General features: G+C 37.9%; 14 protein-coding genes across 21 annotated transcripts; 7 read left to right on the top strand and 7 right to left on the bottom strand.

Annotated features, from left to right (window-relative positions):
* The first annotated feature begins 6,755 nt into the window (after positions 1-6,755).
* LOC119548071 lies at positions 6,756-7,833 on the top strand. The gene is made up of 3 exons (XM_037855158.1): positions 6,756-6,927; positions 7,347-7,645; positions 7,698-7,833. The coding sequence occupies exons 1-2, from the start codon at positions 6,817-6,819 to the stop codon at positions 7,629-7,631; spliced, it is 396 nt and encodes a 131-aa protein (XP_037711086.1). The 5' UTR covers positions 6,756-6,816; the 3' UTR covers positions 7,632-7,645; positions 7,698-7,833.
* A 7,296-nt stretch (positions 7,834-15,129) lies between these two features.
* Positions 15,130-15,668, bottom strand: LOC119548030. The gene has a single exon (XM_037855104.1). It carries the CDS (start codon positions 15,607-15,609, stop codon positions 15,223-15,225), a length of 387 nt encoding a protein of 128 aa, XP_037711032.1. The 5' UTR covers positions 15,610-15,668; the 3' UTR covers positions 15,130-15,222.
* Positions 15,669-16,064: 396 nt separating this feature from the next.
* On the top strand, positions 16,065-17,512 carry LOC119548889 (glucose-fructose oxidoreductase domain-containing protein 1). The gene has a single exon (XM_037856544.1). The coding sequence runs from the start codon at positions 16,155-16,157 to the stop codon at positions 17,307-17,309; it is 1,155 nt and encodes a 384-aa protein (XP_037712472.1). The 5' UTR covers positions 16,065-16,154; the 3' UTR covers positions 17,310-17,512.
* A 203-nt stretch (positions 17,513-17,715) lies between these two features.
* On the bottom strand, positions 17,716-37,604 carry LOC119548888 (ATP-binding cassette sub-family G member 1). Of its 4 annotated transcripts, none has more exons than XM_037856541.1 (12): positions 37,572-37,604; positions 27,089-27,496; positions 26,904-27,021; positions 25,561-25,756; positions 25,218-25,363; positions 23,882-24,120; positions 23,666-23,806; positions 22,954-23,261; positions 20,705-20,873; positions 19,517-19,617; positions 18,691-18,849; positions 18,286-18,630 (listed from the first exon to the last, which is right to left on the bottom strand). In XM_037856541.1, the coding sequence occupies exons 2-12, from the start codon at positions 27,453-27,455 to the stop codon at positions 18,286-18,288; spliced, it is 2,289 nt and encodes a 762-aa protein (XP_037712469.1). In that variant the 5' UTR covers positions 27,456-27,496; positions 37,572-37,604. The 4 variants fall into 4 exon arrangements, with proteins under 4 accessions (XP_037712470.1, XP_037712469.1, XP_037712468.1 ...); XM_037856540.1 differs by having other exon boundaries at positions 37,467-37,587; XM_037856539.1 differs by lacking the exon at positions 37,572-37,604 and adding an exon at positions 31,486-32,015.
* Positions 37,605-37,852: 248 nt separating this feature from the next.
* On the top strand, positions 37,853-39,035 carry LOC119548176 (rRNA-processing protein UTP23 homolog). The gene is made up of 3 exons (XM_037855290.1): positions 37,853-38,021; positions 38,079-38,279; positions 38,585-39,035. Exons 1-3 carry the CDS (start codon positions 37,902-37,904, stop codon positions 38,996-38,998), a joined length of 735 nt encoding a protein of 244 aa, XP_037711218.1. The 5' UTR covers positions 37,853-37,901; the 3' UTR covers positions 38,999-39,035.
* Positions 39,036-40,287: 1,252 nt separating this feature from the next.
* Positions 40,288-41,432, bottom strand: LOC119548175 (dehydrogenase/reductase SDR family member 7). The gene has a single exon (XM_037855288.1). It carries the CDS (start codon positions 41,348-41,350, stop codon positions 40,385-40,387), a length of 966 nt encoding a protein of 321 aa, XP_037711216.1. The 5' UTR covers positions 41,351-41,432; the 3' UTR covers positions 40,288-40,384.
* Positions 41,433-41,956: 524 nt separating this feature from the next.
* LOC119547872 (exosome complex component RRP40) lies at positions 41,957-42,797 on the bottom strand. Its single transcript, XM_037854908.1, has one exon. The coding sequence runs from the start codon at positions 42,706-42,708 to the stop codon at positions 42,010-42,012; it is 699 nt and encodes a 232-aa protein (XP_037710836.1). The 5' UTR covers positions 42,709-42,797; the 3' UTR covers positions 41,957-42,009.
* Positions 42,798-44,271: 1,474 nt separating this feature from the next.
* On the top strand, positions 44,272-47,263 carry LOC119547871 (enolase). The gene is made up of 2 exons (XM_037854907.1): positions 44,272-44,428; positions 45,616-47,263. The coding sequence occupies exons 1-2, from the start codon at positions 44,283-44,285 to the stop codon at positions 46,928-46,930; spliced, it is 1,461 nt and encodes a 486-aa protein (XP_037710835.1). The 5' UTR covers positions 44,272-44,282; the 3' UTR covers positions 46,931-47,263.
* Positions 47,264-48,440: 1,177 nt separating this feature from the next.
* On the top strand, positions 48,441-58,061 carry LOC119547420 (mitochondrial carrier protein Rim2). Of its 3 annotated transcripts, none has more exons than XM_037854270.1 (7): positions 48,441-48,974; positions 54,978-55,203; positions 55,397-55,467; positions 55,526-55,657; positions 55,951-56,224; positions 56,290-56,507; positions 57,045-58,061. In XM_037854270.1, the coding sequence occupies exons 1-7, from the start codon at positions 48,928-48,930 to the stop codon at positions 57,169-57,171; spliced, it is 1,095 nt and encodes a 364-aa protein (XP_037710198.1). In that variant the 5' UTR covers positions 48,441-48,927; the 3' UTR covers positions 57,172-58,061. The 3 variants fall into 3 exon arrangements, with proteins under 3 accessions (XP_037710198.1, XP_037710201.1, XP_037710199.1); XM_037854273.1 differs by having other exon boundaries at positions 48,442-48,974; positions 54,978-55,138; XM_037854271.1 differs by having other exon boundaries at positions 48,442-48,974; positions 54,978-55,182.
* A 1,377-nt stretch (positions 58,062-59,438) lies between these two features.
* LOC119546391 (WD repeat-containing and planar cell polarity effector protein fritz) lies at positions 59,439-63,910 on the top strand. Of its 3 annotated transcripts, none has more exons than XM_037852631.1 (7): positions 59,439-60,139; positions 61,006-61,306; positions 61,358-62,308; positions 62,367-62,869; positions 62,933-63,330; positions 63,389-63,548; positions 63,608-63,910. In XM_037852631.1, the coding sequence occupies exons 1-7, from the start codon at positions 59,725-59,727 to the stop codon at positions 63,721-63,723; spliced, it is 2,844 nt and encodes a 947-aa protein (XP_037708559.1). In that variant the 5' UTR covers positions 59,439-59,724; the 3' UTR covers positions 63,724-63,910. The 3 variants fall into 3 exon arrangements, with proteins under 3 accessions (XP_037708559.1, XP_037708561.1, XP_037708560.1); XM_037852633.1 differs by having other exon boundaries at positions 60,027-60,139; positions 61,074-61,306; XM_037852632.1 differs by having other exon boundaries at positions 60,052-60,139; positions 61,053-61,306.
* Positions 63,818-65,024, bottom strand: LOC119546393 (39S ribosomal protein L48, mitochondrial). Its single transcript, XM_037852636.1, has 3 exons — positions 64,967-65,024; positions 64,807-64,905; positions 63,818-64,353 (listed from the first exon to the last, which is right to left on the bottom strand). Exons 1-3 carry the CDS (start codon positions 65,003-65,005, stop codon positions 63,919-63,921), a joined length of 573 nt encoding a protein of 190 aa, XP_037708564.1. The 5' UTR covers positions 65,006-65,024; the 3' UTR covers positions 63,818-63,918.
* A 50-nt stretch (positions 65,025-65,074) lies between these two features.
* On the top strand, positions 65,075-68,587 carry LOC119546392 (transmembrane protein 87A). Its single transcript, XM_037852634.1, has 10 exons — positions 65,075-65,282; positions 65,383-65,443; positions 65,534-65,613; positions 65,675-65,869; positions 66,278-66,436; positions 66,501-66,784; positions 66,981-67,196; positions 67,257-67,377; positions 67,438-67,591; positions 67,650-68,587. Exons 1-10 carry the CDS (start codon positions 65,175-65,177, stop codon positions 67,874-67,876), a joined length of 1,605 nt encoding a protein of 534 aa, XP_037708562.1. The 5' UTR covers positions 65,075-65,174; the 3' UTR covers positions 67,877-68,587.
* A 473-nt stretch (positions 68,588-69,060) lies between these two features.
* Positions 69,061-70,910, bottom strand: LOC119548260 (F-actin-capping protein subunit beta). Its single transcript, XM_037855405.1, has 2 exons — positions 70,713-70,910; positions 69,061-70,426 (listed from the first exon to the last, which is right to left on the bottom strand). The coding sequence occupies exons 1-2, from the start codon at positions 70,713-70,715 to the stop codon at positions 69,599-69,601; spliced, it is 831 nt and encodes a 276-aa protein (XP_037711333.1). The 5' UTR covers positions 70,716-70,910; the 3' UTR covers positions 69,061-69,598.
* Positions 70,911-71,456: 546 nt separating this feature from the next.
* Positions 71,457-124,298, bottom strand: LOC119546447 (zinc finger protein chinmo). The gene is given in 7 exon segments (XM_037852721.1): positions 71,457-80,451; positions 81,028-81,175; positions 81,249-82,111; positions 82,242-82,459; positions 86,305-86,970; positions 121,622-122,683; positions 123,860-124,298. Coding segments are annotated over 5 exon segments (2,589 nt in total). The 5' UTR covers positions 86,423-86,970; positions 121,622-122,683; positions 123,860-124,298; the 3' UTR covers positions 71,457-79,209.
* Positions 124,299-125,279: the final 981 nt, after the last annotated feature.

The raw sequence follows: 125,279 nt of genomic DNA, 5'->3' as shown, positions 1-125,279 counted from the left end.
AGGTTGGCCAATTGAACCGGAAGTGCAATTCCGGGGGGAAAGGAGAAAGCCATTGAAGAGGGGAAAATTGCGGTTGAGCAGCGATTAAAGCGCCTGAAATGCAATCGGGTGTTAATCCCATGCTCATAATGGGAGATAATTAATTAGAGGAGTGGGTCAATTAAGGAGATGTATCCGCAGTTCGATGTACGCCCCTCAATCCACAGTTAATATTTGCCTTGGCCTACAATGAATATATAAAGCAAACTTTATTCGCTCCTCGAATAGTTTCCATCCCATTTCCCTTTACCATTCGCTCTCGAGGATCTCAAACCTCCAAGCAGGTCAAGTGAAATGCGCTCCATAAACTTTTCTCCTTTCCCAGAACCCCCCACTTTCGCACTTCTTTTTCTCTTAACACACAACACATCAAACAGGGAACACACAAAGGAGCTCCAAGTCAAGAGAAAGTGGAACTTGCGACCCGATTTCTGGGCTTCTTCTACTTGGACACGTTCCGATGCAGATGTATGTGTTTACGGATTTATGCCACACCCCTAGGCCTTCTAAAAATTTATGCAGAATATGCCAGCATTATTGCTATGAAATTTTTTGATAAATGCTGCCAATTAAGGGAAAGCTTGACAGGAAACGGATTTCCCAGGAAACACAGAAAATGGAAAGATATGGAGAGGAGGGTTCACATATCGATTCCGATTCGGATTCAGATTCGGACTGCGGATGATGTTGGTCTGCCATGGGGATTTGGCCTTAAATGCTCCTCATTTATTTTAACACCCAACGAGAGTCGAAAGCCCAAAGCTCAAATGTAATATGAGTACAGTGAGAAAAATACCACAGTGTATGAGTATACTTAATGTGGGTTTATACCTTTTATCGTTTTAAAGAATAAAATTCACAAAAAATATATATAGTAAGCTTATTTTACATAGAACAACGTATATTACATTTTTTAAAGTAGATGAATTTTCTTTCGGTGTATAGTAGGTGTTCTGCTGGATATTTTTTCTTCTTTGAGCCACCGCCTGCGGCGTAAATATCTGATTAGGCTTCAGCCCACAAAAACTCCTCCCCATTTTCCCTAGCAATTTTTCCTATTCTAGGGAACCAAACAAAGGCCACAAGGAAAATGGTGAAAATAATCTTGGGCAACATCTGGAGGAAAAGCGAGGGAAAACAGGAGACGACTGCTCCCTTTACGATTGAGGACAAGGTTAAGCATTCGGCAGTAAAATGGCAACTTATTGTTTGGAATGGCCGGGAAACCAAGGGTAAGGTGATGTTCCTTTGGGAAATTCAGTTGGGAATGGGATCAAACTGCTGTTTTCTGGAAATGTTGAAACATTTGACCAATCACATAGAGATATTCTGGCTATAACCTGGACAATTAGTTGGCTCATTGATAATTGTGGCTTGCTGTTGGGTCAGCAGTGTCTTCTCCAATTTCTCCTTTTAGTTGTGGTCCTTTCAAAGGAACCACTTGACCTGGTCCTGTTTTCAGCATCCTCATGAACTGCTGTGGTTGCTGTGGTTATCCTGGCATACGACTTCCGTTCTGGACACTCCACCTCAGTTCTGCTTCCTGTAATTGTCCTTGTCTGCGTCAGTTATTCTTTGACCTGGTTTGTTGCCTCTTTGTGTGGTTTTCTAATAACTGATGGAAATAATTTGCTCATTTTATGAAAGCATTTTCCACATGTGGTTGACACATCAAAGGGAGACATTTAATTTAGTTAAACGAAGCACAAAATTAAGAAGTTCAATTTTAGAGCGGTTGCAGTCAACTTTTTGGAAAAAGAACTCGTATATATCATCGTTTTTTCATAAAGTTTTAAATTAAAGAGGTGGACTTTAAAATTTTTGATGTCAAAAAGAAGGATTTTCTTATTTCCATCCACGGAAAGTTAATTTTCTTGGAGTGGCATTTATTACTTTTTAATGAGCCATTTTCCTCCCAGAAAATGCCCCACGTGGCTGTCATTAGTTTGCCCCCCAAAAACCTGGCCCACGAGTCAGTAAAACTTGCAACACTTGCACAAACTTTTCAACAACTTCGAAATGAACTCGATAAAATGGCCAAATCATGGTGGAATTCGAGGACATCCTTGGCAAGATTACCGCAGCAGTCATAAAGGCAAATGATGGCTAAATAAAAATGGTAAACTACAGTTGCCAACTCATGCAAACGTCTTGTCCTGTCTGTGTTTAAATTACTTCTCCACTTGGATGGGTGTTGGGAGGCCAGAATGAGCAAGTGCCACATGACCACAGAGTGGGCTTAAAGTCGAGCTGTGGTCCACCCCCTTTCAGGAACTTGAGCTCCAGACCCAGGACAAACTCAAACTTCAGGAAAACTTTGGTTTTTGCTAACATGTTGCGGCTGAGAAAATGTCACCAGCAGGAAAACTTGGAGAAAATGTTAAGCTGCACTAGGCTTAAGTGCTGGACAAAATGGGGAATGTAACGAAGATTTAAATACTATCGTTAAAATTGTTTATAAGTTTGTGCAAAACCCACATTTCTTTTACCATGTTATAACTAGATGTCTGATTTGGTTGAAAAAAAAATGTTTTCATAAAATCATGAATACATGTTATATTACCCAAATCTAACCAAGGATAACTGAAAATCGGATAAAAAAGGGTTTCACATAAAAACATATGTCTAGTGAAAATAATAATGGAGTAAAACATATCATTCATTTTTATTTTATCCCTATATTTATTTAAGTAAGGGGAGTTTTTTTATTCGCTTATTCTTACCAAAACCTTCAAAAAATTGATTTCAATATATAAAATACATCTCAGCAAAAAGAATATAGCAACTCCAATATACCAAATTAAAAATCAATTTTAAAACAACGGCATCATCGAACAGGAAATCCACACAAAACAAACATTTTTTCGTAGATTTCAATAACATTAATCCGTTTTGAATAACCATTTCGGCATTCATAAAATCTCAATTCATTTCGGATATGCAAGTGGAAACACAAAACAAACAAATACGAGCTGCTGATACGTAAATCCTTAGCTATATAAATATAAATTTCCTTTTTTCGTTATTATTTCTCTAGTCGGAAGCTCTGCCAATAATCCTTTGTGCATACTCAAAGCAAACAAAACTAATTTCTTTTTTGTTTTTTAAGCTTTTACTTGCAAGCTGAGATTTTTCCGCTTAGCTGAGAGTGGCGCATAAGCTAAGTCGCTAAATAAATCAGTTTATGCATCTGCAAATGGAGTTTGGAATGCAAATCCTTGTGCCAAGTGAAAAGGATTTTCAAGCAGCAGCTTTGGGCGTGTTTACCCACCCACCCAATTTTCCACCCGTTTCAGACAATTTGAAGCGCTAAAGAGACCGCGGGGAAAGATTAAGACAATTGTCGATCCGCTTCGACGCTTCGAGCCGGAAAACTCTTTTCCCATTTTCCCCATCCGAGACTTTGACATCTCCACTTGCATGCGAAATGAAAATCCTGCTTTTTGCTAATTGGCGGATGGACAAACTTAAGTTTCACCAATGAGATTAGCCGGACTCGGAGTTTTAAGTTGTTTTTAAGTTTCAGAAACTTTCTTTGTCAAGAAGTTTACATTTTTTATACAGCATAAAGTGTTTATAAATAAGTTTTAGGGGGTACAAAATGCTTTGGAAAAAGTGTTTAAAAATATATTGTTGCTTTCTTAATACAAGGAACTGAGAAGAAACATTCTTTAAAATTTAAATCCTGTTGTGAAAGCGCATTTCATCACCACGACTCCCCAATCTAGCCAGGCCATTTGTCTCCGATTTTCCCTCCTCAAAGGATGTCACAATCTTTGCTTTCTTTTCTTGCCTTTGAAAATTTCCAAGGATATGCCAATATTTCCCCAGACTTAGAAGTGCACAACGAATGGCATCGCGTGACAGGATCTTCTTCTTTTGGCCCCCCGGCTGTCGACGCAACTAATCCAATAAGTTCCACTGGCACTATCCTAATGAGCCATTCTATTTGCTTAGCCCCCAGTTGAGTCGAATCCTCTTGATAGTTCCTCCAGCCGAAAGGAGGAGCATCAGAGCATCCACATCCTGTTGCTGGAGGATAAACTTTTCCACGCCGCCTTCCGACGGAGGCAAAAGTTACATTTAATGAACCATCAGGACACACCACTCGAGGCATCCTGCCGATGAAAGGGGAAAAAGAGGGAAAGGGGGAAGACAATCCCCAGAAGTTAACTTGCAATTTTGCATGTCGCGCAATTAGGCAAAAGTTAAATTGCTTGTCATAAATGTAAAATTTGCAACACAAAAATTGACTTAAGTGAGTGTAGGAGCTTCAGCTCGAAATAAATTTAAGCGGCTTTTGAATTTAAATTGCACTCATAAGCGTCGTAACTCCTTGAGCTGTAAAAAGCGCTGAGCCACGCCCCCCCGTCGGCAGCCCACGACCCCCGCCCATAAAGATTATGAAAAGTCGTAAAAGGCCAAAAATATGAATGCGATAGTCGTAGTCTGGAGCTGGTCCCGAAAATGGCTCAAATAAAATAAAACAGCAGACTCATGCAGAAAAGTCAGCGCCGCCAACATTTTGTGACATTTTCCGCTGTCAGCAAGCGGAAAATTTTGGAGTGGCAAAAGGAGGTTTTGATGGGTGGTACACTTAAAAAAATAACTAAAATAAAATTTAAGAAAATTATATAAGCTTAGAAACTAAGCTTTTACCATTATTTCTGAAAAAAACCATTTAAAGATCTTACATGTGAATTGATGTCACAGTCATTCAAATTCGATTTTACATGTAATGTTTTGTTTCATGGAAAATAATAATTGGGCAAAATGATTTTTTTTTAAATATTTTTTTTTAATCTAACTTTTAATTTATTAATATTTTTATACAATGTTTTTAAAGTCCCTTAGAGTTTTTTGATTCTTTTAGTATAACATATCTAAATATACACATACATAAAAACATTTTAAATAAACATACCTTATTTTAACTCGCCAACAAAATTATAACAACATTAAATATGTTGTTTCCCATTATGTTCCATTATTAATTTTAGTTTAAACTTTTTTTAGTGTCCCTCTAGTACTTGCTAAGCTCTGGAGAAAGGCTTAAAATATGCGCCGCTGGCTCAACATTTTGTCATATTTTCCTGCTTAGCCGCTCCAAGAAGCTGGCTTCATTATAGAACAGCTTGAATCCCCCTGCATAAAGTATGAAATTAAAATGCTGGCCAAAAAGGAAAAAGAACGAGTGACAGCAAAAGTTGCAAAGCGTCGACAAAAGTGGAAAATAGAAACCAGCAGAGAGCAACCATTTTTGTTGACTTGTTGGTGGCTCTGGTTTGTTGTATGTTTTAGGGGCTTGTTTTCAGGGGGGTGAGGGGTAATGGGTGTAGGGGGTGTAGGGGCACACACCTGGGTCACACCTGTGTCAGTGCGTTGGTGTTGTGTTAAAGTTGAAACTTAATGTGTACAGCTTGTCCGGGGCATTTTGCAGCCCCAAAGTCATGGTTAGTTGAACTTTTCATTGTTGTCCTGAACAGTGGCTTCGGTGTGGGAATAGTGGGTAGGAACGCCTCAAACTTTAGCAAAAAGAATATTTAATAAGCCATGAATAATAGTAGTTAAGGATGGATAGGCATTACCCACTAGACCATCAACTCTATTCTGTACCAGAAAGGATCCAGGGAAGGTCTTCATTTAAAATAAAATCTTTGGCCTCCACATCTTTAGATTAGAGCAAGAAAATCACAAGGTAGCTAACAGGTTTTAACGCATTTACCATCTAAAAATATAAAAGTTGTATTGAAAAATTCCTTATTCCCATGACCTCTTTTACTGACTGCAATTTAAGTTGACATCCCCGAACTGCACAAGATGCAAATATTATTTCTTTGAGAAAAATAAACTTACGCACCAAATATGCAAGAGACACAAACCAGAGGCGGCAATAAAATACCAAGAGCCAAGCAAAATAAGGAGATACATCAACAAACTCGGACAGTCCTGTTTTTCCAGAATATCAGATGGTTTACAGCTCTTGTTTATTTATGATGGAACCGGAGAACGAAAACCCACCTACCATTTCGGGCACCACTCAAATTAAAGGACCCACAAAAAATGAGATTTTCGAAACAACATTCCCCCGGGCCGGCAGGAAAAGCTTTCACCTGCAATTTAACCAGTTGCACTTGCCATAAAACGAAAATTTCATTAGGCCTACCCAACAAAAAAATAAGAGCTGGCAAAATAATAGAGCACGAGGGTTTCACGACGATTAGGGTTGCCGCCCATTTCACATTCTTCTTTTTTTGTATAGTACTTGCTGGACGAGTATTTTGCAGTAAATTCCGAACCATTTCCATTTTGCACAAAACGTGACTGAGTTTTTCGAACCCCGCCCACCTTTCCGAAAATTCCCGCCCATTGGCTTCCGTTTTTCCGGAGCCTCCGGCAGGTGGAAACTGTAAATAAATTTTATTTTTCAGTTCGCCAGCAAAGTGCATGGAAAGGTCCGGAATCCAGAATACGGAGTACCGGATAGAAAAGTGCGGGCCCGAAGCCTTAAAAATGGAAACTTTATCTGCATTTAGTACATAAATAATCGAGGGCTTCGCTCCGACGATTTTTGTAGCTGAAAAGGCTTTTAGCTGCACTAGGGATGGTAGTGCTAATTTGTTTAGGATTGATGGACATGCATTTTGCATGAATGGGGCTGGCAACCCTGATTAATCGAAATCTCTAAGCAGGCTATAGATTTGCAGTCCGGTGTTTTCACTAGCCGAGAATCGCATTGAAAAGAAGAGTCATTCCGTAAAATCAAGTGGAGCTAAAATGCAGAACTGTGTTAGTTTTACTGAACAGCTTTTGATGCTGGAGGAGCAGTTCAATGGGCAGAACCATCCTTTAAAGACCCCTATTTCTAGCACCCCAAACAAAAATCAGGTAAGTACTATGTATATGTATTGGTTTCTGTTTTTCTATGATGACTTTGCAATTTTCATTTTGCATGAATACTCAAGAATAATTGGTAATGTTCTAAAATCACTCTATGAACTAAGGCATTTATGTTTAAATACCTACTCTACAGTTGTCATTAAATAGTTTTTCTCAAAAAACTTCGTACAATTAAACAAATATTTATGTTTTATTGAATATTTTGTTGTCCGTATTTTTTATTTATAATGACCTGCAAACAATCATTTAATAAAAGTGTTGCCAATTTGTTCTTAAATCAGTGAGTGGTTTTCATTAGGTGAATTTTTTATTGTTGATTAAGTTGGTTTGTGAATACTTCATTAAAGTGATATAATTTGTTTTATTTGTTGATTGCCACAATGAGAAACTCTTTGTTTTTTATACAGGCAGCGGGAAACCAGATGGATGCGTTGAAAAACGCAGAAAAAGCTCCACTATTAAACTCGTCAAATTTTAACAACTTGATTGGATCACCATATAGTAGTGATGACATAACCGATTTTGATGACTTTCTCGACCTAAATCAGCCGCTGCCGAATGTTTCCATACGTGAGCAACTACGTTTGGTTTCGGTGAATCGTGGAAGAAATCTCGGCTGGATGCGCAATAATCATAAGCGTCTAGAAGAAATTTGGCTATCCCAAGAATCTAATGAAATTTTTGGAGAGTGAAACCTTGGCGAAAGGTTTGTATAGTTGAGATTATGTTATGTTATGTTACTGAAAAAAATATTTTAGGAAATTTTCTATAAGGCGTTGATTGATCATGATGCTGATGATTTTCTTGATTTCAACTTACGATTGATATTCTCTTTTGATGTACTTAAACTAAATAAGAAAAATACAATTAACACACGGTGTTTTGATTCTGCGAAAATCATAAAAATCGGACTTTAAATACTAAAGCTTGGTTCTTCAAAAAGATGGCATATATGTACTTAATTTGTACGTATTGTTATCAAACAAAACCCAACTTCGTGTTATCCGGTCGACTAATTGTTAACAGGTGAGTGCAAAGCGTAATTGCAATTTGCGCAGCGTCATTCGGATAATTAAGTGAGTTTTAACTTGTGCACACACAATATGCCCATGTCACATTGGCCATGGCAATTTGAAATGAAAGGCAATGAAGCACTTTAAATGCAAAACTCACAATTTGCCAGACCAGCCAGCCTGCAGAAATCATTTAACAAGCTTGCCAAATTGCCTCACGGAAAATGTTGGAAAAGCTGTGGGGAAATGTATTTCCGCAGCCAAATGTCAGGATGACCAGCTTGTGTCAGGATGCATTGATTTATAGCCAGCCCAGAACTCCAAAGAGGGGGAAATAACATGAATCTTCATTTGTGAATTGCATTTTATATGACTGCTCTGTCTGACATTCAGTCAAGTATTTGTGCGTACCAACATAAACACGGATTTACAGACAGGGTCAAAATAATAGTGACTAAAATTCGTTTTAAAGTTTTATAACAAATAAAATGGGTTCGACATTTTTACAACACTTACAAGTTCTACTTACTAATTCTAAAAGAATTATTAAGAACCAGTCAAAAATTTGAACAATAATTAATTTATTTATTACTATTATTTTATAAGAATACAAATCGTAAAACCAATAAAAACATATTTCTTCTCAGGAAATTGTGTTTCCTCGTATATTTTCCCAAAAATATTAAAAATATTTGTTACATTAATATATAAGAAACAGTTTAAAATTTGAACAATAATTATTATATATAATACTATTAGTTTATAAGAACGCAAATTGTGCAACCACCAAAATAATATCTTAGGAAATTTCTTTTCTTCATATATTTTTCCCAAAAAAAAATTAAAAATATGTACAATATTTTATTTATTACATATTATTTATCAGTTCTATAATCAACCAAATTAAATTCAAATGCAATCCCAAAGTAAATATGTGCTATAATTTTTTATAACTTATTATTTATCAGGACTATAATCAACCAAAGTAAATCTAATATTAACTCAATTTTATTTAACTATATCAGCTTCCTATCCTGTTGACCATGGCTGTGAGTGTGCAACCCCTCATATACATATGTTTCAATTTGTACTGGCATCCTGACTCTTCACTCTGCTCCACAAAAGGGATCCCAATGCCACCTTCAAGCTTAATTAAGGCAAGTGACCAGCTTTATGTTGAGCTTTATTTATATAAATCCACATATGGAAATGCAAATGCGTGTTTTTGTGTGCAGCTGGTATAGCAACTTCATATGCAGGACGAGAGATCCCTGCTAATGGAATTCCCTCAGACAATCCGGAATTCATTCGACTGCGAAATTTCTTGTTTTGATTTGTATGTGTGCCTGCGTAAATGGAATTTTACAGTTGCCAGCAGAAGACACTCTGTTTGGCATAAATACGGGTTTCTGTACCCTCCCAACTTCACTCTCACTTAATTATTTAATAGAGTTGTCGTCAGGAAAATTGTTACATAAAATTCAATCAAATTTGCCTAGTTGGAAGGAAAATATTATTCTACAATCTGCAAAGGTTTACGTGAGTTTTAGCTCTTGATAGTTTATTACTGTGTATTTTTTAAATCAATAACTTTTTATACTGTGCTGGTAAAAAAAAGTTAAATAAATTGTTTTACATTTCTTACAATGGCTTTTCATTTACTATAGTTTTTAGAAATGTTGTTTTACCTAAAATTAAATCCTAAAAAAAGGTTTATCTTAAAAAATCTTGTGAAAAAAAGATGGAAATGACAACGATTATTAGGTAACAATAATAAGTCCTGAAGAAATTTCCATGCAGTTAACTATAAGGGTAACGTCTTCATAACTCCATGTTATTTGCTTAATGAAATTCCCTCGTCAGCAAAAGCACAGGCTGTCTACTTCACCTCTCGCCTTATCCAAGGCTCTGCGTTTTAGCTTATTGAAACACTAGGAAATGGGGAATTCAACCACCCACTCCTTAAAGTCTTTTCAGCCCCAATCCAACCCCAGGCCCACTTAAGTCATCCCCCTTTCAGCTACAACAATGCAAATATTATTCCTTGACACCAGCTGTAGGAGAGGCGACTTTGCCAGCTGCTGTCACAGGATCCCCTTGGTTATATATACATATATACGAATATCTGGGAAGCTGAGGACTTCGTTCGCCCCAACCACTTGGCATTTCCATTTCGTTGCTAATAACTTGTTGCATAACCAGAAATCCCCAATGCCTGCCATTAAGCACTTAATCAAGTTAATAAAAATTGATGGCTGGCACGCAAACAATTCGTTTTTGAAATACGAAAGAATGAGGCTGGAAATACAGGTGGGACTTTAGATACTTGGGACTTATGAAATGTGTCAATTTAAAATATGTGAGAAATTCATTTAATTTATGGGAGTATTCCGTTGATAACGTCATTCTGACTTTGAATTGTTCATGATTGTGAAATTCTATTAAGGATGGGTAATATGAAAAAAACAAGAATGAATATTAATCGATAGCACTGAGCAACATACGAAAGATTTTGGAGCATAGCCTTATTTTTGATTTAGAAATCAAGTTTTACACCAAATCTTTAAGTCTCCTTATATCACAACGCCAACTAACTCAGAGGTCCCCAAATCGGGGCTGACTTGTTTTGACAAGAACTTTAAGATTTTGAAAACTTAGCTGCGGGTTCTTTTTCCTTGTTGCACGGTGTAATTCAACAACGTTTTAATTACACTAATAGCTGTTTAAAGATATGTCAATCTTAACAGTCAGCACCCATTTATGTTTGCGTCATATATATGTTTCCTCATTTTTTCGTGTTCTATTTCCGCTGACATTAGTTGAACATCACAATTTAGTCGAAAATGTTTCGACCTCGTCGCAGTTTTTGTCCTCTTTTGACGTGGTTCGTGCTAAAGACAACTCTATATGGATCCTGGCTACTTGGTCTGTTTCCGTTCACATTTGATTCAAGAAGAAAACAACTGAGGCGTTCCCGATGGCTACAATTCTATGGCTTAATTGGCAATTTTTTCCTCTTGGGACTATTTTATATCAACCAATTTGTATCTCTGGAGCACAGAAAACCGGATTCTTTTGAACGTAATCCGTTGCTGGGTCAAATTCACAAACACTTTAACGTCATCACAACTTTCGCCGCGATCGTTACACACTTTAGGAACTTTTGGGGAAGCATCAAAGCTCAGGAGATTGCCAATGAACTTTTAAACTTGACGAATCAGCACTTTGACAATCTGAATTTAAAGAACTGTCCGAACTTTAACTGTTGTGTGATTCAAAAGTTTTTGGCTGCTTTTTTTCATATGCTTGTACTATTTGGGTTTGCTCTAACGCAAAAAAATGCTTTGTCGAATTTAATTGCGCTCCTTGGCATCCTGCCACTAGTGACACTCCAATTAATTGTAATGCACTTTCACATTGAAATTCTTTTAATATATCGCTATGTGTTGTTGATTAACGCAGAGCTCTTGGACCTGGCAGCCAATATACAACTAAATACCGCCACAAAATCCTCTAGAATTCGCGAACTTAACGCCTTGTACAATCGTCTCTTGATGCTAAATAAAAAAGTTTTAGAAGCATACGACTTGCAGTTAACCCTTATACTAACTATGTATCTAGCTTACAATATTTTTTTAATATTTTTCCTTATTGTAACTGGTATTAGCATGAACGAAAAAATTGTCTTCTTAGTGGCTTTCCCACAAATAGTCTTTAATATTTGGGACTTTTGGCTAAATATTCACGTGTGCGATATCACCGAAAAGGCTGGTAAAAAAACCTTAATTATCCTGAAACGTTTTACTGATCTTCAACATAACGATGTCGAACTAGAGAGAAGTGTGAGTATATATAAATAAATTTTCATTTAATTTAAAAGAACTAAAACCTTTTTCAACAGTTAAACGAATTTGCATGGCTCTGCAGTCATTGCAAATTTCGGTTTCAGCTGTGTGGACTCTTTTCAATTAACTATAATATGGGGTTTCATATGATCATAACCAGTTTTCTTTACTTGGTTTATTTGGTGCAGTTTGATTATATGAACTTGTAAAATATTTCCAACTTTGATTAATAAATAATATATTAAAGCATGTATTTTATTATTTAATTAATAATTAATGTTATTAATATAAAGGATTGAGCTTCACAGTATTTGTGGATAACGGCTTGAAAATACATTTTTTTCCCGCCTTAACAACTCGACAAAGATTTCGCATATAGCCAACGACTTGTTCTCCATTAATTTAAGAGCAGTCCGTGGGGCATTATTATTTTCCTGCCAGGATCGTGACATTCCCGTGAAGGCCGCGACATATACTTTCCCCAATTCGTGAATGATACGTGATTGGAAATAATTTAAGCTGCTGCGATAAAGCAATTTGCACAAATTTAAGATGAAAGAGGCGACAGACGGGCAGCAGCCACAGCAAGACACACACATAAAATGGAAGCATTTTCACAACTGTCATTGAAATGTCAACATAAATCTACTGACATCCAGTGCCAGGTTTTCTCCCCTTCTCGTCCTGCTCCTTTCTCCGTTTCTCCATTTCTCTGCCGCTTTCCCCAGCGACTTTTGCGCGCTGCGTGACGTAAATGCTGATGAATATTTCTCATCTGTTGGCTGTGGTTCGGTTCTCTGGCTGAAGTAAGTGGAGAAGCTGGAGAAGAGTGGTGCTGGTGGTGCGATGGTTTGCCTGCAGTTTTGTTATATGCCCGGGATAGCTGGCTTTCAGCTCATCTATACACTGAAAAAAAAAATTGCATTAGGTAAAAAGGTCTTTGATATTTAAGTATCTAATAAAATATAAATTTACTTATGACTCAACTTTAAGCTTAGTTTATTATTTCTTTGGTAGTTATTGTACAACAAATGTTCTACCAATCAAAGTTCTAAGAATTTAATGTAAAACTTCTTGAAACTAAAATGAAATTATAAAAAATAAATATATATGTCTTCTTAGAAGCCTTTTTCTATTTCCAACACAGAGAACATTAAACGGAACAATATCAGTTTGACATTGTCTCCTCAATTTCCACAAACCAATTTTTTAATTTCAAAATCATATCAAAATAAACAAAACCATCTTTAATCACTGTGGACGGCACTCCACGTAGTGACGAAACGCACCAGGAGGGTGGGCGAAAGCGACTACTTTATATAGACAAAGAAATGAAAATACAAATTACGTGAGAAATAAAAAATTTTGATCGCTTTGTTGCAAGATATATGGCGCTTTAAAAACTTAAAATCCTTTATCTTGAAAAACTATTCTGTAAGATATGTCTCTCTCCTAATAAATGATGTTTTTTATTTTAACTAATTGTAGGGTCCTGGCAAATATTTAACAAGTTCATTCTTCAGAATCCCATTGCTTGGGATAATTTTTAAACAATTTTTAGATTTATATTTGCAAGTGTAGGCGCATAGCTAGAGAGCAAAAGCGGGCTGCGACTCCCAACAGCGAAATGGGCTTGTCAGTTTTGATGAACTATCTTTGGCTGCTCAGCTCGTCCTGTTTCGCTGCTAATGCTAATGCCTCTGACAGAGATCTATGTGCGGTCTGATTCATTCGAGTCCCAGTCTCAGTCGCAGACTCGGTTTTCTTGGGGCCTCTCCGACTGGAGACCCCAAGATGAGGTCACGTCCGCTTGTTTGGCTTATTAAATGTTCCGTTGTCCTGCCCTCCAATTGCAGACATTTTTGGTCTCGTTCTTGTGACGCCCCTGCATTTAGTATTAATCTGGCTTAAATGTGATTAATGTCTGGTTTTTGCAGCAAAGGTTACGGCCGCTTCCCTCAAGAGTCATGCGGTTGGACAAAGTCTGGGATAAACTAAGCCTGGATCAGCCAGTGTAATCAATATTCCCATTTACATTCAGAATTCAATTAGGAGTCTTGTGTCTGTGGGGCTTTTGGGCATTTTGCAGATGTCTCTGATAAATCGTAATTGGGTTAGAGAAAGCTACTTTAGTTTGCGGCTGCTACTTAAAGTCATTAAGTCGTTATGCAGCTGCTGGTAACCACATTAAAGGATAATGAAAATCAATTTAATAAATCCGTAATTATCCTGTTATCAGGTTTAATAGAGTTTGAATTGCATTTAAGACAGATTAAAATTCTTAAATATTTACTAGAGATTGCAGACGATATATGCCACTTCCTCACTTTAAAGCATTGGCTCAACTGTTCCATTTAATATTATAACTAGCTCTATAGCCGTCTCAATACTTGGCCCATCGCCTTGGTTGACTTCTCCTCCCTTTTAAGGGAATTGCACCTTTGATGGCCCCATAACTTAGTGGCAATATCTTATACCTTGAGGTCACAAACAGCAACATTCATTAGCTGTTTGCTCGAGCCGCTGGGTTTGTTTTAAAGTTGATTGCTTGCCAGCTGCTGCTGTGCACTTTGCGGTTTAATTAAAGCCCAGGAGTAGGGGATACATACAGCTAGAGTGTGGGGAAGTAGCAGACAGGCGGCAGCTGCCTTAAACCAAATTACACTAATTGGGTTACCATATGACAGGGCAATGCGTCGACTGTGACATTTGTTTGCCATGGCTTGCCAATGCTTGCATTATGTCCGCCCACATCCTTCGCCCGCACAAACACAAACACACAACAGCCCACACAAATGAGTGGTGTTGGTGTACACTAGGAGTTCAAATCGATCTGAAATATTATGCCAAGTTCATACTAACATAATATTTGAGTGAAATTATAATCCCCTTGATCAGAATTTTGAAATCTGCTATTCAAAACTCCTTGAAACTCAAAAAAAATCAAAACGCGAATTCTTCAGGATAATAAGAAATGAGTAGAACTGGTTATATTTTTTTTAGTGTGCCATAAGCCCAGTCGTCAGTAAGTCCTTCACTCCACTGAGCGTTTGCACTCGCAGTTGCCAGCTTGTAATAAGCTGCAGAATCATTTTCCGCATGCCGGCTGCTTTGACAGCTGCAATACCACACATGGCTCAAAGGGTCGAAAAGGGGGAATAGGGCAAAGGACATGGGGAGCCTGGTTAACTGATATAGACCGCACTCCAAATGGAACCCAACGGAATCTGGCTTAGTTAATTGAGTGGACAGCAGTCAGGTCTTTAAATGTCGGCTTACATAAGAATTATTGATCTCTTACTAGATTATGGGTAAGTACATTTTCAACTTAATTAAAACGTGGTTTTTCGTATTATATTATCTGATTTCTTGAAAATCAATGAAAGAAACAAAAACACTTAAATTTAAAGAGGTATATGGAAATCCTAAACTTCAACGGCTGGCTCCATGGACAAGGTCTTGTGGTTTTCATTTCCTGCGGGGGTCATAATGTCCTCCAGCATTTGATTCAGGGACTCAGAGCCCAAAGCGTACCCATCCTTTTTGGCACTGCGATTGTGCTTGGCATCTAAGTAAACGTGACTTGAGTTCTGCTCACTGCTCAATATGTGCTGCAGGACACTGCTGATCTGTTCCGACCCCAAGATTTTCGGTTCATCCGTGGCCAATCCTTCGATTGCTGCAGTTTCCAGCTGGCTAGAGATCCTGGCAGGTAACTCCTCTTCATTGGCAGTCTTTAAAAAACGAATTACCTGCGCAGAGGCCAAAACTCCGGCTGAAAAGGAGGTTAGCCAGTGGGCAATCGAAATCATTGGATATGGCGTTTGAGTTTATTTCGAAACAGAATTTAGATAGGTCTGGCTTGATTTGAAAGTTGGTTGCGATTGCTATGATAAGACAGAATTATTTCAAGCTGCAACGGGTAAAATAATGCAAATAAGAATAAATATTAATCCAAATCAAAGTATTTCCGAAAAAAATGATATTATTTATATATTTTCGAGCTAAAGGCCATATTTGTTAGTGGGCAAATCCTTTAGCTAGCTTATAGATTTTTATCTTAACTTAGCTTTATATAAATAAGTATAAATAAATAATTATAATTATTTATTTCTTACATTTTATGTCTAAATAACATGGGAATGTTGACTTGTTTTAAATTATAAATATTTTTAAAGAAAGCTTAAAAATAAACATGGGAACATATATCGCATATCGATATGTCGCTACGATACTACCACCTCTAGTCAGCTGTTAACGCCCACAGTTTGATCGATGTGGCAGCCCTGGTCCGCCAGATAAAATAAACAACATTGATTTTCGCTTAAATTCTTGGAGTTTTGTCCAATTTTAAGCGATGCTGCCGGGCGTTGGAGTGTTCGGTACTGGAGAGATTGCCAATGTCCTGGTTCCCCTGCTGCGGGAAAAGGGATTCGAGGTGCGGGCCATCTGGGGCAGGACCCTGAAAGAGGCCAAGGAAACGGCGGCCACGCAAAATGTTCAGTTCCATACGAACGTAATCGACGACGTCCTGCTGCGAAAGGATGTGGACCTGGTCTTCATCGTTTGCCAGCCCTTTCTCCATGCCGAGATCTCGGTGAAGGCCCTGGGAATCGGAAAGCATGTGGTGTGCGACAAACCAGCGGGTCTGCACCAGCAGGATGCCCTCAAAATGGTGCGGGCGTCACAGTATTATCCCACTTTGATCTCCCTGGTCAATCATCCCCTGAGGTTCCTGCCCGCCTTCACCCACATGCGTCGCTGCCTGCAGGAGGAGCTGATTGGCTCCATCGGTGACGTGGTCCTCATGGATGTGCGCGTTCAGATGGGAACTCTCTTCCCCGAGAAATACAACTGGATGTGCGATGCCCAAATGGGCGGTGGTGCCTTGAATCTCGTAGGGTCCGTAGTGGACTTGGTCACCTTCCTGCTGCAACAGCAAGCCATCCGGGTCCATGGAGTCCTGCGTTCCTATACCAAGACTACGCCGGCCATCAATGGCATACGACAGATCACGGCACCGGATTTCTGTAACTTTCAAATGGAACTGGCCAGCGGAACTCTGGTGACGGTGGCTCTCCATAGTCACACAGTGCCTGCAAAAGCCTTCTCCCAGGAGGTGCTCATCTATGGCAGTAAAGGTCATCTGGTGGTGCGTGGCGGCGATCTGTTTGTCCTCAAGGAGGGCCAACCCAAAGAAGAAGCTGTGTACGTGGACGTCCAGGACTTGCACTTTGCCACCAATAACTCATTGTTACCGCGACCCTATATCAAGGGACTCTGCAAGATGGTGGGCGCTCTGAAAGAAGCCTTCGGCAGCAAAGAGTCCTCCTGGGTTAAAGCTCCCGTTTCCACAGCCGCCACCTTTGAAGACGGCCTCTATGTCCAGGCTGTGGTGGAGGCCATCCGGAAATCCAACGAAACCAGGCAATGGCAAAGGGTGCAGTTGTCCACCGACAGTCCTTTGAATCACGATCAGATCATACGGTATGCACGTATGTCGACTATGTAGAGAATCGGTCTTAAGTGCAATATCTAATGGATTCCAATATATATTTTTTATATAATATACGTGTTTAGCTTTAAGCATATAAATGATCGATGCTTCTAACTTAGAAGTTCTAAGCCATCGTCCCCATCATCAATGTATTTAACTTATTTTGTATGGCATCCGCATTTTGAAACTAATAAAATTGATTTGTTAGCCAGTAAGAAGTAGAGACTTTAATTATATTTTAAGTAATAACACGAATGCCAGAATTTTAAATATTTTAATACTTTATCTATAAACTTGCTGGTACATTTTGATTCATCTCAGGAACTAGTACTTTTCTTAGGAACTTCTGCGATCATTTAAAAGAAGTCAATCCGAAATTTCTTAATTCAATTTGTAAGCCACCAAATCAAAAAATTAAACATAAATGATCAAATTTACCAAACATTTTATTACGAAATCAAAAAATCTAAAACATTTGCTATAAAAACTAAACGTAATTCGCCACATACAAATACATCGAACTTAGGAATAAAATTAAAACTAAGCACTAAAGAGACAAAACAAAATGTTGATCACAAATGTATCTTTGTTGCTGACCTTATGGACGTAAATGAATATTTAGGATTTGGCATAGATGGAATTTCTCGTGGAAAATCCAGCTCAGTTGATGAAGTTTACAGGGCAAGATGAAAACTGGGAAATAGAAGTTGTGTGTCGGTTGATTTTCCATATTTTTTTTTGGTATATCAGCACTTAACCTGAAGTAAGCTACCCTAAAGCCTTCTTGCATATTATGTTTCAGAAAATATTTAAATAAATACCTAAGCTAGTTGTTAACATCTTCGAATGGGTCGATCAATTATAAAAACACAAGAGGGAAAATTTGTAAATTCAGTTTCGAACTTAAAACAAGGAGAGATGGAAAGACACCCGACTATGTACATAGGATTAAAACTGGGGCTAAGCCTTAAGAGCAGGATATCGCGGTATCCTATCGTCTGTTGAGCTTGTGCCACAGTGTTATGATGGTCAGCACGTGCATGACTCCTATCACGGTTCCCATGAGGATTAGACAATCGGACATGTGCACGTCCGATATCATCATGTACTTGAGGAAAACCTTCGGGCTGCGGAAATGACAGTACATCGCAGTGTCCGGACACTCCAGGAAAGGTCGATCCATCCCATAGATGGCATTCAACGCCCCGTGGAATCCAGCGCGGAAATAGCTCAAGTGCCACATCCATCGGAAAAGGGGAGTGATGTCAATATAGCGTGTGCAGAATCCAAAAACGGAGAACATCACCGCCAGAATGGGTCCCAGAAAAACGGCAAGCTAATGTAGAAAGATCAATCATTATTGATTTGATTTGTGGTTAAGTCGTGTAAAACCCACCTTAGTTGGCAGCGTGGCTCCCACGAAAAAGCCCCAGGCCTGAGCACTCAATGAGGCCATTATGCCTAGCAGCATAAAGTAATAGATCCGGAATGAATCCACGACATCATTGCCGGTGAGATGGACGCTTATGATGATGTACATGGCGGTACAGAGACTCTGTAATAAAAATATATAAATATATTAGAAAGTTAGTGAGATAGTTCAGATTCACAAAGCTAAACTAATCATTTATATTAGGTTTGATGTTGATATCATTTACTATTTATGATAATTAATATGATTATTAATTGTATTGATATGGCTGTTAATTAATGACACTTGATAGATAGGTTAGAAAAAACCGGTTATGTGGTTGTGACTTTCTTATCTAGAATTTGTTGAACCAACGTAAGATGATCTTATTGCTCATTTGTTCAAATCTTTTAAAGCAACCTTAATTACCATTGTGTGAGTAATTTCGGTCGAAGCAATTTACAAAGAAATATTTGCCTTTCATATCACCATTTCAATGGTAAAAAAAAACATTAAGGCAAACAAAAGAAATTCTTTGTGTTAAAATTTAAAAAATTTCTCTCTATATGGCTTATGCCAGAATACTGGAACAATCGCTTCAAAATTACAGGTAGTTCGTAGCCGTCAAGCTTACGCGATTCTCGCACGCAAATGAAACGCAAGCTCGAGCATCAGCGATTTCACGTCGTTAATTTGCCTTAATGACCCAATGGCAATCCATTAAACCACTGCCACCTATGAAAGCTTAGCTTTAAATGATGATTAATGATCGGACACGGCTTAGTTAGTTTTGAATAATTGTAAGGCTTACCTGGAAGGGTATTTCGAAGGAGATCAGCGAGAGGAAGTAGGGGCCCAGTTTGTACCAGCGATTGAAGTGCTCCCGTGTCAGCATGTCAATTTCCAGCGGAACTGCGAATAAAATTAATTGATAAACGCGATTGCGATTAAATTCGATACGATGAAGTGTGCGCACGAAGGTGAGGGCATTATACATATGTAGGTCAGGTCAGTAAACCGAAACCGGTAAAGATCAACTCCCCCAGCTCCTCGAATGTCTCCTGTCTGCAGTAATTTATTGTAAAAAGACTCGAGAATCGCTCGCCAACCGGTTTTATTATACAATAATCGCAGACATGTGGGTCTTGTTCGAATCTCTTGTATTTTATAATTATTTAGGGGGTTTAAGGATCCCAGTTTTTGGTAATTTACATGAAAATTATAAATGACAAAGTGGTTCGACTAAGATCTTTTATCGTCGATCAAATCTGGCCTTGCCTCGGAGGTTAATGTTCTTAATTATTTTGTTTGATTAAGTAAATCTTTATGGAAAGGTAGCGTATGTAACTTAATGTTTTTGAGATAAATTAACTTTACTAGAGGCAAAGTGCTTTCTGACTCACCTTAAAAAAAGGTTCAAGTAGCTCCATTCGGAAACGTTTTTGACTCGAATGGATATATATTTTAAGAGAACAATTTTTTGTGTACATAATATACGACAAAGATAAGATCTCAACCCCTTTCCAAAGTTTATTAACCCTAAAATCTTGTTAAAAGTTGGGCAAATCGCAAAGTTTAATTCCTAAGACTAATCCCAGCTAATGATTTACTACCTAAACTTATAATCTTGTTTCCTTTTTTGCCAACTAATAGCCACAAAACTTTTGTGCAAATGCCAACAAAATTATTGGCTAACCCGCATTCCGAGAAAAATAAATAAATAGATAAAGTAAAACAGTTGGCAGGTTAGAATGCGGCAAGCTAAAGACAAAGCTTAGTTGCCAAAATAAATAGGTATTGCACAAAAGCAGCTGCAGCCTTTTGACCAAATTTGGCGACAAATTTTTGCATAATTTTTCTATACACGAATTGAGTTTTATGTATAAAAGACAGAGATAGAGGTACTCGAAAATACTTGAGAACCACTTGCAAAATTGCATCGGGAGGGAAGGGGAAGTACGAGTATCTTGGGGATTCGAGTACCCAGGCAGCTACTTACATGTCAAGACCACAGCCATTTTGCCGGTGTAGACCAAGAGCAGCGTGGAACCATAGAGATACACGTAATTTCCCAGCACACTCTGGGCATTGTTGCCCACGTTCATGTACAGATAGCCAAAGACGACTCCAATGAAAATGTGCGAAAAGATGCGGGCCAGCAGAAGAAACTGAAAGAGATACGAGGCATTAAGATATATGACACACAGGTGCAGCACATTTGATAAATTTTGGAATCAAGTAATATGACTTCCCCCTATTAATCTTAGTTAAAAATTTATGTTGACTTGGGCCATAGGTTAGGTGTCAAAAATATCACACAATACCATAAAACTGAAAGATATTTTAACCGTTAAAAACATATTTTTTTAATATTTGCAAATATTGTGCCTAAGATTGGCAAAGACTTTTTATAGTTAGCAAATATTAAAAGTTTCACTTTAAATAATACTTTTAGGCCAGGTTTCCCAAGGAATAGGGAATGTTTGTCTTGTAGGTAAACTGACAAATCCCATTTAAAATAGTAAGGTAACTAGGTGTTGAGCAAGAGCGTCCTAAGTTAGATCTTCGAATTCACTGACCTATTACATCACATTAAAATATATCATACTTTGCTTAATAAAAACAAGTTTAAATTGATAGATAATCATTTTTTATGTAATTTAAAAAAATATTGTGTAATAAATATGTTATGATGATAGAAAATTGCGCTATAAAATCAATATGCTATTCCAAGGCTCCAATACTTTATGGCTAGTAACTTGACCGCGGTTGTGCCATTGGCCAAGCAATAGACAAACACATGATCGTGCAGTGGATGTTGGTCATTAGAACACTCTAAAACCAAAATCTATGTGAAGGCTGTGTGGTGGCATTACTTTTTGAGTTACGATCCGCTCGAGTGGGTCTGAGATTCTCGGTCTCGCCGGTTGGCCAGTTTCTGTGACACTGCCAAGTCAATATCGACACAATGAGGTGCTAATAAGTTCATACCCAAACTCTAATATTCGAATACCCGACTGACCGAGTGCAGTGTACATATATGCAGATCCATATTAATTGCAGTCCCATAATGATGACTTAACTTGCTAATTGGTCATCACACAAACTGTTCAATTTCACATTTTAAACATATGCCAAGTGCTAATTGTGCACATTCAAATGATAAACGTCAGCCATCAATCTCAGTGGCATTTCTGATTCTGAATTTATTTATTTATTCTTTATGGTAAATATGTAAGGCTTTGCCCTGAGTCATTTATTTTCTGGTAGTGCGAAGAGGCAAATAAATATTTGGAACGAGCTGAAAAACGTGTTAAATACAAAATAACACATCAAATGAAATATTACCTTATTCACCTAGTAATTGACTCGGGAAAATTGTATTCAGTTGTGAAAAATGTATTACACTGTTCGGAGAAACTAGAAGAAGCATTTAAATACTTATAACACTATTCACAATTAAAAATATTACATAATGCCCTACACAAAACTGGGTTTATAATGATTATATGCTTAAGCACAAGCATTCGGAAACCTTCATCCATTCCCATTTGAAAATTCAGCAAGTGCCCTATTATCTACCTCATGCATGATCTTATATCATTATGCCATTAAAAGCATGCATAAGTCCCATTTTCTTTTGATATTTTTTTTAGCAAAATCCGAAAGCGTGGCAAAAGTGGCCAACCTTCCCCGAAAAAGTTATAGTACTTAATGTACAGCCACAAAATGGTAATGTGCAACTGAAACGTAATTACTCACATGCAAAAAATTAAACAAAAAATAAAAAGCGGTTATTTAAGAGATTAGCCATTAAGAATTACGCAGAAAACGAGATCGGCAGTAACTGGATTCACTTTTTTCGAGGACGTCGCACCAATTACCAAATCAACTTGACAGACCATCAACGTTTAACGCCACTGCCCTAAACCGGCTTTAAAAAAACTAATTGTTACCTACTTAATGTATTCAAATTATTACAGTCAAGCCTTTATAGGGTGTATCTTAGTATTTCGAAATAAATAAAATTATTGGTCTTAACACAAGCTTTAACCTTAGGAAATTGGAATTGCATCCATTACTTTAACTTTCTTAAATAATATACGTTTTGTTAGTACCTAAAATGTTCATATTTACATTTTAGCTAACATTTTTCCTTCTATCAGTATCAAATAAATTATAATAGTCTTGTGCGTGACAAGGCTAGTTGACTGTATTTTTTAGTTTTAATTTTTTTCGTATACTCACGTAATTTCGTTTGGCACAGATCAAGATGCGCTGCATCAGGAGTAGATACTGCATGAGGAACGAGGCCGATCTGATGGCACTCGGGGGCTTGGCAAGCTCTTTGGCATTGACAGCTGGCGGCTGTTGCTGCAGACTTTTCTCCAGATGATCTGGGTCCACAACCTCTGTGGGACCACTAAGTGCCTTGATCTCCTCCAGAGCCAATTCCTGCGGCGATGCTTTCACATAATCGAAGCTGGAGAATTGCGCCAGCGCAACTGTCGGCAGCTCACGACTGGATTTTCCCAGCGACCTACCGTCAATGTTGTCTGCAATTTCAGGGAACAGCGGGAGCGGAGATTAGAGAAAGTACATAATAGCAATAGACAGGTCTAATAGGGGGAAATTTCTGGACTGCTTTCTCCCAAATAACAGAGTTTGAGTTTACATTTTGCTAAAAAAAAATATGTTGTTATTATTTACCCTTTTGTTTTAACACATTTTAAACAACATAAGTAAAAAAGTTGAAAGAGAAGTGCAAAAAAATAAAAGACCCAAACTTTAACAACCAAAACTTTAATGGACCCTGTCAAAATTCAGGTACTTTAAGATCTTATCGAACATTTGTCTATAAAAATATTCCCATAAAACTTCATTCAAACTTTTGAATTGTCAAGCAGTAGCAATCTTGAACTATAATATCTCTATGGCATAGCAACAGAAGAGAACTTACCTTTAATTGATGCCACGAGGCGTGACATATCGGCACTGCTCATATAGCGATAGCGATCGACATCCTCGTAATACTTTTTATTGGCCGCATGGATTAGTTCATTCAGGTCACGTTGATGCTCGCCCACGGCCACTTCCAGTACTGAAATTCATATGAGTAAAAATTCAGATATAGAATATAGAACAGCATATGAAAGTTGTAGAAATTCACACTTACGATAATCGGCTGGATTGTGATAACTCGGGCAGTCGAGTTGCTGATCGGCCAGGAATGGAACCAGTTCCCTCACCGGACCCTGGTACATACAGTGGCCATCCACCACGGTATATAGCTTATCGAACATCTCGAAGATCAGGGCACTGGGCTGATGGATCGTGCATACTATCGTGTGACCCTGTGACGCCAGTTTCTTTAGCAGTGCCACACACGAACTGCACGATGAGCTATCCAAACCCCTAAAACACCAAGAAAAAGGCAAGAAGAACAAGCAAAAAATGAATTAAACCTTTAAAGTGACTCTCATCTTAGTTTTATTGCTGCCAAGCTAACCTTTGGAAAGTCCAGAAACAAAAAACCCCCCATTAAACAATGTGCAAAAAAAAAAGTGAAAGACGAAAAAGAACATTAAAAAATTGGGCAATCTGAAACTTTAATTGTAGTATAGAGAGGGTCTTGAACTTGAAATGAAATTAAATGAAAGTGACAAACGAGTTTGTACCCAAAATCCATTAGCCGATGCAATTCAAGCGGCATTACCCAGATTTGATCGACTTGCAGTGAACAATTTATTGAACAATATCAAAAAACGAGTTTATTTAAGTGTTATTGACTGCCTAAAGTATATACGTATCTTTAAATTGAACTTCGCAATTTGTTCACGAGCTTCAAAGTGCATCTACCTATTTAACAAAGGGTAAGAACAGAATACAATATAGAACTATGTATGTAAGTAAAACCCAGTTATTATTATTATATTTATTTTTATAACTTTTGAACTGCTCATTTCCTTTGTCTGAAAAATCAAGTCATTGGGTTCATTTGAGACTTGTGAATCGGCTTTACATACAAAGGGTTTTACTTAGTCATTCTGGATGAAAAGAGATATTTAATCTTGGCCGACGATGTAAGCTGAATACAACAAGCCTCTAATTGCCGCACAAAATCGATTTAACTCAATATTCTTGTACTATAATATATTCCTATTAAATACGTTTCCAAGCAAATGAACAATTTAATTAAATATTGGATTATCGTTAAGATAATTTAAATAATAATCAATAACGAGACACATTCCCTTACAAACATTTAAAGATTAAACCGCTTTTTGCTTATAAGACAGATCTAAACTAATAAGCGGACTATATAGACAATTGATAAGCCCTAAAGCCGTATAGACGGGGACAAACTTGACTTGTGGGTCAGACGTGGATTTTTTTAAAATATTTTTCGCTACATTTCCGCTAGGCAAAGTTTTCTCATCATCATTGTGATGATGACGATCATTATCATGGCTACTCTAATTACATAAGTGTGTTTATATAGTGTCACTCACGTCGTCGGCTCGTCCAGATATAGTACGGGAGGATTACTTATCAGCTCCAGAGCGATTGCGAGTCGCTTCTTCTGTCCACCCGAAAGCTTCCCTGTGGGCACATTGTAGCGATGGTCCAGACCCAACAGCGATAAGATGTGTTTGATCTGGAGATATAGATAGAGAAATACTTTAGATAAGACTCGCTGACAAATTCGCGTTTAATAAACAAGCAGCTTATTTTATTTAGTTTTATAAAAACTTTGTTTATGTTCTATAATTAAAATAGTTTATAATTTTAAGTTGCTTTTTTAACCCTGTTATGTTTTATAGTTTTTTTTTAAATTTGAATAAAATTTCTTACCAGATCCAGTTTATAGGCTTTTGTGACCTTGAAGCCGAGTTTCAAATGAGCCGCGAGCAGCATTATCTCTCCGACCATTAACTGTGGACGCAGAAGATCATCCTGATGGATGTAGCACAGCATTTGGCGGAATCTTTCCGAGCTGGGAGCCATTGGCTTTCCATTTACCCGTATATTCCCCGACACTCCAGTGGAACTAAAGAAAAAACGAGTAAAAAACAAAACGAATAAAGAGTGAAAATGTGTCGAAGAATAATCAAAAGATTATCTGCAAGCAAAGCTATTAAAATAATTATAATAATGTACACGAGTTCAACATGAAAAATAAAAAAAAAACATCTCCACATGCGTCTGGATCGGGGAAGTGAACCGAACTATACATATAGCGTATATAAAATACGCCTCTTTCAAGTTCATAGTTTACTGACCGATAACGTGTAGCAATGAAAACTCGTGTACCGCATGGGGCATACATTTTACCACCACATCCCATCCATTATTCTAATCATGATAATTATACAGAAGTAGCAATTTGCAAGTTTTGTCTCGCAAGCAAGATTTATAAGATTTCGCCCCTCCACGTGCATCGCATATATAAGGTACTATAAATGTTTATTTACAAAAAAATGCTGTAATAACTGTCAGTTGGCCATCAAAAAAAGTGCTGCGATTATACAGCGATTTCCTTTAAGATACGTCAATTCGCGGGTTGGTGATTCAGGGAATACTTCCAGCCCCGGTCTGAAGTCCTAATTATGCAATGGATGTGAGCTTGAACTGCGGGAGGAAGTATTATGTCTACGTCCGGGATGGGATGCCAGTAACCATATCACTTGCTTCTATTCGTCCAATAAATCATGCGATTGTGAATCATATATTAAAAGTGAAATACAATTATCACTTGCAATGTTTTTGAAATTGAATTATTAAAATGACAAAACAATATTTCCTAGCAACAATTGTTATTAATCCCCAAAACATTCTTATCTGTATTGTACAAGTCAAACTAAATTTAGACTGTCCCATCACAGAGACAATAAAATTTGGTGAAATTCTACATGCGAGACCCACATAAATCCCTTCAATCTTTAACCCTACTATATACAAATTTAATTACATAGTAAACCAAGTGCAGCTGTTTGGCTTGCCGACACTTGAACAATGTGTTGATTGATTGAACGATTGCGACGTCTGCACTTTATATGCATAACCGATGTCCAATGTGTAATTAAATGGCATGGAACCAGATTGCATATTCAGCGATATAACCATAAATTAAATACATACGAAAGGTGTCTGAGGAAAATTGATTTTTCAAGTTCAAGTATGTGGAAGAGACTCACCAAAAACCGGACATGACATTTAAAAGCGTACTTTTGCCAGCTCCCGAGGGCCCCATAATTGCTGTGAGTTCGCCAGAGCGAAAACTGCCATTGAGACCATGGAGGATTTCCTTGGTGACTGCAAAAATATAAAGAAATATTAGGAAATATATTATATTTATTAGTTTATTATAGTTTCAACCTACCGAATTTCCTTTCCGGAAACGAGAACTTCTTCACTGTGTATCTCACATCGGAGAACTCAATATCCACGGGATCGCAGTGATCGAAATTGGCATGGGCCACTGCCTGATGATAGTTTGGCTTCTGGAATCCATTCAGGTCATTGGTCACCTTGGTGGCCAAGTTAGAGGAACCCCTTGACGAGTTCGATGAGGTGTCATCGATGGACAACTCCGAACTGGCTGCGGTGGTGCAACAATTGATGCCCAGGCAACCACTTTCGTGGTGATTTCCTTTGTGGCTGCCACCAGAACTGCTGCTGGCATCACTATTTGCCCCACCCACACAACAGGCGGCATCTGAAGCCTTGATATCTGGCAAGAGTGTCATATTTGCAGGGATTTCTTAATATGTCTGGTCAGGGGATAGCTCTGAAATAAAAAAAAATCAAATATAAGTTGAGAAACCAAGAAAGATAAATCTTATCAAGCCAGACTGGTTTAATTAAAATCCATAAATTGGTAAGAGTCATCTGAGTCGGAGGCTAGTCATTTCCAATATTATTAATTGGTGAGTTAGTAATGTTTGCAAATTAAAAAAAAAAATCACTTATTAATGCTCTAATATCGCATAGATGTAATTTAAAATTTCCCCCCTAATTATTTCATATATCTGTAATCATATTTCACGTTCATAATTAAGGGCCTCTCAACAGTATTCCCCGCAAGTATAGAATTATAATAGCAGCTCTAGAATTAACGACCTGTTTGCTCGCTGGGGCGTTAACTTCATTTATTGTTGATATTTGACTAACAAAAAATTATTTGTTGCAAGCAAATTCATTTTTTTGGGGGCGTTTACACTTTTTTTCGCAATTTAGCAAGACACTTTATAGTCGTAGTGCAAATGTATATGCAGTTGCATATCGCAAAACTTGGCAGATGCGTCATTAAATATTTTTTACATATTATACACTTATTCTGTTTTGTTCTACGGGCTTTTGTTTAAGCCTGCCTCGAACAATGAAAGTTATTGTAATGTAAAAAGCACTTATAAAACATGGGTGAGAGACGGGATAAGTGATCTCTGTCAAACTGATGGATATACAGTTTTTCGTTGACTCTGAGAAGTCTGAAGATCCGTTATTCCCTATGAAATCCGCATAGGGTCCATTAAACTTTGATTTATGCATGATTACATCTATCTGGAATATTTATCAATTGGGTTCCAAAAACCAAACCCCTATAACTTTTGCTTGTCATCTTTATAAAGTTTCTCCTCTTTGATTCGATGACTCGACACTATGCGAAAATAGATCGCCAAAGAAGGAACAAAACTAAAACTTACGTTTGAATTTCATTTAGAGAAAAAACGGTGTCAATAGCAAATATTGATGTTTTCGCTTTGATTGAATTAGAATTAATTTATAGTTGATTATTCCCTAGTTAGCTAATGTTTGCTAATTTTATGTACCCTTGACTTAGGTCAGTATTTTTCTACCCGATTTAGGGTTTGCTAATTAGTTATGCAAACAAATAAACTGGAAGAAATCGCCTAGAATGTTGTTTGGATACTAGAAGCTCTATAACTATTGGAAAATGATTTTAAAACATGTAAACTTTCGAGAAAAGTCTTTAAAACCTTCAAAGAACTAGTATCTAGGCTATGCAAATTAGCTCTACAAAGTTCTGTCTATACGGTCAAACTTCAAAAACGTTTTTCCAATAGCTTTGGGCGGCTCGTTTTTTAGACATGTTGTCTGCACATAGATTTTTTGTTTATATTTGTCCAACAAGTTTCGAGTAGTCAACTGATATTGACTTTCATGTAAGGAGTTTGTGTCTGGCTTGTTAACTGAATGACAAACCAAACACAATCGAAACCAAAAGAAACCAGTTTTATTAAAAGAACGGCATAAAAAAAAGTGCAAAATCATTTCCAAGACATTTTGCAGTCTTTAATTAGCCAAAAAATCTAAAACGGATTAAGTCTAGAGGTGCGATCTGATCTTGGTTCAACATAGAAGTTCAACTGGTTCTATCTTGAGTGCATTTCGAGTGCATTTTCATTGAGGTGACAATTTTCATTGATTGAGCGACTGTGGCACACATAATTGAGTTCAGCATATGGTCGGCCAATTTACGATGTTGGGCGAATGACATAATTATATATGTATTTATACATTTTGGGACTGGACATGTCTTTGCATATTAAATAAGGGCCATTTTGGGGGGTTAAAAGTATGTAATGCTGATTATGGATGACTGTAAAGATCTAGTTTTCTTTTCATATAGGTTCAATTACTATAGAATACATTGTTCTAAATAATATTTTTTAGTTTTTTTTTACATTTAATTATAAAATTATCTACACTAAATGAATCAACTTTTTTGTTTAGTCATGAGTCCCAACTGACTTTAAAAGGTTTTTAACTGATTTTTAGTAATGTACTTATGGTAAAACTTATGTTTCCCCAGTTTAATTTCAGTTTATTTGTACTTTGATGACTCAAAAATTAATTGTGTATGCACTTTAATACCCAAAGATCGTGACACAGCTTATAAGTATTTCAGAAGCACCGAAACGAAACTATGAGGGTCCGGTTATTCATTTAATTTTGGAAAGCTCTCGTCACAAAGGTCGCTGGGACCTTTGGGCATTCTGTCGGTCGTCTGTTCATAACTCAGTCAATGCAAATTGTTACTTTTAGCGCTGGCTCGACATGCAAATACATAAAACTCGAACAAAATCGAAAAAACGCTCGCCATTTCAATTAAAGTCACGAAACTGAGAGATCATGAACAACTTCAGTAGAACAGAAAAAAGGCAAAAAAAAGTCTAAGAGAACTACAATAGAATGAGGCAATTGATCGTTTTGGTTTGGTTACTGCAAAGCCACGATAAAAAAAAAGGAAAAACTAAGCCGCACATTACGTATACGACCCCTGGAACCACTATTTCACTATTCGCCTTGCGATAAAGAAAAGTGACATCGCCAAGGCCAGCACGTGGCCAGCTAAATAATGTTAATGGATCAGGGTTTATCTCAAACATATATGCACAAGAATGAGTTCTCTGTACGTCGCAGTAGCCGGCATAATAATAAGTTTGTTTTGATTTCCAATATTTGTCTTTGCCTTTTCGAGCTTCTGTTTTTTTCTCGATTCGACTGTCGGCCAGCCAATGACCGCTATATTCGGTTTGTTTATAACTTTTCGAGTGCATTAGTTGCCCATTTGCTTTCATTTATTTATTTTTTTTTATATTGTTTTACTCACGTAATGAGCAAATTGAACAAAATTAAGATGATTGAATGGGAACTTAAAGATGGGAAAAAACAGATTAGCGAAATAAAAGTTTAAAATGCGATTTTCACGAGATAAATAATCACCTCAACTGTTAGCCAAACAAATTAGAAACACATTGCAGATTGGAAATAGAAGTGAATAGATTTGCATAACACAATTCCCGATTCGCTGACTGCCACAACTTAAAATTCAATGCACAATTCATGAATAAGTTAGGCAGAGCAAGCACGAGTGATGCAACTAGAAATGCTGTTTGAAGTCGAATCGCATAAGCGAGTGGGAGTGGGTCGCACGATAAAGAAAACCTGCCGATCGGAGTCGATTCTCATGCGATGGCGATGGCCTACATTTTCCATTTTCAAGTTCTGTTCGCGTCGATAGAGAAGGCAATCGAATAGAGAAAGATAGAGTTCGAACGGAAATCTTTTCTCCCAAGAAAGGCAAGCCAAATTGTGCAGCTGTTACACTGGAGAAATGTTTACTTTCTAATTAGCAAAAAACTTCTTGTGAAATTGTGTAAGTTTAAACTTTTTCAGTCCTTTAAATACCTTTGTATTCCTATCAAATGACAAAGTAAGGTGAGCACTACGAATATTTAACCTCAAGAGCGCCCTCATTATTCCAACTAAAATCTTAGAAATCTGTTTTGATAATTAGCATTGCGGAAAACATTAAATGAGCTCTGAAAACTTTAAAAAACACAAAGTGCACACTTACAAAAGTCAAACAGTTAATTTATTTCACGTCACAATACAATAAAATTAGAATTTTTTGTTTCTGTTGAAAGAGTTTTAAATTATTTGGAATTGACTATAAATTATAAGTTATGAAAGTAAAATTCGAAAACGATTCTTTCAAAAGTTAAAATGTGTGTGTTAATTTCAAATTTTTTAAAAAGGCTACAGAAATATTTCGCTTTTATTCTAGTTCTAGTTTTCATCTATATCTTGCCTTATTTTTTCTCAGTGCCCAATTGTCTTTTAGTATTCTTCTGTTCTTTGTCTACACAATTCTGCTGGTGACTCAACCCGCTCCTGCACTCGACTCTTCCAAGAACTTTCTTTCTTTCCTCATTTAATGGGTCAAAAGGTAACTTTGCGGTGTTAACGAACCTGTTGACTGCAAGTTCTTCAGCTGTTCTTTTTTCGGATTTTAATTTCTTGTTCTCGGTTATGGTGTACAAATATTTTGGATTCTGCCCAAGACGACGTAAAAATTGACACAGAACAAAAGTTTATGAATGAAAACACATAATCACAAAGGCAATGTTTTTCGTATTTTTAACGTAACTGCAACTCGAAATAATTGCAGTCTCCTTAATTAACCTTTGGTTAACAAATGTACGAACACGAGATAATTGTTTTATTGTTGTTAGGCGCACTTTTTTTTCTGTTGATTTCTTAATTTGATTTTGTTGCACTTTCTTCACACATTTCTTCTCGGTCTTGTGGGCTTTGCTTTTGCTCCGGCTTTTGCCTCCGCTTCCATTGAACTTATGCAGATGGGCAGCGACGCGTGAATTAATTTCAATTGCGTGTGCTATACATAATGTGCTTCGATTTTCTGTATGTCTCGATTTTTCCCGACACTCGCTATATAAATAATGTTTGGGGTGCGCTGCCGATCGCATCGCTCGTTCGCGATCAACTAAACAGCGGAGCGCTCTCCACGACGCTTTTATAAGACCCCCATTCCGAACCCGACTCAGCTGCTCCATTCTCTTGCCGGTCGGTTACGTTGTGCCTTACGTTGCGGCATTATTTACTCCCAACTCTAGTACCCAGTAATGCACACAGATAAGGGGTATGTGGTACTTGCATCAAAAAAAAAATAGTTCTATCAGTTAGGATTCTTAAATACCTTTGATAATATTATGTCATATTCTATGGGTGTTGTTAAAACGTACGGATTCCAGTTACTAACTTTATTCCTTAAGGATCAGTAATTTATAAGATATTTCCTCCTAAATCTCTTGAGTTTCAACGTATACTATTCTAATATTTAAGGAGCACCAGACTTTTTAAAAGAGCTAACATTATTAACCAAACAAAATTAAAACTTAAATTTTTAACTGTTTGAAATGTAGGTACATCTATGAAATATTGATAGGGTGTCAAAAAGTCTTAATATGCTACCGCCCACATATTGTTTGCATATGTTTGATGGTAGTGCATTGTAATAAGAATACCAGTCCTGACCTCCATAACGGTCCCGTTAGGCACTACGTACTGGGTACGACCACTCTCTTGGGCAAATCTCCCGATTTCTTTCTGGTTTTTTCGCCTAACGATCGTTGCGTGGTTTGCACAAGTCAAAGTCAAGTTTTTCCTATGACGTTGCCTGCATTTTTTATTCGCCTCAATTTTTCTTTTACTGTGAATCATTTTGCGGCTTGTATTGATTTATGTGTGGGCTTTAAAAAAAATGTGGAAATTTGCGGTTTTGTTGGGGTTTTTGGTATTGTTTGATCGGATTGATTTTATTCGGATTTTGCTGGCCGACAAGTTGGAAAGTTGCACCTTTTATTATCAATTATAAATTGACCAAGTATAATCAATATTCAGTACTGACTTTTTTAATTATAGGTTTGTTCAGGGCTTGCCTTGAACCCAGTTTGTGTGACTTACGGGAGAAGACCGAGCTGGAAATTCTTAATTGGGCCCAGATTAGCCGAGTTAATTGCTTGCTAAATTAGTTGCAGGGCTAATTCAACAAGTTTTTAAATGGGTCACTCTTAATCTATGAGATAAAGCTTGCTTTAAACATTTTAACTAGCTTTGGCTCAATTATTATAATCAATAAAATATGTATTGAGAATGTTTTAATTGTGGGTATTTATTAAAAATATCTTGTGATTGACGAGAATTAGTGGCAATTATTTTTTTTTTAGATTTCTTAAGTATTTTATGATCTATTTGATTGAAGTAGTTTTCATCTTGGTCTCTTATCTATACTTCGTGGAAATAAGTACTACTTTTTTATAAGTACTACTTTTGTATAGCTTTTTAGGATTAAAATGTAAAATTTTCCTTTGTGATTTTGTATTCAATCAAGTTGCATTGACCTCACCTTTAAGTATTGATTGGAATAATAAATGCGTTGGTTCCACCTAAGCCCATTTCATTCCCTCATCAGTCACGTTTGAACAATCCCTTTATACTAAACTCAAAACAACCTTTAATTTCAATAGATTATGGCGAGATCCAGCCAAAGATCAAACTTCTATATGGCCCTAGGCCCTACCTTAAAATCTTTAGTCATCGCTAATTTTTGCAAATACATTGTTGTTCTATAAATACCCCCAGTTGGCAATTAAGTAAAGGAATATTTCTTAAATGGGTCGAATGAGCATTCAGAGACTGTAATTGTTAACTTGTAGTAGTGTAAGCGTAGTAGTAGTGTAAGCGGAAAAAGTATATAAAACTTAGCAATGGTCAGGCCCTTTTTAAACCGTAGGCTGTTATAGCCACAAATTAGGGTGATTTAGCTGGGTTCGCGAACTTGGCTAGAAATTGCTATCCATAACTCGGATAAATGGCGCAGTTTTCCCCACATAACTAGACATATAGAGTAATTAATTTCCAGGAGATAAAAAAAAGAGATAGCAATCTGGTAACGCAGTTATTTGCCCAGCTTATCAGTCCCCAATTATGTGGGCTTTTGTTACCGACAATATCCGTTGATAATGCTGTTTATAGAATGTTGTTTGCGCATCTAGTGATTAGGCTACCAACTATGGCCAAAACATCTGCTGCACTTCCCACGAACTTTGAGCCAGCTGAGAATTCAGGTGTACTATTACCCAATGCCCATCTAATAAACTTCAAATGATGATTTATGTACATATCTGCACTATATGTGGATTTCCTTGGCACACGAATGGGTGAGCTCGATGTTTAATTTAAATTTGTAATTCATAGTTCGCTAGTCGCCAGACAACGTCACGTTATTTTCCCTGGTGGTGTGGGTTTTGAGTGGATGAGCTAAAGATTTTATTGAGTCAGATTGGGATATATCTCGGGGTCTAACTATAAATAGACACCGTTTCAAAAGTTTGACATTTTTGTAGCAATTAAATTTATTTCCGGCTGACTGATTACAACGTTATCAGTTAACATTTTTTTTGTCAATGATTCTTATTTAGATGTTTTTAATATAAATGTGTTATTCATTGTGTTAATGGCTTTCCATTTATAAAATGAAATTAGTGCCATAAAAAATTGCTTATCTGTGAGAGTTAATTTTTTTGTATAAAGGCTTTTTAAAATATTTTTAGGTTTTGTATTTGAAACAAAAATGTACAATTTTGATGGGTATATAAAAGTTGTTTAAAACCCTAGGCATCACCAATTCGTAAACATTTTTAGGTTTTAGATTGTTTATAAACAACTCATTAAGGAAAAGCCAAATTCCCAGACATATTTCAAGTTTCGCATGCACTCATATCAAATTAATGAGTTAGTTTTATTTTTCTTAACCCACATATCTGAACTTTAAACATAGTAATATGGTTTTCGGTAAGCATTTCTGAATAAATTACTTGCTTCACCTTTCTCTAAATTGCGAGACACTACTCTCAGCTATTAAAATGTGAAAAAACTGAATAAGCTTAAAAACAAATTGCTGATTGTTGACAGTTTCAAACTACGCAAGCAGCAGATCACGTTGAAGATGATGACGATGGTGATTATGATGAATCGCGTTATATGTCCAGTGAACTGATTAGACATCGCGTGTCCTATTTGCCGCAAAAACTTTTGGGTCTACTCGAAGAAATATATACAGAAGCTTATAATTCATATTTATATAAAAACAAATAGCCCTCCGAGTGGACATGTTGCTGAAACGTGCCCCTCCGTTAAAAAATGTTAGACAAGGGTTTAACCTTGGTTCAAGATCAGATCACTTTTTTGCACTCTCGGAAATACTTAGGGCGACATTTTTTTTAGCTTGAAAAAAATTCCAAGCTGATAGTGAAATTCGAAATTTAATCGGAAATTGCGAGAAGCAAACAATAATAAACAAATGAACATGAGAAGTCTTTCCTTATGCCCGTCTGAATTGTAAGAAAATAAAATCTCATTATTAAAAGTCCACTTGGCACACGATATGTTTTGCTAATGAAAGGCATAAATATTTATATATATATATTGGTATATCGTATATGAAGAGATACAGCCAAAACCAAATCGGCTTACGTTCCAAATGCACAGCAAACACCATTTGGCAATTAATTAGGGTTCTGACGGACCAAAGGGGTAAGGGATCGGAATCGGCATCGGAGAAAAAGTCTGGCTTTCGGTCTTTAAGCCTGATTGACATTCATAAACTGCAAAAAATTGGGGGGCAGGGGATCCAGATTGGCGTGACGTTAGATGATATGTGAATGGATCAATGAATGAATAAGTTAGTTATGCAGGAGGCTAATTGAAATTTTGGTCTGCTCCTATCTCGTTGGGATTGCGGATTTTACGGCGATCGTGACGATGGTAGACCATAGTTGAATGAATTATATATGTATATGTATGAGCTGATGTTATATAGTTCATTGTCTGGAGATGGGTGCCTTAAAAGTTTACGGGATCAGAATTTAACGATCCGTGGATTACACTGCGATAATGGCCAAAAAGATTAACTTAAAGGTTTAACTGACTTTGGGGGATCAAATGTTATTTAACAAAAAATGATATAGTTTTATGATACCTACATTATATCATAGAAAATGAAATGCGAGCTTAAAGGCTTTAAATATATACCTCACCAGTTATTACAAAAAAATGTACCTTCGTATAAGTATTTATGTTTCATTTTTTTCTTATATCCCTACAATAGTTAAAACATTAACCACTTTAACTAGATTTTGTTTTATTAATAAGTCCAATTATAATGTCCAGCTAAGTTTATCACGACAAATCAATTTCTGTTTAGGTGCTTCCCCAAACCAAATTACGTCGAACTTTACTATTTATCTATATTTACCCCAACACAATGCGAGTTCCACAACCACCTATTCACCTTCCATCACCTCCCCCTCCGAGAATTATTAGTATGCGTCACTTTCTTTCCAATCAAATCGAATAAAACAATATGGGAACTACCGAAAAAATCGCCGGAAACAGGGAAAGAAGACTTCCAAAAAATATGAGAGGAGCGATCAATATATGAGAATGCGAGACATGACTGAACTTCATAATAAACGCAAATTTTCCTATAGCAGAAGGTGTGTTCTGAAAGGAATATGAGTAAGAAATCGATTAGCATATGAATTGCAGTATGCTTTTGGTAATTTCATTATATTTTACAACCAGAAAGTTGAATAAACTGCAAGAACAAACTGTAAAGTGAAGATGATGAACCATCCAAAGAGTCCCAGATCACGAAGGTGGTTGCACCCACAATTCAACCTTCAATCGATGACAGCTGTCAATGGCCCAACCTTCAGAGATTATTGCTGGAAAAGCAAGGAAAAACAATACTGGATCACACAGCTGCTGCAACTGGTGGCTTTATCGACATGCCATTATAGGCAAACTTGACCAATATTCTTTATCGTGCACGGAAAAAAAACCAGAGAAAAAATAAATATGATTCATAGCAATATGCAAATCATATAATCAATTTCAAATATTATGAAAGATAGCTATAAAGTAGATTAGTTATCACTTTTTATATTATATGAAATTTTATTATGATTAAAAGATTAAAGACTTTACTTTTGTTTAATTTTCTTTTAAATTCCATGTGTAGGCTAAAAAAACAGAGACCCTCGAGACCCTCAGCATGATTAGCTGAAAAAACATCCATCAATTGAATGCCAATTGAGCAGATTAAGGAAAAACAAGAAGAAAATGACCAAAGAGGAAAAACAATCGAGGGTGAGTCGGTAAAAAGGCTGAAAACCAATGGAGGGTTAGAGGGGGTCGAAAAACTTTATATGCGCCGTAAACAAAAATAGACAAAAGAAAACCAAAATATGGGAATTGTAAGCGGCACTATTGTTGATATATACGCCGCAATACATTCTTTTGAAACGCTGGTTATATTGTTAAATTACGCATCACAGAGTTCAAAGGTCCTTTAACTAGTTATTTACATTAACTGGAAACCTTTGATTTACTGATTTACACATTAACTTTTACACTTTCAGTATCAAATGTCACTTTTAAGTATAGAAAAAGACATTAAAAAGCAATTTTACTTGAGCGCTATTTGATGCGCGTGCAACTGCAGTGGGAAAACAACTAACTATGCGAAAGGAAATGAAAACAAAACGCTTATAGCTTTGGAAAAAGAGAGAAGGGGTGAAATGGTTTCAAGAGGGTTGCAAATGCATTCTCAGCTTGTTTTCCGAAATGGCGCCAAATGTTAAATATTTTGAATTTACACTACAGCACGCTGTTAGTCATAACAGAGCTGTTAGGCGCACACAAGCTGTTAATTCAAAACAGCTGAGTTTCGACGTTTTCAACACTGGCATTTGCACGCTGTTTTTGTTTATATGGAAACACATTAAATATTTTAAAATATCATGAAAATATCGAGATTTAAGAAGTCCCATAAAACCCTGGTGTTTTTCGCCACAAATTTCGATTACCGGGAACCCTACCAAGTGCTCATTGATGCCACCTTTTGCCAGGCAGCTCTGCAGGTGGGTTTTACCATAACAAAACTTGTTGATTGTCTAAATTGACTTTTTAATTTTTAGCAAAAAATTGGCATAGATGAGCAGATTAAAAAGTACTTTCAGTGCGGTGTCAAACTGCTGACCACACAGTGCGTTATCCTGGAGGCAGAATCCTTGGGAGCTCCTCTCACCGGAGCCACTTCGATCGTCAAGCGATTCCATGTCCACAAATGCGGACACGAGGGAAAACCAGTGGCTGCCGCCGAATGCATAAAATCTATGGTAAATTATTGGAACAGAAAATAATGCTTTACCTCAAAGGGACTATTATCTAAAGTAATATAACCGCAAATAAATTAGGTTTCTTTTTAAAATGCTGCTTCAATATAAATATATATATGTCAAGAAGGAAGGGATTTAAGTACCTAGTTAAATAATAAGTTAAAAATTAAATATTCTAATTAACCATAATCATATAACAACTAACTAAAAAAGGGAATACTATTTATTTAAATTGTTTCAATGTCTAAAAAATCGCTAGCTTTAAAAGTTTAATTTCCATTATAATTTATTATAATCCATTTCAGACCAAAGACAATCGCTACGTCGTAGCCTCGCAGGATCGTCTGCTGCAAGAGAGTCTTCGCAAGATTCCCGGACGTTGTCTACTGTATCTACACAAAGCCACCCCCGTTTTGGAAGCCCCATCCAAAGCCTCCAAAAAGTGGGTACAACGACGTGCCAAAAACTTGATGCTGGGCAAACAGGTCGAGAAAATCGACTATATGAAGGAGAAGCAGGGCCTAAAGCCAGCTGAAAATGAGATCAAACCCAAGAAGCACAAAGGACCCAAGAACCCCAATCCACTATCCTGCAAGAAGAGTAAAAAGGAAAGGGAAAAACCACAGCTCAAAGGAGTCGAGCAGACCACAATAACCAAGGCGAAACGAAAACGCGTCAAGATACCCGCTCATGTCAAGGCGGCGTTGAAAAAAGATTAGATTAAATTTGGTTTAACGAGTAAATAAATATATGATAATGAAAAGTAAACTGCAGTCTGATAAAAAAAAATTAGAATATAATTAGAGGGTAATTGTTAAAACAAGTTAGCTTGGTATATTTAAAATTTGGAATTCTTTAATTGCAGAAAATTTGCTACAGCTTAACCAGTTTTCAAAACGGCATTTTCGTAGTTAATAGCTTCTTAATAACTTTAAATGGTGTTTAACCATTTGGAATTATTCATAAAAGTGTGTATTAAAGACAGATTTCTTTGTTGGCTTTCATATTATTTCCCTCGCTCTCCAACTGCATCGAAGAAAATGCTTTGCTCCCACTGTGTCTATCAAGATTATCGCAATTTAAACACACAATTTACTTAATCTCGTGTACATATTTATACATTTTTATACCCGTTACTCGTAGAGTAAAAGGGTATACTAGATTCGTCGGAAAGTATGTAACAGGCAGAAGGAAGCGTTTCCGACCCCATAAAGTATATATATTCTTGATCAGGATCACTAGCCGAGTCGATCTAGCCATGTCCGTCTGTCCGTCTGTCCGTCTGTCCGTCTGTCCGTCTGTCCGTCTGTCCGTCTGTCCGTCTGTCTGTCCGGATGAACGCTGAGATCTTGGAAACTATGAGAGCTAGGCTATTGAGATTTGGCGTGCAGATTCCTGAGCTTCTTACGCAGCGCAAGTTTGTTTCAGTAGAGTGCCACGCCCACTTTTACGCCCACAAACCGCCCAAAACTGTTGCTCCTACAGTTTTGATGCTAGAATAAAAATTTTAACTGAAATGTATTGTTCTCATCAATACCTATCGATTGACTTAAAAAAAAGTTTGCCACGCCCACTTTATCGCCCACAAGCCGCCCCCAAACTTCAAAAAATCGTAAATATGAACGTGGATATCTCGGAAACTATCAAAGATATAGAATCAGGATTTCAGATTTAGATTCAGTAGCTTTGTACGCAGCGCAATTTTGATACGCGAATATGCCACGCCCACTCTAACGCCCACAAACCGCCCAAGCCTGTGGCGCCCACAATTTTCATGCTAGATACAAAATTTTAACTGAACTGTATCGGTCTCGTCAATACCTATCGATTGACCAAAAAAAAATTTGCCACGCCCACCCTAACGCCCATAACGCTTAAATCTGTCTACCGCCGGTAGGTGGCGCATTTCAGTCTTGCTTTGCTGCTTGCTTATTTCCATTTCCCTTTGGTCCCTTTAGCTGAGTAACGGGTATCTGATAGACGAGGCACTCGACTATAGCGTTCTTTCTTGTTTATATTGTTAAACATTGTACAATAGTATAAAAGTTGACTGAGAGCCGTTAAAAGGAGGGAGAGGGCAAGGGCGTGGCGCACGACTGATATTCTCACAGTTTGCCCTCGCGAATCTTGTTCAGCGTCTTCTCGGTCATGAACTGAGCCAGAATCTTGCTCAATGTGGGATTGCGGGCGCAGTAGGCCAACATATTGACTGGGAAAAGACCACACCAGGTGAGGTCCATCTTATTGGCCAGGGCAACGGCGAAGAGATCACCACATCTCTGGGCTGTCATCCGTTTTTGATTGGCCGTACTGAGACCCACTTTACCGCCCTGCTCGCCGGTGAAGGCCTCCTGCAGGAAATCGGTGGCAATGGGTCCAGGTGCAAAGAGGGACACATCCAGCTTACGCATTTCCACCTTCAGGGAGAGCAAATAGGCATTCAGAGCGTGCTTGGCAGCACAATAGGTGGGTGAAAATGGCACCGGACTGAAGCCGGCGATGCTGGAGGTGGCAGCAATGTGACCTCTACCGCCATTCTGCTCCACGAAGTAGCGAACCACCAGGCGGCTGAGATGAACCACGGAAAAGACATCCAGTTCGAAGAGCTCCCGATCCACCTCAATCTCGACTTCGGTCCAACTGGCTCGCTGGGATCGGCCCGCATTGTTGACAAGGACATCCAGCCGGTGAAAGTGATTGAGCACCGTGTTGAGATGTGTTTTATGGTCATCCATATCGAGCATATCCATTTGTATGACCAGCACATCCTTGGTGGCCAGCAATCCTCGGGCTGCAGCCAGGCATTCCTCCTGAACCTGCTCCAGTTGCTCAATCCTCCGGGCACTTAGCACCAATTTCACTCCATGTTTGGCCAAACTGAGAGCCAATGCCCTTCCAATTCCGCTCGAGGCACCTGTTATCCAAACCACCTGCCCGCGCATCGACGTCAAGGAGACTCCGAAGCGGGATTTGTACCACAGCGCCACATTGCAGTCGAGCAGGATCCAAAGGAGCACGTAGACAACGTAGTAGAGTACCAGCAGGAGCAGTAGAAACTCCAGAAAGGTCATCTTGATGGCTTTGGGTGACGCTGGTGGGCGGGTGAAACCTTTGTCCTCTGCCGCAACGTAAGACACTGAAAGCGGGTTTTCGGCTACGACAATAATCTGTGCTAAGTGGGTCCGATCGGATCAGCTGGTCGTGGGTATCAGTGATGACGCAGTGACCGTAGAAAGTTAATCACTTTACCGGAAGAATGAAATCCTATATAACCATGGGTAAACTTTGATTAGAATAAAACTTAAAATTAAAGTATTTAAAATGTAAATCAATAGGTTGGTGCCTTTTCCATTTTTTTAAAGGTTATATATTGATAGGAACAACCCTAAGTTAGTTTAATTTGATCTATTCTCATTCATAAAACCCTCTTCATTCATATATTTTTATGAAATTTTTACATCATAGGGTTTTCTCAAAATTATTCAATTTCCTGAGATATATGTATTTTTCAAATGACTTATAAAAGTGATATTCTTTCAAAAAGAACAAATATATGATTACAAAAAGCTTTTCAATCTGCTCATCTCTGATGCTTAGTTCCTTTTACGTAAACGAAACGAAAGAAATCTTTCAACACTCCGCCTTTGCGCCAACAGTCGCATAAAAATTCAAGCAAAACCTTTGGCTATACTTTTTTTAATATAAAATGTAAGTAATCTAAGAACTAATGCTAAGCCTGCAGAAAGTCGCCCAGATTGTCGCATATCTTGTCGATTTCCGCGCAGCCCGATTGCTCCAGAGCAACAATGGCATTGGCCAGGGCGATGGTTTCTCTCAGGGAATGGGCCTTCAGCCAGATCCTTCCGTTGACGCCCACGGCGATCTCGTAGGGCAGTTCCCGGGTTAGGGCGGCGAGCACAGGGCAGTTTTCCCGCAGCAGCATCCTGCCCAGATTCAAAGTGCACTTGAAGAAGAATCCCTCGGCGAGAACGCCCAGTTTGCCACGTTTGCCCACGGAATTGACGCAGACCAGTTCCGGTTCTATATCCGCACTGGCATTGAGGACCCTGGCGTAGATCAGATCTCCGGGATTCAAATCAGGGCGATTCTTTTTGGTGGCCGCCTCGAAGGCAAGATACGAAATGGAGGCCGTGTCCGCTGCTCCGATGTCCACGCGATAATTATCACCCGCCTTGGAACGAACTATTCCCAGGACAAGATCACCACGGGCTGGGATGTATCTCCTCTGGTAGTTGTCCACCCAGAAAGTACTGGGCTCCTTGTGGCGAAGTGGACCCGCCTTGCTGGCCACCACCGTGTCGTCCTGGCGGCGCAGTCCTGGTCCCAGAATCACCCGCTTGCTCTTGGCCAACTCTTCGATGGTCGCAATCCGCTCGCCGGGCATCACAATTGTGCTCGTTGTGGTCATTTTAGGGGATTTCTTTCCGGCTTTGAGAACTCCAAGTCCAAACAAAAAATCCGCGTGTGTCTTTCAAAACATATGGTCGAATTGAGACGGTTTCCAACACTGCCGCGTGCCAGCCCTGGTCTTAACAGCTTAGGCTAACAGTCTTAGCTTTATGTGTTAAATGATCAGCTGTTCTACTGCTGTTAACTTAACATTTGTTTATAATAATGGTTAATTTTATTATTTAAAAAACCGATAATGTAATAACTATTCCCTTTTTAAAAATGTTAATTCAATAGAGGACTTTAAAGTACAACAAAACTATATACAAATGATCTCCAAATTCCCTTTTTAAATAATTAACTTCGTATTTATACATATTAAAAGTTAACAAATTGATAAAATTGTAAGGATGATTTTATATACTTTTAAAATATTTTTTACATATGTACACAAATTATTTTAAGTATACCTAATATTAGTTTACTAGTTAATGAGATCCACTTGTCTAAATGTTTACCGACATTTATTTAAAACCCTAACAGTAAGTGGATGTAATGTTAACTGATATATATTTATTAATACCCCGATCAGCTGTGCTGCTATAAACATAATCGTATGATTTTTAAAAAGCGGCCTTGGCATTTATTTTCTCTAATTTATGAATGCTAAAAAGCGTGAAAAACAATGTATTGTGACTTTGAATGACCTGATTGTCCAGAAACCCCTAAGAGCTGTTCTTAAATGCATCTTCTGAATGTCATTATATAGTTTATGCTTTAATTAACGATTAACTTTGGCATTACTTCTTGCGCTCTTTCAGATAGACATGCGATCCACCGCTGCGTGTGGAAGTCGATTCCTCTAACCTTGTGCGAAGGTCAATTTTCCCCAAAAAATATAGGAATAATACCAGTAAAAACAACAACTAAGGGAAAACGCACCCCCACATTCAAAACCGGCGAGCACCTGGAAACGCATACATATAAAGTAAGTATTCTCTCTTTAGGAAATCACACTCTTTTTAGAGGTGGGTAAAAACATCGATTACATTATAGTTCATTTTTTGTTCACTTTTTTTTAAATTTATATTATAATAGTTTCAGGAACTTTTTGAACAAATAATAATATTTAATTTTTGTATATTGTTGTACCTTAAATAGGACACGACAGTGATGTAAAGCGCTAAAAAGCTTTATTTCGAAAATTATTCCATGTCTATATTAAAAAATGGCAGATACAAGATAGAAGATACATTTTGACAGGCGCAGTTTCGATCACTCTGTTAGTTTCACTCCACAAAAATTAGTTGAATATACAGTTTTTTTGAAACTGTAATTTAATTAATTTATTATTTGATTTAATCATTTTATTTAATTTATTTTTTTTTAGCGTAAATTTAGAGTAAATTTATTTTTATCGCACTGGTCACAACAAAGTAGAGTTAACATAAGACTAATATTCAATTTTAGACAGTTATAATTTATTCTATATTCCTAAAATTAAAAACTTGTCCTTAAACTTTTTTTTAAACCCTATCTAATCGATATTACTCCCAGCTCTAGCTCTCTCAGCCGCTCCTCAAGTTCCACACAATGGCGCACATTCTGACGCTGCGTTGGGCTCTCCCCAAAATTTTGTCGGGCAGCGAAAAGTCGGCGAGCGCTTTCAGAAGCAAATCAGCAGCCAGCCAGCTCTCATCTGGATTTAAATTTCTGCAGTTCTTCAGTAACAGTACTTGGTATGTATAATTGTGAAATGAATGTGTGTGCGTGGGTCCAGCTTAATAAAATATTTAATTATTTTATCTGCCAAGTTCACGTAGATAAGCCCCATCGAAAGCCTTAGAAATCAAACACATTTTTGACAGCGATTTCTGCGCGATTATCTAACAAATGGTTCTGTGCAAATTTTCAAGTGGGGTCTTTTCATATATTTCCAATCGATTTAATTGCACAAATCAAATAATGTCAATTGACAGCAAATTGTCATATCGCAGTAAATAAATACTTTCGTTTTTTGCAACATTTCCACGTACTCCGGCTTTACTGAGGGCCTCACTATGCGTCTGACCTTTAAAAGTAGCTTAGAGGTCATTCGGTTGTTCGCCGAGAGAAAACTGAAAAAACCTCCCACTGAGTCGTCGGGAAAACGGGAAATGCCGCCCGTGTCATTGACTCTAAATAATTTTAGAAATATTTTACTGAAATCTGAAGACAAATTAAATATAGAAAAGTGTGGGGACTTTGCGAGAATATTCCATGGAGAAAGTTACACCACTCATCGCTCGAATGGCAAGCGATTTTTTGCACTTGCACAACAAATATTTTTTAAATATATATATTTATTTAAATATGTTTTAAATAATTAAATATGTCTTGTTAAATTATTTATTATTTTATTATAATTCCATTTAGATATGAAAAAATTAAGAAAAATAAAATATTATATTTTAGAATTCATTCTTCACAATATCAATACTAAAGAGTATACAATAAAATTGTTAAGAGCCCAGATAAGGAAAATAAATATATAAAAAAATGTATTTTTCTAAAATATATTTTCTAAAGCCGGCACTTAATATAGAATCATTATAAACAAAAATTATTTAAGTAGGATTTCAACATTTTTCGAAATATTTCAGGATAAAATATATATCACTGAGTCAAATGAATACCTTTTAGAAATTTTTTAACCAAGTAGCCTTTTAACTGGTAATTAAAGAATAACTTAGCAGTCTGTGTATTAACTAGTTGATAAATAGGAAAATGTCTGGGATTTCGGGAATATTCTGGAGTACATCAGCAATTAATATTGAAGGCTCTTATTCTTATCAGCGGTTGTTATTTTTCTAAACACCATGCTTTGATTAAAGCACTTGATAAACTAAATACTAATTTGCTTCTTTGTGGACTTTGATTTTTGCAGTGCCAGCGACGAGATGACCATTAAAGCTATCAAGGCCCGTCAGATCTACGACTCCCGTGGCAACCCCACCGTGGAGGTCGACCTGACCACCGATCTGGGACTCTTCCGTGCCGCCGTGCCATCCGGCGCCTCCACCGGCGTCCACGAGGCCCTGGAGCTGCGCGACAACGACAAGGCCAACTACCATGGCAAGTCGGTGCTGAAGGCTGTCGGTCATGTCAACGACACCCTGGGACCCGAGGTGATCAAGGCCAATCTGGATGTGGTCGATCAGGCTGCCATTGACAACTTCATGATCAAGTTGGACGGCACCGAGAACAAGAGCAAGTTCGGAGCCAACGCCATCCTGGGTGTTTCCCTGGCCGTTGCCAAGGCCGGTGCCGCCAAGAAGGGCGTGCCCCTGTACAAACACATTGCCGATCTGGCTGGCAACAAGGAGATCATCCTCCCTGTGCCCGCTTTCAATGTGATCAACGGTGGCAGCCACGCTGGCAACAAGCTGGCCATGCAGGAGTTCATGATCCTGCCCACCGGTGCCACCACCTTCACCGAGGCCATGAAGATGGGCTCCGAGGTGTACCACCACCTGAAGAACGTCATCAAGGCCAAGTTCGGTCTGGATGCCACCGCCGTGGGCGATGAGGGTGGCTTCGCCCCCAACATTCAGTCCAACAAGGAGGCCTTGAACCTCATCAGCGATGCCATTGCCAAGGCCGGCTACACCGGCAAGATCGAGATCGGCATGGATGTGGCTGCCTCCGAGTTCTACAAGGATGGCCAGTACGATCTGGACTTCAAGAACGAGAAGAGCGACAAGTCGCAGTGGCTGCCGGCCGATAAGTTGGCCAACCTCTACCAGGAGTTCATCAAGGACTTCCCCATCGTCTCGATCGAGGATCCCTTCGACCAGGACCACTGGGAGGCCTGGACCAACCTGACCGGTTCCACCCAGATCCAGATCGTTGGCGATGATCTGACCGTGACCAACCCCAAGCGCATTGCCACCGCTGTGGAGAAGAAGGCCTGCAACTGCCTGCTGCTGAAGGTGAACCAGATCGGTACCGTCACCGAGTCCATTGCCGCCCATCTGCTGGCCAAGAAGAACGGATGGGGCACCATGGTTTCTCACCGTTCCGGCGAGACCGAGGACTCGTTCATCGGTGATCTGGTCGTCGGCCTGTCCACCGGACAGATCAAGACCGGTGCTCCCTGCCGCTCGGAGCGTCTGGCCAAGTACAACCAGATCCTGCGCATCGAGGAGGAGATCGGCGCTGGCGTCAAGTTCGCCGGCAAGTCCTTCAGGAAGCCCCAGTAAGCGTGGGCCACTTCAAAATTCCAACCACACCAGCCCCCATCGCATGAGATCTGGATCTTGAGGAGAGGGACGCAGCTGGACGAATAAGATCCAAGGACGTTTGTGTCTGGCGCACAAACGAATCAGAATTAAATTACCAAAACCGTTTGCTGTCTCTATGCTTCGTTATTAGACATTATTATTAATGTTAAACCTTGATCTAATCATTATTTATAAAAAGAAAACTTCAAAAAAACACTATGTACGAGATTTTTGGTCCGTTATCAGGAGAGCTTGTCATATCTTCAATGTAGTCGCTGTAATTGTTTTGAAATTATATACTACACTTGCCAATCAATACACAGATACAGACAGTTATTCACTTCAGAAATGGTTAAAAAATTGTTGTTGAGACATAGAATTTAAGCAGAAAGCAGTTAAAAGTCATACTCATCGAATACACGGTGTTCAGAAGTCGAGATCCCACAGGAAGAACAGTACACCAAATATAAGATACTTTGGAAATGCGTACAAATATTCAATTTGTTAGTTCATGTGAAATAAAAAATAATAAAATCCATATCGAGTTGTATTTTAAATTATTTTGTAAATTGTGGGGTTGCCAGATGGATCGTTGAAATCAAGTAAGATCACTTGAAAATATAAAATGTAGAATAGAATAGATCTACAATCTACATTTGGTCTTTTGAGTTAGGTTATTATTTCGCAGTGTACTGGAATGGAAGTCGAGTAAATAGATCCATTTCCGGAAACCATGGGACTACTTTTTTAAAGAGTGTTAGGAATTTATTCGAAATGAGAGCATATACTGCAGAAACCAAGTTTGTCGAGTCCCGAGTGAATAAATAACTTATTCAGGAGGACTACGGGAGGAGATTGATGAGGACCTACTGAAGAAATAAGTTTATTGATTGCATAGTCCACCGATGGAACCCCTTCCACACTTTCGCAAGAAACATATCAGCAGTTTATTTTGAAGAATGTCTTGTACGAGAATAGCCCATTGAGTAACGGATCTATCAGATTCCAATGGTAACTGGAATCACTATGCCCTTTACATTTCATTTTGCATATTAATAATCATTTTTCATTATTTCAGCTTTGCCGGTAATAGCTTTGCGCCTGAAGTTTCAATTTAAGTACTGATCATCGGAAGGAGCTCCAAGGTATTTTCTTGGCAGTGTTGTGAAACACCTGCACATTTCAAAAGTTCCGATAATCGATACATACATAATATCGATAAGCGATAAAGTAGGTATACGGTCTCACCAAAAACTGCGGATGGTGTCTCCGCTAGCTTAGCCGTGTCACCCTCCGCAGTTTTGATAGGACCGTTTGTGAAATTATGTGGGTATATTTTAGTATATACCAAAACCATACCACGGTGCGTGACGTGGCTAAGTTAGCGAGCACACCCTCATTTCAACATTAGTGATGTGTAAACAGCGATAATGGACAATCGATGTTTCCGAAAATATAAAAAGATCGATCTATCGGTGGTTCCATCGAAGACTCGCTACCACTAATGAATTCACAGCGGATGGAAATAAATTTACTGCAATTTAAATCTCAAACGTTAAGGATCGGCGACGGACTAAATCGAAGTAGTGCCTGATTGACGGACAATAGTTATGCGCATAGTACCCATAATTAAAGATAACGCTTATCGGTGAACTCAACGACAGTTGCATAACTCATTGCCAAAAAAAAGTGGGGAAAAATCACAACACATAAGCAAAAGTTCTCTCCGGGAATCCAAGAAAGTTCAAAGGACAAAAGAAAGTGGGCAGTATAGTGTTGTTAGTGGGTTAAGAGCCCCTCCTCCTGGGGCCGCCAAATCCCCCCTCCCCCGACCAAAACGTGCCTTAAAAAATAAATATTGTGTTTGCTTTAAAGAAAAAATAAAAAGAAAATCAAGTGCGCGTTAATTGTTCTCAAGTTATTCGATAAAACCCCTGATATAAAGAAGGGAACTCGGGATTGCGAATAGAGCTAATATGGCCCAAAACACAGCAGACACTTTCATCCATTTAATTGCCGGCGGGTAAGTGAAACCTATTAATTCTAGGCTTTTTTCATATTGCGTCTTATCGCAGGTCAGGCCATTATAAAAAAAAACCGGTTTGCTTCGGGTTTACTAGTAAAAATTCGAGGCGAAAACGTCGCAATTGCATTTAGATTTAGTGCACAAATGTGAATTGAACATTTTTGGCGCCATTGCCAAAAAAACTTACAAAAAAAAAAGAAAGGCCGAGAAGAGCAGTAAAAAAAACAACCTGATCTTCAGGAAACATGCTCTGTTCACGTGTTTTTTTTACATTTATTGTACGGAAACCACAGCTGGCGAAATCACTACGATAAACGAAATAAAGAAACATTAAAATTTACCTTGCAACAAACAAACATAAATAAACAAAGCGAATCTTTCTTTATTTCTCCATTTTCTCTGTTCATTTTCCCAGGCAATGTCCAATTCTTCAATGCCCCCGACAAGCTTGAATTATTTTGTTGTTGTTTCTTTTATAACTTGTATTTCTTTTATGGGGGCTATTTTTAGACTCGTCGCATCTGATTTTATTTTTGTTTTTCCTGCACCCTACACACACACTTGCCGGCATATTAGTTAGGTCGAAGAACCTGTTTTCGGAAGAGAGCTGCGGGCAGAAAGATAAATAATCGTACAAAGTCGAGCCCCTGGTCTTTCGGGAAATGTAAATTCAGTTGGGGTTACGATTAAATCGGGGGGCCAGTTATTTATGGTTCACAATCCCAACTTGGGGGTGTGTTTTTACTCGCGCTTTATGCTTCATAAAAGTTACAATACTAAATATAAAATTGTGATAACACAATTAGGGGATCTTGGGCCTTATAAGTATCATCTTATGTAAAATAATATTATCTTTCCATCTAGAACTTTCATGCTTCGAGGCCCCGGATTTTGTAATATTTCAAATGAAAAAGTATAAATGAATTTCGCTAGATTAAAAAAATGTTGAATTGCCAATATATAAACTTTAACAAGTACTTTAAACACGTAACCCCAATTTATAAAAATAAATAACCATTATATACATCAAATCTGTATAATTTGATTAAATTAGCCATGACTGAGGCCTTTCAAATGACATCTAAAAAGATTTGGACCCCAATATTTCCACAGTACTATGATATTACCCCCAAAACTTCCTGCAATCAAGTCACTGGGCAATTTGCCGGCCGGCAGCTCGGTTCCACTTATCATCAGTAAGAAAAGAAACGACAACAATGCAGTTTCAATGTGCACAAATTGTCGTAAGACTTCTGCCACCCAAGTTTATCCGTATCTGTGTGAGTTGCTCACATATATGCGTAATATGTACTTTAACTGGGGGCAAAAAATAGAAGGCAAGAAATGCACGTTGCAACTTGAGATGTGGCTTAATACCCCAGTTGTTCTAGCCGCCTTCTACTTGTCGTCGGTTCCCGAGTATCTCGTGTTGGTACACGTTGGAAAAAAGTAAAAATAAAAACAACCTTGCCTTCCGCACATTGCTATCGCTATAAATAAGCCGCAAAGCAAACAATTAAACGACATCCATCTAATCAAGCATCAGAAGCCTCCAAAGGCGGGACTTACATAATCGGAAAATAACATAATTGTAAAATGAGGGAGAAATATATTGCATTTAGAAATTATTTCCAAAGATAAATAGTTAAAAAAGTTTTGAAAGTTTATGTAATTTTAATAAGGATATGATTACTTATATAGAAAGTATTGAGTTTCTATAGAAATGCCATATATGGTATTTTTCATTTTTTTTTCATGTTTTTAATAATAACAAATACGTTTTTGATATAAAAAAAATTAAAAAAATTTTTTTTTATTTTTGAATTAATTTAAAAAAAAAATTATACTATACAAACTTAAATTTTCCTGTCAACCGGCAATTAGTAGCAATTGCGAAATTGGTTCAGACAGCTGAGATCTATTCCCTATAACTTTTCGATTTGGCACACCATATTGCACATTTTTCTACCCACCTCATATACTATAGATTGTGCATTGTGTTTTGCCTACAATTTGTGCTGTTATTTGTCTAGAAACAAATCTAAATTGAGCTTGGCAAGCGATTTCGAATTTGTTTTGGTTTTTCAACGAGACAGCCCAGGCAAATAAACTTTTTCTGGCACACTGACTCAGTTGAAGGCGAGTGCGGATTGCAACAAACAACAGTGACCAAGGTGCTAAATGGGTGTTTCAGGGGTATTACAGGGAGATATGGTAGTACAAACAATGTCCCGCAACCTGCAAGTTGGAAATAATCCCTTGCAATTCCTGGTTTGAATATATTTGTAGCGTAGTATCGTGTCTTAAAAAGTTACTTGCTTTTATTACTCAAACTTTTCCAACAACTGGGATTTGTTTATATATTTTTGGTGGTTGTTTTCTTGCTTGACCAGGCCAAAATTTCGAAAATGTTTTCTCCGCTCTTGACTTTTTCGTCGTGTCTGTCTGCACGTACGCATATTTTGAAAATTGGTTATACACACATGATTGTTGGTTATACCACTAAAAAGGTAATAGCAAAACAAAAGGTGTTTCCCTTTAAAAAAAAGAAAACTATTAGAACAAAATAAAAGCAAAACAATGAGAAATCGAATCTTCAGTACATAATCTTTTTATGTTATATTTTTGTTTTTAATATTATTATAAGATATTTCTGAATCACTTGACCAAGCTTAAATTGTGTCAAGGGCGCCCGTTTTATTATACTCTTGATCTAGACACAAATTCGTATCATTAAGAATACACCCACAAATAAACAAATATATACAAAACCTAGAGAAATGCGAGAGAAAAACAGGAAAAATATAGAAGGTCACGTGCGCAGTATTATTCGAAAATAGTATGAATTTCACCTAACTATTTCTTAGTTCTCTATCATTTTACTTGGTTATTTTAACAGTTTAAGCTCTACATAAATCAAACTACCAGCTAAATATAGTCTCCCTCTTTAACCTTCGATTCCTTTGACCCATAAACACTACCATTAAAAACTTTCCATAGATTTCGTAATCTGAAAAAGAAGCAGGAGACAAAAAAACGTGAAAATAAGAATGGCATTGATAAGAGGGGAAGTTAGGTCTGCGAAACGCAAAATCTATTGAAATATGCGTTCTATATTTTTTTTTTGATAAGCAAAGTTTCCCCGAAATGGTGTCGTTATCAGCAATATATATGAACCAAGGTGTAAGGGGGGTTTTCTACAAGCGGCTGGACAAAAGTCACCCCAGCAGAGGCTGACGCATTACCAATTATCACACCAAACACATGTGGACCACTTGTATTCCTTTTTTTCATACCTCATAGACGATGTCTGCGGGGTCCAAAATTTCCGCTCTTATCTCTACAACGCTTGTGTTTTTTGTTTGGGAACAAATGTACTCCGAAGCAATGTCAAAGAACAGATAAATCGCACATTAACCGGTTGCAAATTGCACGATTTTCGCAAATGCGTTGCCAAAGGCCATCGATCGGGAGTATCTATATAGCTTTGCGAATCTTCAGATTCCAACCGAGTGTACTTGGTTGCACATGTAGACCTACTAATTGGGAATTTCACATGTTTCACATTTCACACCTTAGGAACAGATATTTCTGGATTTTTAAAAGGCATTTATTTGAAATGTTAACAAAATATTTATTCAGATCAAACTGATACTGCGATCTACTTAGTTAGCATTCTTTTTAAACTTAGCCCAGAAGCTTGACTTGCTTGTTGGGTTTAGAATTATTACTGGGAAAATGATTTCATTTCAAAGTATTTGGCTTTGTACAATATTACTATTTAACGAAGCTTGATATAAAAGATCTATACATTTTATGGGTTCTATTTATTGTTTGTAGAGTGTTTTTGTATAAAGCGGGAACAACTTTACTCTCTAATAAAATTGTTTTGTAGGATCTCAAAATTGTATCTAGTCGGTACATTGAGCTATCAATTAATTTGTAAATCTCATTTATCACACTTTAGTCTTCAGTTCATCACCTCTAACAACTTTGTCCAACTATTAATCACCCCATTTCCCAAGTCACTCACTTGTTCCACTGAAATTCGACGTATCCTTGGATTGTTTGTCCAACTGTCTGTCTTAATTACTTTCTGGTCGTCTGGAATGGGGCACAATTTTCGCGTGTTGCGCCAGGCAGATGCTAATTGAAATTCAATAGTCGAGCTTTCCGTTAATGCATTGATTAAATGTGATTAACTTTTATTGATCAGACGTAGGGAGATGGGTAATTGTAGGAGAAAGTATCTAGATTATATTACCCAAAAGGCAGCAGCATATGGTGGCGTGTTTACAAAGCTTTGGACATAATTGGCCACCGGTTCCAGGGCAATTATGTCATAGTCATTGTGCATACCAGATTCGAAGCGGATCGGGCAACCATAGAAGTACTATATGTTTTAATGGATGTGGCTCACTGATAGACAGTTCCAGCAGGACTGATAACGGCAGGCTGCTTTTGTCCGGTCATTGCAATTCATCCGCTGGCAGGCATCAAAGGTTATCGAAAGTAGAGCCGGGTCAACCGCCAACCAGTTGGGACCGGTTCTCCATAGCCTGGAATCACGGCAATCGCCTACTTATTTGCGAAATCAAACAGGGGAATAGCAATTCCCATTCCCTAACCAGACAGTTGATTACAATTTGTTTTTCTTTTTTATTTTCTCTGTGGGATTAAGGGTAGACATTCGTGTCTGTCGCCAAAGTATCTGCTCATCGATCAAACTTTTTCCCGACTTTTCTCAGCCATTTAATTTCCGCTTCTCGGTTCTCTTTGTTGCATAACCTCTTTTCCCCTTTCGCAAGTTTATTGCCACCGATTATAACAAATTAATGTCACGGTTCCCGGTTGCCAACTGCCAATTTACAAGTTTGCGATCACGAGTTATGCTTCTGCAAATATATTTACTCCTAGATAACAAAGTTCCCATGTGCCGTGTGTTCATATTGATAGAGAGGGTAATCAGTGTTGGCTTTTGGGAAAGGTCGTGTATAATTAATTTTGTGGGGCACTCTTTCGGTAAACTTTAAGTCAAGGTTAAGGTGGCTATGGATTGTATTGATATAACAAACTCAATTTGTTCAAGAACTTAATAGAAATTTATCTTAAATTTTCTTTAGCTTTCTTATGACTGACAGCTGCAAATTATTTTTTCACACATCCTCTCATTTTGCATCTACTTTAAGCTATTTCACAATTCAGTAAACAATCATCTGACCTTGCTTTACATGCACTTGGAATTTGTAATGAATTGATATAGAAAATTTTGTATAATTTGCTTGGCTTACTTGATGGACACCGGTCTCACTCTCCTCCGCCTTTCTTTAATTCTCTTGATTTCCCCAACCGCAACCCTTTCATTGCATTAGGCAAAATGCTATTCATTTCCGATGCAGCCAATCAAAAATGCCCACCACTTAAAATCGAAATTGAAATGGAATGGGACAAGCTACTCAAGTAGTTGGCTATACTAGATGCACAGAATGGAAACACATTTATAGCCAAGAATTGCGCAAATCCAAGAAATACGAGTTTGGGAAATAGATATTTTTCTGCTCGCTCGATTGCCAAATGGGATTTATTTTTATGTTATACATAGTTGAGCATTTGCCATTGAAAATGGGAAAATATATGAGCAGGCGTAAATATTTTTAAAGGACTTTTATTTTTATTTTAATTGTTTTGAACTTTACAATTTGAACAAAACTTTTAAGTTTACAACTTGGGAACTAAAATGTATATTTCTTCTTTCGTGATTTATATGCTAATAAATATTTCAATTTTAAAAATCTTTTTTATTGGGGAAAATCTAAATTTGATTGGTAGTAGAGGTTATAAATCAATTATATAGCTGGAAATTTATCTTTTTTGGGGTAACTTTGTACAAGTTTTATAAGTATTTCTTAGAGTATTTTGCGTCACCAATTAGTTGCTACCCCTATTTTTAGAAGACAGATTACTTATTGTTGTGTTTCTATTTCATTTCCGTTTCTGTAGATCTGCTGGCACGGTTGGCGCCGTGGTCACATGTCCCCTGGAAGTGGTGAAGACCCGTCTGCAGAGCTCCACGGCTTTTATGACGCCCTCGCGTCTGGCGGAGAATGCCGGAGGACCGGCGAATGGTGGCCAATCGGAGCTTTTGCGGCCGGAACAACGACGTAAGCTAAGCACAACGATATTACGTAACAGATCACAGCCACAGGTGATTGGGGGTGTGCGTAGGGTAGTACCAAATTCTTTTTACCTATTCTCTCATACCCATCTAAACCCATTTGCCACTGCATCCTAACTAGCTAACCTAAGCCCTGACACAAAAAAAAGAGCAGCCTTTAACATCTTCGATACCTTCATCTCCATAGCCTCGCATTTAGTTATTATAACTCTCTAATCAGAAATGTTTTTTTATGACCTTGCAGATAATGGCCATTTCACATTGCGGCATCTCATCCACAACCCCCAAAACCATGAGCATCATGCAGTGCCTGCGGTAAGTAGATATGGTTTTTTATAATAAAAATCCAGTTCTTATGATGCTGTTTTTATAGACATATTGTCCAGAACGAGGGTACCCGCGCTCTGTTCAAAGGTCTGGGTCCGAATCTCGTGGGCGTGGCCCCCTCCCGTGCCATATACTTCTGCACCTATTCACAAACCAAAAACTCGCTCAACAGTTTGGGGTAAGTCTAGTATTGCTACGATTTTTTTATAACAACTTTTACTCATCCAAAAATGAAATCTCGGGGTCCATCGATTTTAAATCCAACCATTTAAAAGTGAAAGCTCATCTCAAAGCACAGAAAAATATTTTAATAAAATAAATAATAGTAAGTACGGGATTGTATGGATATGATTTTTAAAAAGAATTGAAAACGATTTTATTTATCAATGGATTTCTTACAACGTTTTCGTAGGGACACTCCAATGAAGCAATTTTTAAATTGCCCTATTAATTTCTTAATTTAATCCTCAGCTTTGTTGAACCTGACTCGCCATTGGTGCACATAATGAGTGCAGCTAGTGCTGGCTTCGTCTCCTCCACGGCCACGAATCCCATTTGGTTTGTGAAGACACGGATGCAGCTGGACTACAACTCCAAGGTGCAGATGACCGTGAGACAGTGCATCGAGAGGGTTTACACCCAGGGTGGCGTTGCTGCCTTCTACAAGGGCATCACGGCCAGCTACTTTGGAATCTGCGAGACCATGGTCCACTTTGTCATCTACGAGTTTATCAAGTCCAAGTTGGTAAGTTCTGATATATAAATTCTATTTTTGGTTCTCTTCTAATTTTGGATATATTTTAATTATAGCTGGAGCAGCGAAATCAGCGGCATACGGACACAAAGGGATCCCGAGACTTTCTGGAGTTCATGATGGCTGGAGCTGTTTCCAAAACGATTGCCTCCTGCATCGCCTATCCCCATGAAGTGGCTCGAACTCGTCTGCGGGAGGAGGGCAACAAGTACAACTCCTTCTGGCAGACCTTACACACGGTTTGGAAGGAGGAGGGCCGAGCAGGACTCTACAGGTGGGTGATTATAATGATTAATGTGGGGAACTTTTCTATCATCAACACAATCAATATGAGCCACGGGGTTCCCTTGTTAAACCTATTACAAAATAAGAGGTATGTGAACGTGAATCCCATTAAAATTCACTTTTAAATTGACCTAAAAAATTACATATGTTTATTTTGAACGGTCTGGGAAACCACAGCTGAACGAAAGGGAATCCCAATATTGTGTATATTTTAATATTCATCAAAACATGTTTATAAAAATATATACACTTTATAAAAATATTCTATCCCATTCTAAATAAGAAACAAACATTTAACACGAATGCCAAGTTTTTTGCTTGCGCTAATGAATTATTATAATGCGCCACCCACGAAATCGTAGAGTCTATTTAAATTCTTTTGCGTCGCACATTATTTGTTTGTTTACCTTAATTTGATTATCACTAGCGAGCGTGCTCACTCGCGGTGTTTTATGTGAGTGCTCATGCATTTTTAGTGATATTATTTTACTAATATCGCCATCTGTTTTTATTATGCACTTTATAGAGGCTTGGCCACGCAGCTGGTGCGACAGATTCCCAACACGGCGATCATGATGGCCACCTATGAGGCAGTCGTCTATGTCCTCACCCGGCGCTTCAACAACAAATCGAACGAATTCTACGACTTTTAGACAGCATTATTCGGTCGGAGAAACCCTTTCAAAGGACTAGTTAACAATCGAGGAGGAGAAACCCAATCTGTGCATATGTAGACGCGACTGCTGCAACCTAATTGTAATTGTAACCCATTTTTTTAGACGATCCAAACCAACGAGCGCAAATTCTTAGTTAACTAGCTTCTAAGTCAGATATGAAAACGAACTCGATAGACTTAAGACGTTAGACGTTGAACGTTGTCCAATAATACAAACAGAAAACACGCACCAGGATCGAAATGCACCATCCAAAAAAAAATAACACTTTATGCCATAAATGGATCTGAGTTTGGAAAATGCGAAAAGAAAACGTTATCAAAATTTGAAAAGGCTGCTATTTAGTTAAAGATACAATATATATTGAGTGTATAAATGTGGTTGATATTTTGATATAGTGTAAATAGGATTCGATTCACTCAGAGTGTATTGTAAATAGATAAAGAGTGAGTCGACTGGCGTTGCAATATGGCTCCCCTAGTTTTGTTAGTTGTAAGCACAAAAAATGTTGAATGGGCCGCAGTTGCCAGTAGAAGCCGCTATATATATATAAATATAAAACCGACCGATCCGATACGTAACCGTAACCGTAATTTGTAAAAGTTTCCGTTAAGTTTCCTCAAATGCGATATACATTTTAGTTACAATTACTCTATCATTACAACTATGTTTATTAATATTATTATTATTGCTGTTTATTTAGTCCATTAGTTAGCTATTTAGTGAGCTCCACAGAGAGCCGTAGTGCCCCCCAAAAAACGTATTTCATTGATAACGAGCAAAGAACGAAGAAAACTACTGTGAATAATTGATTGCAATCTGATTTGATGGTGAAATCAATAAATACAACACTTTTGTTTAAAAATAAACCAGTCGTTTATTGTTAAAAGCCTGTTGACGGTCGATCGGCTCTGACGACCGATTGCCATTATCTTATCAAAGTCTGCAGACCCTCGAACATAGTTCAACTTAGAAAAGCAGACTGCCGCCAATAAAAGCTCTGATGAGTTAGACGGATTTCGCCAAGATAATACCTTTCTCCATAACTTAACAAAAAAGATTTATTGGTTTATGGTTGGTCTATGCTTGTAAAATATATACCTTATATGAAAGTCTTTAAGATTAAGATTCATTTTTATTTTTCAAAATTTGTTTCCAATAGTTTATTTAACATGCCTTAATAAAATGACTGTTACTTCTCAGAATTTACATTGGGATTTTAAATACATTATGTGCTATCCTGATGCTTTAATGATGATTTTATTTTAGTGCTAAAACCTTAGTGAAGAAATTTTATATAGTAATTTTTTTTGGATTGACAGGAAATGCAGCACAACCGTTAATAAAAGAAATAATAAGTTGCCTTAATGTAACTTAGCATCTTTATTTATTTAAATTTAAATTTACACTGGTCGGCATATGTATTTTGACAAAACAAAAGTTAAGTATACTCATAACTTGAATTTACTTCTTGTAAACTATAGGCATCAATGGAAAGGTAATTTCAATGCCGTTTGAATGATACAATGCATTTCTTTACCCATTCAGTATTTATTGAAAAGGACGAATTTGTGTAAATCAACTTTCAAATTTTTTTTAAAAACTTTTTTCCTCGACTTGAAAACTTAAATTTTTTGATGCAAAAAGTTTCTTCAAACAAAAATAATAGTAACTGCAAAAAGAATTTTTCAAAAATCGTTTTCCTTATATTTTTTATGATTTTTTGAAGGTGACAATGTCGGAAAAAATTTGTATGAAAAAGAGAAAAATATGGCTCAAATGCCTGTTTTTAAGCATTTTCAAAAATTCATAAAAAATATAAGAAAAATGATTTTTGAAAAATTCTTTTTGCAGTTACTATTATTTTTGTTTGAAGAAACTTTTTGCATCAAAAAATTTAAGTTTTCAAGTCGAGGAAAAAAGTTTTTAAAAAAAATTTAAAAGTTGATTTACACAAATTCGTCCTTTTCAATAAATACTGAATGGGTAAAGAAATGCATTGTATCATTCAAACGGCATTGAAATTACCTTTCCATTGATGCCTATAGTTTACACGAAGTAAGTTCAAATTATGAGTATATTTAACTTTTGTTTTGTCAAAATACTTATGCCGACCACTGTATTTATCTTAAATACCTTTTTTAAATTAACGGTATTTAAATGGTATTTCTTGAAACAATAATGGTATTTACTTTTGAGTGGGATGGTATTTTGTGACGCTGCGGTCACGCTGCTTGTAACGTAACGCAACCACAACGTAACGCATACGTTTCGAGCAACAAGTTGATTTTATTTTCATAAACAAAGTTTGTTTAACGCGAAAAATCCTAGTTAAAGTGATGTTTCAGGGTGCATCTTGTGTCCTCCGTTGATTCCGAGACAGTGAGCAGCTGCAGAGCAGCGAAATTGACCCGGATCTTGGGAAATCAGTGCAATTGGAGCAGCTTGAAAGGCACACGCCAACAAATCGAGATCGAGAATTGAGTTGACACCCATTCCGCCATGCAAATCGATGCAATTGAGGCCTGAATAATGCTGCTCAGTGAGACCCACTTCTGGACGACGCTGCGGGAGGAGGTGCGGATCAAGAGCCATGATCTGGGGGCCTTTCGCTACCTCCGCCAGCGGGACAAGGATCAGGAGCAGCAGGACCTCACTTGCCTGGCCAAACGGGATTACACCGAACGGCGCAATGGATTGGCTGTCCTGAAGAACTCGGGTCGCAAGTCCACGGGTCGCTTGAAGGACAACCTCAAGAAGCTGGAGGATCTGCTGCGTCAGCACAGGATCATCCACTCCGAGTGGCAGGATGCAGCACAGGTGCTCCTCCTGTTTGCCCACGGCTTGATTGCCCACATCTGCGTGGACATCTACACGGGCGACATCCTGCGAATGGTATTCGAGAAGTATTTAGTGGGAAAACTCGCCTCCGAGGTCATCACAGATGGTAAGTATCTGCACCCTGGAAATGCCGTGTATTTCACACCATTTCATGTCTACCCTAACTCATAAAATAAAAGCCATCCATCAATCATCATAGGCATAACCTTTCTGCATGTAAAACCCAGCTGGAAGCCACTTTTCTTTGAAAAGATTATTCAAAAATCGTTTGATTTAAATATGTACCCTTCCTCATTGCAAAAACCCAGCTAACACGCAATATTTAATGTCTGTTCTATGTATAATTGGAGGTTCTTCTCTTAACCGTCTTTAAAACTCATTTGTGTCTGTAAATCACTCAAAAACATTGTTATATTTTCATTATTTATTAGTCTTTGAAATATGAATGAATTTAGTTTATTTCAAGACTCAACTTCCTTTTAAAAAAAGTAATTTTTCAATAGCGGTTTTACAAATTTAATAGAAACCTTTCAAGTGCTCCCCCACTCTTCCCTTTGCATGCAAGATCATAGACTTAAGATCATAGCATACCAACCCAGTATAGACCCCAGGGTATACGAAATTCCATAGAGTGGACTCCGGATCTTGGCCTTGCACTTCAGACCGCTGCTTGTGCAGTTATGGAGAAATTTGCATTGGCAACAAGTGCGACTTGATTTGCACTTTCCCACACCAACACAGCCGCACGCACACATGCAGGGGCATGCAATTATTGTAATTTTTAATTAATCTGCTTGCTTGTTTTGTTGCCTGTAAATATGCGAACCCCGAACCCCGAACCCCGATCCCCCATACCGATCCCAATCCCCACACCCTATAGCTTTCCATGTTTTGTTCGAGGCACTCATTCAGCTTTGTCGCTTGTGTCTTCTTTTCGTTGTTGTGCTCTTGTTGTCTCTGTTGTCTCGTCAGCTTTTTTCACCCGTTCCCACATCGTCTTGGCCTACAATACCAACCAGCTGACGGTGGTGCATCTTCAGAGGCCCAATGCGCGGTCACAGGGGCCGGAGAAGATCGCCAACATGGATCCGCGGATCTTCCACGTGATCATACCGGGCGCCACGGAGCGCAAACTATCCCGCCACCTCACAGTCAATGGAAGCTTCGATCTGTTCGTGGTTTGGACTCAGTCCTCCCAGAACGAGGTGTATCCGTGGAGGCCAACGATAAGGGATCAGGATCGAGCCAACATACATGTGTTCAAGATTAAGGGGTAAATCCTGTATATCTCTTTTTATTACCCAGTCTAATGTCTTCTCTTTAGTTTGCAGCTGGAATCGATTGCCTATTGCTGGTCGGAGAACGATCCCCTGTGCGTGGACTTTCTGCGGAGCAGCGAGAGCCAGATCATCACCCTGGAGCAGAAGGTTTCCCGTAAGGGTGACATAAGCGCCGAAATCTGCTCCTATGAACTGGCTGCCGGCAAAATGCAGCGCACCGCCATTACCTCCATTCCAATGGGCGCCCAAATCTGCTCGTTTGCCTTCAGTCCCGACCAGGAGAAGCTCTTCCTGGGCAGCATCGATCGAAATATTTGCCTGCACGACCTCGTCCAACAGTCCACGAAGTACGCCAACCAAATTGAGATTGTGCCCAATCAGTGCGCCTGGCACTGCGACTCCGCCATGCTATGTGTGGCCAACGAGCGATCGGTGTTGCAATGCTTCGATCTGGCCTTGGCCACCATTGGCCATCAACTTGTCAGCGAGACTGTGACTCCGTCGAGCCTATTGGACCTATCCCACTATTTTGTGGCCCAGCCAACACTACTAAGCGTCGCCTTCAGCCGGAAGCCTGATTTGGCCACGTTTAAGCACACCTACGCCCAGACGGATTGCCTATTGTTGCTGATATACGAACAGGGTCCTTTGGCCTGCATGCGCATCTTTGGCGGCACCGGAATGCGCGGAGATATCCACAACTCCGGACTCACCGCGGACGTCATTGCGGACAAGTATCTGCGACTACAGCAGCCGGATAGAGCGGTAAATGTCCTGGCCGCCCTCAACTGGGAGACCTACGGAGCCATGTGTCTGATCACGCTGCACAAGATTGCCAACTATGTGTTCTTTGGTGGGGACCAGCGACGACCTCGCATCGAGCTGATGGCCAGAGCCCTCAAGACTTTCGCCCACACGCTTTCTGAGGAAACGAAGGATGAGTTTAGCGATCAGGTGTACGATCTAAAGCGACGCTTTTGCTTCTTCCTTCTGCGGTGAGTTTAATTGAATCCACATGCACCTTTACTTACTAAAGAATTTATTTACACACAGTAAAAACCTATTCGCCGAGGCCTTTGAAATTGCCCATGATGTGGCCGACTATGACATCTTCATGGATCTGTACAATCTTACCAAGTGCATCTCTAGCCTAAGCGAATTCTCGCAAGTGGCCTTCAGTCAGGCAGCTGCCATAATTCATGAAGAAGATCGTGCCAACGGCAATCTCAGTCTGACCTGTGACCTGCGCTCGGAGTCGGCTTGTTCGCTGTCCGCCTGCTCGGATGTATTGCGTGGTCAGGGCGTGGCGACAGGTCAAGCAGCAGGATTAGGTCCGGGACAGCCTCAACAGGTCCTAAAGAACTATGTGCCACCGCTGCCCTCGTTCAAGTCGAAGGTTTTTAATGCAGAGATGATCAAGATCAACATACCCAAACCGGAGCTGAGGCCACCCTTGCCAAAAGTTTCGATAGCACCACCAAGTACTTCACTGGCGAGTCTCTCCTTGAAGAGCAACTGTCTGCCGCAGGCGCCGGTGAAGAGTCTAAACTCCAACGGTTAATAGAGGATAATGATTCCTATAGAGCTGTGATTCATCATTCATTTATTTCTATGATTAGGTAATGTGTGGTCCCAGGACGTGCCAGATCAGACGGTGGGGCTGCCCATGGCCAGCAGTCCGCTTCCCCGTCTTGCGCCTTCAAACATTCCAGAACAGAGTGCCCAACTTGGTCAATTTAACACGATGCCAGCATCGCCTCCCCCGACAGCAGCCTATCAGCCCAAGTTCTATCAGCATCCGCTTGTCTCTGGCAATATACCCGCCATGCTGTCCTCGGTGACCAGCGAGGATTATCAGAAGCGCCTGCTGCTCAAAAAGCCCACTGCATCCATATTGTCAAATCCGGCGAATCCAGCTCCCACGAATGGAGAGGCAGCCACGCCAACTGTCAAGTCACAAACAGCCGAAAAGAACAAAGTCAAATTCTCCGATACAATACAGGTGGCCGTGGTGCCGGTAAGATAACAAATAATTTAGTATTTTGTACACTATTAAGGACTTATTTCCCCTTTAGGAGATTCCTCGCAAAGAGAAGCCCATGCCGCCCAAGAGAAATGGTTACTCCAGGCCAGCAGCACGCCATCTGACCAATCCCAAAAAGGAGCTGGCCGACAGTCTACCGCTTTGTCATCCCAACGATGAGTATCTTAAGGATTTCAATCCCATCACCACCAGTAGGTTTATAGTCAAGTTGGAGTAATCTTTACCTATTGACCCCATACTTTCCCCTCAGATGTAACCAAACCGCCAATCCGACGTCGCGAGGAGGAACCCAAGCAGAGCAGCAGCAAGAGCGGCAACTCCTCATCCTCCTCGTCCATCAAAGTGGTCCACTTCGGCGTGGTCTAATACTTCATAGTGCAATTCCTAAGTTTACACCAATTCGGTTAAGATCGCGTCTTCCAATCGTTTACAACTATTGCCGTCCCAGTTAGTGCAAAGCTTTAAATAGGAAAGTTTTTATTCATAGGTTCTCTCTACACTTTACACACAGGTTACTCATTAAAGCTTAGCATTAAATGTTTGCCAAATCGGATGCTCCGCCTACTTCTTCTTGGTGTTGGTGGGTCCGCCCATGCGCTCCAGTTCGTCCTTGAGGTCGAGCAGCTCTTTGTCGGGCACATATCGTCGCTCCTCGCAGTCGTCGGTGTGCTCCTGGACCTTCAGGCTGACTCCTTCGGGCAAAGCTGCCTGGGCGAGGCGCAGGAACTGCGGGTAGACCGGAGCATCCACACTGTTCAGCTGCAGATTACGCTCGTAGGTGGTCAGTTTGTACTCGGACTCGATGACCGTGGAGTTGGGTCGCAATCGCTGCACCTGCGTCTGTTGCGGAGGAAGGGCGTAGCAGTCGGACACGTCCAGATCCAGGTACTCGGCCACTCCATGGAGGAACCGCTGGTAGCTCTCCAACTGTGGATAGTCATAGCCCTTGATCTGGACATTGAGGCTATCGTACTGCGGGAACTTCGGCCTCAGGGACTGCAGGAGAGGAAATAAATTATTAAAAGATTTGTGGAATATGTTTGCTCCATCCTTAATCAAAAAACAAAGGATTCCATTTCGAGTACCCCAAGATCATCGAAGATATTATCTTATCACAATGTTGAGAACCACAAAACTTTTATTTCTTTAATGATCGAAGAACTAAGATCGTTTATAATCGTCGGAATATGAAGAAAATATGAAATTATAAATAAATAAAATTATATTTTAATCGAACATTTTTATTAACTAATACAATTGGAAACGGTATGTTTGTTATGATCCAAAAAGTATTCATTAAAGAACCATTAAGTATAGAATTCTTAAACTGATGTATGTAATCGCCCAGAAATTATATTTTAAAGCTAGTTGGTCTAGGTCTCTTGCAGATTTATATTACCCCGCAAGGAGTACAATAACAAACAAAAAATAGACTATTGAAGAACCTACCTCCAGATAATCCGGTTCATAAACACTTCCACTGGTGTTCCTCACAGCAGTTGTGGTTGCCTTGGGCACTTGCAGCGCCAACCGCACACTTGGTAGTATCTAAAATCAGAAAATATATTGTTTTTAGTAGAGAATTTAAAAGATTTTCTAATTTATTTACTCTGCGTAACATTGCGGCGTTTCCAATTGTCAAAGTCATGTTATATCACCAGCTGATGGCATGCGGGCACACTAAATTGCGGTCTCTGGCGTATTTCGCCATTCACACTACGGTCATACTGCGGCTCAGAGGAAATAAAAATACTACACTATATTTGTATTTACTGAGACCCATTGTACGCACATAAAACACGTCAAACTCTTGCAAAATGCAAGGAACGACAGCGGTTTTGGTAGTTGCGTTGGCGCTCCTTTGTGGCCCCTCGCAAACGGCCGGAAAATCGGATCCAGGCATTGTGGATGTCCTGGTGACCACGGTAAATATATGTGTACCCACCTCAACCCCAAACAAAAATCGGGGACTATTCCCATTCCGGCTACGTAACCATGGACTTATCCTGTTTTTGATACTCCTAGGACCTTCCCAGCATCCGGGAGCAGCGACCACTTTTGGCCAACACGAACATCTACGCGCAAAGTGAGTACATGCGGTAGAAAACGCGTGACGAATGCCTCTGATTAACCCCTTTCCTTCCACACCCGCTTTTTTTTTAAATGCCATACCCAGTCAAGGGCTGCAATGTGGAAACGAACCTCACCATCACCTTCCGGCTGACGGAGCACCCCTGCATCTACGATGATCGCCTGGTGGGTACTCCTCTTCCAGATGGCACTGCATACCTCTAATCCCTATCATCTCCCAATGCAGCTGCAAGCCATCGCCCAGGATAGTAACCTGCAGACCAACAAGAGCATCAATAACGTTCTCTTCGAGATCACCAAAATATATCCCTGTACTGGACTCATTGTGCTGGCAACAAACAAGGACAAGCCTGCCGAAGGAGCAGCACCAGCAGCACCGGAACCCAAACATCCCATGATGGAACACAAACATCCACTTTCGGTAAAATTACTACATAAATCAGGCAAAAGTCAAGACAGCAATTGCCAGGGGACAAGCCCAAAACCTTTGTGGTTTCGGCCTTATCAGTATCAGCTTATCGTTTCTGCTAGAATAGGGTACTTCATAGAGACGTAGAGCATATGTTTATAGAACCTACTTGAAACATTTCCGGTTTCTACTTCAGCCCCCTTTTATTCAAAAGATTTTCATTAAGATAGGGTAGGGAAAAAATAAATAAATATTGAGCTGTTCATTTTCAGTACCATTGTTAATAAGAATTGATCAGTAATAATTAGTCGACTAACAATGTTTTACATTCGCAAACAAATGTACTTCTGTGTAGGGAAGCCAAATTACTGATAAAACACTTGCCACGCACTAATTTATGCGACTCTCGCTTCCTTTCAGCCGACAACGAACCCGATTGCGAGCGTCAAGGAGGATGGCATCTACGAGATTGAAGTGCTCATCACAGTGGCCAATAACGCGCAGTTCAGTGCCGTGGTTCACATAGAGTTCCTGGGACCGCACGGTTATATCTCGGCCATAGACTGGCCATTCCTGCCGGTAAGTGATGAGTAATCTTAATTGACTTTGTTTATTTCTGATACGCATGTTTATTTTCCCCCAGTTCTATTTGATCATGTGCATTGTTTACGTGATATTTGGCATCATTTGGCTGTTTGTTTCCTTCTCTCAATGGCGGGATTTGTTGAGAATTCAGTTCTGGATTGGTGGCGTCATACTGCTGGGAATGCTGGAGAAGGCCTTCTTCTACGCCGAATACCAAACGCTGACGAATAAGGGAGTTGCAGTCCAGCACGCTGAGCTGGTAGCCGAGTTTGTGTCCTGTGCGAAGCGCACTCTCGCCAGGATGCTGGTCATCATCATGAGCCTGGGCTTTGGAATTGTGAAGTAAGAGAAATAACAGATTTTCTGGAAAACAGCTTTGCCATAAAGTTACTACATGAATGTAGGAACTTAATTAATGAATTCCGAAACAGTTGTCGATTAAAGGCGGTAGACTGGGGCATAAAAAAAAAACCAAAATCAACCTTTCTAGAACCTTTAAGCCATGCTATAAATTTGATACCTATTTTATCCTTTTCAGACCCCGTTTGGGACCCATGTTGCACCGCGTTGTGGGCGTGGGAACTCTGTACTTTGTGCTGGCCTGCGTGGAGAGCTATTTGCGAATCACCAATGTGAAGACCGATCGCAGCGAGCTGCTGGTGGCGAGCATACCCCTGGCTGTTCTGGATACTGGAATTTGTTGGTGGATCTTCACCTCGCTCGTGCAGACCACCCGCACACTCAGACTAAGGAGGTGCATCATGCGAAAGTTGAATGCTTAACACATGCGCCTAAACAAATATACTTATTTCAGGAATATGGTAAAGCTTTCGCTGTACAGACACTTTACCAACACGCTGATCTTCGCTGTTATCGCTTCCGTCATCTTCATGCTGTTTGCCCTGCGTTTGCGTAGGATCGAGAATTGTACGCCTGTGAGTTCATTAGCATGTGTTGAGTTGCGGACAGATCTTTACTTTTCATGCTTGATTTAGGGCTGGCGTGACATTTGGATTGATACAGGCTTTTGGCACATTCTGTTTTCGGTGCTGCTGCTGGTGATTATGATACTATGGCGACCCACGAATAACAACCAGCGATATGCCTTCACCCCGCTGCTGGATAACCCAGAAGATGAAGACGATGAGGGTAAGCTGGACCTTGAATATCTCCTCTAACCAGGAACTAATTTGTATTCTTTTAACAGAGGAGGAAGATCAGTTTGTGGCTGATGCCTACGGCGTGAAAATGCGCGGTCAGAATGGAACGCCGAAAACGTCGACGAATTCACGGAATGCTACGACCACCGAGGAGGACGACTTGCGCTGGGTGGAGGAGAACATTCCATCCTCGATGGCGGATTCGGCTCTGCCCATACTGGACTCGGATGAGGAAATCATCAACACCAAGTTTGAGGTGTCGAAAATGCAATAAGCTGTGAATTTTGCTGGACCGAAGAGACTTTACGCATCTTTTGCACATTTACACATTCGTGTCACCCGAAAGCAGCAATTTCCCCAACATGCTATGTATTTTTTATTTCTATCCGCCATTGAGGAGGGATGCCTTTACTGCTGGACAACATTGCCGTGCTGCACTGACACTGATCTTCCAACTTCGAGACACTGTTGGTCCGGCCACGTCTTCTGATCCCGTGTAAAATATTGTATGTAATCGTAGTTCCTTCTACGCGCACGTCCTCCCCCCTAAATAAATCTAACTTATTCATAATACCTAGACTAAGTTGTAGATATCTATGCGCGACGAACCGTAAACATTATTTATAAACTTCGATTTCAATTCTAATGTTGACCCCTAAGTACGCTCGCTAATGTGTATGAGCGAGCCAATTGTTGTCGCCTCATTGTAAATAGCTGGTAACACAAATACGAAACGATCTATATAAATGTAATGAGTATTCTGTAATAACTACGATAAAAAGCGACTGTGCAATGTCGTTGAAAAACTTTAACTTAAACCTGCTGATAAATGAGAACATTTAAAAGTAACTGTCGTCTAAGTATGTAAGCACACAATCACTTGCGTCACACACCTCAACGTATTTAATTACATATTTTTAATCAAGCGGTTGAAGATTTTCATAAATAAATGCAATCGTATCTTAAAGGTAGCCATGAACCAAAAGGCTCCAACTTCTTTTTTTTCTTGATTACCTTTAAAAGCTTGTCACACAAAGAATCCGAGAAAACCCAATAGCTCAACACTAGTGTAAACAGACGTTAAGCTTATTTTACCTGTCGAACGCGATAACACACCTGACATGATAAAATATAACAACAGAAACAAATGGTTGTTTAAACTTCGATACTCTGGTATGTAGCTTGTATATTTGATAAATATATCTTATCTCACTTTATAGGAACATTAAAAGTGCTTCCCCCAATTAAGCAGCGAGCAGGTATGTATAATTCAATATTTATTAGTTTTCTCTTTGTATAAAATTTCTCTCTGCCTTCCAAAATTTTTGTTAAAAAAATATTAAGTAAAGAAGAAAAGGTATGTGCATTTCCTTGGATAATACAATCACAAAGCGATTTAGTTAATATTTTTGCTTCGAGCTCCTTATTGTTAGAGTACACACAAACACAAAGTCACAATTAATAAACACAATATTTATTCGCGGAAGGATTAAGAACGAAACGCAAATGCCTCGACTTCGGTGCAAATATGCATTATTACAAATAAGATACAAATACTTATGGATACTGTCTTGAGGGCGGCGAAGTTGGCATTTTCGGCTGAACTGTGGATGAAGCGCGACTCTAAATTGCAACAATGTGGGAGGACAGTTGAAAACGGGCGGGCAAATTTACATTAATATGTTTCTCGTGGTGTAACAATTTTCTCATGTAACAAATTTACTGCCTAGAAATGCGTATTTAATATTTTTAGTCCAGGTTACGCGAAGTCCTACAAACTGTTTGAAAAAGAGTGAAAAATAGGGGATTGGATGGACGCAGCCAAAAATATTATAGAAATGAATTATGGTGGCTTTCATTAAGATAATATTTTAGGGCTGCAGTGCCTCACAATTCGCATATTATTTGACCCTTTTTGGGGGAACAATCTGGTTTTAAGGACCCCTCGTAGACTGGATTGTTCTATGTGGAAATTCAGCCTTCAGCCGCTCGGTGCTCAGTTCGAATCGGGCTTGACATTGCGTCGCAGGATGGCCGCAGCGAGGTCCTGTTTCATGGCCGCCTGCTGGCGCTGATCGGCCAGCGATTGCGTGCTCCTTAGTCCATTCACAATGTCCTTGGTCTTGCCAAAGTAGATCTCGTTCAGGGTGTTCCTGATCTTGTTCTCCATCTCCTCGACCATTTTGCCAATGTTGGCGATGTGCGGTGAGGACTCACTGACATTGGCGTCCTGTTCCTGTTGCCGAGTGAGAGATCCACCCAGATTCATGGTACCCGAGCCCTGTTTGTTGGTCTGCAGCCACAGCATTGCCGTGGAGGTGAGCTTGTAGTGGGCGGTCCTTCCGGTGGTCTTCTCCTGCACCTCAACCACATGAATGGAGTCCCAGCAGCCGCGAATCATCTTGCTGCCATCTCCCGCCTTTTTTATCAGTATAACGGCGGCAAAACCATGATCCAGATCCCATAGATACACGGAGGAGACTCCACCTTCGTAGTACATCTCCCTGTACTGATCGAAGGCATAGTTGGCCTCGATTTCCAGTTTTCGCAGTCGTTCCGAGGGCATTTGGCCATCCTCCAATGGGGGATAGTAGGAGTTCGACCAGGGCGATCTATAGGAATCACCATCGCGATTGTAGTCACACAACAGGTAATCCTTGCCGTGTTCCTTATCCTTGGCTATCTTCAAAGGTTGATCCACTGAGGAGAGCAAATCCTCACAAAGATCGGGGGCCAAATCTATCAGATCAATGAGGTTCTTCTCAATTTGCTGGGGAGGTAGCCTCCGCATCAGATCCAAAGCACAATCCATTTGCATTTCCGACTGGAAGAAAGAGATACATTTACTTGAAATTGAGTCACTGCAGCGATAAGAGGAGCCCCCAAAATCCCTCGGTTTTAGACTGCCACCCGGCAAAAACGGGACTACCATATATGGGCATTATTGAAGGCCCTCAGGCCGCCGCCCCTATAAAAGGTTTACTTTGTGGTTTTGGAACTTGGTTACCTTTTTCTCACAGAATGGGCGGCACCGCTTTAAAATCACCGTTTGTTGGCCTGTTTTTTTGTTTTTTTTGTTTTGTGTTACCATCAGCTATAGTATTACTCACCATTTTGATACTTTTTGTTTTCCTTTAGTTTTCGATGGGAACTAGGCTGCTTTTGTTAAAGGCTTCCGTTGGTCGGGACAAGCGAATCTTAAACTCTAACTAGGATTTTGGGGGTTTTATTGCAAGTAATTGCACTAAATTGACTCTTTTTCTTTTCTTTATTATTAGGTTTCAGCGTTGCCAGATGATGACCACTTTCCCCCAACTGTGAAGTGTTGTAAAGTGTCCACTTTGGTGGTATTTGAATACTGAAAGATGTGGTATTCAAAAGCAGTATTTAAATACTGCAAAATCCCTGCGATAACGGTTAACTGAAATACCGATAGCAAAATCATCGAATTCAAAATATTGAAACCTTAAATATATTATTTATAAAAACCGGGGCAAAAAAAAATTATTACCCTCCTTGAAACTAACGAACGGCAAAATCTTTAAACTAATATTTCCCAAACTAATAAAACAATATTACAATAGTTGGTTTACTTCTAACAAGACAATTTAACATTAACAAGACAATTTAAAAACTTAAAACGCTTTCCTTTTTTATTTAATGATTTATTTAAAAAGATTAATTAAAACACATATCTTCGAATAAACGATTTAATTTTATTATTATTATTATTATAAAATAAAATATTTATTTAATCGACCAAAAAATCTTTAGTAAAAACTTCACCCCAAAATAAAACCACAATAGTATTTTGTTTTTATTATATTTTAGCAACAAGTTTATTGAATTTAGTTTCGTTCATATACTTTTTATGCTTAATTCCATTCTGGTTGCCCATTTCCTTTCCGTGTTTTGTGAGTTTCTGTTACAATGCGTTTGGTTTTCTGTGACTGTTGGTTTTAGCTTACTCGTAGTTTTTAATATGTTACACAAAAATGTATGGCAGAATCGTAAATTTTTTATCCGAGTTCATGTTTAAAATATATTTAAGCTGCTTCGCTTGCGTATTCATCAGTTATACATACATACATACATTCATATTTAGAAATCATATGCCTGCTCTGAAAATGTAGTTTACTCCCCATCCTTTTGAGTCAATCTTTGGATTTCTTGATTTTTTTACATTAACTTTAGCCAAATACATAGCGTGTGGGTTTTTGCTTCGTTTAGTAAGTAGTTTAATAAACTTAATTAATCGTTTTTTGGTTTTAGATTCCCGCTTCAAATACGTTTTTAGGTGTATACTTCGACCATATACAGTAAATGTAAAATCTCAGACTTTAATTTTTAACTAAGGTGCACTACATACAGAAATCGTTCAGAGAAATGTGAACTAAATCGAAGGTCTTGTAAACTGTTACAGGTGTTTTGTAAAATAAGGGCAGGTTTCACTATTCTCGAATAACTTAGATAATTATAATTTGTATTTCTTAGTTGTTCTTTTGAAGTTTAATATTTCGGCTAATTAAATATTTATTTACTTATGCTCTGTCGCATTCTTAGACATTGTGCCAATATTCGAAATCAAAAGCGGTTTCAGATAATAATAGTACATAACTCCATTTTCAATCGTATTTCGTATTTCTCGTCTTTTTTCTTTCGCTCAATAATTATGCAACATTTGCTTATCAACGCTTCGACAATCAAATGTAATCACAGTTTTATGTTTTCCTTCTTTATATAAACTCATTTTCATTTAGCTATTTATTTCACTATTTTCGCATTTCGCGTTGAGTATGTGTGTGTGTTCTCTGTAAGTGTGTTTGTTGTAGTTTGTTGTCCTTGTGGTTCTTGATTTTGTGTGGGTGGTAAAAATAAAAAGTATTTAAGGAGTGGTAAGTACATGCTTAGTCCTCATGTGCTTCAAAAACTCACCTAACCTCTCAACTCTCAATCCTCAATTCTCGATCTCCAAATCCTAAATCTCATTCCTTTCGGATCCATGCTTATGAACATCTCAACTCACTGATCCTGCGCTTTCGCTTTCCATGATCGCTTTATTAGATTATTAATACTATTACGTATTTAGAAAACTTTAAGAATATTGCACAACTTGTGAAAATGCTGACTTTTACTGCCGTTCTCATTTCGTTATAAGTTTTTAAAAATATTTCATTTAATATTTAATACCTGAGTTGTTCATAATCGTTTCGCATGATTATTACATCCGTTTTTTCGGATGCGTTTTTTTTTATTTTTATTTTATCGTAATACATATCGAAAAAAGTTTTTTTTTGTATTAAATGCATGTATACATCGTCGTGAGTCTTGATAATGCCCTGAGTTTGCTCCAAACGGATTTGCGTTTTTTTAAAACTATTTATTTTTGTTTAACCTTATTCTCGTAAAGTACTTTTCATACCGAACTTCTTTCTCAAGTGGACCGTCGTCTTCTTTGAATTTAAATGGTTAAAATTTCGTTTGGGTGATTCGAAAACTTTTCAGTTCAGAACAAAGTAAATCGAAATGGTTTTACGTGGTAAATTTTCATGTGTAACTCAAGTTCTGTTGCATTCTGGTGTCAAATAAGTAACCCAAAATTGAGGAAAAATAATGAGGGTAAAACTGTATGGTAACTAAACTTCAATTCTAAAAGTCACACCAACTGTCCCTTTTTTTTTTTAGACCGACAGCTATTCTTAAAATTTTAACTTTATACTTTATGCCGAAAAATTTGTACGATTTCTTCTTCATCGATACCTCGTCTCTATATATATTTAATTAATTTTAATTTATCTGCTAAATTTTGTTTGTTTTACCTGAAATTTTGTACTCGTCATTGTTCCAAAAGTTTTTGTATGTCGTCAAGTGTGACCTTATACACAATAAACTAAATTCGAAAACCAAACTGAGGGATTACAAAATAAAAAACAATTAAAATACGCACATACATTAAATATAATTTGTACTTGCTTCGATTTATCGTGATAGACAAATTTACAACAACTTGATTTACACATTGAGGGGGGAGACGTGGGGAATGCTCTATATATGGGGGGGATATATATAGCCGTATCGCTAATTTCATTAAGCATTTCATATTCATTTTCAAATTTCGCATTGAACTGAACTGTAAAGTTGCTTAGGCCTAAACACATTATATTTCTTTTAAATTACTTTCGATAGTCGTAAACTTTAGTATACATATTTTCGTTACATTTATATTTTTTGGGGGGCAGTGGGGTCGGGGCATAATCAATTCGAGTCCAAAACGTGGTCAGTACTGTAGGGGTAAGAATTTAGTTTTGTGTTAAATTTGGTTAACCAATAAAATTTGCCAATTAGAGATGTTTTGTGTTTTTTTTTTCTGGGGTTTAACATTTATTTAGTTGCATTTTGTTTTTAGCATTTACGTGTTTATATATTATAAATTTAGATTTATCATATAATTGTTACAAATTAGAAAAAATGTGTAAACAAGCCAATTTGTTGCGATCGAACAGAACATGTTACAAATTATACAAAAATATATATTACATTCTTTTGGCTCTTAAAATTAATCTGGGGTTGGTGCATGCAGTTTATCGCTTTTCTCCATTTATTATTTTATAGTTATTTGAAATAACTTAGGTAAAGTAACATAATAGTGGGGATAGAGGGGTACTTGGTTCTGTTGAGTGTCACAAAATTATATCAAAATTGAAAAGTAATCGTAAGTACAATTGGCTTGTTGGGGGGGATTTTTCGTGTTATTTTGCATCTTGACATTTCGCGCTAAATATTAATAGAAAAACAATTACTAACAAAAATATATAACAAAAATTACATCGAGCTCTTACAAAATGTTCGGTGCACTAGTTTTACAAATTAAATTGAACTTAAATTTTGTTTTGTACGTGTGCACACTATTATTTGTATCGTTACCATTATTATATTTGTAATTTTGTTTTAGTTTCACTTTTGTTTAATGGATTTTCTTATTATTTAATTTATACAACTCAAGGGTAAGGGTAACTAAAAATTATTGAAAAATTACGAATATACAATACACAATTCTTCTTGATTGATTTATTTTATGTACAATAATTGTTTGATTTCGTGACGTTTCATTTGTCGACGTTATGTGTGCTTTACTGTACGCTCTAAATGCAAAATGGCGACATTTGTGTTTTTTTTACCTTTAGATTAAGTTAATTACGCTCTCTGGGATTTTTCTTTCGATTTGTTTTGTTTGCAAACATATTTTACAAAGAAATTATTTTACGCCGCTTGTCGAAAAGTTGGGCCTAAAATCTGATTACAGATAAAAGTATTTTTGCTTTTTCCTTTTTTTAAATAAATAGTTATGTTTAATTGATGCACGTACATAGAGATTTGCTTGTGCCTAATATTTGTTATATGTAATTTAAATTTTTTCTTTAGCCAAAAGTTTAAGCCTAAAATGTTTGTTTTGTAAAGTTTGCTTATTTACGCAAGTTTCTTTTAGAAAATGTTTATCTTCGTTTAGCAAAATGTTTCCATCTCATTTTTTTTAAATTTTATAACCGTTTGGGGTTTGCTTTGAATTTAATTAAGTTTTAATTTTGCTTTGCTCAAAACAAGTATTCTTGCACTGGACTTGGCTCAAGCAAAAGTATACCATTTACTGGGATCGTTTCTTTAATTTTTTTGTGGATTTTTCATTCCTTTTTGGGGTAAATTTTGTAGCCTTAAATAATTTCTTTGTATTTTTGTTTATAGTTAGATTATAAAGAGTTACGTTTGTTTTTCTCGTGTTTTTTGTTTGGTTTGCCTCATTTAGTTGCTTTGCCGAAATTGATGTATACAAATGATCTTAATCCTGGTTCATATATCGCCTACATCATCTGCTCTCTACACATACATAGTAAAAGTTTTGGATATTTTCGTATAATTAGAGTTTAGCCAAAGGTATATTCTTGTAATTTTACATTAAATGTTTTTGTTTTGTCTGAATTTCGTGGGCTCTGTGTGTTTAGCGCATATTTATGTACATGAAAACGTCTAAAAAGAAAATCTGTAATGGATTTATCCATTTTTAAATAGAAAAAGATAGTTTTGTGTGTGGATCTGAGTGCTTCTAAACGTGTCACCATTTTACAAAAAGATGAAAATAAAGTGGGGAATTGGAAAATCTTTATGTTATATCATGCTCATCTCGTTACTGCGCAGTCTATGGCTAATTGAGGTAGTTCAGTTTACTATTGCAGTTCGATCTGGTTTTGGTTTCCCATTATTATTGCTATTGTGTGTTCATGTGTGATTGTGTCTTTTACATTTAAAATTAGTCTTCACTAAACATAATTGCTAGCCACTAACTAACCGATAATCGAACTAAGAACTAAAGCTTTCCTTGATAGCATCTTCGATTACAACAAAACATCATTTGTGTTTCTCCTCTCGTTCATTTTTCATTTGTTTGTTTGTCCCATGCAAACCAAAAATTATAATCGTAATAATAATAATAAAAATAGTGTAAACAAGATTAAAAACACAAAGAGGTAGGTTCTTTCCTGAGGTATATGAGTTCCTGAGTTTGATTAGACTCTAATTGTAAAACGAAACGAATACCGAAACTAAGAACTAATTAAAAGTTAAACTAAAAGTAAATATATATCAATTAAAATATGGTTAATCTTAATAACCCCTGATTACTAAATATTATATTGTTTGATTGATTCACTGACTGACGGATTGAATTACTGACTGATGGCTTGACCCTGGGCCGAATCCGCGAATTTGTGCCCCATCAACGTACTTAAAAATAAAATGTAATTCAGACTCCAGCGAACGTTGATGGGGGTGTGCAAAAAACGGACCGGCAACCAGGGGTTAATCTGCATGGGTGTGAAGAGGTAGTTTGGTTTGAATATTGCCAGACTTGAATGGTTTTTAAATATTGCTATTGCTTTTTTCGGTTGCTGCTGCTTCCTTTTCAATTATTTCTGTTCTCCTCATCAACACGAATGTTAATTAAAATTCGAGTTGTCGTTTCTTGATTAGGACAAATTATTCATAAAACGAAAAAGAACTAAACGAAGAAAAAACGCTCTATTCGTTTGCAACTTCAAAACGATATCACAGAACAAACTGGGGGGTCGGGGTGACGTTGGTAGTCTGCATCTTCTATTGGGTAGAAAATCTATTTTAACTCGGCTTTGTGTTTCGTGTGTGGGGTGTATCTTGTGGTTCAACAGTTAATAAAAGTAGTTTAATATTCAACATTTTGGCTATTTTACGGTTCTATGGATTCTGGATCACCCTTTGTGTAGCTATCATCGGATCTTCGCCTTTCTATTGCCTTGCTAACACGGAAAACGTAGAAATTAAGACAGTTACAATAAGTTTAAAATCAAAACCTTTCTCTCTGTTGGCGAGCCTAATGTGTTCCTACATATGCGCTTAGTAGTTTATGTTTACACAGGTATACATATATATATTTATATTAGATCTAGGTTTTATCATTATACAACTGAGGCCACACATATATATGCTATGGATATATATGCGGTAATAATAAATGTATTTACAATTCAAGACTTATGATTGCCTTGGTCCGCCCTTCACTTGCTGGCGGATTTTCTCAATATTTTCAATTGCATTTCTCTTAGATTTCCATTCTAGTTTTCTTCTCTTTCGCTTACAACAAAATTGTTTCACTTCTGTTTAGTATTTTACAGCTTATTCTTTTTTGTGGATTCTGTTTTTATCTTGGGAATTTTTCCCATGTAGCCATCGAAATTATAAGAGCCGAAAAAAGGAATTTTGAATTTTTGTTGGTTGGATTTTTGGGTAATTTTCTGTTGTACGAAAAATGTTTTCCAAAGGTGTGCCAAAAGTTTGATTTTGAATTTCGTTTTCTTGCTGTAATTATTGCTGTTTGTTTGTTGTTGTTGTTTTTGTTGTTGCCATCAAGTTTTTGAGAACGTTTTTGAGTGGTTTTTGCTTAATATTTTCGTTTGTTAATTAACATGTTTCACACTTGGCTAGAATTATTCAATTAAAAAATAATTATATTTACTTTACGTTTTCTTTGCTATTTGCTTTTCTCTCTCATCGTTAAATATATTTTTTCTTTGTTTATAAAATTTTACTAGTAGTCATTTAATTATATATTTCTTATAGGCACCCAATTTACCAATTGTTTTTTTTTTACTTCTTTAGAAACATCTGAATTTGGAATTGAATTTGAATTTTGTATTTTTTGTAGCCGAAAAGCAGTTGTATGAAATTTTGAGGCCTAAACTTGAAAGAATAAAACATAAAACAATATGAAAAATCACAAAACAAAAATGTTACTTGTTATTAAAGCAAATCTTTTTCTGTTCTCGAGCACAGATCCCCTGGAATCCTTTGTCTTACCCCATGGAAAAGTGGTCACATCACTTGGCCCTACTCCTTGACCAATTTGCCTTTTCGTATTATTAATTTAATAAAATTATTTACAAAAAACTTGGACAAATGGGCAGTCGTTTGGGGAAGTGAGGACCCATCTTAACCGAGTGGGGTGCTCAAGGACCCTCGAATCCTGGCTCCTCCCTAGGTTTTTACTCAGCGTTTCTCTTCTATTCTGTATTTTGTTTCTTTTGTTTATACTATTTTATTATTGCAGGTACTTGTGGTTGCGGTTTTGTTGTTGCTATTGTTGCTTTGTAGTTTGTTTGTTGCAGCTATTTGTTTTGCAGTGTTTAATTAATAGTTTTTCACGTTTCATTAAATTCAGTTTTTTTTATTTTTTGTTTTAGCATTATCGTTTCGTTTGATTTGAGGCAACTTGCAGTTTTTGTGACGTTTCTATAGGAAATCAAAAATATATGCGACAATAATCTAATCGATCTAATCGATCTCCTCCCTTCAACACACACGAATAAACAAATTCTCAACGTTTTGTTTTTTGTAATATGCTTGCTACACTTTTTTGGCGGTACCAATCAAAAACGTTCAAACTTTTTGCATTTTACTATTTCATTTAGTTTTAGTTTTTAATTTGTTTTTCATTGTTGCATTGTTGCGTGTGTTTTTTTGTTTGATTAGCACCCTGAAAACGATTTTTCAGCCGGATTGCATTTATTTCAATGTTCTGTTTGCTGCCATATATTGGTTTTTGGATTTTGTTGCATTTGTCTTGTGTTTCTTTGCTGCATTAACTTTGTATTATCATTATTATTGTTGGTGGTGTGGCTTTAAACACAAATTTGTAATGAAAAATCTGCAAAAAGTTGGTCTTCAAATTCTGCCTTCTGTTCGTGTGTGTTCGTCCGTCCTGTCTGATTGTTTGTTTTTTGTGTGTTTGGTGTTTATGTGTGGTAAATCTTATCATATTAGTAATTCTTTGCTTTCAGTTATTATAGTAATCAATTTGCCCGTTTAAGGGTCTTGTTTTCTTTTTTGTTATATCTTGGTAGGTGGTCTCCGAGGGCAACAGCAGTTGCACCAGTAGTCATATATCATCTTCTTCTTTGCGCGCGTAAATCGTTTTTTTGTAAATCACTTATCTTTCACTCTATCATCTTCATCGATTCTTAGCCTAAATCTAAGCAGCTTCTTTGGGGGGCATCCTCTGAGGGGGGCATCTCGTTTCTCCTCATCCTATTGCTCCACATTGACCTTGGGCGTGGAGGTCAGAGTGGGCGTCTCGTTGGGCGGTATGATGTGTGGTGGGCTGGTGGGCGTATTGGGCATGTGATCGTAAATGGCTTCGGCCTGGATATCCGGTTCCGCTTCGGACATGTGCAGACGATCATCCTCGTCGTCCTCGGACTCCGACAGCACCTCGATCTTGGGCTCCACCACCACGAGTTCGGAACCCGGTTGCGGTTCCGGCGGCTGATCCTCGTCCACTTCCATGGGTCGATCGCTACCATCACTGGCCTCCGCATCACTGCAACCATCACTGGTGGTCCCAGTGGTGTTCGTCGTGGTGGTGGCCGTCGTCGTGGTGGTATTAACCGTGGTGTTCATGGTCGAATCCATGGCCTCGGCCGCCTGTTCCGCCGCCATGGCCGCTCGGATTTGCTGCGTCAGCTCGTGATGCATTCGCTGCTGCTGCTGCTCGTAGGTGAGCGGCGGTTCAGTGCCCTCTGAACCGGCGGCTCCTTCATCCGATCCTGCCCCATCTCCCGTTTCCCCTGCCTCTGCCCCATCTACTCCTCCTCCTCCTCCTGCCCCCGTCGTCGTGATGTTGGTGGTCGTCGTCGTCTCCGCCACCATTGCATCCCGTCGCTGCATGCACTTCTCGAGTGCCATCTTGAGTGATTTACGTTTGCGCTGCTTTGCCGCCTCCTTGTGGGCGTTCATGACTACTGATGCCGCTGCTGTTGCGGCTGCTTCCTATGGTGAATGATTGCTGGCCGCTGCTGTTGCCGCCGCTGCTGCAGAGGCAGCTGCTGCCAGATGGGCCGGGGCAATGGTTGCCCCCGCCGCCAATCCAATTTCCTGCTTATGCTCCCGGGCAATGTGACGCCGCACTGTGTTGTTCCGCGTGAAGGTTCGCTCGCAGAAGGGACACGGCACTCGGATGCCTTGATGACGCTGCCGGATGTGGGCACGCAGGTTCGTCTCATAGCCGTACAGTCGATCGCAGTACAGACACTTCAACTTCTTTCCATCGGCCGTGTTCACGCTGTTCTTGTTGTTCATCTTGGTCGCGTTCCATACGTTCAACATGTCCGCCGGCGCTATGGAGGCGGCCAAATTGCTGGACAGCGTTCCGTCCGCCTTGAGGTTCTCCAGCAGGGCATTTGGTGTGGTCGACGAGGTGTTCGAGTTCGGCGGCGGTGGCGGTGAGTACTTCAAGTTCTCCAGCTTCACGCGCAGGTCCTCGGCTCCGTTCTGTTTATAAAATAATTGGAATAATTAGTGGATGTTTAATAAAGTTTGGTTTAAAGTGATGTTTTTTTTCTAGGTAAGACTTCAAAAAAATCGTTTTTCGAACGGACCAATATTTTTGAAGATATAAGAGTTGGAAGTTATTCTTTACAGCACGTTTAGCCTGACACAACTCATATCAATCGCTATTCTTGGAAACCATTGGACACAATACCTCAAATAGTTATAATCCGATTTTAATTTTCCAAATTATTAAACATATTCATCATAACATTTACATCTCGAAGGAAAGATTTCAAAAATGTTTCATTTTTACTAATTTTAAAAACTATAAATTCCTAAACAATATGTCGGAAATTCCTTTGTATAAGCAGTAGATTTTGAAGCACACCAACCTGTCTACCGCATGATTTTTCAATATTATTTTATAATATTTTGTTTAACTTACTACGCAAACATATACCCAAAACGTACCAAATCATGTGAGTTTAAAATATGGTTCGAAATAAAAAATAAAAATCAGGAAGAAGGGCTTGCTTTTGGCCCCATAATCCTAGGGAATCCCATAAGACAACTCACATCTGTGGACTCATCCATAAGCTCGCGGTCGTCATCATTAGCCTCATTTGCACTGCCATTATTGCGCTCCGATTTCACTATGCGATCCAGGCCACTGTTGGCATTACCATTTCCCGCTGTGGTGCTGGGACTGTGGTTCTCGTAGCGACTGGAATAAGAAAGGAGAGTTAGTTAAATCTGATTTTAAATGGTATATTTCTAAGTAGTAGTAGTAAACTCACCTGGACTGTGGCGATGCGCGTTCGGAGTGCATGGTGTCGGCCTCGGTGGGCGCCGTGGAGGAGGCGCTGGACGAGGGTCGGTGGTACGGCGGCTTGTTGATGGGGCTGGGACACTCGGAGGACTTGGAGCCATCTCGCAGCACGGAACCGCGCTGCTCCTGCTCGGAGTAGGGGCTACGGACTATGGCCCTCTTGCGCGGAGGTTCGTAGTTGATGGGTCGGTAGATGGGCGGCACATGGGTGTAGCCCATTCCGGATGAGGAACTGCTGCCGCCCGGATGCATCATTGAGTCGCACTCTTGCTTCAGGATGCCGGTGGATCCGCCCAGATGGTGAGCAGCGCCAGCGCCGCTTCCCAGGCTAATGGGTCCGTTGTTTCCGCCGCCGCCACCACCACCACTGCCCACACCATTGCCTCCCAGTCCTACACCTCCTCCTCCTCCTCCTCCTCCATTATTTCCCCCTCCACCTCCACCGCTGTGGGAGCCACCAATGCCGGCCGCCGTTCCACCAATAATGTTGCCACCGGCACTGCCGCATCTATCCACGATATTCGCACTGGCCGCCAAGGTACTCAGACTGCTGGCCGCCGCATTGGCAGCCGCCGCCATTCCTCCGGCAGCGGCCATGCCGGCCAGGCTCAATCCGTTGCCAATGCCCATGCCCTGCATGGAGTTCGCTCCCGACACGCCTCCACCCAGACCGATTCCCACTCCGCCGGGAACGATGCTGCTGTTGCCGCCGCTCAGGCTGTTCCTTATGCTCCGCCTGCCCGTCGGCGAGTCCAGCGGCGAAAGGTCGCCCATGTGTTGTTGTGCCTGCTGTGCCGCCAGTCGTCCCGTTTCTGTGGACAGTCCTTTGACCTATGTAAAATAGAAGACAAAAAAGGTTTAAGAAATTTGAAAGATACAACATTTTAGCCCAATAAAAGAGAATTTTAGATGGACCCACCCGAATACGACGAGCTTATGCCGGTAAAAAGTCATTACTAACCTGCAAGCTTTCGGCGGACTTGAGGAAACTGTTGAGTGCCTCCTGGGAGACGTGGACCTCGCCCTTGTACATGAACTCCAGGAGAGCGGCCATGTTATCCGGCGTGGTCGCCTCCAGTATGATGACGCATTGGCCATTTGTGGGCGTGTTCTCGAACAGATCGGCGAACTTCTTCGAACAGGCCGCCAATATAAGTTTGTGTGCTTTGAATACTGCGCCTGAAAGTTTAGAAAATATAGATTTAATAAGATATAATAAAATACTTTAAAAATAAATCTAAAAAATAATTTTCTTTATGTTCCTATCGCTCATTGTAAGCAAATACGGTATGGTACATTGTCAGGCCATTTCCCTTTCCCCAACTTGTTAAGGGTTTTCCGATTAAAGCATCTTACTTTGGGACACACCACGACGACCCATAAAAGGTTGCCAACAGGTGGCGCCGAAACGCTAACCGAGACCTTGAACTCATAAAAAATCATGTCAAATATATACCGCACATAAACACGTACACGGAGGACAATAAAAGCCGCAGCAAGGAAATGATTTCCTTGCTCTTGACTACACAGACACAAAAGGGAGGAGCTGCTTTTCATCTGCAACTCGCTCTCGTTTTCGTATTTTCCTAGGTATGTATGTTGGCTCTGTCTGAGTTATTATTCAACATCAATGTCGTCTTGGTCCTGGGGTCTTGGCAATCTTTTGTATCCTGGCTTGTAGTACTACCTGACACACAAAAACCCACCCGCCGTATACGTAATGTTGGAAAATATACGTGGGGGGGGCGGCGAAAATGCCAGCCACTCCGAAAAACTAAGTGTATTTTGATGTGCTCTCTGGTGGTGTGTATGTATATAATCGTTTGGCTACAATTTTTCACGCTTTTCTTGTCTCTCTTTTGGGTTTTCCTTTTTCTTTTTTTTTTGGTAGGGTGGGAAGTCTGAAAGTTATGTCTTTTCTTTTATGGGGCACTTGTTGTGTTAGCTGCGAGCATTACTTAAGCCAAATTGAAACGACACTCGCACAGCGGTGTTTTGAGATAAATACGGAAAAATAATAGAGCCAAAAAGAGAGAGGAAGGCTAATATTTATCGTCGACATTGTTCATAAATATATTTCAAGTTTGACACTTTGTGACATTTTCTGTAGCAGCTGAAGCGCAAATGCATTAAGTCATTTCCTCACTCAAAATGAATTTTTTTTTCGGCTGGCTTATCGCACACTGCAGTCTATTTCTATATGAATTTCGACTGAATTGTGTCAATTCTTGCCTCAGCGCTCACCAGCCGATAAGAGCTGATAACATACAAATTCAATTCGTGGGGCAAGACAGCTGAAAAAAATAAAACGACATCAAGGTCAAAATCAAACGCATTGCTCGAGCCCCAAAAAAAAAAAATTTATAATAATTATAAGCACACTCGGAAGTGATTCAGGCAACGCGGCGTATGCTCGATTTGCGTCGTCACTGATTAGCTCTCGCCAAAAATGTATTATATAATCGGTTGATTAATACACCAGACTACGCAAATTGCATTTAACATATGCCACACAAAGCACACTCTCCATATTTTATTTTTTTTTGTTTACTCTCCTTCGGCCGAAAAAACTTTTATTCGTTCTTGCGATTATATATCAGACGTCTATTTTTTGTGCTTTTTTGCTGGCTGGATTTTCTAACACTTGATACAACAGAAATTGGGTCACAATCACCACAATGGCAAGGCAAAAACAAAAAGAAAAACACATATTGCCATACGAATTCACTTCGATATGCCTGTATGGGCTGGCCTTGATAAAGAAATGACATTATGTGTATACAATATATATACTATAGATATTTTTCGGCTGATTTGCTTGTTTACGTTCTGCGTTTGCGTTCGTTTTTCTCATTTACCCCACATTTTGTTTTGATTTTGGGTACCTTTTAGGTTTTTCGCTATTATGCAGTTTGGCAATAACATCGGCTCAAGTACTCGTACTTTCGTTTTTTATGGTCAACAATTAGTGACTATAATCTAATCAATTGAATCATAAAAAGACCACAGCACGTGTTGTTTACTAGGAAAATTCGACAAATAGTGGAAATATTGGCCTCGTTTCAGTAGCTTTAAATTAATCTGTATAAAATGCATACATCCTCAATTTGAACATGTGATTATTTTTAACAATTCAACCCCTTACAATATTGAATCCCTCAAACTCTATATCTTACCCCATTAAAAAACCTAGCTTCAGGCAAAGTAAATGTTCATTTGGGTAAAAATGCTCATTTCTCAAGTGCTAAATATGCCCCAAAACCTAAACCAAAAAACTCCACAAATGCATCCTTTTCAATCACAAAAAAAAATGTTATAAAAAAACGAGCCAGCAAAATATCCACATGAATATTAAAAACAATAAAAAACATACGTTATTTGCTTTTGTTTTCGCAGACAGCCAAATATTTAATGCTTCATTGCCAAATGGACAAAACAGCCGAGCCGAGCCAAATCAAACATAACAAATGCAGAATTTGGATGGACTCCATGGCTAAACCCTCCTATCCCCCAAAGAAATATTAAAAACCACAATTAAAAACAGTCAAAGCAAAGGGTTAAAAGAGGGTTTGGGGACGTTGTGTGTGTGCTGGGGTGTAACGTTGAAAATTTTAATCAAAAGTAGTACCACTTCGATTGATATGAATGACAACGGGAACTGAGGAACCGGAAGCCAAAAGGGTTTTAGGATTTGTCTAGGTCTCTTTTTTTTGGGGGAGAAACTGTCTGCGTATGCTCCCCCCATTCGGAACCCCCTTAATAATCCCAGCCAGCCCCTGCTATTCCCACTCATTCAATCAATGCAAAACAAAAAAGAAATCCATACTTACGCACACATGGCGTATGACCAATGTGCGATAGGAATGTGCCGACAAATCTTGTAAAATTTAAAGCAGGAAACAAGCTGCTAACAGAGTGATATTAAGCCAAGGTTAAGCTACAAAGAAAATAAATAAAATAAAGGAGAGCATAAAATGGTATACATACGCTCTACATAATAATCATAAAAATAAGCCAAGATGCTCCGCCGACACATAAACACCCAAGTAACCGGGCGACGGAAAATATTTAAACCCAAATCAAAAGAGAAAGAAAATAAGGTTAACAAGGGTCCCAAAAACACACATATACTAATATATACACCAAAAAGGAGCTCCCAAATAACTGACCTCAGTCAAAAGCCTGAATAAATATATACCAAACATACAAATAAAAGTATATATATGAGAAGCTGCTATATAGGTTTGCCCGCATTTATTCGCCATTTAATAAGCCAGCATAAAAACTGTAGTAAAAGGCCGTAAATGAACTACCAGACAGACACAGGCTAGAAAAACAACTGGGGGATGGATGGGATGGTATGTGACGATTGTATAGGATGGGATGGATGTGGCTGACAGACAAGGACGAGACAAGCCATAAAAGCCACTTCCACTTCGCGTCTCCCATCAAACAAAACCGGCAAAGGCAAAAAGAAATCAATGTCTGATACTCCGGCGCACCGGCTTATTAGCGAAAAAAGAAATAAACATGAGCAGCTGGGAAACCAAAGAAGGCGAATCCTAGGTAAATAAGACAAACTCATCCATTATTGGGGGTTTTCACATTCATTTCATCAGGGCAATACCAACTTTGGTATATCATAAATAAACAAAAATATATTGTATAGATATAATTATAAGTAGGGGATCTATATTATGTTGGAATATCCTAAGATCTTAACTTATATATTTCCTTACTTATATCATAACAAAATATCCCAAGATCTTAAGTAACAAGCAAAAATATTTTTTTTATCATTTAATTTACTAATTTTACTTTGTAGCATGGCATTATCTATCAGTTTTTGGAAATTCAATGCATTATAAAGTTCTGGCATTGAAATAAATTCCCATGCTCAGCTTTTCTATATGGTTAATCATATCCTTTGCTTTGACTGGTTCAATTCAAATTCAAAGGTTCGTCTAATAACCATATCTCATGTTTAAATGACCCTCATTATAATAACAGAGGTTAAAACTTACCATCGCAGGATAATGTGACATCGGCCAGCAGATCCGATTTGAACAGATTGGAGAATGTTATTGCCAAGTTAGACGAATAACTGTTCCACTTGAGGCAGAACTGCTGCTGTGGATCCATTTTGCCAGCAGTTTTGCGTCCACCGTCGCTGCGCCTATATCTATACCTCGTTTGTCCCGATCCGTGGCCGTATCGTTAGCTATATCGGTGTCCTTAACTTTCAGGAAACCAATTGTTTGTACGGCGCCAGAACGGCGACAACGATGGCGTTGTTTACGATTTTTGCCAATGATTTTTGCGTATCGATGTTGATGTTGATGTTTCTGCTGCTGCTGATGTTCGTTTTCAGTTGTGCTGCGAATTGATTTGTTTGTTTTCGTGTTGCCAAAATGGAATTTCGTGGAATTTTGTAGCTGCCAGCAGAGCATAAAAGCAATTCGGCCGCTGCAAATCCTTAGCCAAAGGGAATTTTGCAATTGTTTAGTTAATTTCTTGTGTGTCGTTCTCGTTACGTTCGCCGATATCGTTGCGAATGGTTCCGGTTTTCTAATCACTTCCACTTCGATCGTTGCTGATAACTGATTTATTGGCGTTGGCATAGAAATTTAACCAGAAACTGTGAGAGCACCGAATCTCAAAACTGAATCCGAATCCGAACACGCCAAATGCTGCAACGAGAATGATGAAAAATTATATTGGTCGATTAGTTTCGGTTTCGATGCGTTTGACAGGGAACCTGATGGCAAATCCAATGCCTGCTATTCGGTCTTCAAAAAATGTAAGAAAAAAAAAAAAAACAAAGTCATCTACACGAAGGGGGATGCAGGTTGCAAAAGTCAAATATATATTATCCCCCATCCAAGTAGTTCCGAGAAATATGTTTTGCTCTGAACAAACTCAAATTTCAAAGGGCTCTCTTGGCCAAAAGCTCAAACTGCATCGCATTTGTGTTGGTAACTCTATCTTTGTGGCCTGCAGCATCATTTCCGACCAATTTATTAGAAATTAATCGAGCATTTAGAAAGAAGCGAAAACAGCCCGGGAGTAAAAAAAAGGGAGAAAGAAAAAAATCACAAGATATACGATTCAATTCTGGGAACTCTGGGCTGGCTATCTGAAAAAATGCCGCCGCTTCCAAAGGTTTTTGATGCAACGCGCGAGAACACACAACTTTCTGATTTCTGACTCCACACTCTGACTTTTTTTGGACTCGTCTACGGTTTCTACGGTTTCCAAGCCCCCACCATATTATCCTTTCTCGATTCCTGGAAACTGCAGGTGAGGCTGCCTTTCGTTGCATGGGATGCGTTTGATTTCTTCGAATTTGTTTAATCGTTAGAAAAATGCGGCCCCGCAACTTTTGTGGAAGCTGCCAAAAGCCAAAAGCCAGCAGTTCCCCGCTTCTTTTATTTAGCCTTTTTTCTTGGCCATCAAAATCAACGGTTTCGTTTCGAACCAGAGAACCAAAAAAAAATAAATAAAAATAAAAAGGGGGGAATAAAAAAGATATCGGTAAAAAGCTATTAAGAAATTCTTGGGAAGTTTGCAGTTTTTGAGTACGGCAACTGGAATTCATTTGGAGAGGCAGGGAAAAGGATGCCCTTGGGGATAGGAATGATTTAAAGATTGGGAGAAATTGATCGATATGATTCACGGTATGTGGAGCAATGCACAAAGCATTGATTAAATGTTGCAGGAGTGGTTCAATTTAATTTATAGGATAAAACTAAGGTTAACCATATAAAAATGGTAAAAGGGATGAAAAAATTCATTTTCAGGTTTCAATAATTGAAACATGTACATATTAGCTTTTATTTTTAATAATTATAATAATAGCAATGCAATGTTGCAGGAGTATCTCAATTTAATTTGTATGATAACACAAGGGCTCGCCATATAGGGAAATATCATTCTATTTTATTTTTAAAAATTATAATAATAACTTTCTGAAAAGTTTGATAAGGTTTCTTATCTACCTAAAACATGTACTCCCCTTTCCTAAATAAATCAACAACTTTTACCACCTTTGTGATACGAAATCATCTTTCTGCTTCCCTTCCTCCAAAACAACAACCCCAACAACATGCCTTTTACAAATCCTCATGAAAAACTTCTTTATTTCTGCACTTGGATAGCTTCTGAGCTTTGAGCTCAACTGTACTTTGGAAACTTCTCTATAAATCCTAATTCTTCCATTGTTGTTGCTGTTGTCGAAAGGGAATACGCAATGAAATTTACGCAGCTGCATTTGAAATGCTTTTTCAATTACACGAAATGCTCAACTCAACCAACGTGAAAGGAGAATAAAAGCAAAAATCCAAGGCCCAAAAAATAGATCAAAAATTTGTATATACCCATCTCGTTCTTGTCCATTGGGATACGCATTATATATATATATGTATCTACTATATACACAAAACGCACCTGAATGGAAGTCTCAAGGCGAAAACATAGCTCAGGTATCTGGTAACCTATCTGCCTCCAAAACAAACAATAACAAAAGCCCGAGATATGTGCGAAATGTACAAGAATAAAAAAAAACAGGCGTAAATCCTTTTCACAAACACAGATACAGATACATTAGGATATGCGTTCCAGGAACAACGCACACACAAATGAAATAAAAGCAGCTTTTTTTTGTGCTCCTTTAAAGTTGTCTTTGTGTTGGACAGGAAGAAGCAGTGGTATATAGGGTACCTGGATCTGAGGGGAGGTTCTTGTTCAGTCAAAAATAGCAACGCACTTTAAACAACAAAAAGAAGAGGGAATTGCGCAACTAAATATATTAGAAATGCATCATACACTAGATAAAGATAAAACATCTCTTGATTAAAAATAATCAAGCTAATGCGGTAGATTAGTGGTTTATTTCTGATGAAAGAGAACTAAATATCACCATTGAACTGCCATCATCAAAGCTCAAACGTTTAATTGTTATATTTTTTTGATGGCATTTCAACTAATTGACCTTGTGCACTATTTAGACAAAACGTCAATTCAATTCCGTGATTCACATTTTTTATTCGATGAGTGCAGTTGGCCAGCATATCTCAAGTGGTCAGCTGCGGCTACAAAGATACATTCGTATCGTATATGTATGTGGCTACAACTACTTGTCTATTTTCGACATTCTTGTTCGCTTTGAATGGCAATTCATTCCGACAAATGACGCATACATATTATTATGAAATCTCTGTGTCTTTTTATTTTTTAGCAATAATGCAATCATCAGAACTTTATTCAAAAGACCATACATGACTTGATTAGACTTCGCTTAGTTTGATTCTGTGCCTTCGCCTTGGAATCCTGAAGATGCCAATTTGGTTCAATAACATAAATAGAAGACATGCAAGTACTAGTATCCACATAAGAGTCAGCAAACGGTTTAGACAATCTACAAAGTACTGCATTTCGTGCCTTTTCAAGTCCCTCTCATCATCGATGAAGAAAATGTGATTGGAAAAAATCATAACTTCTACTACTATTATTGATTTAAAACTTGAAGGAAATCGAAAAAACTACATATGTGAGTTGGGAGTTTTTTGGAAAGGAACCAAAACTACTAAGTATCTACTAGATTTAATATGACAAAAAAATACGAATTTAAGAAAAATTAGTTCTTGCTTTCGTTCAAAGTATACTATATATACTATACTATATACTCATAGCATGAGACTATATCTAGTAGATACTTAGTGATTTTATCTTTATTCTTCCTAATTGTTGACTTTTTCCGACTTGATTGAAGGTATACAAGCCCCCGTTATTAAAATCCAGCCAAGCAAGGAGATTTGATAACATTACCGCATCGTTAGTATGACAAAATATTACGAATTTAAGAAAAAATAGTTATAGTTTTCGTCCAAAGTATAGTATACTCACAGTATGAGACTATATCTAGTAGATACATTGTGCTTATATCTATATTCTTCCTAATTGTTGATTTTTTCCGAGTTGATTGAAGGTATACAAGCCCCTGTTATTAAAATCCAGCCAAGCAAGGAGATTTGATAACATTACCGCATCGTATTGCAAAAGTTGCCGATGACAGCTCGGGTGCAGAGTTAAGAAACCTCAGTGTCAGCACTTTTGCCACTCCCCCTTTTTTTTACTTTTCCTTTTTTATTTCCAAATGCCTGGCGATGACAGCTCCCAAACACAGAGTGAGAGATCTTGGAAGGGAATTCCCTTCTTTGCCGACACACACACATAATACTGCACATGTCCGCATAATAGCAAAACGGCGGCAGATGTGCAGCAGTCGAGAGATCCAAGAATAAATGTCGCATAATTCACAGCGCCAGTTTTGAGGGGGGTTAAAATTGTGAAATACTTCGCCACAGGGAGGCGGTATACATCAAAGTGAACTCTTGTGCATATTGCATAAAAACCAAAGGAAAAGTGTGAGATTCGTGAAAAAGGGGCGTGGCAGGTCGGTGGGTTATCTGAGTTATGACATATCTTTCAAGCCCGCTGAGATAAGCAGCCCAGCGGGTGGAAATCAGGTGCATCTGGCAAACAGCGCGATTGAGTAACTTTCTTGGGATTTCGCCTTTTTCACTGCTTTCGAGCGGTTATTACCGCACATAATTGCAGTGGGATTTGGCGGAGGAAACTCGTTTGATTTCTGGAATATATCTCAGTAATCTTTTCGGAAGAGTAAGCATTTGAAATGGTACAAAGAGATGTAATTCTCGCTTTGAATTGCAATCATTTTTGCAATTTGATTTTTTAAATTTATCTAAAGGTTTACTGTTTTACTGGAATATGTGAAAATTAATAAAACTTAAATTTGATTTTTAAACTTCCACGTTCTTTTCACCCAACATCATTATTTCAACAAAAATTTCACCTAGTTTCCAATGAGTAAAGTCAAGTGTCGTGATGGTAATTAGCTATGCAAGAATATGCAACCAACTTGCAGCTCCATGAATAACAAATGAGTTACCACCAACTAAAAAAAAGAGGGGCCAGAAGAAGTAGTTAACACAAATACGGTTGACAGTTAGCTTAGTACGCTTCGTTGGGCAGCCAAAAAAAAAATGTTGTGTTAATGCAGTGCAAGTACAAAAATATATCTTCAAGATACGCTTGCCTTGCCGCAATTACAAATTGTAGTTTTTTTTGGGATACATTTCTTTTTGTAGCTTTCATAACAACGAATACTGCTCCCCAAATGAATTGTTGGGAGCAACATAATTAGGTAAAGGTTCTATTCTGAACTTACAATGACTTGATAGCTTTGACCCCAGTTGGTAAACGCTTGGGCGAACTTAGAAAGCATAGTTACCTGTAAGTAAAAACAAAAAAAATACAAAATTAGTAAAGTTTGGAATAACATTTATTAGGTAAGTACTAAATAAAAATCCATCAATCATAAATCACCATTCTATTTGTCATTTATGACATGTTAAAATGCCTAATGACTTGTTTTGAATTGCTGGCAATTTTCAAAGTTTACCTTTAATACAGGGCTAAGTTACGTTTTGAAATCGAACCCTCAGATTTGGCGGACATTCAATCATGGGGAACAGGGGCTTGACACAGACAAGCGTAAAGTGGCAAAAACTGTCCAACCAACATCCTATCCTTTTAACCCCTTGGTGGCGACTGCTCAAACCCAATTAAAAATGTCAAAAAATGGGGAATACCTGTAGGTAGTTAGCAGTTAGCGCACGCAGTAAATATTCATCACGCCATGCCAACAAAGGGTTAAGGGATTGGTAGGTTGTAGGATGTTGGGTTTTTGGTTTTGGTTTTCTCAGCCAAGTCGATTCAAAAAACATCCTGGCCATGGAGCTCCATCTCCCGCATTTCTAGCGCGTCACACAGTTTAACTTTTCATTTGGCGTTGCCTGTGTGCAAAAACCCCCCTCGAAAAACCCCCTTTTAACTGGCTGGGGGAGCCACTGCTTATCAGCATGAGACGCACACATGTCAGGACACAAAAACAGGAGCCACACAGAGTTACTGGAATGCATTGTGGACGTTGGAACAATTGCGTTTTGTATGTTTTCGTGCCTCGTCAGCAAAATTAAAAAATAGATACGCAAACGTTGGCCTACAAAAAGGTGGGTGGAGTTGGGTGGTATTTTTTTTTGTATTTGGTTGAGCTGCCCAAAGTTATATGAAAGAAAAGTCCTGCCTCCTGTGGACTCCACCCCGTATTCCACTTTTCTCTCTGCCGAATTCAAATGTCACACAAGGATCGAAAGGTACGCATGGCCAGTTCTATGGCCCCAACCTCCTTTATCCTTGGTTTATTGCAAAAATACACAACATTCTGGGGGGGTGAGGGGAGAAAAAAGCGAGTGGTATGGTCTATGGGCAGGTCCAAACAACAGCTGCTTGGGCAGTTTTTCCTCCTCTTTTTTTTGGGCACAGGGAAAATCTAATAGAAGTAACGCACACAGGAGCTGGCTGAACGGGAATGCCTAGCCAGAAATGTCACTGGTCCAGGCCGATAACTATGGCCCCGCCCCTCACCGCCCACTTTGGGTTCAGAGCAGACACCAACAGACCCACAGGATGAATGGTCACTGCCTCCACCCATTTTTTTTCGTATTTTTTGGGTGGTTTTTTGTCTCAGTCTGGGCCGAAAAACCCCATTCCCACTTTTGCTTTCCCCAGCATTGCGTGTGTATTTTTATTGTATATATCATTGATGAATTCGCCGATAACAAATCTCAATCAAATGTCAAAAAGGTAACTGGCAGGAACGTCCAGGCGATGGACAGACGAGAAACCCACACTCACCCTCCATTAAATCGAAACTCCCCTCGATTATCCTACACGTTGTAATGTTGCAATTTTCACGCAGGCCACGCGTCGTATGCGCAATTGTTTTAAGCAATTCTGCAGATAGATCGAAGGTTGAAAAAAGAGTGAGATGATGGCCTCAGGCTGACAGCTGCTGCAGGTGGGTAATAGAAGAATTGACCCCTAGCCCCCACTTGAACTCACGCCATTTGCTACCTTTGCGTGTGACAGCTCAAATTGTCATCTTGAATTCGAAGTGTCAAACTTTAACGGAAACATTTCAAGTTCCGCTGTTGAGAAGGGGAAAAACTGATGGGCAGGTATTGGAAGTGGGAGATTTAAGAGGAATTTGCATGCCCATAGTGTAAATATTTGATGACCAAATAAACAGGCTTGATTTTTTACTTTAAAAAAATGTTTAAGTACTTTTTATATATATAATCATTTATCCATATATTTTTTCATTCCTCAAAATCATTAGCCAATTTCAAATCGAACCTTTTTTCAAGTCCTCCTTTTATTGTCACCCTTTCCCTGTTCCTCTCGTTGTTTTATTCGCATCATCACCAAATTAAATAAAGCTCAATGACAAACTTCATTAGCCAAAAGATCAACTGGCCAAATGGCGAACAACAAAAATAACAATTTACCCAACCCACCCCTCGATGGAATAAATCCGTAAATACCCTCTACCCATTCCCATTTTTCGGAATTTTTTTCCCAACCAACAGAATCCCTTTTAGCCGGACTTTGTCCGGTGGTCAGAAATGGCAAGCAAACGTTATTCCAGAAACTAAATTAAGATTGAAATGTAAAACTGAAAGCGTTTTACACAATTATTGAACGTTCGACGACCAGGAGGATGATGTCGTATCGAAAAGTTTTGGATAGGGGTTGTTGTAACAGGGAAAACCACTCTAGAAAAAAGAAGGCGAGCGGTAAAATTCCGCCTGTCGCGACATTTGACAGACAATTCACAGTGCGAGAATCATTCGAGTGCATAACTTACAATTCCGTAAATATAAATTTTCCATTCTATGGGAAAAAAATGGGGAAAAAATTTGAGGATAGCACAGGGTACACGGACTAATGAAGGTTGCCCAGGCCTCAAACTGCCGATTTGGAATTATCACTCCAGCATGCATTTTCTAAATGAAAATGGGCAGTGGTAACAAAAAAAAAAAGAGAGAAAGCAACGGTTTCAATGTATGGAAATTTCTGTTCAATCACAAATCCAATGATGTTCGCTTCGACGCATTTTGACATTTGGATGGAGAGGTAGGTTGGATGTTCCGACCGAAAGCGTTCTTCACTTCCCGGTTTGAGTCGCTTTGATGAATTTCACTGGCCCCAACCGATTGTTGTTTGTTTGAAAGACTTCGTTTTCGTTGTCCTTCTGCAACCCCTCTACCCATAACATATATAGATTTATTCTAGACCTCCCCATTTGGAATCTATGCCTGCTGCAGAATGGGCGGGCGGCTATATCGCCTGGCTTCCCTCGTTTTTTTAGGCCGATCCTTTGTCCCTCGCAGTGCATTGATTAGAATGTTTGGACTTGAGTACGTAAATATTTTTGCTTGCCTGTCAATTAGTACGTTAAGCTGCTGTTGTTTTGTACTTGACAGAAGGAAGGGGATTGGATTGGAATTAGAAGTACCAAAGAAAAAGACTGAAGGCTTTCGAAGGATTTGTTTTAGGTTTGGGTTATGGGAGAAGTGTTTGAGACTGGGAAATGCAACTGAAATTGTCTGGAGTAGGCACAACAATAATATTGAAGGTAGTTACAAATATACCAATGGAATAGCTATTTAAAGTGTCATTCTAAAATTTAAAGAACTGACTGCATTAAGGAAAAAGGTCCTGTAGCTTAAAAACATTTTTTGAATTTATATTTGTGTCATAATTCGAGATAATATCATACAATACCATACATTATATCACATCAGTTAAAATCAAATCTGCTTTATTTGTTGAACATTTATTTATAGCTCACTTTAATAAACCACATTTCCTTGGTAATTCAAAAATGATTTCACCAAAATAATCAATAACCGTTTTCTTGGAAACTTTTTAGGCCTTCTTGTCATTATCTCATTCTTTTCTTACCTACGAAATTGCCTCACTCTACCCCAGCTCACCTGAGCTCAATATCTCCACCCCCCAGAGGGCTATTCAAAAAGTCATTACTTTAATCGAATTCGCATTTCCCGAAATGAACGTTGGCCGCAGGACTCGACTGCAACGCCTCCTGCGAGCGTACAAAAAAGGATAACAACGAAATTCTCATAAACTTCTGATAACGCAGAGGGTGCCGAGGGTCAATGCAAAATGTCTGACAAACATGCAATTAAGTCGTTAATACTTCATCGATTTAATACACGCGGACAGGAGCAGGATGTTGAGGGGATACGGGATACCAGGATACGGTGGACGCAGCAAGGATTAAAGCATTAGCAAAGTGAGGATGAGCTATCCTTACGAAAACAAAAAAAAAGAAAAGGAAGGGAAAAAACGGAAACGGAAGTGGCGATAGAAGCAGGATGATGGCAGACATTTGATTAGTTTGTTTGGCCTCCCAATTTCACTCTCTCTCTTTTCTTTTTTAAGAGATATGCAATTACGATATAAAAGTTAAACAAACCAAGGGATATAGAAGCCTATGCGATGCGAAGCGATATGCGTTCAACATTTGAACATTTGATTAAAAACGCAAATAGATTTCAAGCTCATACCACCCTATAATCCCTATGTGCATAAAAAATTAACCAACAACGATGCCCAGAAAGTATAAAAACAAAAACTGAAAAGCGCGGAAATTTTTTACGCAAATACGGAGGACCACCAGCAATTCATCAGAGGAACGTCGACTTTTTTTTTTCTGTCATCCTTGGGCTCAACTCATCTCCCACCTGTAATAAAAATCATAACCGGGAGGCGTGGCACCAGACACCCACGCACATATTGAACTAACGACGAGAAGGGGGATTAGGGGGGGAGGGGGTTCCGGGAAAAGGGGGCGGGGCACCGCCCGCATGTCTGTGTAAAAAGGTAAAAACCAATCAAGAGCATCAATAAAAGGCACGTCAATCAGCGTGTGGCATGGTAGGCTCTAGCCATTTTCCTCCTCCTCGGAAAAACTGCTGCTCAACAAGCACGAAAAAATCATATTTCCTGGTCCTGGCCATCATGCGTGGGTTTTCCCTTCCTTTACTTTTTGTTTTCCCCCTTTTTTTTATACCTCCTTGTGTGTGTTTTGGCCTTTTGTCTAGGCATTGGCAACGCGGTTTTAGTTCAGTCAAGCTGTCATATCGACGCTTTTGCATGCCAGACCAGCCACTGCCTCACAGAACTGGGAATCAAACCCAAACTCGGCCGGCTAAAATTCAGAACCCGGTCTCTGGCCAGACTCTCTCTGGCTATCAGCCACAATCCCTCCTTTTCGGAACCCTTCCTGCGGTTATTTGATGGTTACATATCATGATTTTTCAATAAATTCAACGTCCATGCGGCACTTTGCTCATTGAATTTTGAACAGCGATCTCAGAAAGGATGGGTTCTAAATGTTGAACATTCGGGGCGATGGAAAGGTGAACCCATGGACCACGAAGCTAGGCCTAAAGTTGAAAACAAACAGTGGTAATGGATGTTGAAGGAGTTGCAAAAACCTAAAACTCGTTTAGGTAACAGAACTCAGAAAGATATCAGAACTGTAGGGATACCTAACTAAAAGAAGAAAACCAATAGAAGAATAGAATAGAAGAATACACAACATTTAAAATATCATCTTAAATCTAGTAAACTAAAATGTGGTTATTTCATTTTTAAAAACAAAATTTCCCTCTATGACTTTAAAAACTTAAAGCTTTTTAAGCTATTTCCTTGGCCAATTAATTTAAAACCAAACTCAATCCTCCCAAACCAATCCAATACTTTCCCAAACCAAAACATGTTATGCCAACCCATTGCCGTGAAACAAAGCATTTCCGTTAATCAATCTCTTGAAATATCCCCTTAAAAAAAAACAGGAGTAATAAATAATTTTACTGCTCTTTGTCGCATATCAAAGACTAGCGACTGGCAAATCCCAAGAAGGACTACCCCATAATATTCTACATGGCTTTATAATCATAACCAAGTCTGGCCACCACACTTTCCCATTCCTGAACTTAGTTCTTTGCTTACGCATTGCTGCATTAATGCGTATGGAAAACAATTTTTTATATTTTTCAGCTTTTTTTTGCTTAATGAATCTCGTTTTTGGGGTTGCTGCAGTGTATATGATGTGTGAGTTGGGTCTACCGTTTTGAAAAGAAGTTTTGGAAATGCGCGACTCGCGGATCGAGGAACCTTTCACTTTACGGTAAGCCGCATTCAGCGTGTCTCACTTGACGCGACCAAAAAAAAAAATAACAACCTGAAATGGCCGTAAAAAAAATTTATGAAATTCAACAATGAAAAAAGGGTTCAAACCAAGTATCAGATGCATATATGGTCGCCCATTCAAACTCCACGAACTCCAACTTTCCCCTTCTTATTGCGTCTGCTGCCAATTTTATTAATGAAAAGTCAAGTGATTTTCATTCAGCGAGTGGGCGTGGCAAACACACGCACAACTCGTTAAGGGTTGTCGGAACCAGAAAAAAAAATATTTATTTCAAATATTGAATGCAAAAAAATATATATGTGAAAAAATCTATTCTTACTTTTTTTACAGAAAATGTTATGAATACTTTAGAAATTATGAACAATGTTCATTGAACATATATGTAAATATATTAAAGGAAGAAGTTATAAAAGAGTGAGATTGGTTTAAAGACCCTTTTTTTTAAATCATGGATACTTGCATTTACATACATAACACTATATGTAAATGCTAGTATATAGTGTTATATGTAAGTGCAAGTACCACTTTCAAATGATTTTATAACTTATGGATTATTATTTAATTTATCTTTTGAAGTTCTTAATTTTAAAAGATTCCGAGACCATTAACCTGTCAAACCAATTTCAATCAATCCAGACAATATCATTTACATAAAATATTCGCCCATCAACACCAATATTTTATAATATATAACACTATATGTAAGTGCAAGTATTATATTAAAAATTATTTGCTGTTGATGAATTTTAAAATTACATTTAAGTTGACATACCTAAGAGCTTTACAGGTTTTAAAACAATTCTTTTGAAAGGTCTAATTTTAAAACTTGTCCAGTCTTTTCTATTGTTATTTCTGTATTGCTTTAAAAGGAACATAAATCAATGCAAGACCCACCTATTCAGGGTGCTTTTCTACTTCCCACCTATAAATCCTGAATATTTCTGAGAACACATTTGTCCACTTGGAGTCCTTTTTCACTCCTGCAGATGCTGCTGCAAATCACCTCGAGTAAAAGTGTCAAAACAATACCAAAAACGCAGAGGCGCAGTGTCCTGCCCCTCAACGCCACCACCCTCCCCTCTCCAAGTTAACCCCCCCCCCCCCCCCCCCACACACTCATACACACGCACATAATTTATGCCTATGTACAAGGACCCCAAGGAGATGAGCTGAACAGGATTCAGAAGCCCGAAAAAGCACTCGCAGGACTCCCGAAAAGGAGCGCGCACACATAAAACGCAGACTGCAGCCAGAAAACGGGAAAACTGCGGAAAAATCAATTTTCTTGCGGGCCCAAAAATTTCCAGCTAAGGGTGGGATGTGTACTATATATGTATTTTGTGCGTTTTTTGGGGGTTGCACACGCACAGACACACATATATATTCCAATCCTTGTCACTTGTGCAGCGAATTGTCACCCAGTTTTAGCCAGAAAAAAAAACCAAAACATCGAGAAAGAGAAAGTTGTGAACGTGAGATGGCCGAAAATATTGGGTGCCGTCTTTGAAGTGCAAAAATGCAGCATAATTTTGGGCTAACGCAATTAGGCAATTATTAGAAAGTATGTGCGGGTGTGTGTGTGAGTGTTGTACCCCCTGTATGTGTGTGTATATCCTGCAGAATGTCCTGCGCCTGCTAATTACTCATGCCGCACGCATTTGCCGCGGGGCACTGAGGCGTATACACAATCATTTTCATTGGACGTGCATTGAATGAGGAGAGGAACACAAAGGCGCAGAGGAAAGCCCAAAAAAAGGAAAGGATGAGTGGAGGGAAGATCCTTGGGGAGGTGGATACACTAAAAAAAATGTCTGGTAAATTAATAAAAATTGTATAATTATTTAAACTGCTAAGAAAAAAAATTGGGAAAAACTAACCACAATTTTGTTTGCATTCCTTTTTTTATAAACAGTATTTGTAGCAGGGAATATTACAAATAAAATATTTATCAAAAGGTAGTTTTAATAGTTTTAAATGTAGTAAAAAGTTTGCCTAATTCTTGTCCTCTTTTATTCCTGTTTTTTCTTCCACAAGCCTAAAACAAAATGTCATTAAAGTGACTTTTTTATGGCCCCCTTTTTCCCTCCTCAAAACTGCCCCCCAAAAAAGTCACGCACTTGCAAAAAAAGCATTTCCAATGACGTAAGCAACAAAAAGTTAAATTCTCTTTTCGTATGTTATTAAAAAAAGTCCAGAACCAGGATCCACTTCATGTTGTTGCCACTGAGCAATTGAGCACAGGCGGCAACAAAATGTTGCAACAAAGTTTTCCCCGAAAAATCCCCAATGGCGAAGGCGTGACTCTTTCTTCTTTCGCCTTGGCTTTTCCTCTCTGTTTTCCTTTTCTTGTATATAGGCAGCAGGATAAATGTTTTTCCTTGCCCTTTTCCCTTGCAGATTGATGAGGGAGCTGCAACAGAGGTGAAGAAAATCAGGGGGTGAGGAAGTAAGGATCCCAGAGGGTGACTATTGAAAATGTGTCAAATTGAGGCAGCAACATTTCGAGTCGATTCGACAGGATTGCTTTTGGTCATTTTCCCTAGGTCCATGGCAAAAAAATAACAACAGCATTAAAAAGGAAACAAAAGGATTTTTTTGGACATGACAACCAATTTTAAGCTGCTTCAATAATTTTTGCTAAGATAAGAGGAAAAACTTTCAGGTGTTTCGTAGAAAACTTGTAACGAAGTCAAACTTTAGTTTGTATTTTTATTCATTATAAAAAATCTTATACATTGATAGATTGAACAGACTTTTAAAGGATTTTATTTAAGGTCTTCTTACAGAAAAATCATAGTTAAATAAATTAAAAAAGTGTTTAAGTTGTTAAACTGACTTGACTTTCAAGGGATTCTATTTAAGGAATTATTTCAGAAAAAATCGTTTAATATCCTGTAATAAAAGAATTAAGTAAATTGTTAAATCTCCCCTCGCTAGCACCATTAATCCTTTCACAAAACTGTTAAAGCTTGATTTACCATTTTCCCAGCTCAAAGCAACTTTGTACCGAAAATCCTGCCCACAACATACACAATGTAAGGGAAACCCGTTTTCCACCAAAACCTCTTTCCATTATCCTTTTATTTTTTTTCTGCATTTTGTGAATAACAACTGCAATTAGTTTGTGAGGCGGCACACGCGCAGCGCCTGTCACATTGGCAATTTGGCCAGCTTACCGCATCTTGCAACCCTTAACCAAAAAAAGAAAAAATCCTGGCAATTGCAACAAAGACGCAACGCTTAATTAACCCTGGCTGAAAATTGTTGCAGTTGCACTCGAGGGTTGGGCGCCCTCGAAACGAAATCGAAATCCTTTGATGCAGCAGCTGGGCTGCAGTCAGGGGATTACCAAGGACCAAGGAACAAGGACCAAGGCCCCAGGACCAAATAGAGCTACCCCTAACAGTCTATCAGGGGATGGTGCATGCACCAGAAAAGGTCGGGTTCATTATCAGCACGTGCCCGAAGGATGTTTTTCCTCTTTTTCCGGCGCCGAGATTTCAAAAATTGCATTCTTGTTTTGGCTGCAAGCGGTAGGCATTACCGAAAAACCCGGGGGTTAAGTTCCCCTGAGTGGGTGTGGCACTCAACTTGCTTTTCGGTGGTGGCTTTAAGTTTCATTTTTTCCATCTGCTCAGATGATGGATCTGGTTTTCATGGTTATCCTGGGGAGGAGGGGGTGGTTTACTAAAATTGCTTAACGCACTTTAGACTGCGGAATTGTTTGCCCATGACGTGGCAGGTTTGCAAGTCTGCTACTGAGGCATGACTAGCAAAAGATTCTCAAGATATTGTATCTCATTCAGTTTCACTACTTACTGAGGGTGGGTATCTAAGTTGATACAAGAGGATGGAAATAATTACCTGCAAAGGAAATAAAATCGAAAAAAAGATTAGTTTTGCATTTTAAATATAGTTTTTGAAAAGTAATTGCTATAATAGTTTTAAGGACTCAGAAAATAAAATATTAAAGTACAAAAAAATCAATAGGTAAATATTACAGCAAATGAAATTGAAAAAAAAAATCATTTGAGTGAAATATCATTATAAATGTAATCAACAATATACTTTAATAAATAAAATATGAATGTTTAATTGCTCGATGTATTTTCCTTTGTTCATTTTTGCACACAAATGCAATCAAATTTTTTCCTCCAATAAGAATAATGCAGATCCGAACCACGTCAACAAAAACAACAACTGAATGATCACGAAGTAACCTCGTGCATTGCAAAAAACCAGCCGACGAATTAAAATTCAGCACACGAAGCCGAAAGCGCATACGAATTGAAATTGCAACGACAAAAACAAAAGCCGAGTAAAGAATTGCAAAAAGTAATTCAGAGAGAAAGAGAAGAATGCAACGATCGTGCAACTATCTCTGTTGCTCAAAATGAATGCATTCTGATTGGATGCGCACAAATGGCGAAACTAAAGTGTTCATTTTTTGCGCACTCCAATAAGAGATAAAGTTTGCTTGGTTTATAAGAATTTGATTACCACTCGCAGGAGCACTTTTTGCACCTGTTTGCAGCTGATTCCATATAATTAGTCATCCATTCGGACTATCTTACTTTGTCTCTTCCCTCAATTATTGCATAATCCACTCATACACTGGCGGAAATTAAAAACAGAACATCATTGCCAGCACATGTGTGTGTGTGTGCTTGCTATCTGAACACGTATCTGTTTTGCTTTGTTTTTGCTTTATATGTAGCTATTTTATATTTTTATACCACACACACAGATTCTTTTTGTATATGTCTGCTGCCCTCGTCGCAATTTCCGTAAATTTAACCTACATTTGATTTCGTTTTTTTTCTTGTTTTTGTTTTTGGCAAAGCAACAAGAATTAGCAAAACAGAAATTGCACGTTTGGAGAAAGAGAGAATGGGAGAAAGATATGGGGGTACCACTACTTATCTGAAATTTCCCATTTTGGGGGAATTACTTGTGGGAGTTCCGTTTCTCTTTTTTTTTTTAGAATTGCTGCTGCCATGCGCAGCTGAATTAAAAGCAAAGAGCACAAATGCAAACGGAGGGAAATATTTTTTCCTTATAACGATTATCAAATACCCTAAACCAGTTTTTTACTTTATACAAATTATATTGTCTTTTGGAAGATTTTAAGTGAAATATCTTGAAGTATCTGAGGGATTGCAGCGAAACAAGGTACTGAAAAATATTTTTTTAATCTCTTAGGATTTATACTGCAGTGAAATATCTTGAAGTATCTGAGGGATTGCAACAAAACAAGGAACTGAAAAATATTTTTTTTATCTCTTAGGATTTATACTGCAGTGAAATATCTTGAAGTATCTGAGGGATTGCAGCAAAACAAGGTACTGAAAACCATTTTTTTAATGTCTTAGGATTTATATTGCACTTTTTTTGGTTGTAAAAACATTTTCTTTAGTGTAAGACCGCTAGCAAAAATTAAAAAATGTACAAATAATTTAAAGTTTAAAATTTAATTATTTTTTTTTTTAAGTTTGATATTAAATGTTTTTCTATCCAAGTTCACCAATGAAATTTTTTTTTATTTTGTATACCACACATTTAAGTTGTACTTCGTCTATATTGCTTCATTATACCTATCTTATTCTCTCTATTCCCCTTTTTCGTGCGCAGCGAAAACTCAAAGCAAAGCAAACAAGCACCAAAAATTCGCAAATATGAATTCGCATGCACACAGCATGCTATCGCCTTCTCCGTCTGGCACATGTGTATACATATAGTGTGTATCTGTGTATATATCTTGTTTGTTCTAAGCTAACCCATACAAAGGCGGATCGAAACAAGGTCAAATGCAGTTATTTGCTCAACAGCAAGACCAAAAAAATACGGATCAAACTGTTTATTGCTGGCTTTTTCGCTCCGTCTTTTTATTGGACTTTTTTTTAAGTTTTTTATTTTCGATTGCATTTGTGAGTGTGTTGGCTACTTTTTGATTTATCTTTTCCGTTTTAGTTGGTTTTTTTATTTTTTGTTGCAGCGTGCGACTGCGCCGCCAGCTTTGGTTGATTTTGTTTTTTATTTTTATTCCTTCGGGTTTGCCTTTTTCAAGGATATTCGGCGCCATTTCTTGTCTTTTGTATTCTGCGCGTGTGAGAACAACAACTTTTGGGTTAGTCAGTCAAAGGAATTCCAGGAATTAGTCGCGCATGCATGAAAGGTGAGAATAATACTCTAGAGATCTCTGCGAATTTGGATCCGAGCAAATGGGAAAGAGTGAGTGTGAGTGTGCTCAAGTGTTTGGCAGTGAATGCGAAATTGAGTGAATTGAATAAAATGTGAATCAATTAAGCAATTAATGCACATGATGTATGCAAAACGATGGGAATCGTTGCGGAACCACGATGATCACGATTATGTGGAAACATTTGGCAAGGAAGTAGCAGAGGTCTAGCAAATTGGGGAGTTTTGGGAATAATAATAATAGTTTATCTGGTCTTGAACACTCCTTGATTGTTAATGGATTAACAAACAATACTTATACTTTCGATTGCAACTGAATATAAAGTAGATTTAAATATAAAATAACGAACTAAATATTATTCAGTGAATAAGCGTTGGGCGCCATTAAGGTTATGACAATGTCCCACGTTGGGCGCCATTTACTTATGCCCCATGTTGGGCGCCAGTTATATTGTATGTACTTGCAACTCTTGTTTTTAATGCAACAGTAAGTATGATTTTCTAAGCATGTGAATAATATTAAACCAAAATTAAACCACTTAGACAATTTTTAGAACCGTAAATCGAATACCCCTAAATTCTAAATATTATATAAGCACACCTGCATGATCAACGATCTCTACTTAAATGCAAAACTTTTTCACCACTTGACAAACTCGACGCGAATTTCAAACTCGTGTCGAATTCTCGCACTCACAGAGCGACGACAATGCACAAATAAATTCAACTAAAATAAAATACAGCGAATATTCGGTGTATACAAGGCGGATCTATGTGTGGAACTGACGTCGAAAACCCCCTAATGCCACCCGAAAAAAAGTTCCCTGTCAAACAAATTATTTACTTTGTACGCCAAACCCAGAAAGTCAGGCGAAGGAAATATAAAGAACGCATTTTGGCTCCACCTCTCTCTGTCGCACTCTGGCCTCCATCTCGCTCCCTCTCGCACTCGGTCTGCATGTGGAGATCTCCTCGGACTGGTACAAAATAAATGTATGAAGAGAACAGCGCATTTTGCTGTTATTCATCATTGACCTTGGTTGCAATCTTTGTGTGTATTTGTTTGCTCACCAAATTCAGTTTTTTGTGCGATTTTTTTTTTTTTTTTTTTTGTTATTTTTGCTTGCGCATTTCAAGTTTCGAGTATAGAAAACAAAAAAACACCAAATATTTTGTTGTTCATTTTTGCATTTTAACTAATTCCAAGAAATATATATATTTCACTGCGATATAATGCAACTGGAAAACCCAAAAGCGGAAACGAATGAGTGATAAAAAAATATATATTAATCATACGCCGTATGGGTCGAGTGGAATTTTACTGCAAAATCAAGTGCAACTTAGTCAAAATATTTGCCCAAGCAATTAATACAAACAACATTTAAGATATGAAGGGAGCAAAAAATAAAAAAGAAGTAAAAAAAGAAATTGTTTCATTTGACATTGACGGACACGCGCAAAAAAAGGCACATAAATCGCAAACAGAGAATAAACTAACAGCAGTTTATGAGACTTTTTTGCAATGAAAGAAAGCCGAGAAAAGGGGAAGCAAATGGCGAAAAAAAAATATTTGAAACAGACACAACAACAATTCCATTCGCACTGCACACAAGTGTCCCAATTCCACGAATCTCTCATTCCACGCTGCTTCCACAAAGATAAAAAAAAAGATAAAAAACAAATAGCGCGGCGGGTAAATAATATTGCTAATACATAATAATAAGAGGCGAGCAAAAGCTGCAAAAAGTAAACGACGACGGCAACTGCCAACAAACAGTTAGACCGCAGATACAGATACAAATGCAGATACAGATACAAGTACAGATTCAGATACAATGGAAAAGATACAGATACATTTGCAAACTTTGTAAAGCACTTAGTGTGCCAAACAATTTTAATTTATTTATTTTTTTATATTATATTTATTATATTTATTTATAATCGCAAAAATTGAAGGAATTTTCAGTGATTTCGAATTCCAAAATATTCTGGCTTATTAGTTATTTTTTCAACACTTCATATTGTTTTATTTAATTGAATCTAAATTAATTTCTGGCTTAAAAATAAATACAATTATATAGTTTTTTTGTTAAGTCATTTAATGTATTTTTAATTATTAATATTATAAAGATTATAAATTTTTTTGCTTTTTTAAATTTTATACTGGCATGCTCGTTTGCACATTTGTTTCATAAATGTCACCTTCTTTTGTTTATGGACTTGCATTCGACTTTATTAATCCCGCCAGAGAAAAGTATTTTATCTTTCACATACAGCTACATTTTTCTTCTTTAAGTATATACATTTATTTGCTCTATTATGTCATTTTATTCACCTTTTTATACGTACATTTATTTATCCACAATTCATTTGACTTCACCTAATGACGTCGAATTTTTTTGTTGAATTTTTGTTTATTTACGGAAGCGTTGTGCTTTTGTTGTTGTGTCTTGATTGCCTCTACGATATTTGACATTTAATAATGAATGCATTAGTTGATTTTAATTGATACTGGTTAGTTACTTACTTCAGAGCAGAAAGAAATATATATTTATTATTATTCCAAGCGTGTGGACCTTTTTTTGTAAATCTAACTACTCATGTTTTATCTAATTAAAGATGGCCATGTTAGACCAATTAAAAGTCGCTAAATGACACGAGCTTCCATTGAAAATAGCGCTTGACTTTGTTCTCTCTCATTCGCATTGCAACTCAGTTTTTGCACATGCAATATCCACTTATATTCAACGATCCCCAAACATATGTATATATATATTATATGGAAATATATTCCCTATGTACACTCGGTTATTTTTAGCCCCTACTCAGTTGCGGCTTCTCTTGTCACGATTAACTTTTTTCCACCCATTTTTTGTTTCAACGATTATCTCATTAAAACACATTTTGTGTGCATTCAATGTTCTTTTGCGCAGTTAACCCCCTTTGACGAAATACCCCCTTGCAAAAATACAAGTTATTATTATCGTTTGTTATTGCAGTTTCAGTCGTTTCAAAGTCACAAATATATTTTTGCTGACTTTGGCCGGCTGGCATTCACAAGCGGACTCAGAAAAAATAATAAAATAAAATACAAGTAATACAAAAGTATCAAAACAATTGCCAAATGTATTACGGATTAATAATTATACATTATTATATTTGCTAAAATGTTTGAGTTTTGCATTTGTAATTGCTAAAAATTAATTTATTTTATCTATTTTTTAATATTATATAGTCATAAAAGGTAACACAATTTTATGAAAATTAAAAACAATACCTATCAACATCTGTAATGAATTTAAAGTAACCCCTTCAACATTTTAAACCAACAAAAGCCATAAAACGTTAAACATTGTCGACAGTCTTCGATGTCTTCATTTTCATTTTTCAAGTTCAAGTTCAAGATAAATTTGATTTCATTTCACTTTTTTTCTCTTTTCTTTCTCCTTCTTGCTTTTTCTTTTATTTTACTTTTTTACATGACTCACAGACACAGATACTGTGAGGTTTCTCACTGTTTCGTCTGTGTGTGCGTATCTGGGTTTTGCATAAAATTATTTTCATTCAAATAAATGCGAGCTGAACAAAAAAAAGGGGAAGAGTTTTCTTTAAATTTATGGATTTTGTTTGAGATTAACTCTTTGGAGGTCAGGATTTTTTATAGTTTAAACATTCAGCTTCATTTTATTTTTATAAAATACATTTATTTAGCTCTATGTGTCAATACCAACTTTAAAGAGTACTTACACATTTCTTAGTAGTTGTATGTTATACATTCAATTTTAAATACTTATAAGCGAGCATTAATCATGGACCAAAAGTAATTATAAAAATATTTAGGCAACTTTCATCGAAACCAAGCCCCCACACTTAAGTCTCTTTATTTTTAACGTGACTATTACACATCGCCCACCCAAAATATTCAAATAAATAACACAGCAACCTTATTAATTTAACCACAAAATGTCAAATGGTTATAGAAAACAATTGATATACAACAAATAATAAGCTGTAGACAAACGAGTGAGAGAAAGAGGCTTGAAGAAACTGAATTTCTTTTGCACTTCAAGACGCCCACAAGTGCCACAAAGAGGTTGACTATACTATATTATACATTTGCACATATATATGTATGTATCTAATGTGTGCACAAAGTCGCACTGAAGTTGTTCCAGACATTGTTTGTCACGACGTTGACATTTGTACAAAAGGCGTTCCAAAAATGATACAAAAAACAAACAAAAAACAAAAATCAAATAAAACGTCGCATGCAATTTACTGCAAAAAATTTGCTTTGTCGCATGACTTTTACTTTTATTTCAGCTTGTCTACACATTTTATATATAATATTCTTGCAAAAAAGAAAGAATGAAAAGGGAACTGGTTGCGTGCAACAACTTGGAAATGCGACAATCCGCGACTCGAGACTCGGACTGGGTCGGAATAGGAACAGGAACCGGAGTGGAAATGGGGGTCTGTCTGGGGTTAAGCTCGCGGCCCAAACGAAAGCGAAAGTTATGACATTTTGGCAGCCAAATCGAAAGTGTTTAGTGTGGGTGTGTGGGCTGCCACACAAACCCACCTTTCTTTTCCCCTTTTTTCACTCTTGAAGTTGTAAAGTGTCTCGAGTGTAACGCCTTGAGATTCGTATCTGCAAATTGCAGGTGGCGTAAGCGAAATTCAACACAATAAATGTGAATTGAAGTAAGGAAAATACTTAAAAATATGGCATAAGGAAGTTCGATTTTATATTATGACTAATAAAAAGCACCTTATGTTTTTAAATTAGTTTGTATTTAACAGCATCATCTTATATCGAATGAATCATCCACATTTTCGTTTGGAATTCTCCATAGACTCATTTCAACTTCCCCAACGATTTCCAATTAATGCATGCAGTATACCATTCTATTCCCATTCTATTCATGATTTATCGCTTTTCTTTAGCTTCCGATCCCTTTTTTTCTCCTTTTCCCTTGGTCAATGCAGCAAATCACACAAATTAACTAGAGAAAACTGCCGCAGGATAGCATTGAAATCCTAATGAAAAATGGTTGAAAAAAAAAAACAAAGTCGAGGGAAGGATAAGAAATTTCATTTGAGTTCAAGTTGTGCAAGCCGCAGAAAACAAAAACTCAGCAAAAAAAAAAAAAGAGGAAGTCGCACAACCATTGACAAGGAAGATGTTCCAGCTATAAATTGCTCAAATACAGAAAATACAGTGGGGGATGCCTGGCAAAATGCAGGCAAATTATAGCCGCAAACCCGGGTGAATGTGTCAAGCCAAGAAACTTCGAGCGTAGTAAAATGGTGAAAATAGTGAAAATACTATAAAATACTACAGAGCAGCTAAGGGGAAGGATAGGAAAAGAAAAAAAACAAAGGCGTAGAAGGGGGGCATTGCAGGCTGAAATGAATTTTCACTCATTTCCTTATCGTCTGTGATTTCCTTGCCAGACTTTTCGGCCAGACGCAGACAAGCCAAATGAATTCTCTCTATGCAGGCAAATACACCACCCCCCCAAACCATTTTCCACCCCCTTTGCCACCCCCTTTGCCACCCCCCTTTTCCACCCGCTGCTGTCTGTCGCATTGTCTGCAGGCGGCGCACAAAAAATGCATTTTGTTGCTTGGAAAAAAGTTTTTCCTGGCTAGAATAAAAGAGGAGCAAGCAAGAAAAAAAAGGAAAAGCAATGGGAAAAAAAGAAAATCAATGAACAACAACATTGCATGAGGGTTGTATCCCCTGCAACGTCATCATCACCACCACCATCATCATCATCATCATGATGATGGGGCAGCATCAGGAGCTTGGGCTGTCATCATTATGAAACATACAACAACCCTCGACTGCAGCACACTTGGCCCAAAAAAAGGGGGGTGTGCAACCCCCAAACAAAGTGCAGAGCACACAAAAAGGGGGTTTTTCACCCACTCCCTCTATCTCTCTCTCTTTCTCTCTTGTTCTCTCTCTTTCTCTCTCTCTCTTGCAGGGACACACAAAAAAGGAGCAGCACAAACTTTCACTTTTTTGCCTGGGCAAAGAGGAAATCCAAAAGGGGGTTCTTGTGTTCCCCAAAAAAGAAAAAAGGGGGCGGTTTTGGGGGGCCGCCGTCATGCGGCATTTCATTTATAGTCGGTTAGTGCAATGCGCCAAAAAGCAGACTACACATATGTACATATAAGCCATAAAACAGAGACAGAACGCCAGAAAGAGTAGGAAAGTCATGGCAAGAAAGAGAAAGATGCAAGAGAGAGGGAGACAGAAGAAGCAAATGCAGTTGCAGCCCTTTTCCCTACACGATGCAGCAATAATTCTCAAATAACAAATAAGAAAAGGCCGAAAAAAAGAATCCTCTTTAGTCGAAATGCAACTCTGCAAAAACAAAACTTTGGAAATGTGAGAGGAGTGGAAAAGCAAGGAGGAAAAGGAGGAAAATTTCGAGTAGGAGGGGGGTGAAACTGCCGCAGAGGGTTGGAAACTCCAAACTCCAAAGCTTGGGAAAACTTTTGCAGCTGACTTTGGCAATTTCCATTGCAGGCTACGTGCACGAGTGTAGATAAAAATATTTTAATTTATTTCACATTCGCCGACTGCAGTTGGGAGTGAGTGAGACGGGGCACAGAGTGAGTGAGTGAGAGGGAGGTAGAGAAAGAGTAAGGGAGGCAGACTATCACCATCACCACCCCCTTTTTGCATACACACTGCACATTGGCTTTTTCAGCGAGAGGCTTTCCTTTGCTTTCACCTTCCCCTTTCTCAATCCATTCAAACACATATGCTGAGTCGAGTCTGGGTTTTCCCATTTCCATTTCCTTTTTTGCCTGCATTTGTCGCATGCAGCTTTTCCCAACCCACCCCCACTCGTTTTTCATTTTATTTATCTTTGATAAAAGGTTTTAGTTTTCTGTCTGTGCGAGTTTGGGTATCCATCAATAGTTCGTTCAGACTAAAAGGTTTTTTTTTTGATTCGACAACTCTGGCACACGTATGGTATCTCTTGTACATATGTAAGGAAATCTATAAGTTTTATAGAGTTTTGATTGGATGAATGTACAAGGGTTGACCTCTTAGTTGCTTCAAATGCAAATGCAATGCAATTACATTATATTTCACTTTCATATATAGAAATGGATCTTATTTATATTTATTTTGGATTTCATACTCAAGGTTTAGTTATCTATTTATTATGGATTCTTGTTATATTTATTTATTACGGATCTAATATTCAAGGTTATATTTTCTTAAAATAAGAAAACGTATCTCAGTTTCAGGGCGACTTTCCTATCATGCATAATTTGAGGACTGGATACACAAATGTTTTGAATAGATAGACCCTTTTTATATTCCGAAATTGTTACTTTTACCTCTTTTTCCCAGAAACAAATTTTATTCAAATTTAAAATATATTTATACTTCATGTTTTAAATTTCAGCCAATTTCAACCAATCTCTCATCAAAATGAATATGCAATTCCATTTCCAATTCCATTAGCGGAACAAATCCCCTTTGGCCAACATAAAACGGAAATAGACTTTAGTTTTTGGATAAAAATACAGACTGACATGTGGATTTTCCCATTTAGATTTTCATTCACGCTTCGTAGAATATATTTTTTCACAGCATGGCAAACTGCAATTCAATACCCCAAAGGCAACATACGAAATTCCCCCAATGCATTGATGATTTATTTATGCAGCAGAGCAAAAACACAAAGGGTAAAAATTGATTTCTGCATTCGGCAAAATTTATTGCTAAAAAATTTATTTATCAACAAAACTTTGGCGCAACTGACAAAGCAAACAAAGTGCAACCCTCTCCAACCCAAAAATTTACCCCCTGGGGTCCGAAAAGTATTAATGGAATATTGCCGAAAATTCTGCAGAAAAGCGCATGCAAACAAAAAACAGACACAAGCAAAAACATCCTATACACATACACTCGTTTGAATTGAGAAAAATCGGCAAACAAAAACTTTCAAAGAGGAAATACAACACCAAAAAATGGGAATTAAATTTTTGTTCCTTTTATTATTTTATGCTGCTGTTGCAGTTTGCTGATTGTTTATCTAACGAGAGGATGGGTAAAAAGACCGGGGAACTGCAGTATTTTCTGCCACGCCCCAAAAACTAAAGGAAATGAAGTTTTGAGCCAACACACACACACACACGTGGACTAGAGTGGTTTGGAAAAGCGTTGAAAAATCGAAATTATATTAGAGCAGGAGTAAAAAAAAAGGAAATGGACAAAAAGTGTGCATAGGCAGAGGTGGAATATACATACATCCATATATAAAGAGATGGACCCATGGAGATAAATTCACAGAGAGAAAGGAAGGGAAAGCAAGATTAATGAATGGCCAATGCCCATAGAAGCTGGTAAAAAAAGTAGAAAAAAAACAATAATCCAACTGCAGAATGCAAATGAAAATCCATTTGGAAATAGAAAAGCCAATAAACGATTGAAAACTCCTAGAATAAACTCAGCAATAAAACTTAGAAGCAAATTTATGACTTAATAAATAATTAAATTTAATTTAGGCTACAATAAAAATATTTGATAATATTGAAATATCTCAAATATTTCTCATCAAATATTAAATACTATAATCTACCAATTTTTTTCAGGCAAGGGTTTAAATATAACAGTGATTTTAAAGTGATTTAATTTTTTTTCACATTTGGTTGGATTTAAATTTAGTATTATCTAGTATATTATAATATAAATCAGTACTCTCAAATTCAAGCTGCTGCCTTTCGCCTAAAAGAATGCCAAGAGATTCCTCAACAAAAACCGGCATTTAAAACATTCTCTATAAACAATTTGCAAAAGTTTTCCTCGGCCAGCTCTTCATCACATGCACCGGCAGTTTTCCGACCCCCAAAAAGAGGGTGGTTCAGAGTGGCTGCAGTGGTTCAAATTCAAAGTAGGGATCACCATGCGGGTGGTGCAAAAAGAAAAATCCCTACAAACAGAGGCTTCGGGACTAGGGTCGTGTCTAAATTAAACTTCATCATCGTCACAATGCAAAACAAAAGGAAAATGGGTTTGGGGGTTTGAGTTGGGGATCAGGTTGTGTTTTGGGTTTCAGTTTGGTTTGGAATTTTTGTAAAAATTGCATTGCTTCTTTCGCCCAACCACCCAACTATATATATATATATATATCTGTATGTAGGTGCCTTCTCTTTCGCTTTTACGCTAGCGTGGACTGCAGAAATTGGCAGCAAAAATATAAAATGGGAAAGGCGCAAAAAAAGAAATCAGAAATTATTGTAGATTGCAGAGGACCAGGACTTTTAGGACCTGGTACCCAAAGACTGACCAGCATGCAACCACCCAAAAAGTGGGTGGTTCTGAGGTCTGCGGCTATTCCACTTCCACTGGATGGGGCAAAAAAGAGAGCAAGTGAAGTGCATAAATGGATTTTATAACGTTTCCAGAGCCTGGGCTAAAGTAAATTTATGCTTTTTAATGCAATTGCAGGGCGAGCAGACCGTAAGTGGGTGGTGGGTGATGGGTGGTGCAAGAAGATGGGCGGTGGGGTTTTGGGTGGGTTTACTCAGCCCGTTCAGAGGCCATGCCATGCTCCACTGGTCCGGGCTAAAAGCATTCAACCAGCTCTTCGTTTCTGGCCACCCAGAAATAATAAAAACAGAAATGAAAAAAAAGAAAAGAAAAGGAAAAAGAGTTGGATACCCCCCTTTTCTGCAAAATGGTTGCAACGGTCGGATGTCGTCGACTACGTCGCCATCGGCCAGACAAAGTGACATTTGTCGTTAATTGCAAAATTTATGGTCAGGAATCCCAGAGAAGTGCGACGAAGGGGGCGGGAGTGATGGTTGAGGAAAACCCTGGCAAATGGAAAATGCCTCAAGGGGGGCTGGACTTAAATGCAAAACAAATGCGACAGAAAAAAAAAAATAAATGCGCCATAGAAATGGGAAATTTTTTATGCAATTATATCGTGGGAGGAACTTACGTTAAGCTTATACACGACGGCCTAATTAGTTCGAACAAAGCCAGCAGTGCTTACCTGCAAAAAAGTAAAGAAAATGTATTAATTTTAATGAATTTTGTTAAGTAAATATGTGTAAAACTGAGTACATAACAAAATATCATAAATGCTTTTAAAAAGATACATTTCTTATGTTTGTTGAAGTTTTTTTTCACATTTCACTGTTCAAGTCATACCTAAAACCTCTAAAGAATTAAATATATATATATATATTTATTGTTATTTTATGATCATAACTTAAGCCGTAATATTTTTTATTAGAGCCATCTTCTAGACATTTTAAATGGCCTTCAATAAAACAATTAAACTCATACAACTTCAGATCTACCCTTCATTTCTTTCCTATATTTTTTTACTAATCCCTGTTTTAGGATGAATCACTTTGTATTTTCTACTTCCAATCAAGGGAAATACTAAAAAAAATTGCAACTCTACTAAGACCGCCCACAGCAATTGTTTTTTATATACACTTCTAATGAACTTGGGCTATCCGACCAGTGAAAAAGAGGTGAAAATAGAAGGAAACAAAAAGCGTTGCCCTGGCTGCATTTTTTCTTAATTAGTGTGGGTAACTAGGTGGCCCGTCGGTTGTGATGGGCCCAACACCTCGGCCTTAACCCCTCACAGCCCCCCCACCTATTTTCGGGGCTGTCTATCAGCCGTGCAGCCATGTGTGCAGTTAACCCTTTTTGGGCCCATCCACTGACATCAAGTGCACTTCAAAGTAGCAATTCAATTTCATGGTTGCGCCCCCTTCTTTACGACTCACAAAAAAGTCAAAAAAAAAATCTACTCTTTTTCGTGGCTTCTTCCTTTGTAAATCACGTCCATAAAATTGTTGCACTCCAGTTGGTGCATTTTAATTAGACCTAGGAAAAAAAAAATTAAAGAAAGATACTCCTAGCTGCAGGCGGTCGTTTTTAAATGTGTTTTATCAGCGGTCATCGCATTGTAAATGAAACACCTTGCCCAACAGTCAAGGGAACCAGAATCACCCACGCATAACGAAAAATAGAGAGACCCCAAAAAGTCTGAGAAAATCCATAAATTAAGCTCGCCAAACAACATCATCATCGGATGGGCAAGTGCAAGACTTGCGTAAATGCATTGTTACATTGTTAAAAGATATTTCGGTGGGGGGGGGGGCTACATATATCCCAAAAGTGTGACTTGCAACCACATACTACCCATACATATATCATGTATGATTCAACGAAGCGTATAGCAAACGACAATGTTATAATCCTAACATTCATAGCTCTATTTTTTGGGGTGGAATGCCTGCTTGACTGCACTTTATAGAGCAAGCGAGGGATTGCAATGTTGCATCCCAATATTTTTGGAACAGAATATTGACTTTACTAACTGAAATTTTGATGTTCTGTTTGTTAATGTCTAAAGTTCCAAGTTTCTGGTAGGTTTGTTGCTTAATTAATATATAATTTTTTTATATATAAATTTTTTTTTTATATTAGATCCATGTAATTGGAAATTTTTGGTAGGACTTCAAAAACGCTTGTTTCCCTAAGTAGCACTCTTAACTTCCTCTGATTACACCCTTTTGGAAATTACCGACAAACTGCGTTACCTCCCACTTGACAACAAATTACACGGCCCTCCGCTGATTATTTTCCCATGGAGCCAAGTGCATTATCCAACCATCCAAAGTTCTGCATATCAAACGAACCAGAAACACCCAAAGAAGCAACAATAAAAACAACACAAAAAAAAAATATAAAAACGACCAAAAATCAAAAAAAAATTTACCACAGGGAGGAAGAAAGAACGCCCTCGAAGGGCTCTAACGGTAAATGCTGCATATGTGTTCATCTCCCCCTCTCTCTCTATCTTTCATTTTGGTAACCCTTTTTTTCGCTTTCTTTGTTCCTTCTTCCACTTGAGTTCGCTTTGTTTTAACGGAAGCTGGCGCTGTTGTTGTTTTTATGCTTTTAAATTTCCTTAACCATTTTTCTTTTGTGCTTTTTGTTCCACTTCTCGCTTTTTTCCACCGCCGAGTGCACTCTTCAAGATTCTTTGGAGAAAGAGAGAGAGAGAGAGATGGGAAGTAGGAAAGGGGTATAAGCCGGAGGAAAACGCAGAGGAAGTGGAAGCATCGAAGGTGGAAACGCATCAAAAGCAATGTCCCTTGTGGGGAGAAAATGTCAAGTTGGTAAAAAAAAACCCATAACAACAAATAAACAAACATCTCGTGTGGCAAAGAAGTAACAGATTTCCAGATTGCGGCAATTTAAGGGAATTATGTATGGTTGCATGTGTCTTTGAGTGTTTCTTTCGAGTGTTTGCGTGTATTATACTTGACATAATTAGCTGTTATTAAAAAGAAATTGGGGAGACCGAAGGTTCTCCAATTAAATAATCATTTATGTTCCGTTCTTTCGGTTCCCTGCATTGGGATATGGTTAGAGTTAGAGGGAGATGCAAAATATGTCATTGTTGCATTTCAATGAAGCTTGAAATGGTCAGATCTGATTTCCTATGCCTGAAAGAGGAAGTATTTAACTTTGGATTTAGCTAAAATCCATTTGGGATGTTGGTTATTTATAGCTTGTTGGATAAAGTATGGACTATTTCCGATTTTGCTCGCCCATATTTTTTTGCTTCCAATTTTTGAAAGAATATTCCATTATTTTTTATTAAAAAAGGTGATCACCTCAACAAAAACATATCAAAAGTATTACTCCATAAATAATATAATCCTAGAGAATTAGGTATAACTAATTATTCGATCGATCTCCAATCTATCTGTATATGCTATTTATAGCTTGTTGGAAAAACTATTGACTATTTCAAATATTGCTCGTCTATATATTTTTTGCTTCAAATTTTTTACAATTCTTGGAAGAATAATCCGTTTTGATCAAACTATTTTTTTAAAACTGATCATCTCAACAAAAGCATATTATACTACAATATTGATAGCACTATACCAAATTTCAATAGTAATGCTCCATAAATAATACAATTCTAACTAATTATTCCCTCAATCCCCAATCTATCTGTATATGCTATTTATAGCTTGTTGGAAAAACTATTGAGTATTTCCGATATTGCTTGTATATTTTTTTTTGCTCCAAATTTTTTACCATTCTTGGAAGAATAATCCGTTTTGATCAAACTATTTTTTTTAAACTGATCATCTCAACAAAAACATATTATACTACAATATTGATGGCACTATACCAAATTTCAATAGTAATACTCCGTAAATAATACAATTCTAACTAATTATTCCCTCGATCCCCAATCTATCTGTATCTTGAACTGATCATCGCATTGAAAAGCTTCTGCCTTGAAATGCGTGGCGCCTAGAAAAAAGCTTCAAAAAGTGCGTGCCAAAAGCCCCAAAACTATGCCCATCTCCCTCTGTCCCATAGGCCTAGAAACTATAGGCTTATTGTTGCTATAGCTAAAACCATTTTTAGACTTCCTCGTTTTGTTGTTGGATTTGCAGTAGGAGCTTTTTTGATTTTATGGTTTTTTTTTCGGTTTTTTTGGACTGGCTGGCATAGTATAGTCTGATATTTATTGCGCGTGAATGTCATTTGTGAAGCGGGAAAAGCTCTACGAACTGCAAAAGTTTGGATGTATTGGGGCCTTTTATTGTGTGCGTATACGCACATTTTTAATTATGTTGTGCCAGCTCAAGGTTTTTTCTATCGCTGCTGCCGTTTTATTTCGCTTTTTTTTCCTAGTTTTATTTTTGTTGCTGTGCAGGCTGCCCCTTACGCACTTTGAGCCAATTTAATTGTAGGCCACGCCATATTTTTTCGGTTTTTATTTTTCTGGATTTTGTTTTTGTATTTGGATGCGACTTGTGAATTTTTTTGCGTTGCGTTCGCCAAAGCAATAGAAAGAGATGGTTGGCAAGGGGGGAAAAGAGATGGAAATGGCACTCCTACATGAAATGACAAGTGTGTGTATGTGTGAACATAGGCCTATGTGTTTGTTTCTTTGTTTGCTCTTGTACATAGTACAAACTTCCATTTGCCAGTGCTTTTTTTGTTGTATCTTTTTGTCAAAATTTTTTTTTATTATTTATTTGTTGCGCCCTTTGCTTGTATCTGTGTTAGTGTGTGGTTTGCTTTTTGAGAATTATCAGCATTGGGTTCTGGATTGTGATGTAATTGCTTTGAAATTGACATTTTTTTTGTTTTTCGTCTGCTTGCAATTTTATTTCCTTTTTATGATTCACATTTTATGTGGAATTTTTACTAGATAATCTGGCTATTTTAAATTCAGAATCTCAAATAATAATTTCTGAAAATCTGGGTTTCATGCTGTTTTTATAATAACCAAGAAATATTTATGAAACACATTGGGGTTTTACGTTATATATTTATATTCACTTAAAGATTGCAGATAAGCTGAAATTAAAAAAAATAAAGAACTGTAGTTAAACTAAACTCATAGTAAGCCTTTCTTGCAATATTGCATTTTCAACAGAAATCCTCTAAACCCTAAGATACATATGTACATACATATGTACATACATATGTACATATATGACACACCCACACATCCGCTTAAAAAATGGCAATGAAACTTAACACATTCCAACTGTTCAATGCAGATAAAGCAAAGCTCAAAAAAAAAGATGGAAATAGAGAGAGAGAGAAAGAGAGAAATGCGTTTTCTATTTGTGCAAACTATTGCGGCGGCCATATTCAGCCACACAGATACACACCCATACAAATGCAGATAACACCCACACAAAGGCGTTGCTTGCATGCAAAAGTTTCGTTTTTTATTGCGTGTGTGTGCGTGTGGCGAAGTGGAGCAAAAGGCAACTGGCAATTAGCAACTGGGGAATGGCCAGAAAAAACCTCACAAAACCAGCGAAAAACGGTAGAAAAAATACGAATCGAGTTTGCCAAACCCCAATAAACATTGCACATACAGCAGCGAGCAAAATATTAGTTTCACAACCCTAGGCATTATCATATTTTCGGGGTGACCTACACAAGGATTATCCAACACTGGTTGCCTAATCATAATTAATTCATTCCTATCTTGGTTATTATTATTCATAATATATTTTAAAAATTATTAATATTTAATTTTTTTTTTGGTTTGGAATTATTCATAATAGTTTTCTTTTACTAGCATATATGTAAATCATCCAAATTTTCCATCTTAGAAAGTATATAATGATATTTTGCTAACAAAAACCTTTAAGATAATCTTAGTTAATTACAAATGACATGTGAACTAACAATTTGTAATACTTTTTCTTTGGTAAAAACATGTTTTTTAACCGCTACTGTAGTTCCCGGAAAAAAAGTATGCTTTCCCACTATCTCATTCCTTTTTCAGATAGGCCTATACTCTCTATCTCTTTCTTTCTCTCTCTGCCTCTTCATAAATAGTCAACATTGGCAACATTGAGTGACACTGACGGGTTTTCAGACCGCCACGCCCCTTTAGACAGTTTACAGCCCTACCTTCTACCACACTTTGCAGCCAAGAAACACATTGCTCACTTTTTTTGATAAGCCTAATTAGCAGTTCGTAAAAGCGATTATTTCATATGAATTTTTATAGTCAAGTCTCGTGCAAGTTTTTTTTTAGTTTTTCTGAAGTTTTGTTAGTTTTTTGCAGTCCTTGAAAAGCAAGTGCGTGTCTCGAACTTAAGACTCATAAAAAAATAATAAAAGTACTACTAGTAAAGGAAAAGATTAAAAAAGATTTTAAGCTTAGCATTAAGCTTATAATAAAATGGGATTCCTCTAACTTTAGGTCTATAAATAAAAAATTGTGATAAGCCTAAACGTTTTAATGACAATTTTAAAATTTTATAGCTTCAGTTTCATGTTTAAAATTTTGTTTTCTTAGTATATTCAACTTATAAGGATAGAAAAATACTTTCCTTGAATACTTTATTTTCAGTTATTTTTTTCTGCAAGAATTATGAACGATTTGTGTGGTTTAAGTTGGATTTCTTGCTCCATAAAGCCTACAAAATGCATTTTGGACATCTTAATTGACCACCTTCTCCCGTTTTTTTGGAAACCCTCGGAAAACAACTGTAATAACAATCAGGCAACTGACAATTTCTTGCAACGCGGTTGCTCTGTTTCGCCTTCTTGGTAATCGGTCGCATTAAAATTCAAGCAACTGCAGTGGCAAGTCATAAAATTTAAACTATTTGAGAGACAGAGAACCGAAATGCGTTCGTCTTTGTGGCAATTTGAGGGGTTATTGCTGGGGGCTTAGAGCATATCCATAGACACTTTGCGCAAGTGCCGACAACAACAGCAAATAAAAAGAAAATAATGAAGTCGGTTGCATTGCGTCAGTTAAAACACGGCTAAAAAGAAGAAGAAAAGGGGAGAAGCCGCGCAGTCTGCTCCAAAGACAAGTTATTCTTAGAAAAAAACCTAACGATTGTGCAAATGCACGTGAGAAGGCAAAGAAAAGTGGAAAGAGCACTTCCGACAACGGAAAATGCAGCAGACGAAAACTAAAACAAAAAACTAAGACAAACGCTACACAGTTAAAAAAAATTGTGTTAACTTGAGAAATATGAAAATCCAACACTAAGTAATTAATAATACCTCAAAACAGTATTTTCGATCTAAGGATTTAGAGTCAAAAAATATTTAGGAACTTTTTTATATTTCAAAATTTTTTTATTACTAAATTTTTACTTAAAATGTCATACTAAAATATTTTTTAAATATAAGTTTTGGTTTTTCCTGAAGATCTAAACAATTTATTTTATAAAACCCATTTTTTCCTTTTCATTTTCTTTAAGATTTTGTAAAGTATCTTTTAGATACATTTATATTCTTCTGCTTTTTACGAAAGTATCTAAAACAGAAATATTTGTATCTTTTCAGGTTTTTTGTTAAATACCTAAAAGGCAATTTAATAATTAATGATCTAATATTGGTGAGTGGTTGTTCCTCTTCTTAAAAAATAAGATTCGTTAATCTAAAAATTATAGATACTTCAAATTGTAAGCCAACTAAGCGCACAAGTTATTTTTTAGGTTATTTCTAGATTCGTAAAAGTATAACCATATAAAATAAAGGACGCAAAATATCTACAAAATATTATTTTCCGTGTAGAAGCTTGAGACAAAAAATAGAGAAAAAAGTGCTGTGCATTTAATTAAATGCGGAAGACCCCCAGAGCAACTTAAACTACAATTTCAAGCGCACGCAATGCCTGACCAAGTTCAACGAGTGCGAGTGAGATGGGGTGATGGCGAGAGCGAGATGGCACGAGCGGTACAAAAAAGTACACAACGCACAAAATTTGGAACACGCTGCGTTTGCTAAGTAGGTCAAAGTGGCAGCGGCGCCGGCAGCGCAGTCAAAAAAAAGTATATATGTATATATTGCGTGCCAACTGCGACGCATTTTTTTTTTATGTGCAGCGGCAAGAAGCAGAAATAATATATTTTTAATTTACGCACAACCCCAAAAAAGTATCTACACCCCTTTTGATATGCGAGTGTGTTTGTATGTATGTATCTACACATGTAGAAATGTCAAGTAAGCAACTTTTGCTTTTTTTCTCGCTATTAATATGCAACGCCAAGTTTTGAGTGTCATAAATCATACGCAAAGTGCGTAGACAATTATTTCTCTTGACCAAAAAATGTTTTCCTTCTTTTTTTGCATAAATTATAATTGTAATTAGAGGCGGAGTTTATTTTTTTTCCGAGCTGTAATTGTTTGCAAATGTTTGTGGACACTTTCTAAAACAAAATTTTTCATATTTACGCACTTTTTCGTGCGTGGGGAAACTTTGAAGAGTCATTGAAAAAAATAACTAATAAAATTGACTGTATATTAAAACAAAATTTTGGGAATATGTATCATAGATCCATAAGTCTACCAGAAAATAAATTTACCACATTTTTGTACTTTCTTTGTATCTTTTTTAATTTAAAAATGAAAGATACTTATTTTAGAACATCTTCAAGCTTACCTTAATATTCAATTGCAAATTTTCGCATTAATCCAAATCCAGAATCTTCAGATGTAAACCTTTTCACAAGTGATAATTTTGAATTTATAAGTTTTTTTTATTATTTTATCTCACTTGCACTTTTTGCACTTCGTCCAAAACGTTTTAGTTTTTTATTTGATTTTCAGTTTTGTTGCTAATTATTTAGTATTTTACTCGATTTGTTTTTATCAAAAATTGTTTACCAAATATTCTCCGATATAATTTGTAAGCATAGATATATGTATAGGTATATATATATATTTTATAAATACATGTATTACGATTACTTTTGTTAAATATTTTTGCGTTGCTTTTTTATCGAAACGAAATTTTTATGCAAACTAACACACACGTTTTATCTGCTGTTGCTTTTACTGTAGTGATCACTGTAGTAGTTGCTATGGCTGCTGTTGTTGTTGTTGTTGTGTTGCTGTGTTTAGTATTGCGTATGTCCGAACCAATAATTTTGAAGAGTTTACCAATTTGGTGGCTTAAATTTTTGCTGTTTCTTGCGTTTGTTCTAAAAAGATTTCCCTCGGTTTTTCAACTGACTTTGGGCTGGTTTTTTTTTGCTGACGGTTTTGGTTTTCCTTTTGTTGATTTTTAAATTTACATTGATTTAGATGTTTTTATCTTAGTTGCAAAACATTTTCACGTGTGGACGTTTTAAGATAATTTAAAGTTGTTGTATATTATTTGATGTTGTTGTTGTACGCAGCTTTGCCAAAAATCGCTTTTTTGTTGATTTATTTTATTTTGAATTTGATTTAAGACCAAAAAGTTTTGTTGCCAATTTTTAAATTTTGCGTTGTTTTTCGAAAAAGTTTTTGTATCAGTTCATTTTTAAATTGATTTTGTTTAATTTCGCGAAATTATTTTCAATTTAATTATATTTTTTTATATTATTTAGATAGTTAAATGTTCAAAATTTGTTGCCTGACTCGCATTTTGTTGCCTTTGCCGGATTTGTTGTGGTCGTTGAATGTTTGTCTCGATGTTGCTAAAATTGGCTCGTTGAGACATTTTCACAGTGACATTTGGCTGCAAGTATAAAAGCAGTTGGAAAATCGTTATTAGAAAATGTGAGTGGCATTTGGAAGTGTAAGCGAAAGTAAAAATATATTAATTAAAATATATTCGGTGTTTTTTTTTTGGATTTTTATTTTAAATTCTCCCTATTAAAAATAAAAAGGCAAACATTCTGACTTGATAAAAAAGACCAATTTGTCACAATTCTAAATATATTTGGTTTACTTTGTAGTTCAGTAAGAATTTCAAAGATTTCCCCAAATGTTTATGCCCGTGACATATTTTGCTCTTATCAGTGCGACTCGTTAAGTGAATTGGGATAAATGGTTTTATTATCGCAACATATATTTCATTTTCTCGTTTTCGGATTTTAATTCCCACTTGGCTTCTGGCAAATGTCTTTTATGTCACAGGCTACCCAAAAACACTTTATTTGGCATTGGGAATTGGGTATTTCGGGGCATGGGGGAACTGCGTGCACAAGCCGGTGAAGAAACTTTGATATTTGAAGATAAGGTCTTTGTTTCTAATATTTGGGGATTTTCTGGTTTGTGTTTAAAAGTGTTTGGGTTTTAATTGCAACGATTTATGTATTTTTCATTATATTTTTAAAACAGTTTTCACATTTCGATAGATATTTTAAGAGTTTTCCAACACTTGCATGGATAGTTTATAGTTCCTTAACACATTTTCCAGGACAAGTGTCCTGGGGATTAATTGCATTTTTCTTTTTTCCTTGCACTTCTTGCACTTTCCTCCATTCTCCCTTAATTGCTCTGTCTCCTTTACACACTCGCACACACACACTCGCACATAAACACACAGTGCAAAAAAGGGGTTCAGTTCACTGGGATTGCGCCTTGTTTATTTTCAGGGGGAGGCGGAAAACGGGGAGGGTTGTTTATTGTTCGATGTTCTCCTTGTTGTTGTTGCTATTGCTTTTGCTTATTTTTTTCTATTGTTGTTGCTTGATTAAAAATGCAGACGTTTTCGTTATGCATAAAAGTTTTTACTTCACTTTTTCCCAGTTTGCTTTTGATTTTTTTTTTTCGAAATTTGAGTTGCAAACTCACACACACACACCCTGAATTCGAGAGTACACACGCACAATTGTTAGAGTGTTGGTAGAAATATTGCAATGGGGCAATACGTTTATTTAATTAATATTTGAATTTCACTCAAAATTACCTTCCAATCACTGGTCGAAAAAACCGTTTTGCAACACTCACGACGCACTCACACACACACACATGCACTTTGGACAGTTATTTTTTGTGCATTTGCTCGACGAAACACAAACAAAACGTAAATAATAATTAAAAAGTTTTCAATGCCGCAAACTTTTTGCACTTTTCCGCCTTTTTCGCACTTCAACCGCTGCAGTTCTTCGAATATGAAAATATATTATGAGAATTACTGTTTATGTTTTTTTCGTTTTGTTTTCAAGCGGCTTCTTCGTTTTCTTGTGGTTTTTCGTATTTAAATTTTAAAAAATTTAAGTTTTTTTCTGTAGTTTCCTGGGCTGTTCTGTAGTATCTGTAATTTATGCTGCACGAGAATGCGAATATGCGAATGCGAAATGCACACAAAACGCTGCTGCTGCTGCTTCGAGCTGCGAGCACCACTGCGAGCTGCGAAACCTAGGGCCGAATAGACGAGCGTTGTGTTCCAAAATTTCGTTTATGGCCTATCAGCCGGCGGGCAGCGGCGCCGACCGCGGCAGCGGCTGCGGCAGAGAGTGTGGAGCCACCACCAATACATGCAAGCAGGGGCAAAAGCAAAGCAACAGTCGGCGAGCGAAAGAGAGCGAGCGTAAAAACGCAGCAAAGCGCAGCTCTGCACAGTGGGGCAAAGCGGAGTGCCATTGTTTTTCAAATAAGAATATTAGAAATTGTATGAAAATAGCCCTCTTGGTTTAGTTTTTAACTTTAAGCAAGCAGTATGCAAATAAATAAATAAATATATACATACTTGTTTAGAAGGAAAACTTGAAAAACTACTTATTTAATATTAGTTTTAAGTTTTTTTTATAAAATAGCATCATTAGGTTTATTAAATATTAGTATGTTGCATTTTCAAAAGGTAATACGATTTTTTGAATTTACAAAAAATTGTATTTCATATAAACTCGTTATTAAAAGTGTTCTATTTCCTATATCGACAAAAAACCAACACAGAATAACAACACAAAAAACTATTCGGTGAAATTAAATGGCCCCAACCCGTCAAATTGTCAATTCGACCAATGAAGTAGTTACATATTTTCTTAAAAACAAAATACATATAACATAACACCAATCTATAATAGTTTTACTATTAAATATTAAGCACGGCAACAACAAAATACACATCCTTATATTGACAAATTGCTTAACTTCTTTTTTCAGTTAAGTAACTATCCGTATTGGTCAATATAACCAATGCAATTTGTTGTGTGTTCAATCTCAGTCAATAGGCGTTTTAAAACAGAAATATTTCGAGTTGTCTAGTTTAACTGAAAAATAAGCTTAATTTTTGTTTTTTTTAGGGTTGAGGCCCACTGTGCTGGCGTCGCAGTCGCAGTCGCTGGCAGCAGCGGGCCAAACAAGTTTCGGCTGCGTGCTTTTGC

This window comes from Drosophila subpulchrella, chromosome 2L (genome assembly GCF_014743375.2).
Source record: "Drosophila subpulchrella strain 33 F10 #4 breed RU33 chromosome 2L, RU_Dsub_v1.1 Primary Assembly, whole genome shotgun sequence".
NCBI classification, from domain to species: Eukaryota; Metazoa; Arthropoda; class Insecta; order Diptera; family Drosophilidae; genus Drosophila; species Drosophila subpulchrella.
This window is presented reverse-complemented; position numbering and strand designations above follow the sequence as displayed.

Bases quoted from the DNA above. Each gene is read 5' to 3' on its own strand.
- LOC119548030 (XM_037855104.1), bottom strand. From the start codon at position 15,609: ATGATTTCGATTGCCCACTGGCTAACCTCCTTTTCAGCCGGAGTTTTG.
- LOC119548071 (XM_037855158.1), top strand. From the start codon at position 6,817: ATGCAGAACTGTGTTAGTTTTACTGAACAGCTTTTGATGCTGGAGGAG. The intron at 6,928-7,346 runs GTAAGTACTATG...TTTTTTATACAG, and splicing joins GCACCCCAAACAAAAATCAG to GCAGCGGGAAACCAGATGGA.
- LOC119548888 (XM_037856541.1), bottom strand. From the start codon at position 27,455: ATGACACTCTTGCCAGATATCAAGGCTTCAGATGCCGCCTGTTGTGTG. The intron at 25,757-26,903 runs GTGAGTCTCTTC...TTTTTTCTTTAG, and splicing joins AATGTCATGTCCGGTTTTTG to TTCCACTGGAGTGTCGGGGA. The intron at 19,618-20,704 runs GTAAGTAGCTGC...TTTTATTCGCAG, and splicing joins AATGGCTGTGGTCTTGACAT to TTCCGCTGGAAATTGACATG.
- LOC119546391 (XM_037852631.1), top strand. From the start codon at position 59,725: ATGCTGCTCAGTGAGACCCACTTCTGGACGACGCTGCGGGAGGAGGTG. The intron at 60,140-61,005 runs GTAAGTATCTGC...TTGTCTCGTCAG, and splicing joins CTCCGAGGTCATCACAGATG to CTTTTTTCACCCGTTCCCAC. The intron at 62,309-62,366 runs GTGAGTTTAATT...ATTTACACACAG, and splicing joins TTTTGCTTCTTCCTTCTGCG to TAAAAACCTATTCGCCGAGG.
- LOC119548889 (XM_037856544.1), top strand. From the start codon at position 16,155: ATGCTGCCGGGCGTTGGAGTGTTCGGTACTGGAGAGATTGCCAATGTC.
- LOC119548176 (XM_037855290.1), top strand. From the start codon at position 37,902: ATGAAAATATCGAGATTTAAGAAGTCCCATAAAACCCTGGTGTTTTTC. The intron at 38,022-38,078 runs GTGGGTTTTACC...TTTAATTTTTAG, and splicing joins TTTGCCAGGCAGCTCTGCAG to CAAAAAATTGGCATAGATGA. The intron at 38,280-38,584 runs GTAAATTATTGG...AATCCATTTCAG, and splicing joins CCGAATGCATAAAATCTATG to ACCAAAGACAATCGCTACGT.
- LOC119547871 (XM_037854907.1), top strand. From the start codon at position 44,283: ATGGCGCACATTCTGACGCTGCGTTGGGCTCTCCCCAAAATTTTGTCG. The intron at 44,429-45,615 runs GTATGTATAATT...TGATTTTTGCAG, and splicing joins TTCTTCAGTAACAGTACTTG to TGCCAGCGACGAGATGACCA.
- LOC119547872 (XM_037854908.1), bottom strand. From the start codon at position 42,708: ATGACCACAACGAGCACAATTGTGATGCCCGGCGAGCGGATTGCGACC.
- LOC119547420 (XM_037854270.1), top strand. From the start codon at position 48,928: ATGGCCCAAAACACAGCAGACACTTTCATCCATTTAATTGCCGGCGG. The intron at 55,204-55,396 runs GTAGTACCAAAT...ATGACCTTGCAG, and splicing joins TGATTGGGGGTGTGCGTAGG to ATAATGGCCATTTCACATTG. The intron at 56,508-57,044 runs GTGGGTGATTAT...TGCACTTTATAG, and splicing joins GGCCGAGCAGGACTCTACAG to AGGCTTGGCCACGCAGCTGG.
- LOC119546393 (XM_037852636.1), bottom strand. From the start codon at position 65,005: ATGACTTTGACAATTGGAAACGCCGCAATGTTACGCAGA. The intron at 64,906-64,966 runs GTAAATAAATTA...TTCTGATTTTAG, and splicing joins ACGCCGCAATGTTACGCAGA to ATACTACCAAGTGTGCGGTT. The intron at 64,354-64,806 runs GTAGGTTCTTCA...CCTCTCCTGCAG, and splicing joins ATGAACCGGATTATCTGGAG to TCCCTGAGGCCGAAGTTCCC.
- LOC119548175 (XM_037855288.1), bottom strand. From the start codon at position 41,350: ATGACCTTTCTGGAGTTTCTACTGCTCCTGCTGGTACTCTACTACGTT.
- LOC119546392 (XM_037852634.1), top strand. From the start codon at position 65,175: ATGCAAGGAACGACAGCGGTTTTGGTAGTTGCGTTGGCGCTCCTTTGT. The intron at 65,870-66,277 runs GTAAAATTACTA...GCTTCCTTTCAG, and splicing joins AACACAAACATCCACTTTCG to CCGACAACGAACCCGATTGC. The intron at 67,378-67,437 runs GTGAGTTCATTA...TGCTTGATTTAG, and splicing joins GGATCGAGAATTGTACGCCT to GGCTGGCGTGACATTTGGAT.